This window comes from Petromyzon marinus, chromosome 74 (genome assembly GCF_048934315.1).
Source record: "Petromyzon marinus isolate PM22_M1 ecotype Great Lakes invasive population chromosome 74, UKy_Petmar_22M1.pri1.0, whole genome shotgun sequence".
NCBI classification, from domain to species: domain Eukaryota; kingdom Metazoa; phylum Chordata; class Hyperoartia; order Petromyzontiformes; family Petromyzontidae; genus Petromyzon; species Petromyzon marinus.
In genome coordinates this window covers 9,385,923-9,495,982 of record NC_133740.1, presented here as the reverse complement: position 1 = coordinate 9,495,982, position 110,060 = coordinate 9,385,923, and the positions used below count along the sequence as shown (strand labels likewise).

The following is a 110,060-nucleotide window of genomic DNA, read 5'->3' as shown; positions in this document are numbered from 1 at the left end:
CACATACACACACACACCATACACACACACACGTACACACACACAGACACACACACACGCGCACACGCGCGTAGGTGGACGCATCACGCGCGGCGCTTTCGCGGGTTCATATTTTGAAGTCCGTAATCAACGGTCTGGGGGCTTCAGGCCCACCCCACCCCACCCCGACCCTGACGCCTGGTGAATATTTGGAGTTTGCGGTGTGTCTCTCTCTCTCTCATCATCATCACGGTGGCTAGGAGCTGTTAACTACCTCGCCCGATGTACAGGAGGCTCGTGGGTTCGATAATGACGCTGACGGGCCCGCCTTATATATACCGGACATCTGTGGGAACAAAGAGCTTCATAGCTCATCGTATCTCCCCCTCCTCCTCATCATCCTCCTCCTCATCCTCCTCCTCCTCCTCCCGCAGTCGAAATTAAACATTCCGGCCCTGCTCCCGATTTTGTCCTCGTGCCGCAGGGCCCCTCTGCGCGATGGACGGGAAGTTCAAGCCGGAAGACCTCCCCCATTTCCCGCCTCCCTACAGCGTGCTGTGCGAGCCGTGCGAGCCGGGGCACGCCCAATACCCAGCTCAGCCACCGCCCGCCTACCAACCGGATCAGCCGCCGCCGCCGCCGCCGACCTACCAGGCCCGGCAACCACCGCCCGCGTACCAGGCCCGGCAGCCGGACGCCCCCCTTCGGCTACCCGTACCCACAGGGCGAGCACTGCGGCGCCGCTCCGGGCTACGTGACGGACATCGGGCCTGGCGAGGCCTACCGGGCCCAGCACGTGATAGTGCTGGAGAACGGGCCCGGGTTTGGGCAGCGTCGGCAGGGACCCCACGACTACCTCAGCTGGTCGCTCGTCACCCTCCTCTGCCTCTTCTGGCCGGCTCGGCATCCCGGCGGTGGTCTACTCCTTCAGGGTGGGCCGGGACGGGGGAGGGATTCCTTCTCGGTCTTCGTCTCTTCTTCGTCTTCTTCTTCGTCTTCTTCTTTGTTTTCTTCGTCTTCTTCTTCGTCTTCTTCTTTTGTTTTCTTCGTCTTCTTCTTCGTCTTCTTCTTTGTCTTCTTCTTCCATATTCGTCTTATTCTGTCTAATCCATCGTCTTCTTCGTCTTTGTCTCTTATTCTTCTTTGTCTCCTTCTTCTTCTTCTTCATCGTCTTCTTCTTTGTCTTCATCTTCTTCGTCTTTGTCTTCATCTTCTTCTTCCATAGCCATCTTATTCGGTCTCATCCATCGTCTTCTTCGTCTTCTTCCTTTGTCTTCTTCATTGTCTTCTTCTTTATCGTCTTCTTCTTCGTCTTCTTTGTCTTCTTCTTTGTCTTCTTCATTGTCTTCTTCTTCATTGTCTTCTTCTTCATTGTCTTCTTCATTGTCTTCTTCATTGTCTTCTTCTTCATTGTCTTCTTCATCGTCTTCTTCTTTGTCTTCATCTTCTTCGTCTTTGTCTTCATCTTCTTCTTCCATAGCCATCTTATTCGGTCTCATCCATCGTCTTCTTCGTCTTCTTTGTCTTCTTCATTGTCTTCTTCTTTATCGTCTTCTTCTTCGTCTTCTTTGTCTTCTTCTTTGTCTTCTTCATTGTCTTCTTCTTCATTGTCTTCTTCTTCATTGTCTTCTTCATTGTCTTCTTCTTCATTGTCTTCTTCATTGTCTTCTTTCTTCATTGTCTTCTTCTTCATTGTCTTCTTCATTGTCTTCTTCTTCATTGTCTTCTTCTTAATTGTCTTCTTCATTGTCTTCTTCTTCATTGTCTTCTTCATTGTCTTCTTCATTGTCTTCTTCATTGTCTTCTTCTTTGTCTTCGTCTTCATTGTCTTCTTCTTCATTGTCTTCTTTGTCTTCTTCATTGTCTTCTTTGTCTTCTTCATTGTCTTCTTCTTCTTTGTCTTCTTCTTCTTTGTCCTCTTCTTCTTATTCTTCTTTGTCTTCTTAATTGTCTTCTTCTTTGTCTTCTTAATTGTCTTCTTCTTCTTCGTCTTCCTTTTTCCTCCTCCTCCTTTTCCCTGATCTCCCTTCTTCATCTTCTTCTTTCGTAAGGTTGACGTAGATCAACTCTGAAACTATCAACATTTTTGCTATGGCGAAGAGGTTCGCTCCATAGGTACCAATAATAATAATAAAGCAAGGTTGGCGGGGGGGCGGGGTGGGGGGGGGGGGGTAGCGGTAGCACAGTGGTTGGAGCGACACTGCGCTACTACGAACACGGCCAACACCAGTGACTTATAGCGGAACATTTTTGTTTGTTGTTGTTACCAGGCCCCCCCACCACTGAGGGGCCGTCCACAAATGACGTCACGCACCTGGGGAGGGGCGTCAGACATTTGTGACGATGGGGGGTGGGGGAGGGGTTTGAGAAATGTGACGTCACATCAAAATTGCGCAACTTTATGAATAATAAATACAGACAACACGTTCTGCTTAATTAAATAGACTTTGTTTAAATCAATGTTTTCTACCACAACATCAGAGTGCAGCGGCCACATTAAATACGCGCTACGATGACAATAGTTTAAAGCATGTATTTTTTTTTGGGGGGGGGGGGGGAGGAGAAGAGCTTTGTGACGTCATATTTGAGGGGGGGGGTCTGACTTTTTGTGACGCCGTGTGACGAAGAGGGGGGGGAGGGGGAGGGGGGGGCCAAAAATCGTCCAGAATCGCGTGACGTCATTTATGGAATGCCCCTTAATGAGTTTGGCTCAAAAAACCTTCTAGGGTACTTTCCGCCAAGCTTAGAGAGATGACATTTGGTACAGAAGTAGATTTTGTGACACCAGCAACAGGGGATGGAGATACATCGATCTTCGATCGATCTCTCTGTATAAATAAAGGCCTTAATCTCTGCGTCTCAAACACCGTCCAGGGTACTTGCTGATAAGGTAGAAAGCTGACGTGTGGGTTACCCAGGTAGATTTTAGGACACAACAAAGTCATTTTTTGTTTTATTTGATTTATTTTCTTTACCTACGTGACTTTACCGAAAGAACCAAAGAGAGTATGGATCCTTGCAGTTACGAAACTTCAAATCTATAAGGAAAGAGAGAGAGAGATCTACGGATTCGAGATTTTTTCATTTTAAGGCAGCCACCCCCCACCCCCAAATCACGAAGAGGGGGAGAGGGGGTATTAAAATCGTCCAAAATCGCGTGACGTCATTTATGGACGGCCCCGAAGCTGCTGTGTGTAGCTCTTTCTCAGAAGCGACCTGGCCACCAAAATTGACAGCTCAACCCAAGTGGCTCATCATCATCATCACGTGGACATTTACTGCAGCGGCCAGTTACTCTGAACGCGTGGTGACGTCGATTCTAAAAGTGGCGGGGATAAACCGGAGGACCCCTAGAAAAATCTACGCGACCACGGGGAGAGTGAATCCAAATCTACAGCAGCAGCAGCCATCAATCAGGGTGAGGATCGAACCCACGACCTCCTGTATACCAGGCGAGGTAGTCAACATCTCCTAGCCACCGTGATGATGATGAGAGAGAGACACCACAAACTCCAAATATACAGCAGCCATCAATCACGGTGGGGATCGAACCCACGACCTCCTGTAGACCAGGCAAGGTAGTTAACATCTCCTAGCCACCGTGATGATGATGAGAGAGAGACACTACAAACTCCAAATATACAGCAGCCATCAATCAGGGTGAGGATCGAACCCACAACCTCCTGTATACCGGGCGAGGTAGTCAACATCTCCTAGCCACCGTGATGATGATGAGAGAGACACCACAAACTCCAAATATACAGCAGCAGCCATCAATCAGGGTGAGGATCGAACCCACGACCTCCTGTATACCAGGCGAGGTAGTTAACATCTCCTAGCCACCGTGATGATGATGAGAGAGAGAGAGACGCAGACTCCAAATCTACAGCAGCAGCAGCAGGCGTTGTCAGGGTATGGATCGAACCCACGACCTCCTGCGCATCAGGCGAGGTAGTCAACATCTCCTAGCCACCGTGATGATGATGAGAGAGAGACACCACAAACTCCAAATATACAGCAGCCATCAATCAGGGTGGGGATCGAACCCACGACCTCCTGTATACCGGGCGAGGTAGTTAACATCTCCTAGCCACCGCGGCACCCATGGGGAGGCCCTTACCTTTGCGAAATAAAGAAGAAAGGAGGAAATTAAAACCAAAAAAAATCTACCGTGCGAGTGACGTTTCTCCCCCCCCCCCCCGTGCCCCCCGTGCCCCCCCCCCCCCGTTGGCAGGTGCGCGACGCCCTGGCAACGGGGGACCTGGAGCGAGCCTCCAAGTACTCCGCCACCTGTCGCAACCTAAACATCGCCGGCATGGTGCTGGGGATCATGAGCCTCGCCCTCATCATCATCATCGTCCCGATCTTCTTCCTTTCCAACTCGTACACTGGTCACTACTCCTTCTACCCCTAGGTGAGCACCAGAGGTCAAAGACGCTGGTTCATCATCATCTTCTTCGTCTTGTTTCTCATCTTCATCATCATCATCATCATCGCCTTCTTCATCGTCACCTTCTTCATTGTCAACTTCTTCATCACCTTCTTCATCGTCACCTTCTTCATCGTCACCTTCTTCATTGTCACCTTCTTCATTGTCGCCTTCTTCATCGTCACCTTCTTCATCGTCACCTTCTTCATCGTCACCTTCTTCATCGTCACCTTCTTCATCGTCACCTTCTTCATCGTCACCTTCTTCATCGTCACCTTCTTCATTGTCACCTTCTTCATTGTCACCTTCTTCATCGTCACCTTCTTCATCGTCGCCTTCTTCGTCACCTTCTTCATCGTCGCCTTCTTCATTGTCAACTTCTTCATCACCTTCTTCATCGTCACCTTCTTCATCGTCGCCTTCTTCATTGTCACCTTCTTCATCGTCGCCTTCTTCATTGTCAACTTCTTCATCACCTTCTTCATCGTCACCTTCTTCATCGTCGCCTTCTTCATCGTCACCTTCTTCATTGTCACCTTCTTCATCGTCAACTTCTTCATTGTCACCTTCTTCATCGTCAACTTCTTCATTGTCAACTTCTTCATCGTCACCTTCTTCATCGTCAACTTCTTCATTGTCGCCTTCTTCATTGTCACCTTCTTCATTGTCACCTTCTTCATCACCTTCTTCATCGTCGCCTTCTTCATCGTCGCCTTCTTCATCGTCACCTTCTTCATTGTCACCTTCTTCATCGTCAACTTCTTCATTGTCACCTTCTTCATCGTCAACTTCTTCATTGTCAACTTCTTCATCGTCACCTTCTTCATCGTCAACTTCTTCATCGTCGCCTTCTTCATTGTCACCTTCTTCATTGTCACCTTCTTCATTGTCACCTTCTTCATTGTCACCTTCTTCATTGTCACCTTCTTCATCGTCAACTTCTTCATCGTCACCTTCTTCATCGTCACCTTCTTCATTGTCACCTTCTTCATTGTCACCTTCTTCATTGTCACCTTCTTCATTGTCACCTTCTTCATTGTCAACTTCTTCATTGTCACCTTCTTCATCATCCCCTTCTTCATCGTCACCTTCTTCATTGTCACCTTCTTCATTGTCACCTTCTTCATCGTCAACTTCTTTATTGTCACCTTCATTGTCACCTTCTTCATCGTCACCTTCTTCATCGTCAACTTCTTCATTGTCACCTTCTTCATCATCCCCTTCTTCATCGTCAACTTCTTCATCGTCACCTTCTTCATTGTCACCTTCTTCATTGTCACCTTCTTCATCGTCAACTTCTTCATCGTCACCTTCTTCATCGTCACCTTCTTCATTGTCACCTTCTTCATCGTCAACTTCTTCATTGTTACCTTCTTCATTGTCGCCTTCTTCATCGTCGCCTTCTTCATCGTCACCTTCTTCATCGTCACCTTCATCGTCGCCTTCTTCATCGTCACCTTCTTCATCGTCACCTTCTTCATTGTCAACTTCTTCATTGTCACCTTCTTCATCGTCACCTTCTTCATTGTCACCTTCTTCATTGTCACCTTCTTCATCGTCACCTTCTTCATCGTCAACTTCTTCATCGTCACCTTCTTCATTGTCAACTTCTTCATTGTCAACTTCTTCATCGTCAACTTCTTCATCGTCACCTTCTTCATAGTCGCCTTCTTCATTGTCACCTTCTTCATCGTCGCCTTCTTCATTGTCAACTTCTTCATCACCTTCTTCATCGTCGCCTTCTTCATCGTCGCCTTCTTCATCGTCAACTTCTTCATTGTCACCTTCTTCATTGTCAACTTCTACATCGTCACCTTCTTTATTGTCAACTTCTTCATTGTCACCTTCTTTATTGTCAACTTCTTCATCGTCACCTTCTTCATCGTCAACTTCTTCATCGTCACCTTCTTCATTGTCACCTTCTTCATCGTCACCTTCTTCATTGTCACCTTCTTCATCGTCAACTTCTTCATCAACTTCTTCATCGTCAACTTCTTCATCATCCCCTTCTTCATCATCGTCTTCTTCTTTGTCTTTTTCTTCCATCTTCGTCGTCTTCTTCTTTCACATGTAGGCTGATGTAGTAGATGCAGAGCAACAACAACGCACAATGTCACATTCAGGTGGTCAAAGCCCAGATAACCTGCGTCAGGAGCAGTAGCGGAGCAGTGGGGTCTCATCATCATCATCATCGCCGCTGTGATTTCTCCTCCTTCACTACCCCCAGAACAGTCTGTTCCTGGGGGTAGTGATAAGGGTGGCGGTAGGGATCGGGGTTTTCGGTAGTGGTAGCGATAGGGACAGCGATAGGGACAGCGATAGGGCCAGCGATAGGAGTTGTGTTAGTGATAGGGGTGTAGAGGTTGCAGTAGTAAAGGTAGTGATAGTGGTCGTCTCTTCCGTATGGCTTGATGTAGATACAGTGTGACATTCGGACGGTCAGGTCAAGGTTAACCGCGTCAGGAGCAGTAGCGGAGGAGTGGCGTCTCATCACCGCCTTCGCTGTGATGTCTTTGTGGATCGGGGGGTGGGCATTTGCGTCGCGTTACACTTTGTACTGCGTTGCAACACGCATCACACGCGCCGCAGTTGACAGGTCTTCATGGGCCGAAGATTTGCATCGGTGGGCCCCCAGTGACCTTTTGGCTAAACTTGTGAAACCAGAATTTCGGCTTCTCGAGCGTACAAAAAAAATACAGGCACAGCTATACGGCACGCACGCACATACACGCACGCATACACGCACGCATACAACAACAACAGCAACCGCCATTCGCCACTAAGTGGCGGTGACGTCACCACGACGCTTGTGCCAGGCTATGTGCACCCCGAGGCCACGTGAAGTGTCGAACGCCCGCTGGCAGGAGGTCACGGGGCAGACCCAGGTGCCACGGGTCGACTGACTGAGATGACTGGCTGATGCACCACCTGTGCCCCCCTACTGTGCCAACCTGCTGTGCTTTAGCCACACACACGCATACACACACACGCATACATACACATACAAACACACACACATGCATACATACACGCACACACACGCACACACACACGCATACGTACACACACACACGCATACATACTTACATACACACACACACACCCATACATACTTACATACACACACATACACACACGCATACATACACACACATACACGCATGCATACTTACATACACATACACGCATACGCACGCACACATACACACACGCATAAATACACACACATACTTACATACACATACAGACATACACACACATACACATACAGACATACACACATACATACACACACATACATACACACATACAGACATACACACACACACATACACACACATACACACACATACATACACATACATACACACACACATACAAGCATACATACACATACACGCATACATACACACACGCACACACGCACACATACATGCAGACATACACACACACATACCTACACAACAACAACAACAACCGCCATTCGCCACCAAGTGGCGGTGACGTCAACACGACGCTTGTGCCGGGCCACACACACGCACGCACACATGCATGCAGACATACACACATACATACACAACAACAACAACAACCGCCATTCGCCACCAAGTGGCGGTGACGTCAACACGACGCTTGTGCCGGGCCACACACACGCACACGCATACACGTACGCAACTTATACGTGGTACAGCTGTCGGCTTTCGCAATCGGCCTTCAGGATGTAGGCGCGCGATGTGTCCAATGGGAACGCAGAACTCCCTCGGCACATAGACGAGTTGTAATAAATTGTCAATTTAGTATAGTGGTGTAGTGTGTAGTGTATAGTGTAGTATGTTGATCTTCTTTCACTGTGTACGTAGCCGTCTGCGCGCTGATCAGAGATGACAATAAACTAAACACAACAACAAGCAGTTCAAAAGATAGGAGTTTTCAATTTTAGTATACTGATGTAGTGTGTAGTGTAGTGTGCAGTGTAGTGCAGTGTATAGTTTATAGCGCAGTATGTAATGTTGTGTGTAGTGTATGTAGAACTTCTGTCGCACCATAGGTAGCCAACCATTGCCAATCGGAGGTGACGTCACCCATTGGTCACGCGACGTGACGTCGCTCTCACGTCACACGACGTGACGTCACCCATTGGTCACACGACGTGACGTCGCTCGCTCTTCACGCGACGTGACGTCGCTCTCACGTCACACGACGTGACGTCGCTCTCTCGTCACACGACGTGATGTCGCTCTCACGTCACACGACGTGACGTCACCCATTCGTCACACGACGTGACGTCGCTCTCTTGTCACACAACGTGACGTCGCTCTCTCGTCACACGATGTGACGTCGCTCTCACGTCACAGGACGTGACGTCGCTCTCACGTCACAGGACGTGACATCGCTCTCTCTTCGCACGACGTGACGTCGCTCTCACGTCACACGACGACGTCGCTCTCACGTCACAGGACATGACGTCGCTCTCTCGTCACGCGATGTGACGTCGCTCTCTCGTCACACGACGTGACGTCGCTCTCACGTCACAGGACGTGACGTCGCTCTCTCTTCGCACGACGTGACGTCGCTCTCACGTCACAGGACGTGACGTCGCTCTCTCTTCGCACGACGTGACGTCGCTCTCACGTCACACGACGTGATGTCGCTCTCACGTCACACGACGTGACATCGCTCTCTCGTCACACGACGTGACGTCGCTCTCTCGTCACACGACGTGACGTCGCTCTCTCGTCACACGACGTGACGTCGCTCTCACGTCACAGGACGTGACGTCGCTCTCTCTTCGCACGACGTGACATCGCTCTCTCGTCACACGACGTGACGTCGCTCTCACGTCACAGGACATGACGTCGCTCTCTCGTCACACGACGTGACGTCGCTCTCTCGTCACACGACGTGACGTCGCTCTCACGTCACGCGACGTGACGTCGCTCTCACGTCACACGACGTGACATCGCTCTCACGTCACGCGACGTGACGTCGCTCTCTCGCCGTTACAGGACGTGACGTCGCTCGCGCCATGTTACAGGGAGTGATTCTTTTTTTCTCATCCACTCACAGGTGCACGAGTGCTGTTGCGGTGGGCGTCAATGGAATGAGCCACCAAACGCTCCACCAGCTCCCGTGACCGGCACACCAGCAGGACGCTTCGCTCAAACTACTCTCTCTCGGGGGGGGGGGGTCATCTTTTTATCCCCGTGGATACGATTAAAACTATTGCAGCTACCCCGTAGCTGAATGCCATAGGTAGGTGTTGTCACCTATCCTGATTTTTCCACCATCGACGCGTCCGTGATTCATCGCACAAATACAGCCCCAGCGAATACAGCAATTGATATGAAATGAAGTAGTGTTGATTGCTTATATATGGAAATTATATTCGGATATTAAACCAGGTTTAATTTCTCTTCTTTGGTTCTTTCGGTAAAGTCACGTAGAATGAGAATAAAATAAAACAATAAAATTCTCGCGACGTTTCGGGCCACAACGCAGGCGGCCGTCTTCAGGTGAAAGGAACGGGCCTGTCGGGACGACAGAGCTTGCGTTGTGGCCGAAACGTCGTGAGAATGTTATAGTTTTACTTTATTATTTTACTCTCATTCCACGTGGTGACTTTTACCGAAAGAACCAAAGAAGTAAAATTGCGAGGTTTGGTTTTTTTTTTCCTTGGTTGCGCAAAAGATCGCTCGGGTGAGGGTAAAAAAAAGAAACCGGTAATGCTTTAATAGACGAGGTGTTGTTTTTTTATTTGTTATAAAGTGTCGTCGTCGGCTCTCGATTCTCGTGGGCAATGGGGGATGGGGGCGGAGGGAAGAGTGGCCCGGGGTAAAAAATAAAAAAAATTCGGTAAATGCAAAACCGTGTCAAATTGGGTGGCAAGACGTTTGTTTGCCTGACGTGGAGTTATATTCTTAGTTTTTTCGGTAAAGTCACGTTGAAGAGAAACAACAAAATAACAAAATATATATAAAACAATAAAAAATTCTCACGACGTTTCGACCATAACTCAAACGGTCATCATCAACCGACACACCTGATGATGACCGTTTGAGTTATGGTCGAAACGTCGTGAGAATTTTTTATTGTTTTATATATATTTTGTTATTTTGTTGTTTCTCTTCAACGTGACTTTACCGAAAAAACTAAGAATATGAATTACTGCAGTCACGAAAGCTTTAAATCAAAATTTGACGTGGAGTTGTTGGCGGAGGGGGGGGGGAGGCAGGGGGTGAAGAGGAAATGGCTGGTCTATTTATTGTTATCCCCTTCCGAACGTAAATCGGGTTCACTCGCCGTCGCATTTGGCGGTCTCCGTTTGGGGGCGTGGGGGCAGTCGCTGCGACCTGCGACGAGGTGGGGAACGCCCGGGGGGAGAAACTTAAAAATGAATCGAGTTTTTTTGGGGGGGGGTTTTGTTTTGTTCCATTTCGAGAGTGCAGTTAATTCACAACCTGGATTCATGTGCCCCCCTCCCCCCCACCACCACCCCGGGATAATCGAGAGGTAACTGCACGTGGTTTATACGAGTGTCAGGGGCGGCCCGTCCATGCGGATGAACCAGGGCAGTCGCCTAGGGGTGCCAAGTTATATCGCGGCTCCAAATTCGAGGGGAAAAAATGTCAAATTTTTTTAAAAATATTTTTAAAAAAAGATAACGAGGATTGCATTTCAAATTCCCCGTGCGTGTGCAGAGGCTACGTGAATTATAATTCACTTCTCAATATTTCTGAAAAATGTATTGGTTGGACAGACAGACATACGGACGGATGGACAAACTCAATAATTGTGCCTCTGTTTAAAAAAAAAAAGAAATATGCTTTAAAAAATAAAAAAAACATTAAACGGGATTCGGGGGGTGAAGGCGCCGATTGCTGGCGGCTAGTCGATGGCCGCCTCTGACGAGTATACACATAGGGGAGCGGTGGTGTAGCGGTTACCGCTGCGCTACGAACCCGGCGGCCCGAGTTCCATTCCCCGCTCACGGCCGCAAACGCCGGCAACGACCTCCATATGAGTACCCGGTGCGGTGTGTAAACATCTCCACCGGGGGGAGACAAAGGCGGTCGGGTGTGTGGTGCTAGCCACCCACCCCCTCGTGTGCCGTTCCTGCCTTTTTAGGTGCTCGCTCGCTCGCTCGCTTAACAGCACTTGCACGGGGTGTCGTCGTTGTACGTAGTGTAAACGGCACTTTGAATTATGTGACTCACGCGGGGAACATATACTGCACGTGGTGACCTGCTACCTAATGCAAATGTAAGCATACAACAGCAACGGGGATGGATATAAGAAGGTACCGATAATGCCGAGGTCCGTTACGCGGTGCACTTTAAGCTGCCCGTCGAGGATCTCGGCGCATCCGTCGAAACTGGCGGACTCGCCGCTTCTGGCCCCGTGATCTTTCCCGAGATCACGGGAGAGCGGTCTTTCGCGAAAGATTAAAGTTTGGGCGGATAACTCTTTTATTTTTTTTGCGCTGTGTTTTTTGGGTTTTTTCCGTCCCGGATTCTGTGCCGCGCTGAGCCTGTGTCGCCGCGCATTGCAAAATGTTGCGGGTTAACCTTCGATTTGAAGCTTTCGTGACTGCAAGGGTTCATCTTCTTTGGTTCTTTCGGTAAAGTCACATCACGAGGAATTGCATCATTTCACGTCACAGGGAATGACGTCATTTGGCATCGCAGGAAGTTGCGTATGTTTAGCACGGTTGGCTGAATACGGTGCGAAAGAAGTTCGGCAAGCATGTATATGTAGCCGGTATGGGCATAATGTAAATGAACCACAAGTATAATTGTGAATGAAAGTAATAATGACCATGGATTGGGCCGATAGGGTCACGTGAATGCACAGTAGGCCACGCCCACCAGTAAGTTATCAATTCAGGGTACAGGGTACCTATTCAGATTCGGGTGGACGCTGTACAGGGGTTGATTTCTGTGCATCGGGTCACAATTGCAGATGCACGAACGCTCCTCGTAAGAACACTTTGAAATAAAGAGTTGCAGTCACACAATCCCCTGGTGTCCCTTGGTGGTGGAGTCATCCGTTTCTCAGGAGGGCAGAATGCAATGCAGCGTATCCACTCATCGCATCCGAACTCATCTACTATTTCGATTTAAAGCTTTCGTGACTGCAATGATTCATCTTCTTTGGTTCTTTCGGTAAAGTCACCACGTAGAATGAGAATAAAATAATAAATTGATATAAATAAAATAATACATTGATATTATTGTGTTATTTTATTTGATCAATGTATTATTTTATTCTCATTCTACGTGACTTTACCGAAAGAACCAAAGAAGATCATCTACTATTATTGTTGTTGTTTTTTTGTACTTATTAACTGACCTGTCCCCTCGTAACGAACATGGGAGGAGAGGGATAGGTTGGGCCGGTTACACATACATACCCACACTACCATCACCACCACCAACACCAGGCAATCGCCACCACGAAGCTAAATTGACAAACGAATTTCTTTAGAACTGCTTGTTGTTGTGTTCAGTTTGCTCCCCGCCTCCCCCCGCGCGTACCTTCTATTAGCACTTGGCTACGTATGGTGTTCAATACACACATCCCTGCCCAAAGACTCAACACTGCCCATTGAAGGTCAACATACACATACGTGCATTCCCAATCCGTCACGCACTTCCCCCCACCCCCCTCCTCCCTCACTGCACAAAGAAGAGAACTCTTAAGAGGTAGCGCTGAGCCACACGCTGCGTTTATTCGCGCGCCAAACAAAGGGCCCACACGTCGCAACGGCGACGTCACACCAGGTCACAGCCCAGAGGCGCAGTGATGCCCTCGACCCTCGCTCCCTCTCCGTGACTCCCACGTGTGTCTCTCGCAGCTGTTGGTGGCCAGATAAACACCCATCGATATTCATAATAAAGGTTTTTGGGTTAGATCGCGTTTATTTATAAATGTGTCGTAACCCTCCACCACCCGACACGGTCAATCAGCAAAAAAAAAGTGTCACGTTGACAAAAGACAAATAATTCACTACTTTAGCCCACCGGTGTGTTGAAGAGTGAATCCACATTTACAGTTTGAGTACGACGTTTCGCTGGTAAATACATCCAGCATCATTCTGGCGAATTGCCCGATGATGATGCTGGATGTATTTACCAGCGAAACGTCGTACTCAAACTGTAAATGTGGATTCACTCTTCAACACACCGGTGGGCTAAAGTAGTGAATTATTTGTCTTTTGTCAACGTGACACTTTTTTGGCTGATTGGCCGTGTCGGGTGGTGGAGGGTTACGACACATTTATAAATAAACGCGATCTAACCCAAAAACCTTTATTATGAATAATATTGGTCGCGAAAGCCTACGTGTTAAACTGACCCATCGATATGTTATGCTCCCCCCCCCCCCCCCCGAGATACCCGCTGTAAATGATCAAATATAAGGTCCCGTTTTCTTTGTTCTTTCGGTAAACTCACGTAGAATGAGAAGAAAACAATGAAACAAAATTCTCATTCTACGTGGTGACTTCACCGAAAGAACCAAGAAGATGAATCCTTGCAGTCACGAAAGCTTTAAATCGAAATATACAAGGTCCCGTTGCTGGGCATCGGTGAGCGCTCCGTTAACGAAATGCCGATACTCAATACAATCGCCCATGACGAGTATCGTGTTAAAGACATTCGGCAATGTAAGAAACGGCAAAAACCCCAATGAACTACGTAACATGTGACCACTAAAGGACTAAGGCCTGACCATGTGCGGCGCTCACGCAAAGACACAACCTTTACACGGGTACCGTAATATATTGTGCCATATAAAACCCAGGGATAATCCGTATCGTACGTCTTTTTTTTGTTGCAAAATATCATTACAGGGACTCCTCTACTTACGAACATTCGACCCGATGAACTTTCAGGATCCCATATGTTCAGTTGCCTGTTCGGACAGAAGAGCCTGAAGTTCTACCGCCGCGCAATAGATGGCGGTGGTGACATTTACATCTGCAGAACCTGAAGAACCAGTGGCATCTGCAGAACGTGCAGAACCACTGGCATCTACATCTGCAGAACATTTAAAAACAATGGCATCTACATCCACAAGACGTGAAGAACCAGTGGCATCTTCATCTGCAGAACATGAAGAACCAGTGGCATCTATGTCTACCGGAGATAATACAACTTTTAAAGACATTCCCCGTGTTTAAGTATACACGCCGTACAATATGTTTGGAATTGACAGGAGTAAAGTTGGACTCTGAACAAATCGACTTATTAACAGACCTTTTGAACCTAACTCGTTCGTAAGTAGAGGACTCCATGTACTCGTTTGATTTACCTTGAAAATATATGTAAAATTTTGTTGTGAAATATTCACGAAATGATGATATATCACCAATTGCACAGCGTGGCGATTTCCATTCGCATCGTCATTCTCCGAAGGCATGCAAGTGATAGTCGTTACATTGTTTGTGAAGTTACAATCCTCAGAAGTGGTACAGAAAGGCTCGGGGTGACTGCTGTTTCGTCTACTTTTAAGGGATCGTTACACTGGCGGTGTACATCAACGCACAAAAACAAGGCCGTAAAAATGCAAATACATTGATGGCGACGTCAGGTGAAACCATGAATGTCCCGATAATCAGCGTGTTACGACATGTTTACATCACGTTATTACAACAAATTATATCGCAGCAAACCCTGATGGGCCCTGGCGACGATATGGTACATGTGTATCTGGAACCTCTCGCACCGTACGTAGCCAATTGCATGCTACGCATAACGGCGGCGGTGGTGGTGGTGGTGACGGCGAGTATAGTAGTAACGCAGCGATATACATTTACTGTACTGCCAATTTATTTCGGGAACATTACCCATACCTACTCGAATTCTATAAGACCCAAAAGTAGATGATGGCTTGCGTAATGATGAAGAAGAGGACCGACATGGCCGTCCCAGCTATGTTCAGTTTGCGGGAGGTGTTGGAGTGGGCAGAGGCTCTGTCATGTTGCCCTCTGCAATGGAATCATGCATTTGTGGGTGGGAAGGAGGGGGGGTGGGGAAAGGAGAAAACATACCCCTTCCCTGTGACGCGAAACGACGGCACTGCACGTGACGCGGGACGACGTCACTTCCTGTGACGCGCGGCGACGTCACTTCCTGTGACGCAAAACAACGTCACAAGAAGTGACGTCGTGGGTCTGGGTGACGTGTCTTGAAAGTAGGCGCAATAGGCAAATACGCTATCTGCAAAACTCAAATGGGGAAACTCGGGCTGAGGGGTGGGGGGAGGATTGGTTCACAGTTTGTAATGCGTCACTCTCACCACCTGCTATTATTTTGTTCTCCTACAATTAACCCAAACATTAAACGGGAAATATGTTTGAACATAAAATACGATTAATATTTTCGAGTGTTGAATGTAATCCGGACGGTAATGTAGTGTACAATACTGTAGGCGGTAGTATCCGTGTATAGTGCCGTACACTACGGGAAAACACAAATCGCGTATGTCTGTAACAACACTACCTCCCCCTCCTCCTCCTCCTCACTGGAGGCCGAGAACGCCGCATGGCCTGGGGACAAGCGATGGGCCGCTTGGGGAGACGAGATGGAGACAAGATAGAGACAAGATAGATATGGAGACAAGATGAAGATGGAGACAAAATCGAGACGGAGACAAGACGAGAATAGAGATAAGGGGCCGTCCATAAATGACGTCACGCGATTTTGGACGATTTTTGACCCCCCCCCTCCTTCGTCACACGACGTCACAAAAAGTCAGACCCCCCCTCAAATATGACGTCACAAAGCTCTGCTCTCCCCCCCCCCCCCCAAACATGCTTCAAATCGCTTTAAACTATTGTCATTCTAGTGCGTATTTAATGTGCCACTGCACTCTGATATTGTAGGAGAAAACATTAGGCAAAAAGTCTATTTAATTAAGTAGAACGTGTTGTCTATATTTATTTATAAAGTTGCGCATTTTGATGTGACGTCACATTTCTCAAACCCCTCCCCCCTCGTCACACATCGTCACAAATGTTTGACCCCCCCCCCAGCCTCCCCCCCTAGGTGCGTGACGTCATTTATGGACGGCCCCCAAGTAGTAACTAATTGGCGTTTTGTTTAGGTGACAAATCCCTTACTAAATTGGCCGTGTCGTGCGGGTGGAGGGTTGCGATCTAACCCAAAAAACAAACCTTTATTTCGAATTATCTTGGTGGCGAAAGCCTTCCTGTTAAACTTTATTTCTACTTGACCAGGGGTAAGACCCCACTGCGCTGCTGCTGCTTAGGTCTTTGTCAGAAGCGACCTTGGCGAAGTCACACAAACGGTCGCTCAACGAAGTGGCTTATCAACATCATCATCATCAGGTGGGAATGTATAGCAGCAGCGAAATAAGTTATAAACGCGTGGTGATGTTGATTCTAAAAGTGGAGCGGGTAAAAACAGGTAGGACCCGGATAAAAATCCACGTGACCGCTACAGGGAGAGAGAGAGAGAGACACGCAAACTCCAAATCTACAGCAGGCATCGTCAGGGGCGGGATCAAACCCACGACCTCCTGTACTCCAGGCAAGGTAGTTAACATCTCCTGGCCACCGTGATGATGATGAGAGAGAGAGAGACGCAAACTCCAAATATACAGCAGGCATCGTCAGGGGCGGGATCAAACCCACGATCTCCTGTATACCAGGCGATGTAGTTAACATCTTCTCCCCACCTCGGCATCCCTCCTCCGCACCAACGAACGAATCCTCATAAGTGGTGCTGTGTCCCCGCGCTCATCACGTACCAGCGAGTGTACTCGGAGTGAATGATCGTAGATTTTAGTGCTAAGCCAGGCCTAATTGTACCATCGTCTTCCCGTTTGTATTTTTTATATAACACGCTTTTATTCAACTTGTCCTGTCGTCTGTTTATATTCTTTCAACGCCTTTGACGCTTAATATCTTCGGAACTTCGTAGCCCGAACGAGCTCTTATCTTCTCCACAGACTCGTCGCCTCGCGTGGACAATTCAAGATTTTTATTATTATTTTATTGTTTCCCTTCAACGTGACTTTACCGAAAGAACTAAGAATATGAATTACTGCAGTCACGAAAGCTTTAAATCAAAATTTAAGATTTTTATTGTTTTTTTCAACCGGTCCAGGTCCCGCCGATACTGTGCCTATTCATAATAAAGATTTTTTTTTGGGTTAGATCGCGTTATTTATAAATGTGTCGTAACCCTCCACCACCCGACACGGCCAAACAGTAAAAAAATGTGTCACGTTTACAAAGGACAAGTAGTTCACTACTTTAGCCCACCGGTGTGTTGAAGAGTGAATCAACATCATTTAAATTTGAGTACGACGTTTCGCTGGTAATTACGTCCAGCATCCTCGGGCAATTCGCCAGAATGGTAAAGCCCTCACTTGCTCTCGGTCTTAAATAGAGCAGCAGGGTGACGTCATCATTTAACTCATTCAGGTGCAGTGATTTGAGGCGAAGGGGGGGTATTGTAATTCTATAATCGATTGGTAAATGATGACGTCACCCTGCTGCTCTATTTAAGACCGGGAGCGAGTGAGGGCTTTACCATTCTGGCGAATTGCCCGATGATGCTGGATGAAATTACCAGCGAAACGTTGTACTCAAATTTAAATGATGTTGATTCACTCTTCAACACACCGGTGGGCTAAAGTAGTGAACTACTTGTCCTTTGTAAACGTTACACATTTTTTTACTGTTTGGCCGTGTCGGACTGTGCCTATGCATGTTTTCTCTTGACAAGATTGTAATAATTTACTTTAACACGTGGTAGGTTTTCGCGACCAACATCATCCATAATACAGGTGGAGTGTTTTTTCGGGGTTAGATCGCTTCAATGTATAAATGTGTCGTTAAACCCCGCCACCACCCGACATGGGCACGTTGACAGAACGTTGCCAAATCGTTCCTAGTACAGCAACTACACCGGTAGGGGGGAGGGGGGAGTCCTCTGACCAATGAAAGGGACGCTTGTATCGCCGCTCGTTATGGCGTTGGAACGGCCATTGTTTCCTCCTCTTCTTTAGCACTGGACCAACGACTACAATAACAGATCTTGATTTGAAGCTTTCGCAACTGCAGGAATCCATACTCTTTGGTTCTTTCGGCGAAGTCATCACGTGGGTAGAACATTAATAGACCGCGACTTTTTTGGATCGCAAGAAAGCTCTCTCTCTCTCTCTCCCTCACCTGAAGACGGCCGCTTGTGTTGCGATCTACACGACTTCACCGAAAGAACCAAAGAGTATATCAAATAATAATTGTTACTGCTATTGTTAAAATAATTACGCGGTCATAATCGCAATAGATAGTATTATCGTTTGCTTTGCCACGCCCGTTCCGACGTGCTCAGCGCAACGTGGCTATGCTCAAGACGAGCGAGCCGGCGAGAGCCGTGATCATGTTTTAGAATGAAAATGCCCTAAATGCTATCCCTATTTTGACAGGCAACAATGTTCCCGTTATGATTGTTGCTATAAATCCTCGTCATCAAAGTTGATCAATCACCCAGGATCAATCCTTTGTTGGTGTGGTGAAGGGGGCGGATTTGAGACGCCATTGTGGCAGGCAGAGGGATGGTCTCGGACGGACTGGACCTTGTCGATGGGGGCCCAGGACCGATTCAGATCATCGTCACCGGTGTTGGTGGCCGTGAGCGGGAATCAAACTCGGGTCGTAGCTGGGTTCGTAGCTGCTAACCGCTGTGCCACCGCTCCTCACACACATGACCAACACCACCACCACCAACACCAGGCACCATCACTACCACAGCCAACACTGCCACCACCACATCCTAGAATGACAAACGAATTGCTTTTTTGTGTTAAGTTTCTTGTCGCCCCCGCCACATGCACCTCCGATTAGCATGGTTGGTTATGTACGGTGCGAAAGAAGTTAAAACATACATAAACTCATCACACAGAGACCCGTAGACTCACACAAAGACCCGTAGACTCACACAAAGACCCATAGACTCATCACACAGAGACTCATAGACTCACCACACAGAGACCCATAGGCTCACCACACAGCGATCCATAGACTCATCACACAGAGCCATAGACTCATCACACAGAGACCCATAGACTCATCACACGGAGACCCATAGACTCATCACACAAAGACCCGTTGACTTACACAAAGACCCATAGACTCATCACACAGAGACCCATAGACTCATCATACAGAGACCCGTAGACTCACACAAAGACCCATAGACTCATAACTCAGAGACCCGTAGACTCATCACACAGAGACCCATAGACTCACCACACAGAGACCCATAGACTCATCACACAGAGACTCATAGACTCACCACGCAGAGACCCATAGACTCATAACTCAGAGACCCGTAGACTCATCACACAGAGACCCATAGACTCACCACTCAGAGACCCATAGACTCATCACTCAGAGATCCGTAGACTCATCACTCAGAGACCCATAGACTCATCACACAGAGACCCATAGACTCATCACACGGAGACCCATAGACTCACTGTGGCGTGGTGTGTGAGGCATTTTTATTTAAGCTGTGGAGGGAAGAATGAATCTTGTGGCCTAAAATGACGGCCCTTCTGCACATCAGTCACGTGCGATCAGGGGAGGCAGACCCTCACCTGTCATACCCCAATGTAAATAGCTGTTACGAAATATGAAAAAAAATGACAATAATTATTAAGATTTTTCCACTGATCTGTGTTATAAATGTAATTTCTGTACGATTCCAATCGTTTTTCTAATAAGAATAAATCGCCAAATTTGTGGAGCTCCGCTGGGAGAGACGAGAGGTGAGGCAGCGGCGGGCTCAGCCTCCCCTCTGATTGCGCAACCCCTCAGTAACTGGATGGAGCGCGGGCAATAAGCGTGTGCCCGTTGCTGTCTCAGTACGTCACCAATGTAATGTTTGTAGACCCCTTCATTTCATGTCCTCGCCTTCCATACTCCAGGTAACTTCTTTCACGTGTGTGTTTAAAGATGTTGAGGCTCGCTGGTCTCGTCATGAAACTGCAATGAAAAAGCACCGGGGGAGGCAGCTATCACGTCTGCCTCACTGAGGGAGGCGCGTCAGACACGCCCCTCCTCAGTGAGGACACGCCCCCCTCAGCACGTGTGAGACACGCCCCCCCCCCCTCAGTGAGGACACGCCCTCTCTCAGTGAGGACACGCCCCCCCCTCCCTCAGTGTGTGAATCTGACACTAGCCAGTGCCTCCCCCAGCTGTTGACCTCACCGCACGTCACTGCTGCACATTGTGCACAGCCACAGGGGACAAACCAGTTTGGGAACTAGTTTTGAGTGACACCTAAGGGGCCGTCCATAAATGACGTCACGCGATTTTGGACGATTTTTGCTCCTCCCCCCCCCTCATCACACGGCGTCACAAAAAAGTCAGACCCCCCCTCAAATATGACGTTACAAAGCTCTGCCCACCCCCCAAAACCATATTTCCATTTTGAAAATAAAACATGTTTCAATTCTATATTTATTTAAAGTTGCGCATTTTTACGTGACGTCACATTCCTCAAACCCCCCCTCCCCCGTCACACATCGTCACAAAAATCTGACCCCGCCTCCCCCCCCTAGGCGAGTGACGTCATTTATGGGGCGGGGGTGTGCGTAGTTACCCAGGTGCAGTGTAGAGCCGAGGTATAACTGGCCAGGTGGTTGACCAATCCGGGGAGAGGCAGAACTATAAGAGGCAGGGACCTGGCTCTGATTCAGCAGTTCAGCTGGGACACCAGGGCGAGCTACTACCGCGTGGAAGGAGCAAGCGAGTTCAGGGCTGGGAAAGCTTCACCGTGAGGTAGCCTCTTAGGCACCGGCCACCGTTTCTGTCTGTAGAACAAAGGGGGTTCGTGGAACAGGAAGTCAAAATTAGTCTGGCTTTCATTATCCATCCCCAATGGTCGACCTGTCGAGCTGAGCAACGGCTTGTGCAGCCTATGCAGCCCTGCTCAGCCTAAGTCTGCGACCTTTGAACTCGCGACCTCTGCGCCCTTGCTCTGTTTGTGCCGAGGCCCTCCGAGTTTTCAGGCCTGTGCGGCCCTTGTTCACATGTTGATCATTGTTCATATGTTGATCTTGTTCACGTGTTGATCTTGTTCACGTGTTGATCTTGTTCAGGTGACTTGGCGTTATTTCTTTGGCCTGTAACCCTCTGGGAAATCCTCACACGTTCGTATTGGCGTTATCCTTTGTCAATTCAAAAAACAGTTTCACTTGGTGTCTCTCTGCCTGGACCATTGCCCTCGAATGTGGTTATCTCGATAGGTCCACGGGTTTAAGACCAAAAGCAGCTGGGACTTCTGTGCAACTATGTACTCCGTTTAATATAATGAGATGATTTTTCACATTTGGATCGTGACCGTTTCAGGAGGTGCGGTTGAGGATTAATGTATGTACGTTGTGGGGGGGGGGGTGAAGGACAACAAACTAAACACAAAAAGCAGTTCTTAGTAAATGAGTTGACAATTTATACGTGATGCTGCACGTGACGCTATATGTGTGTGATAACTCACCAACGTGGACCTGGTGCTCTGACGCTATGTGTGACACTGTGCGTGACGCTGTGATGGCTGGGTCATGTAGCCCGCATGCCCAGCCACCGCATGCCGAAACAGCTTTTGTTCGGCCGGATTGAGGGGGCTAAACGGGCGCGGCACGGGCTAGAGAAGAGATGGAGCGATGTGGTACAGGAGGACGTGGAGCTGAGTGTACTTGCCGATGACCGGTACCAGCGGTGTCAAGATCGGCCTCTGTGGAGGAGGAGGCTCGTGAAGGACGCTACTGGGCAGTTGGAGGCAGTCGCCCTCCAACAACAACGCAGGGCGGAGGAGCGACGCTCACAACAACGAGCGGAGCGCCGGGTGGCTAAAGCACAGCAGGTTGGCACAGTAGGGGGCACAGGTGGTGCATCAGCCAGTCATCTCAGTAATCTCAGTCAGTCGACCCGTGGCACCTGCTGGGTCTGCCCCGTGACCTCCTGCCAGCGGGCGTTCGACACTCCACGTGGCCTCAAGGTGCACATGGCCTGGCACAAGCGTCGTGGTGACATCACCGCCACTTAGTGGCGAATGGCGGTTGTTGTTGTTGTTGTTGTTGTACGTTTAACTTCTTTCGCACCGCATGTAGCCAACCGTGCTAAATCCGAGGTGCGGGGGTGGGGAAGGACAACAGACTAAACGCAACAACAACAACAAACTAACGACGGGGCCTCCACTGGAGGAAGCTGTAGACAAAGCAGTCCTCCCTATCTTCAGAGGTTGTGAGTTCTTTTTTTCTTATACGGCCTACCCCATTCGCTTCGAGATAGCCAGATGTTTCGGGAGAGAGGTGGGAAAGTTGCCCAGCACACGTGACCATCACCACACCCAGACACGTGACCTGCAGCTCGAGCTTCTGCTTTCACTGCGGTGGAGCCCAATTATTGGTTCCGGCACCGCCGCGTGGCGTGGACTAGACGCAGAGGCAGTTGAGGAGAGTTAAGAACCTTGCCCATCCACGGTGTCCTCACGTTAGTTGGGGCAGCGGGCCCCTCTCGGCGACTCGGGTTCGATTCCTGCCCACGGCCACCGACACCGGCGACGATCACCTGAACCGGTCTTGGGCCTCCCCTAGGCCGACTCGGCCTCAATGAGTGCCTGGTGCGGTGTGTAGTAAACATCGCCACTAGGGAGACAATGGCGGTCGGGCGTGGTTCTGGCCACGCACTGCCCTCGTGTGCCACGGTGTCGGCCTTCACAGGCGCTGCTCGCTAACAGAACTTGCCCCAACAGTCTGTTACAGGCTATACGGGGCATCTTCGTCTTTGTTTCTTTGTGTGTGTGATTGACATCATTATAACGGTCTGGTTCCGGCTCCGCGTAGCAAATAGCCAGTTGAAAAGCCATCCATGGGACCGTGATGGTGTGGCTCGGATGTTGCGGTGGGGGGGGGAAAAAAAAAAAAATTGCTAGAGTCTCATGGTCTGCATGGGGATGACCCCTCCATCGATGGAACCTCGTCCTTGTGCTGACAGCGACCCCCTCGGCGTGATGTGGCCCGCCGGACCGCTCTGCACAGGCCCAAGTACCCCCATTGTGGGGGCCAACAAGGACATCCCGGGTAGGTCCCCAGCCAATGAAGCCCTGGGTGTCCTATTGATGCCCTGCTCTAGAACGCCCGGTGACGGGGTCAGCTGGGACATCCCGTGCCGACCCCCGGCGAATGATCCCCTTGGAGTCCCCGTGGCGTTTTGCCCTAGAACTCTCTGTGACAGGATCAGCTGGGAAATCCCCAGCAAGCCCCCTTCGAAGGAGCCTCCCGGCGACATCCCCGTGGCCGACGGTGAAGCCACGACGCCGACGTTTGGACCCAGGTGCCCGAGCGTCGCTCGCTCCACGGTGTCCCACGCCGGCCCCAAGGGGGTGCAGGAGGCGGAGGAGGGGGGCAGGTCGAAGGAGTCTGAGGAGGAGCCCGAGGAGGAGGCGAGGAGGCAGCGCGTCTTGACGCAATGGTGCAGCAGGCGGCCCAGGCCGGCGACCCCAGCCAGCAGGAGGATGATGCCCCCAGTGAGGCCCAGGGCCATTGAGCTGACGCCCTGGTCGCACGTGTCTGTGGGTAGGCATTCCACCGTGCCGTTCAGCTTCAGAATGTTGGTGCTGGCACTGGCGTCTGTGGTGGTGGTCGTGGTGGTGGTGGTGGTGATGGCGACGGTACCAAGAGACGGAAGCCAGGCCATGCTGACAGTTTGTTTAGATTTGATGGCGGTGTCGTTGGTGGTGGTGGTGGTGTTGCCACCGCTTCTGCTGGTAGAGGTGTAGACGGTGGCGATGGCGTTGTTGGCGTTGGCGTTGTTGGCGGTGTATCTTTGAGCCGCCATGCCTCCGTCGGTGGGTCACAACGTTTTGTCGGATCCTGCGGGGAGGGAGAGAGAGCGGGCGACATTGGCTGTGGAGAATTTTACCCGCTGTCGCACTTTTCGCGGATGCGATCTCGAAATTCACGGTACGGCGGTTGCCGCGACAACGGTTTCCCGTCACTTTAATGAGTAACGAGCTGCAATTAACGGATCCGCTATCGGCCAGGGCCGTGCTATCCAATGGGCCACTGTAGGCACTGTTCCTAGGGCTCACTCGCTCACCCACCCACCCAACCCGCTCACTCACTGATTCACCACCCCCCACCCCCCACACAACCACCAGGGCCGTATTATCCAATAGGCCACAGTAGGCACTCTGCCTCGGGGCCTACTCACTCACCCAGCCGGCCACTCACTCATTCACCCACTCATCGTCGGCAGTCCCTCAGAGTTCAAGGATGACGTCCATCAGGTGTAGTGGTGGCCGTTGAGGTGTTTGGGGAGTCCGATTTTAGCTCCACAGATCTTCGGCCAGTGAGGGCACACTGTCGAAGATGGAAGTGGAATCCGCAGTGTCGGCTTTGTTTTCTTTTGTTTGTTTTTTGGTTGGCGATCCGCTTCGGCATCAAGACGCCGGGTGTCGAAATGGGCCGCTGCCTTTGTGTATGCAGCTGCACCCCACCCTAGGCGGCCGGCAGCCTGCTGCTCCTCCCAGGCTTGAAGGCCGATCTTCCGCAACTTCAGGGACGACTTGAGGGTTATCTTTGAACTGCTCCCTTTGTCTTCCCCTCGCCTGCTGACCATTGGAGAGCTGTGAGAAAAGGTCGTCTGGCAGGCAAGGTGGCTCTCAGGCATGCAGACCCTCACCTGGGGGCCCCGTGTAGGCTTCACCAGCCACGTGTCCTTCGGGGTCAACCAGAGCTTACCGTGGCCCCCACGGTAGGCTCGTTTCCCCGTGGCACGCAACTCTCACGTCCCGACCCCGTAGGGGCCGGCACTGCACGCAGAGCGTGGCGCCACTCAGCGCTGTCGCCCAGCGCTCACCGAGCCCCCTCCAGGGCCTGCACGGCACCCGCATGCACGGGGCGTCCGCGTCGGCGACGCATCGCAACGCCGTGCCTCGCGAGGGCCGGCATTGCCCGGTGACATCCGCGATGTCGCTACGCATGTGATGTCCGAGATGTGAGTGCAACATCGCGCGCCACGCCCCCCACTAGGGCCAGCACCACACAGTGACATCCGCGATGTCGCTACACCAGTACCACCACCGGCACCACCTCCAAACACCATCAGTATCACCACCACCATAATTACCACCACCGAACACCACCGATATCACCACCACCACTACCAAACACCACCACCACGATCTCCCAGCTATCTACAAACCCCAGCAGCACCACCACCACCAAGCTACCTACAAACCCCAGCACCACCACCACTACCACCACCACCACCACCTCCCAGCTCCCTACAAACCCCACCACCACCACCTCCCAGTTACCTACAAACCCCACCACCACAACCACCACCACCCAGCTACCTACAAACCCCAGCACCACCACCACCTCCCCCCAGCTACCTACAAACCCCAGCACCACCACCACCACCCAGCCACCTACAAACCCCACCACCTCCAGCTACCTACACACCCCAGCACCACCACCACCTCCCCCCAGCTACCTACAAACCCCAGCACCACTACCACCACCTCCCAGCTACCTGCACACCCCAGCACCACCAGCACCACCACCACCACCACGTCCCAGCTACCTACACACCCCAGCACCACCACTACCACCACCTCCCAGCTACTTACAAACCCCAGCACCACCACCACCACCTCCCAGCCATCGACAAACCCCAGCACCACCACCATCTCCCAGCTACCTACAAACCCCACCACCACCACCTCCCAGCTACCTACACACCCCAGCACCACCACCACCACCTCCCAGCCATCGACAAACCCCAGCACCACCACCACGATCTCCCAGCCACCTACAAACCCCAGCACCACTACCACGATCTCCCAGCCACCTACACACCCCAGCAGCAGCACCACCACCACCACCACCACCTCCCAGCTACCCACAAACCCCAGCACCACCACCTCCTAGCTACCCACAAATCCCAGCACCACCACCACCTCCCAGCTACCTGCACACCCCACCACCACCACCTCCCAGCCACCTACAAACCCCACCACCACCAACAACAACAACCGCCATTCGCCACTAAGTGGCGGTGACGTCACCACGACGCTTGTGCCAGGCTATGTGCACCCTGAGGCCACGTGAAGTGTCGAACGCCCGCTGGCAGGAGGTCACGGGGCAGACCCAGATTCCACGGGTCGACTGACTGAGATGACTGGCTGATGCACCACCTGTGCCCCCTACTGTGCCAACCTGCTGTGCTTTAGCCACCCAGCGCTCCGCTCGTTGTTCTGAGCGTCGCTCCTCCGTCCTCCGTTGTTGTTGGAGGGCGACTGCCTCCAACTACCCAGTAGCGTCCTTCACGAGCCTCCTCCACAGAGGCCGATCTTGACACCGCTGGTACCTGTCATCGGCAAGTCCACTCAGCTCCACGTCCTCCTGTACCAGATCACTCCATCTCTTCTCTAGCCCGTGCCGCGCCCGCTTAGCCCCCTCAATCCGGCCAAACAAAAGCTGTTTCGGCATGCGGTGGCTGGGCATGCGGGCTACATGACCCAGCCATCGCAGCCTTGCCTGCCGGAGGAGCTCACCGATGAGACCCTGCCCAGATCTTTCAAGGATTTGTGAGCTCCTCACACAATCCAGTCTGGTTAAACCCAGGATGGATCGTAGGCAGGCCAGCCTAAATGTTTCTAACCGGCGAAGATGTTCCATTAGGGGGGTCCACGTTTCGCAAGCGTAGAGAAGGGAGGGAATGACCGTGGCCGAGAAGACCTGAAGCTTAGTGCGGAGCGACAGACCAGGTAGCTTCCACACAGCGTTACGCAACCGATAAAAATATATTGCCGCTCGACTGATTCGGAGTGAGACCTCTGCTGTTAAACTGGAGCCAGTCATAAGCACACTGCCCAGGTATGGGAAACTCTCCACTCTCTGCACAACTGCCCCATCACCGATTGGGAGTTGTGGGGGTGGAGTGTCCGATGGTACAAAATACCCAGGCAGGTGCTTAGTTTTGGTGGGGCTGATGGTAAGGCCCCACCTCTTAGTGGCACGCTCCAGTCTCAGCAGCAGCGTCTCCAACTCCTCCTCTGACTGAGCAGCTATTACCAAATCATCAGCATACATAACGTGGTTGAGCAATAGGGAGCCATCCCTTGACCGCACCCGGGCATCGATTAGCCTCCCATTATATCTGTACCATATGGAGATTCCCCCGGTACAGCTATTGAAGGCTTCAGGAACTACCACCACCACCACCACCACCACCTCCCAGCTACCTACAAACCCCACCACCACCACCTCCCAGCTACCTACAAACCCCAGCACCACCACTACGATCTCCCAGCTACCTACAAACCCCAGCACCACCACCTCCCAGCCATCGACAAACCCCAGCACCACCACCACGATCTCCCAGCCACCTACAGACCCCAGCACCACTACCACGATCTCCCAGCCACCTACACACCCCAGCAGCACCACCACCACCACCACCTCCCAGCTACCCACAAACCCCAGCACCACCACCTCCCAGCTACCTACAAACCCCACCACCACCACCACCTCCCAGCTGCCTACAAACCCCAGCACCACCACCACCTCCCAGCTACCTACAAACCCCACCACCACCACCTCCCAGCTACCTACACACCCCAGCACCACCACCACCACCACCTCCCAGCCATCGACGAACCCCAGCACCACCACCACGATCTCCCAGCCACCTACAAACCCCAGCACCACTACCACGATCTCCCAGCCACCTACACACCCCAGCAGCACCACCACCACCACCTCCCAGCTACCCACAAACCCCAGCACCACCACCAGCACCACCAGCACCACCACCTCCCAGCTACCCACAAATCCCAGCACCACCACCACCTCCCAGCTACCTACACACCCCACCACCACCACCACCACCTCCCAGCCACCTACAAACCCCACCATCACCACCACCACCTCCCAGCCACCTACAAACCCCACTACCACCACCACCACCTCCCAGCTACCCACAAATCCCAGCACCACCACCACCTCCCAGCTACCTACACACCCCACCACCACCACCACCTCCCAGCCACCTACAAACCCCACCACCACCACCACCACCTCCCAGCTACCTACAAACCCCACCACCACCACCACCACCTCTCAGCCACCTACAAACCCCAGCACCACCACCAGCACCAACTCCCAGCTACCTACACACCCCACCACCACCACCACCTCCCAGCCACCTACAAACCCCACCACCACCACCACCACGATCTCCCAGCTACCTACAAACCCCACCACCACCACCAGCACCACGATCTCCCAGCCACCTACAAACCCCAGCACCACCACCACCAGCTACCTACACACCCCAGCACCACCACCACCACCACCTCCCAGCTACCTACAAATCCCAGCACCACCACCTCCCAGCTACCTACAAACCCCACCACCACCACCTCCCAGCTACCTACAAACCCCACCACCACTACCACCACCACCACCTCCCAGCCACAGACAAACCCCAGCACCACCACCATCTCCCAGTTACCTACAAACCCCAGCACCAGCACCACCACCACCTCCCAGCCACCCACAAACCCCCCCACCACCACCACCACCACGATCTCCCAGCTACCTACAAACCCCAGCACCACCACTACCACCACCACCTCCCAGCCACCTACAAACCCCAGCACCACCACCACCTCCCAGCTACCTACAAACCCCACCACCACCTCCCAGCTACCTACAAACCTCAGCACCACCACCACTACCACCACCTCCCAGCCACCGACAAACCCCAGCACCACCACCACCTCCCAGCTACCTACAAACCCCACCACCACTACCACCACCACCACCTCCCAGCCACAGACAAACCCCAGCACCACCACCATCTCCCAGTTACCTACAAACCCCAGCACCAGCACCACCACCACCTCCCAGCCACCCACAAACCCCCCCACCACCACCACCACCACGATCTCCCAGCTACCTACAAACCCCAGCACCACCACTACCACCACCACCTCCCAGCCACCTACAAACCCCAGCACCACCACCACCTCCCAGCTACCTACAAACCCCACCACCACCTCCCAGCTACCTACAAACCTCAGCACCACCACCACTACCACCACCTCCCAGCCACCGACAAACCCCAGCACCACCACCACTTCCCAGCTACCTACAAACCCCACCACCACTACCACCACCACCACCTCCCAGCCACCGACAAACCCCAGCAGTACCTTCTGCCTGTCGCCCGCCGTTTCTGCCCGACGATGCCACCATCCACAATATTCTTCCGCGGATCATTTCGCTCCATCCAGAGTCACAGGGTCGACATAGAGATCATCTTGAGGCATGTGTGTACACGAGTCTCTCCTCTCCCGCCCACTCTCCTACCCGTGTGGCATTTATTGTGGTTGTTTGGTGGTGGTGGCGGCGGTGGCGGCGGTGATTTTAGCAATTGTGCAATTAAGAAATTGAGCCTGTGTCAAAGTTTAATCCGGGAGCTGGAGACGCGCGGGGCGCACGGGAGCCAGACTTGATAAGAGCCGCTCCCTGGCACGAAGACTTACGGCCAACTAAAGGCAAAGTTCCATCATCCCCACCCCCCGTGGAGTCTACGCAGGGCTGTTGGTGGCAAGGGCTGTTGGTGGCAAGGGATTGTTGGTGGCAAGGGATTGTTGGTGGCAAGGTATTGTTGGTGGCAAGGGATTGTTGGTGGCAAGGGATTGTTGGTGGCAAGGGATTGTTGGTGGCAAGGGTTGTTGGTGGCAAGGGTTGTTGGTGGCAAGGGTTGTTGGTGGCAAGGGATTGTTTGTGGCAAGGGCTGTTGGTGGCAAGGGTTGTTGGTGGCAAGTTCTGTTGTTGGAAAGGGATTGTTGGTGGCAAGGGCTGTTGGTGGCAAGGGCTTGTTGCTTGCAAGGGCTGTTGGTGGCAAGGTCTGTTGTTGGCAAGGGCTGTTGGTGGCAATGGCTGTTGGTGGCAAGGGATTGTTGGTGGCAAGTGATTGTTGATGGCAAGGGCTGTTGGTGGCAAGGGCTTGTTGATGGCAAGGTATTGTTGTTGGAAAGGGATTGTTGGTGGCAAGGGTTGTTGGTGGCAAGGGATTGTTGGTGGTAAGGGCTGTTGGTGGCAAGGGATTGTTGGTGGCAAGGGTTGTTGGTGGGAAGGGCTGTTGGTGGCAAGGGCTTGTTGGTGGCAAGGGATTGTTGGTGGCAAGAGATTGTTGGTGGCAAGGGCTGTTGGTGGGAAGGGCTGTTGGTGGCAAGGGCTTGTTGCTTGCAAGTGCTGTTGGTGGCAAGGGCTGTTGGTGGCAAGGGTTGTTGGTGGCAAGGGATTGTTGGTGGCAAGGGTTGTTGGTGGCAAGGGATTGTTGGTGGCAAGGTATTGTTGGTGGCAAGGGCTGTTGGTGGCAAGGGTTGTTGGTGGCAAGGGATTGTTGGTGGCAAGGTATTGTTGGTGGCAAGGGCTGTTGGTGGCAAGTTATTGTTGGTGGCAAGGGCTGTTGGTGGCAAGGGTTGTTGGTGGCAAGGGATTGTTGTTGGAAAGGGATTGTTTGTGGCAAGGGCTGTTGGTGGCAAGGGATTGTTGGTGGCAAGGGCTGTTGGTGGCAAGGGCTTGTTGGTGGCAAGGGCTGTTGGTGGCAATGGCTGTTGGTGGCAAGGGCTGTTGGTGGCAAGGGATTGTTCGTGGTAAGGGATTGTTGGTGGCAAGGGATTGTTGGTGGCAAGGGCTGTCGGTGGCAAGGGATTGTTGGTGGCAAGGGTTGTTGTCGGCAAGGGATTGTTGGTGGCAAGGGCTGTTGGTGGCAAGGGCTGTTGGTGGCAAGGTATTGTTGGTGGCAAGGGTTTGTTGGTGGCAAGTGCTGTCGGTGGCAAGGGCTCTCGGTGGCAAGGTATTGTTGGTGGCAAGGGCTTGTTGGTGGCAAGGGCTTGTTGGTGGCAAGTGCTGTCGGTGGCAAGGGCTGTCGGTGGCAAGGACTACGAGTGAGCACCAATGGGGCCAGTAACGGCACACGGAATCGCAATCGAGATATTGATACTGCAAGAGGAATCTGATGAGCTATGAAGCTCTTTTGATTTGTGTTCTACTCACAGATGTGTCAGGAGGGGTGCACGAGGTAAGAACGTCGCAACAACAAACGATGGCAGTGCAAAGTACAAAAAAAGATTAATAAAATATCAATAACACCCCCCCCCCCCCACCATCGACTTCAAACTTTCGCAACTGCAGGAATTAATATTCTCGGTTCTTTCGGTAAAGTCACGTAGGTAGAAAATAAAAATAATAAAAACATAACTTAAAATAAAAATTGAAAATAATAAAAGCTAAAAAAAACCCCACGACGTTTCGATCGCAACACGCAAGCGGTCTTCTGATGATGTAGCCCGCTTGTGTCTTGTGATGATGTAGACCACTTGTGTCTTCTGATGATGTAGACTGCTTGTGTCTTGTGACGATGTAGCCCGCTTGTGTCTTGTGATCATGAAGACCGCTTGTGTCTTGTGATGATGAAGACTGCTTGTGTCTTGTGATGATGTAGCCCGCTTGTGTCTTGTGATGATGTAGCCCGCTTGTGTCTTGTGATGATGTAGCCCGCTTGTGTCTTGTGATGATGTAGCCCGCTTGTGTCTTGTGATGATGTAGCCCGCTTGTGTTTTGTGATGATGTAGCCCGCTTGTGTCTTCTGATGATGTAGACCGCTTGTGTCTTCTGATGATGTAGCCCGTGTGTGTCTTGTGATGATGTAGCCCGTTTGTGTCTTCTGATGATGTAGCCGGCTTGTGTCTTCTGATGATGTAGCCCGTTTGTGTCTTGTGATGATGTAGACCGTTTGTGTCTTCTGATGATGTAGCCCGTTTGTGTCTTCTGATGATGTAGACCACTTGTGTCTTGTGATGATGTAGCCCGCTTGTGTCTTGTGATGATGAAGACCGCTTCTGTCTTCTGATGATGTAGACCGCTTGTGTCTTGTGATGATGAAGACCGCTTGTGTCTTCTGATGATCGCTTGTGTGTTGTGATGATGTAGCCCGCTTGTGTCTTGTGATGATGTAGCCCGCTTGTGTCTTGTGATGATGAAGCCCGCTTGTGTCTTGTGATGATGAAGACAGCTTGTGTCTTGTGATGATGTAGCCCGCTTGTGTCTTGTGATGATGTAGCCCGCTTGTGTCTTGTGATGATGAAGACCGCTTGTGTCTTGTGATGATGTAGACCGCTTGTGTCTTGTGATGATGTAGCCCGTTTGTGTCTTGTGATGATGTAGACTGCTTGTGTCTTCTGATGATGTAGCCCGCTTGTGTCTTGTGATGATGTAGCCCGCTTGTGTCTTGTGATGATGAAGCCCGCTTGTGTCTTGTGATGATGAAGACAGCTTGTGTCTTGTGATGATGTAGCCCGCTTGTGTCTTGTGATGATGAAGCCCGCTTGTGTCTTGTGATGATGTAGCCCGCTTGTGTCTTGTGATGATGTAGCCCGCTTGTGTCTTCTGATGATGAAGTCGGCTTGTGTCTTGTGATGATGAAGACTGTTTGTGTCTTGTGATGATGTAGCCCGCTTGTGTCTTGTGATGATGTAGCCCGCTTGTGTCTACTGATGATGAAGTCGGCTTGTGTCTTGTGATGATGAAGACTGTTTGTGTCTTGTGATGATGTAGCCCGCTTGTGTCTTGTGATGATGTAGCCCGCTTGTGTCTTGTGATGATGTAGCCCGCTTGTGTCTTGTGATGATGTAGCCCGCTTGTGTCTTGTGATGATGTAGACCGCTTGTGTCTTGTGATGATGTAGACTGCTTGTGTCTTCTGATGATGTAGCCCGCTTGTGTCTTGTGATGATGTAGACCGCTTGTGTCTTGTGATGATGAACACCGCTTGTGTCTTGTGATGATGTAGCCCGCTTGTGTCTTGTGATGATAAAGACCGCTTGTGTCTTGTGATGATGTAGCCCGCTTGTGTCTTGTGATGATGTAGACCACTTGTGTCTTGTGATGATGTAGACTGCTTGTGTCTTGTGATGATGTAGACTGCTTGTCTTGTGATGATGTAGCCCGCTTGTGTCTTGTGATGATGTAGACCGCTTGTGTCTTCTGATGATGTAGCCCGCTTGTGTCTTGTGATGATGTAGACTGCTTGTGTCGTGTGATGATGTAGACTGCTTGTGTCTTGTGATGATGAAGACCGCTTGTGTCTTGTGATGATGAAGCCCGCTTGTGTCTTGTGATGATGTAGCCCGCTTGTGTCTTGTGATGATGTAGCCCGCTTGTGTCTTCTGATGATGTAGCCCGCTTGTGTCTTGTGATGATGTAGCCCGCTTGTGTCTTGTGATGATGAAGTCGGCTTGTCTCTTCTGATGATGTAGCCCGCTTGTGTGTTGCGATCGAAACTTCGTGGGGGGTTTTTATTCTTTTATTATTTTCGATGTATTGTTTAGAATTTAAAATTGTATTTTTTTTTATTCAAAGCTTTCGTCACTGCAGTGATTCATATTCTTGGTTCTTTCGGTAAAGTCACGTTGAAGGGAAACAATAAAATAATAAAAAAGTCACGTTGAAGGGAAACGATAAAATAATAAAAAATATATTATTATTTTATTGTTTCCCTTCAACGTGACTTTACCGAAAGAACCAAGAATATTTTTTTCTTTTTTCTATCTACGTGACTTTACCAAAAGAACCGGTAAAGTCAGGGCAATGCCCCACTGAGGCCGTTGTGTAGCGCTTTGTCAGAAGCGGCCCCCTGGGCCATCACAAACGATGGCGGCTCAACACAAAGTGGCTTAATCGCCGTCGCCACCGTCGGTGTGTGGAAATCTCTGAGCGGCAAAACAATCTGAAATACTCCGCTGTGTTTATTACTTGCGGGAGGAATCCGACGAGCTATAAAGCTCTTTTTCACTCACAGATGTCTCACCAGGCAAGAACGTGACAACGACAAATGCAGTCACACAAACACATGGATAGCAGTGCAACGTACAAGACCGGTGAACGCATCACCCGGACACTTTACAAATACGACACTACACCATCCCCCCCCCCCCCCCATCCTGCCAGGGAAATGCCTCACTGGGGTATTAAATTATTGTTCAGAACAGACCTGGCCGTCACAAGTGACAGCTCAACGAAGTCAGTGGCTTATCGTCACGTGGGCGTTTATAGCAGCAGCAGCCAAATCCTGTACTCGAGAACGCGTGGTGGTGATGTCGATTGTAAACGTGGAGGGGGAAAAAAACCGGGGGACCAGGAGAAAGATCCACGCGACCACGGAGAGAGAGAGGGACGCAGACTCCAAATATACAGCAGCAGGCATCGTCAGGTTCGTGATCTAACCCACGACTTCCTGTGTACCAGGCGAGGTAGTTAACATCTCCTAGCCACCGTGATGATGACAGAGAGAGACGCAGACTCCAAATATACAGCAGCAGCAGGCATCGTCAGGGTCGTGATCTAACCCACGACTTCCTGTACACCAAGCGAGGTAGTTAACATCTCCTAGCCACCGTGATGATGATGAGAGAGAGAGAGACGCAGACTCCAAATATACAGCAGCAGCAGGCATCGTCAGGGTCGTGATCTAACCCACGACTTCCTGTGTACCAGGCGAGGTAGTTAACATCTCCTAGCCACCGTGATGATGATGAGAGACGCAAACTCCAAATATACAGCAGGCATCGTTAGGGTCTGGATTGAAGCCACGACCTCCTGTATACCAGGCGAGGTAGTTAACATCTCCTAGCCACCGTAATGATGAGAGTGAGAGAGACGCAGACTCCAAATATACAGCAGGTATCGTTAGGGTCGTGATCTAACCCACGACTTCCTGTGTACCAGGGGAGATGGTTAACATCTCCTAGCCACCGTGATGATGATGATGAGAGAGAGACGCAGACTCCAAATATACAGCAGCAGCAGGCATTGTCAGGGTCGTGATCTAACCCACGACTTCCTGTACACCAGGCGAGGTAGTTAACATCTCCTAGCCACCGTGATGATGATGAGAGACGCAAACTCCAAATATACAGCAGGCATCGTTAGGGTCTGGATTGAAGCCACGACCTCCTGTATACCAGGCGAGGTAGTTAACATCTCCTAGCCACCGTGATGATGAGAGAGAGAGACGCAGACTCCAAATATACAGCAGGTATCGTTAGGGTCGTGATCTAACCCGCGACTTCCTGTGTACCAGGCGAGGTAGTTAACATCTCCTAGCCACTGTGATGATGATGAGAGAGAGAGACGCAGACTCCAAATCTACAGCAGGCATCATCAGGGTCGTGATCTAACCCACGACCTCCTGTGTACCAGGCGAGGTAGTTAACATCTCACTCACCCGCCCCACCCACCCCACGCATCACACCGAGTGCTGATGTGTTGCATAACCAGGGTCGTGCGCTGCAACATGATGAAATAAATCCGCGAGAGAATGGATGATAAATTATGTTTAATGATTGAGGCTAAACATTTTTTACTTAAAACTTTCGTGACCGCAGGAATTCATATTATTGGTTCTTTCAGTAAAGTCACGTAGATAGAAAACAAAAAATAAAAAAAATAAAAAAATAAAGTTCAAAATAACTAAATAAAATCATAAAAGTAAAAAACCACGATAAAATTATAGTAAAAGAAAAATTTTAAATTTTAAACAAGAAATTGAAAAAAAATAGCATTTTTTTATTTTATTATTTAAAAAAATTCTACGTGACTTTACCGAAAGAACCAAGAATATGATTCAGGCCCGTATATGGAGTAATTGGGCGTTGCTTTGTCCATATAAGGGACACTGCAACGGGAATCGACGTGTTTTGAACGATTCAATGCTCAATTAAACGAGAATAGACCTTTTTTTTTTACAATACAAACCTTTATCCACGCTCGAACACATCGGCGCAGATATTAAAATATCACGGCTTGATCCACGCTCGATCCACGCTCGAACACATGCACACCAGTATTCAAAACATCACAGCTTGATCCATGCTCGATCCACGCTCGAACACATGCACACCAGTATTCAAAATATCACAGCTTGATCCATGCGTGATCCTTGCTCAAACACATGCACACAATTATTCAAAACATCACAGCTTGATCCATGCGTGATCCACGCTCGAACACATGCACACCAGTATTCAAAACATCACAGCTTGATCCATGCTCGATCCACGCTCGAACACATGCACACAATTATGACGACTATAATAGCCCAGAAACGTGTGTAACGCGCGTGACGCCAATCCACATGCCCCCCCCATCATTAATAATAAAATAATCATGCGCGGGTGGATTTTTACACTCACGCGGACGAATGTTGAGCGGAAAGATATTTTTTTCGCAAAGTCGCTTCGAATATGACGACGTTTCTTTTACAGAAAGTCCTAAATAAATCTACGCAGCACAGTGCTACATCCGTACATGACATCACTGCAAAAGACCCCCCCCCCTCATTAATAATCATGAGTGGGTGGAAATTTTACACTCACGCAGGTCGAGCGGAAATACAATTTTTCCGCAAATTCGCGTTAAGTTTGACGTTTCTTCATTGATAGTGAATGTAATCAATAATTATACGCAGCAACAAAGTCTAAAAAGGTAAGTCTAATTGATGCTTCTACATTATGTTAAAATAGACATTTCTCGGTGATTTTCCAGATATTGCATCGATTTCCAATTTATTTCGACCCCAGTGGCCGAAAGCAAAAAGAGAATAAAGAATCAGAGCAGTGAATTTGAACAAATTGAAGGCCAGTTTTTATACAGTGCTACAGTGCTACAGTGAACTGCAGCGAAGTGTTTGATGATGTACTTTTGTTGCAAGATTCACTGCCATTAACTTTACACAAGATACAATTATCACTCCGCTTGATTTTTCCGTAAATATTACAGCTGCCGTCCTAGGACGGGCAAAGAAGCCGAGTTCAAAACATCACAGCTTGATCCACGCTCAAACACATGCACACCAGTATTCAAAATATCACAGCTTGATCCATGCTCGATAAAATAATAGTAAAATAAAAATTGTAAATTTTAAACAAGAAATGGAAAATAAATAGCATTTTTTATTTTATTATTTTAAAAAAATTCTACGTGACTTTACCGAAAGAACCAAGATTATGATTCAGGCCCGTATATGGAGTAATTGGGCGTTGCTTTGTCCATATAAGGGACACTGCAACGGGAATCGACGTGTTTTGAACGATTCAATGCTCAATTAAACGAGAATAGACCATTTTTTTTTACAATACAAAACTTTATCCACGCTCGAACACATCGGCGCAGATATTAAAATATCACGGCTTCATCCATGCTAGATCCACACTCGAACACATGCACACCAGTATTCAAAATATCACAGCTTGATCGATGCTAGATCCACACTCGAACACACGCACACCAGTATTCAAAACATCACAGCTTGATCCATGCTCGATCCACGCTCGAACACATGCACACCAGTATTCAAAACATCACAGCTTGATCCATGCGTGATCCACGCTCGAACGCATGCACACCAGTATTCAAAACATCACAGCTTGATCGATGATCGATCCCCCCTCGAACACATGCACACCAGTATTCAAAATATCACAGCTTGATCCATGCTCGATAAAGTAATAGTAAAATAAAATTTGTAAATTTTAAACAAGAAATTGAAAATAAATAGCATTTTTTATTTTATTATTTAAAAAAAATTCTACGTGACTTTACCGAAAGAACCAAGAATATGATTCAGGCCCGTATATGGAGTAATTGGGCGTTGCTTTGTCCATATAAGGGACACTGCAACGTGAATCGACGTGTTTTGAACGATTCAATGCTCAATTAAACGAGAATAGACCTTTTTTTTTTTACAATACAAAGCTTTATCCACGCTCGAACACATCGGCGCAGATATTAAAATATCACGGCTTGATCCATGCTAGATCCACACTCGAACACATGCACACCAGTATTCAAAATATCACAGCTCGATCCACGCTAGATCCACACTCGAACACATGCACACCAGTATTCAAAACATCACAGCTTGATCCACGCTCGAACACATGCACACCAGTATTCAAAACATCACAGCTTGATCGATGATCGATCCACGCTCGAACGCATGCACACCAGTATTCAAAATATCACAGCTTGATCCATGCTCGATCTACGTTCGAACACATGCACACCAGTATTCAAAACATCACAGCTTGATCCATGCTCGATCCTCGCTCGAACACATGCACACCAGTGTTCAAAACATCACAGCTTGATCCACGCTAGATCCACACTCGAACACATGCACACCAGTATTCAAAACATCACAGCTTGATCCACGCTAGATCCACACTCGAACACATGCACACCAGTATTCAAAACATCACAGCTTGATCCATGCTCGATCCTCGCTCGAACACATGCACACCAGTATTCAAAACATCACAGCTTGATCCATGCATGATCCACACTCAAACACATGCACACCAGTATTCAAAACATCACAGCTTGATCCATGCTAGATCCTCGCTCGAACGCATGCACACCAGTATTCAAAACATCACAGCTTGATCCATGCTCGATCCACGCTCGAACACATGCACACAATTATGACGACTATAATAGCCCAGAAACGTGTGTAACGCGCGTGACGCCAATCCACATGCCCCCCCCATCATTAATAATAAAATAATCATGCGCGGGTGGATTTTTACACTCACGCGGACGAATGTTGAGCGGAAAGATATTTTTTTCGCAAAGTCGCTTCGAATATGACGACGTTTCTTTTACAGAAAGTCCTAAATAAATCTACGCAGCACAGTGCTACATCCGTACATGACATCACTGCAAAAGACCCCCCCCCTCATTAATAATCATGAGCGGGTGGAAATTTTACACTCACGCAGGTCGAGCGGAAATACAATTTTTCCGCAAATTATCGTTAAGTTTGACGTTTCTTCATTGATAGTGAATGTAATCAATAATTCTACGCAGCAACAAAGTCTAAAAAGGTAAGTCTAATTGATGCTTCTACATTATGTTAAAATAGAAATTTCTCGGTGATTTTCCAGATATTGCATCGATTTCCAATTTATTTCGACCCCAGTGGCCGAAAGCAAAAAGAGAATAAAGAATCAGAGCAGTGAATTTGAACAAATTGAAGGTCAGTTTTTATACAGTGCTACAGTGAACTGCAGCGAAGTGTTTGATGATGTACTTTTGCTGCAAGATTCACTGCCATTAACTTTACACAAGATACAATTATCACTCCGCTCGATTTTTTCGTAAATATTACAGCTTCCGTCCTCGGACGGGCAAAGAAGCAGAGTTCAAAATATCACAGCTTGATCCACGCTCGATCCACGCTCAAACACATGCACACCAGTATTCAAAATATCACAGCTTGATCCATGCTCGATAAAATAATAGTAAAATAAAATAAAAATTGTAAATTTTAAACGAGAAATTGAAAAAAAAATAGCATTTTTATTTTATTATTTAAAAAAATTCTACGTGACTTTACCGAAAGAACCAAGAATATGATTCAGGCCCGTATATGGAGTAATTGGGCATTGCTTTGTCCATATAAGGGACACTGCAACGGGAATCGACGTGTTTTGAACGATTCAATGCTCAATTAAACGAGAATAGACCTTTTTTTTTACAATACAAACCTTTATCCACGCTCGAACACATCGGCGTAGATATTAAAATATCACGGCTTGATCCATGCTAGATCCACACTCGAACACATGCACACCAGTATTCAAAATATCACAGCTCGATCGATGCTAGATCCACACTCGAACACATGCACACCAGTATTCAAAATATCACAGCTTGATCCATGCTAGATCCACACTCCAACACATGCACACCAGTATTCAAAATATCACAGCTTGATCCATGCTAGATCCACACTCCAACACATGCACACCAGTATTCAAAATATCACAGCTTGATCCATGCTCGATCCACGCTCGAACACATGCACACCAGTATTCAAAACATCACAGCTTGATCCATGCTCGATCTACGTTCGAACACATGCACACCAGTATTCAAAATATCACAGCTTGATCCATGCGTGATCCTCGCTCAAACACATGCACACCAGTATTCAAAACATCACAGCTTGATCCATGCGTGATCCTCGCTCGAACACATGCACACCAGTATTTAAAATATCACAGCTTGATCCATGCTCGATCCACGCTCGAACACAAGCACACCAGTATTCAAAACATCACAGCTTGATCGATGCTCGATCCGAGCTCGAACACATGCACACCAGTATTCAAAACATCACAGCTTGATCCATGCTCGATCCAAGCTCAAACACATGCATCAGTATTCAAAACATCACAGCTTGATCCATGCTCGATCCAAGGTCAAACACATGCATCAGTATTCAAAACATCACAACTTGATCCATGCTCGATCTACACTCGAACTCGTACACAACATTAGGGGCCGTCCATAAATGACGTCACGCACCTTGGGGGGGGGGTCAGACATTTGTGACGATGTGTGACGAAGGGGGGGGGGGTTGAGAAACGTGACGTCACATCAAACTGCGCAACTTTATAAATAAGTATAGACGACACGTTCTACTTAATTAAATAGACTTCTTAAATGTTTTCTCCTGCGACATCAGAGTGTGCAGCGCCGCATTAAATACGCGCTACAAATGACAATAGTTTAAAGCGATTTGAAGCATGTTTTATTTTCAAAATAGAAATATGGTTTTTGGAGGCGGGGGGGGGACAAAAATCGTCCAAAATCACGTGACGTCATTTATGGACGGCCCCTTATTCAAAATAGCATAGCTTGATCCATGTTGGAACACATACAGGTGTTCAACGTGTCACAACTCGATCCATGCTCAACAACAACAACCGCAATTCGCCACTAATTGGCGGTGACCTCACCACGACGCTTGTGCCAGGCCATGTGCACCTTGAGGCCGCGTGAAGTGTCGAACGCCCACTGGCAGGAGGTCTCGGGGCAGACCCAGCAGGTGCCACGGGTCGATTGAGATGACTGAGATGACTGGCTGATGCACCACCTGTGCCCCCTACTGTGCCAACCTGCTGTGCCTTAGTCACCCCGCGCTCCGCTCGTTGTTGTGAGCGTCGCTCCTCCGCCCTGCGTTGTTGTTGGAGGGCGACTGCCTCCAACTGCCCAGTAGCGTCCTTCACGAGCCTCCTCCACAGAGGCCGATCTTGACACCGCTGGTACCAGTCATCGGCAAGTCCATTCAGCTCCACACCCTCCTGTACCACATCACCCCATCTCTTCTCTAGCCTGTAACGTGCCCGTTTAGCCCCCTCGATCCGTCCGAACAAAAGCTGTTTAGGCATGCGGTGGCTGGGCATGTGGGCTACTTGACCCAGCCAACGCAGCCTTGCCTGCCGGAGCTCACCGATGGGACCTTGCCCAGATCTTTCAAGGATATGTGAGCTCTTCACACAATCCAGCCTGGTTAAACCCAAAATGGATCGTAGGCAGGCCAGCCTAAATGTTTCTAACCGGCGAAGATGCTCCATTAGGGGGGTCCACGTTTCACAACCGCAGAGAAGGGAGGGAATGACAGTGGCCGAGAAGACCTGAAGCTTCGTGCGGAGCGACAGACCAGGTAGCTTCCACACAGCGTTACGCAACTGATGAAAAGATAATGCCGCTCGACTGATTCGGAGTGAGACCTCTGCTGTCAAACCGGAGCCGGTCATGAGCACACTGCCCAGGTATGGGAAACTATCCACTCTCTCCACAACTGCTCCATCACCAATTGGGAGTTGTGGGGGTGGAGTGCCCGATGGTACAAAATACCTAGGCAGGTGCTTAGTTTTGGTGGGGCTGATGGTAAGGCCCCACCTCTTAGTGGTAAGCTCCAGTTTCAGCACCAGCGCCTCCAACTCCTCCTCTGAGTGAGCAGCAATTACCAGATCATCGTCATACATAACGTGGTTGAGCAATAGGGAGCCATCCCTTGACCGCACCCGGGCATCGATCAGCCTCCCATTGTATCTGTACCACATGAAAATTCCTCCGGTAGAGCTATTGAAGGCTTAAATAATGTGGGAGCCAGAGGACATCCCTGTCATACCCCAAAGTGAACAGGGAAGTTGCAAACTACTGTGGGGCCTGTATCATACGTTATACAGGGGTCCTAAATAAAATAAAAAAACACTTAAATATTCAAACACATTTTTTTTACTTGCATAGTAAAGTAATTGTATTTTTTCATTTGCTATACAGCCAGATAATACGACAAATCGCTAACCTTGATACCAAGTCGTTCATAAAAGTCGAAGGCAGTATAGTACTACAGTAATAGAGCAAGTGCAAAATCACTGAACCGAAGCTGATAGCTTGAAAGCATTTAGCGTGGGGCCCTTGAAAGTGCGGGGCCCATAGCATATGCAGCTACCTTTGCTCCTAAGATAATCCGGCACTGCCGATTTCAAGGAATCATGTACTGCATTAACCACACAGTATTTATCGTGAACGTGCAAACATCGAAACACCTGTTTTAACGCCTGTGTGTCGTCCTCTGGTCTAACGCTGTTAGTGAGACTAGGCTCTAAAGAAAGCCGTCTCTCTGGTGTGGACCAATCAGTTTCATAGACAATGCATCATAAACTACCAGAGCGTGCTTTTTGTGTTTGCACGTTCACCACAAGCATCGTGTGTGGGTTAATGCAGTGACAGGATTCCTTGCTAAAGGTTTCTGTTCGGTGTTTGAATATCACAACACAACTGTGTTATTATGGCCTGAAAGGGTAACACCTATTCCTTATATTTCGATAGGCAACGGAGGTGCCATGGTGTGACTGCTCACCCCGAGCTCTCAATGTCCTTGATAGTGGCATTGTCCTTGTGCTATCTACGCCTTTTGGCCTCATTCTCTGGTCTCAAGTTTCATGTATTAGGTATAGCCCTGTGAGCCACGCGGCTCTTTGAGTCGGGTGCAACCGCAACAAACGAAATATGAACAGAGAAACATCTTAAAGCGACGACGCGCAACGGAAACATCCTGGGATAAACCAGCAAATCGCACTGGTGGTGAGACTAGGCCATAGAGAAGGCTGTCTCTGGTGTAGGCCAATCTGTTTCAAAGACAATGTAACATTATTATACAACGACAATGCAAGTAACATTCTTGTTAGAGCCCTGTTTGTTAGCATGTTCACTACTACAAGTACCGTGTGTGGCCAATGCAAGACTTGATGCTTTGCAAGAGGAATCTATTTGGTCTCGATTTGAAGCTTTCGTGACTGCAGGAATTCATACTCTTTGGTTCTTTGGGTAAAGTCACGTGGGTAGGAGATTCATAGATCACGATGTTTCGATCGCAACACAAGCGACCGTCTTCAGGTGAGAGAAAGCTTTTTCAGGGAGAGGGAAAGATTTCTCTCTCTCACCTGAAGACGGTCTCTCTCTCTCACCTGAAGACGGTGGCTTGTGTTGCGATCGAAACGTCGTGATCTATTAATGTTCTATCTACGTGACTTCACCGAAAGAGCCAAAGAGTATGAATCTATTTGGTGTTTGAACATCTTAACACAACTGTCGTATGGCCAGAGATGAGTAAAACCTAATCATAATTTTCATACTTTGATACTTGCAGAAAAGGGTCCCCGAAATTATTTTTAGTGGCGTGTCTACCATTGTCTCTATTTTGCGCTCCCTATAGATTGTTTATTTGTGTGTATAAATGCCAGGTCTGTCGCTACACATGAAGCTTCGGGTCTTCTCGGCCATGGTCATGCCCTCAGTTTGTTTTGTTTGCGAAACGTGGACCCCCTCAATGGAACATCTTCGCCGGTTAGAAACATTTAGGCTGGCCTGCCTACGATCCATCCTGGGTTTAACCAGACTGGATTGTGTGAGGAACTCACAAATCCTTGAAAGATCTGGGCACGGTCCCATCGGTGAGCTCCTCCGGCGGGCAAGGCTGCGATGGCTGGGTCATGTTGCCCGCATGCCCAGCCACCGCATGCCGAAACAGCTTTTGTTCGGCCGGATCGAGGGGGCTAAACGGGCACGGCACGGGCTAGAGAAGAGATGGAGTGATGTGGTACAGGAGGACGTGGAGCTGAGTGGACTTGCCGATGACTGGTACCAGCGGTGTCAAGATCGGCCTCTGTGGAGGAGGTTCGTGAAGGATGCTACTGGGCAGTTGGAGGCAGTCGCCCCTCCAACAACAACGGAGGGCGGAGGAGCGACGCTCACAACAACGAGCGGAGCGCCGGGTGGCTAAAGCACAGCAGGTTGGCACAGTAGGGGGCACAGGTGGTGCATCGGCCAGTCATCTCAATCAGTCGACCCGTGGTGGAACCTGGGTCTGCCCTGTAACCTCCTGCCAGCGGGCGTTCGACACTTCACGCGGCCTCAAGGTGCACCTAGCCTGGCACAAGCGTCGTGGTGATGTCACCACCACTTAGTGGCGAATGGCGGTTGTTGTTGTTGTTGTGTCATCCGCCATCGTGGCTCAGCTGTTGTGGAGTCGCCCCCCTTCTCACCCCCCCCCCCCCATTGCTATTGGTGTTGTTCCCCGTCTCTTTGGCCGACCCGGGACAGCTGCTGCACCGACCTCGCCCACGATAACCAGCAGCCGCGCAGCCACAGATTACAACCCATGCGCCACCATCAGCAGCAACAGCAACCACGACATGCCCACTGGTGAACAACGTCCGCCTTTTATTTCCTTCAAACCGGACACAGGACGCGGTCGGACGACCGGCGGCAGCCGCTTTGCCCACATCCGAGCGAGCGGTTGCGCTAGCAGCGGGCGTGGCCATGTGACTGGGCGTGGCTAAACTGAGCGCAGCCACGCCCACTTTTTGCAGCAGCAGCAGAGCCCCGCCCTCCCCCCCCTCCTCACCCACCTCGTGTCTGAGAAGCTCCAAAGATCCGCCCCCCCCACCCACGTGTAGCCTCGGCAGGGTGTTGGGGCAAGTGCCGTAGGTAGCGAGTTAGCGGGGCCTAGGAAAGGCCGGCACTGTGGGGCGCACGAGGGGGTGGGCTTGCCAGCACCACGGCCGGCCGCCTTCGTCTCCCGAGTTGGCGACGTTTACACACCGCACCAGGGTACAAATTTGAGGCCGAGTCGACCCAGGGGAGGCCCGGGACCAATGACCGGACCTGGTGTTTTGGCCACGAGCGGGGGAATCGAACTCGGCTCCGCTGGTTTCCTCGCGCAGCGAGCTTAACCACCGCGAACCCGCTTCCCACGTGCGCACACACAAAACAAAGACAAAGATCCACCCCCCCCCCGTATAGCCTTTAACAGACTGTTAGCGGGTAGCACCTATGAAGGCCGTCACATCACACGGTGGGGAGGGAGAAAGGGAGTTGATCGACTGCAGCTGCTGCGGAGAACTGTGGTCGTGTGTGGTTTGCGATATTTTTTTTTTGGTTGCGCGGGAGCAGCGACCAGTTGCGTCGTGATTCCGCAACCTGCTCACGGCAACTGGTTGCGGAGATGCGTACGAGATTCGATTGTGCGCAACCAACAGCTCTTGGGGGGAGAGGCGGGGGGGGGGGGGGGCAGAAGTGGTGGGCAGATTTGGGAAAATTTATTGACCCCGTCGTTTCAGCTGCCACTGGCGGGAGATAAAATCGAGCACTGCTTTGAACCGTTCCACCACTGTGGCAGAATTCTGGAGATGGAAGGCATCTTCTGGAGATGCTGATCCGTCCAGAGATGGATGGCATCTTCTTGAAGGTTATCTTCTAGAGATGGAGGGCATCTTCTGGAGGTGGTGATCCGTCTAGAGATGGAGGACATCTTCTGGAGATGGTGATCCGTCTAGAGATGGAGGACATCTTCTGGAGGTGGTGATCTATCTAGAGATGGAGGACATCTTCTGGAAATGGTGATCCGTCTAGAGATGGAGGACATCTTCTGGAGGTGGTGATCCGTCTAGAGATGGAGGACATCTTCTGGAGGTGGTGATTTGTCTAGAGATGGAGGACATCTTCTAGAGATGGTGATCCATCTAGAGATGGAGGGCATCTTCTGGAGGTGGTGATCAATCTAGAGATGGAGGACATCTTCTGAAGATGGTGATCCATCTAGAGATGGAGGGCATCTTCTGGAGGTGGTGATCCGTCTAGAGATGGAGGACATCTTCTGGAGGTGGTGATCTATCTAGAGATGGAGGACATCTTCTGGAAATGGTGATCCGTCTAGAGATGGAGGACATCTTCTTGAGGTGGTGATCTATCTAGAGATGGAGGACATCTTCTGAAGATGGTGATCCATCTAGAGATGGAGGACATCTTCTGAAGATGGTGATCCGTCTAGAGATGGAGGACATCTTCTGGAGATGGTGATCCATCTAGAGATGGAGGACATCTTCTGAAGATGGTGATCCGTCTAGAGATGGAGGACATCTTCTGGAGGTGGTGATCCATCTAGAGATGGAGGACATCTTCTGGAGATGGTGATCCGTCTAGAGATGGAGGGCATCTTCTGGAAATGGTGATCCATCTAGAGATGGAGGGCATCTTCTGGAAATGGTGATCCATCTAGAGATGGAGGGCATCTTCTGGAAATGGTGATCCATCTAGAGATGGAGGACGTCTTCTGGAGATGGTGATCCATCTAGAGATGGAGGGCATCTTCTGAAGATGGTGATCAATCTAGAGATGGAGGGCATCTTCTGGAAATGGTGATCCATCTAGAGATGGAGGACGTCTTCTGGAGATGGTGATCCATCTAGAGATGGATGGCATCTTCTAGAGATAGTGATCCATCTAAAGATGGATGGCATCTTCTGGAGATGGTGATCCATCTAGAGATGGAGGGCATCTTCTGGAGGTGGTGATCCGTCTAGAGATGGAGGACATCTTCTGAAGATGGTGATCCATCTAGAGATGGAGGACGTCTTCTGGAGATGGTGATCCATCTAGAGATGGAGGACATCTTCTGAAGATGGTGATCCATCTAGAGATGGAGGGCATCTTCTGGAGGTGGTGATCAATCTAGAGATGGAGGGCATCTTCTGGAGGTGGTGATCAATCTAGAGATGGAGGACATCTTCTGGAGGTGGTGATCAATCTAGAGATGGAGGACGTCTTCTGGAGGTGGTGATACATCTAGAGATGGAGGACATCTTCAGGAGTTGATGATCCGTCGAGAGATGGAGGACATCTTCTGGGGATCAAGGGCATCTTCTGTAAGTTAAAGTCTGCTGGAAGAGGTCTGCCGGATCGACAGGTGGTCCCGCTTAAGATCGAGAAGTTCGACTAGAGACGGGGGGGGGGGGGGTTGGAAGATAGGAAAGAAGGAGAAGGAGAAGAAGAAGAAGAAAATAACAACTGATGTGAGATTTACTGGAGATGGCGAACACTGTCCAGTGGTCGTGGATCTCCTGGAATCGAGAGGACAACCTTCTGGAGGGGAGGTGGAAACGACAATCGCCTGATCCGTCCACGGCGAGCGTACGTCTGCGTGCCGAGCGTGGCGAGCGTGGCGAGCGTGGCGAGCCGAGCGTGCCGAGCCGAGCGTGCCGTGCCGAGCGTCCTCAGTCCCACTCCTCCTCCTGGTGCCCCGGGTCGTCCGGGTCGTCCGGGTCGCCGGCCCCCCCAACGCCGCCCCCCGCCCGCCCTCCGTCGTCGTCGAATCGAATGTTGGCGAGCAGCTCCCTCATGGCGGCGAGCAGCTGAGTGATTCCCCTGCCGACCTCACGGCCCCCGTCCCCTCCTCCCTCCGCCCCCTCGGCTCCGGCGTCGGCTCCATCGTCGTCCGCGCCTAACGCACCCTGTGCGACGGGATCCTTGCGACCGCCACCGCAACAGCAGCAACGACCACAACGACGACCACAACGACGACCAATTACATCGACACGTGTCGATGTGGGTGGCTGAGTGTGTGTGGCTATGAGTGTGGGTAGCTATGAGTGTGAAGCTATGTGTGTAGCTATGTGTGTGTAGCTATGAATGTGTAGCTATGAGTGTGTAGCTATGTGTGTGTAGCTATGTGTGTGTAGCTATGAGTGTGTAGTTGAGTGTGTAGCTATGAGTGTGTGTAGCTATGTGTGTGTGGCTATGAGTGTGGGTAGCTATGAGTGTGTAGCTATGAGTGAGTAGCTATGTGTGTGTGTAGCTATGAGTGTGTAGCTATGAATGTAGCTATGAGTGTGTAGCTATGAGTGTGTAGCTATGAGTGTGTGGCTGTGTGTTTAGCTATGAGTGTGTAGCTATGAGTGTGTAGCTCTGTGTGTAGCTATGTGTGTGTAGCTATGTGTGTGTAGCTATGAGTATGCGGCTATGAGTGTGTGACTATGAGAGTGTAGCTATGTGTGCATCTATGAGTGTGCGGCTATGAGTGTGTGGCTATGAGTGTGTGGCTATGAGTGTGTAGCTATGAGTGTGTAGCTATGAGTGTGTAGCCATGAGTGTGTATCTATGAGTGTGTAGCTCTGTGTGTACCTATGTGTGTGTAGCTATGTGTGTGTGTAGCTATGAGTGTGTAGCTATAAGTAAGTGGCTATGAGTGTGTAGCTATTAGTGAGTGGCTATGAGTGTGTAGCTATGTGTGTGTGTAGCTATGAGTGTGAGTGTGTAGCTATGAGTGTGTAGCTATGAGTGTGTAGCTATGAGTGTGTAGCTATGTGTGTGTAGCTATGAGATTGTAGCTAGGAGTGAGTAGCTATGAGTGAGTGGCTATGAGTGAGTGGCTATGAGTGCGTAGCTATGTGTGCGTAGCTATTAATGCGTAGCTATGTGTGCGTAGCTATGTGTGCGTAGCTATGTGTGTGTAGCTGTGTGTGTGTGTAGCTATGAGTGTAGTTATGAGTGCGCGTAGCTATGATTGTGCGTAGCTATGAGTGTGTAGCAATGTGTGTGTAGCTATGTGTGTGTGTGTAGCTATGAGTGTAGCTATGTGTCGCAGCTATGTGTGCGTAGCTATGTGTGCGTAGCTAGGTGTGCGTAGCTATGAGTGCGTAGCTATGAGTGCGTAGCTATGAGTGTGTAGCTATGTGTGTGTAGCTATGAGTGTGTGTGTAGCTATGAGTGTGTGTGTAGCTATGTGTGTAGCTATGAGTGTAGCTATGAGTGTGTAGCTATGTGTGTGTAGCTATGAGTGTGTAGCTATGTGTGTGCGTAGCTATGTGTGTGTAGCTGTGTGTATGTAGCTATGAGTGTGTAGCTGTGTGTGTGTAGCTATGAGTGTGTAGCTATGAGTGTGTAGCTATGAGTGTGTAGCTATGTGTGTGTAGCTATGAGTGTGTAGCTATGTATGAGTGTAGCTATGAGTGAGTAGCTATGAGTGAGTGGCTATGAGTGAGTGGCTATGAGTGCGGAGCTATGTGTGCGTAGTTATGAGTGAGTGGCTATGAGTGTGTAGCTATGAGTGTGTTGCAATGAGTGTAGTTATGAGTGCGCGTAGCTATGATTGTGCGTAGCTATGAGTGTGTAGCAATGTGTGTGTAGCTATGTGTGTGTGTAGCTATGAGTGTAGCTATGTGTGCGAAGCTATGTGTGCATAGCTAGGTGTGCGTAGCTATGAGTGCGTAGCTATGAGTGCGTAGCTATGAGTGCGTAGCTATGTGTGTGTAGCTATGAGTGTGTGTGTAGCTATGAGTGTGTGTGTAGCTATGTGTGTAGCTATGAGTGTAGCTATGAGTGTGTAGCTATGTGTGTGTAGCTATGTGTGTGTGTAGCTATGTGTGTGTGTGTAGCTATGAGTGTGTAGCTATGTGTGTGCGTAGTTATGTGGGTGTAGCTGTGTGTATGTAGCTATGAGTGTGTAGCTGTGTATGTGTAGCTATGTGTGTGTGTAGCTATGAGTGTATGTGTAGCTATGAGTGTGTGTGTGTGTAGCTATGAGCGTGTGTGTAGCTATGAGTGTGTGTGTAGCTATGAGTGTGTGTGTAGCTATGAGTGTGTGTAGCTATGAGTGTGTGTAGCTGTGTGTGTGTAGCTGTGTGTATGTAGCTGTGTGCGTGTAGCTATGTGTGTGTAGCTGTGTGTGTAACTATGAGTGTGTGTGTAGCTGTGTGTGTGTAGTTATGAGTGTGTGTAGCTGTGTGTGTGTAGCTATGTGTGTGTGTAGCTATGTGTGTGTGTAGCTGTGTGTGTGTGTAGCTATGAGTGTGTGTGTAGCTATGAGTGTGTGTGTAGCTATGAGTGTGTGTAGCTATGTGTGTAGCTATGAGTGTGTGTGTAGCTGTGTGCGTGTAGTTATGAGTGTGTGTAGCTGTGTGTGTGTAGCTGTGAGTGTGTGTGTAGCTATGAGTGTGTGTGTAGCTATGAGTGTGTGTAGTTATGTGTGTGTGTAGCTGTGTGTGTGTGTGTAGCTGTGTGTGTAGCTATGTGTTAGTGTGTAGCTATGAGTGTGTGTAGCCATGAGTGTGTGTGTAGCCATGAGTGTGTGTGTAGCTATGAGTGTGTGTGTAGCTATGTGTGTGTAGCTATGAGTGTGTGTGTAGCTATGAGTGTGTGTGTAGCTGTGTGTGTTTAGCTATGTGTGTGTAGCTATGAGTGTGTGTAGCTATGAGTGTGTGTAGCTATGAGTGTGTGTAGCTATGAGTGTGTGTGTAGCTATGAGTGTGTGTGTAGCTATGTGTGTGTGTATAGTTATGAGTGAGTGTGTGTGTAGCTGTGTGTGTGTAGCTGTGTGTATGTAGCTGTGTGTGTGTAGCTGTGTGTGTGTAGCTGTGTGTGTGTGCTATGAGAGTGTGTGTAGCTATGAGTGTGTGTGTGTAGCTGTGTGTGTGTGTAGCTATGTGTGTGTGTGTGTGGCTGTGTGTGTGTATCTATGTGTGTGTAGCTGTGTGTGTGTAGCTATGAGTGTGTGTGTAGGTATGAGTGTGTGTAGCTATGAATGTGTGCGTAGCTGTGTGTGTGTGTGTAGCTATGTGTGTGTATCTATGTGTGTGTGTAGTTATGAGTGTGTGTAGCTGTGTGTGTGTAGCTGTGTGTGTGTATCTATGTGTGTGTAGCTGTGTGTGTGTAGTTATGAGTGTGTGTAGCTGTGAGTGTGTGTGTAGCTGTGTGTGTGTAGCTGTGTGTGTGTAGCTGTGTGTGTGTAGCTGTGTGTGTGTAGCTGTGTGTGTGTAGCTATGAGGGTGTGTGTGTGTATCTATGTGTGTGTGTGTAGCTGTGTGTGTGTAGCTATGAGTGAGTGTGTGTGTAGCTGTGTGTGTGTAGCTGTGTGTGTAGCTATGAGTGTGTGTAGCTGTGTGTGTGTAGCTATGAGTGTGTGTAGCTGTGAGTGTGTGTAGCTATGTGTGTGTGTAGCTGTGTGTGTATCTATGTGTGTGTAGCTGTGTGTGTAGCTATGATTGTGTGTAGCTGTGTGTGTGTAGCTGTGTGTGTGTAGCTGTGTGTGTGTGTAGCTGTGTGTGTGTGTATCTATGAGTGTGTGTAGCTATGAGTGTGTGTGTAGCTATGAGTGTGTGTGTAGCTATGAGTGTGTGTGTAGCTGTGTGTGTGTAGCTGTGTGTGTGTAGCTATGAGTGTGTGTAGCTGTGTATGTGTGTAGCTGTGTGTGTGTGTAGCTGTGTGTGTGTAGCTGTGTGTGTAGCTATGTGTGTAGCTGTGTGTGTAGCTGTGTGTGTGTGTAGCTGTGAGTGTGTGTAGCTGTGTGTGTGTGTAGCTATGTGTGTGTGCCTCTATGTGTGTGTAGCTGTGTGTATCTATGTGTGTGTGTAGCTGTGTGTGTAGCTGTGTGTGTATCTGTGTGTGTAGCTGTGTGTGTGTATCTATGTGTGTGTGTGTGTAGCTGTGTGTGTGTAGCTATGAGTGAGTGTGTGTGTAGCTGTGTGTGTGTGTAGCTGTGTGTGTGTGTAGCTGTGTGTGTAGCTATGAGTGTGTGTAGCTGTGAGTGTGTAGCTGTGAGTGTGTGTAGCTATGTGTGTGTGTAGCTGTGTGTGTGTAGCTGTGTGTGTAGCTGTGTGTGTAGCTATGATTGTGTGTAGCTGTGTGTGTGTAGCTGTGTGTGTGTAGCTATGAGTGTGTGTAGCTATGAGTGTGTGTAGCTATGAGTGTGTGTAGCTATGAGTGTGTGTGTAGCTATGAGTGTGTGTGTAGCTGTGTGTGTGTAGCTATGAGTGTGTGTAGCTGTGTATGTGTGTAGCTGTGTGTGTGTAGCTGTGTGTGTGTGTAGCTGTGTGTGTAGCTATGTGTGTAGCTGTGTGTGTAGCTGTGAGTGTGTGTAGCTGTGTGTGTGTGTGTAGCTATGTGTGTGTGCATCTATGTGTGTGTAGCTGTGTGTGTAGCTGTGTGTATCTATGTGTGTGTAGCTGTGTGTGTGTAGCTGTGTGTGTGTAGCTGTGTGTGTGTGTAGCTGTGTGTGTGTGTAGCTGTGTGTGTGTGTAGCTGTGTGTGTGTGGCTGTGTGTGTGTAGCTATGAGTGTGTGTATCTATGTGTGTGTAGCTATGAGAGTGTGTGTAGCTGTGTGTGTGTGTAGCTGTGTGTGTGTAGCTGTGTGTGTAGCTATGAGTGAGTGTGTGTAGCTATGAGTGTGTGTGTAGCTGTGTGTGTGTGTAGCTGTGTGTGTGTCTATCTGTGTGTGTGTCTATCTGTCTCCGGCAAAACAACCCCCTACCTCCTCGCGGTGCCGGACGGGCAACTCTGTCGTGGACAGTGCTGTGGGAGGAGATCCAATTTTGATTGGCTCCTCCCCTCATGGCATATGTGTCCACCACAGGGGCTAAACGGGGGCTCTGGACGGGTGCGAGGGGCTGGTAACCCACCCACCTTCAATTAATTACCACGAAACCACGAATTAAACTGAAATATGTAACTAATAAGCTTGTGCCGGAGGCCCCGGGGGGCCAGGCGTCTATGACGTCTCCTGGCCAAACCCCAATTGGCGGAGCCAGGAGATTGAATACCTACCCTCGGGGCTACTCCAGAAACAACGAAAAGCCACTACGGGTGGCCACGTGGAATGTTCGAACGCTCATTGCAGAGGAGAGGCTGCCACTCCTCTGTCGGGAGCTGGACCGGTACCGCCTGGATCTATGCGGCATTCAGGAGGTCCGGTGGACCGGCTCTGGCTCCGCACACCATGAGGGGTGGACAGTCCTCTACTCGGGGCAGCAGACTGCCAAACAACAGGGTGTGGGTCTTCTTTTGAACAAAAGAATGAAGGGGGCGTGGGAGCGTGGCGGTGAGGTGTGGGAAGCTGTAAGCCCCAGGCTACTTTGGGCTCGCCTTCCCATCAACCGGAGGCGAGGAATGGTGGTCGTGGTTACTTATGCCCCCACCGAAGACGAACATCCGTGGAGGGATGCAGGCAAAGCCGATGAGTCAGACGCCTTCTATGACCTCCTGTCACAGGTGCTGGCTAAAGTGGCCCCTCGGGATAGAGTCATCATGTTGGGTGACTTCAATGCCCGAGTTGGTCATGATACTGGCACCTGGTCTGGAGTGATTGGAGGGCACGGGGCAGATCAGCTCAATAACAACGGTAGGAGGCTGCTAGATTTTTGTGCAGCCCATGGGCTTGTAATTACCAACACGCTGTTCCGGCATCGGCGCATCCACACAACATCATGGATGCATGCCGGGTCCAAGCAAGAACATCTGCTGGACTACATAGTGACGGACCAGCGAATGCGAGCCCATGTCCTTGACACCAGGACCTACCGTGGAGCTGATCTGCCCTCTGACCATCAACTAGTCATCTGTAAGATGCGCCTGCCATTCTTCCACTCCGGTGGTGGGTGTACACCCAGGACCCCATTCCAACATAAAGTGGCCTGGTCTCAGTTATCTGATGAAAGTTGCAAGCGAGAATTTCATCATCGCTTGCAGCTGGGATTGGCATCGTCCCCGACTCCTGATGTCGAGGGTAAATAGGCGAGGTTTAGGACTGTGACTCATGCAGCTACAATGGCTGCTTTGGGTATGCGGTCCAGACCTCCCCAGAGAACCTGGCTGACAGAGGAGGTGTTCGGGATGGTTGAGAAAAAGCGACAGGCCCACTGTCATCGGCTACAGAATCCCACGTCAGAGAATGAGGAGGCTTACCGCAGCCTTTGCTCGGAGGTTCGGAGAGCCGTGAGGCGCTGCAAGGATGGCTGGTGGTCCCGGGTTGCTGAGGAGATGGAGTCTGCCTCAGTGGCCCGTGATCACAAATCTCTATTTAACTCCATCAAAAAAGTATCCTGCAGCGCCACACCTATTACCATCATTAGGGGAAAAAACGGTGATCCAATCTCCGACCCCCAGGAACAGGTTCGCAGATTTGCTGAGCATTTCTGTGAGGTTCTGGGGGAGGGAAAATCCCACAGCCAGGAAAACATCGTGGCACAAAATGAGGATGACCCTGCTGAGGCTGCGGTGCCTCAAATATTGGAAGAAGTCACCCCCTGTGAGTGGCTGGCTGAGGTGCCATCTGCTGAGGAAGTATTGAAGGCGATCCGGAGTCTGAGACCAGGAAAGGCAGCGGGCAGAGATGATCTCCCAAGCGAAATGCTGAGGGAGGGTGGCGTTTGTGCACAGACTGCCCTATATGACATCATAACAACAGTCTGGACCACTGAACGGGTTCCGCAGGATTGGAAGGATGCCCTGGTGGTCCCCCTTTTTAAGAAGGGGGACCGCACAGACTGTAACAACTACAGGGGCATCTCACTCCTCAGTGTGCCGGGAAAGGTCCTGGCAAGGATTATTCAGCATCGCCTTGCCAGGCACGCTGAGGAGAGGCTTGCGGAGCCCCAATGCGGTTTCAGGAAAGGGCGGTCCTGCACAGATGCCATATTTTCTGTCCGTCTGCTACAGCAGAGGTGTAGGGAATTCCAACAAGACCTACATCTCTGCTTTATTGGCCTGGTCAAGGCATATGATACCATCAGTAGGCCTGGGCTCTGGGTTGTTCTTCGTGCTTTTGGAGTACCTGACCCTCTGCTCACGATCATTAAGGACCTTCATGATGGTGAGCGGGCCCGGGTAAAACTACGTGGCCGGGAGTCAGAGCCATTCCCTGTACACCTTGGGGTGCGACAGGGATGTCCTCTGGCTCCCACATTATTTAACATATATTTTGACCACGTAGTTCGTGAAGCCTTCAATAGCTGTACCGGGGGAATCTCCATATGGTACAGATATAATGGGAGGCTAATCGATGCCCGGGTGCGGTCAAGGGATGGCTCCCTATTGCTCAACCATGTTATGTATGCTGATGATCTGGTAATAGTTGCTCAGTCAGAGGAGGAGTTGGAGACGCTGCTGCTGAGACTGGAACGTGCCACTAAGAGGTGGGGCCTTACCATCAGCCCCACCAAAACTAAGCACCTGCCTGGGTATTTTGTACCATCGGACACTCCACCCCCACACTCCCAATCGGTGATGGGGCTGTTGTGGAGAGAGTGTAGAGTTTCCCATACCTGGGCAGTGTGCTTATGACTGGCTCCAGTTTAACAGCAGAGGCCTCACTCCGAATCAGTCGAGCGGCAATATCTTTTCATCGGTTGCGTAACGCTGTGTGGAAGCTACCTGGTCTGTCGCTCCGCACTAAGCTTCAGGTCTTCTCGGCCACGGTCATTCCCTCCCTTCTCTACGCTTGCGAAACGTGGACCCCCCTAATGGAACATCTTCGCCGGTTAGAAACATTTAGGCTGGCCTGCCTACGATCCATCCTGGGTTTAACCAGACTGGATTGTGTGAGGAGCTCACAAATCCTTGAAAGATCTGGGCAGGGTCCCATCGGTGAGCTCCTCCGGCAGGCAAGGCTGCGATGGCTGGGTCATGTAGCCCGCATGCCCAGCCACCGCATGCCGAAACAGCTTTTGTTTGGCCGGATCGAGGGGGCTAAGCGGGCGCGGCACGGGCTAGAGAAGAGATTGAGTGATGTGGTACAGGAGGACGTGGAGCTGAGTGGACTTGCCGATGACTGGTACCAGCGGTGTCAAGATCGGCCTCTGTGGAGGAGGCTCGTGAAGGACGCTACTGGGCAGTTGGAGGCAGTCGCCCTCCAACAACAACGGAGGGCGGAGGAGCGACGCTCAGAACAACGAGCGGAGCGCCAGGTGGCTAAAGCACAGCAGGTTGGCACAGTAGGAGGCACAGGTGGTGCATCAGCCAGTCATCTAAGTCAGTCGACCCGTGGCACCTGGGTCTGCCCCGTGACCTCCTGCCAGCGGGTGTTCGACACTTCACGTGGCCTCAGGGTGCACATAGCCTGGCACAAGCGTCGTGGTGACGTCACCGCCACTTAGTGGCGAATGGCGGTTGTTGTTGTGTGGCTGTGTGTATCTATGTGTGTGTAGCTGTGTGTGTGTAGCTATGAGTGTGTGTAGCTGTGTGTGTGTATCTACGTGTGTGTAGCTGTGTGAGTGTGTGTGTAGCTATGTGTGTCTACACGTTACCTGCCGCATGTTGAAGCTGGGCAAAAGCGAGCGAAAGAAGAGAGAGAGGGTGCCTCCTCCAGCTGGAGCTGGCGGTCTGCTCACAACAACAACAACAACGACAACCGCCACCACCGCCGTTGTACTACAGCAACACAACAACAACAACAACAACAACCGCCACCACCGCCGTTGTACTACAGCAGCACAACAACAACGACAACAACCGCCACCACCGCCGTTGTACTACAGCAGCACAACAACAACGACAACAACCGCCACCACCGCCGTTGTACTACAGCAGCACAACAACAACAACAACCGCCAACACCGCCGTTGTACTACAGCAGCACAACAACAACAACCGCCACCACCGCCGTTGTACTACAGCAGCACAACAACAACAACAACAACCGCCACCACCGCCGTTGTACTACAGCAGCACAACAACAACAACAACAACCGCCACCACCGCCGTTGTACTACAGCAGCACAACAACAACAACCGCCACCACCGCCGTTGTACTACAGCAGCACAACAACAACAACAACAACCGCCACCACCGCCGTTGTACTACAGCAGCACAACAACAACGACAACAACCGCCACCACCGCCGTTGTACTACAGCAGCACAACAACAACGACAACAACCGCCACCACCGCCGTTGTACTACAGCAGCACAACAACAACAACGACAACAACCGCCACCACCGCTGTTGTACTACAGCAGCACAACAACAACAACCGCCACCACCGCCATTGTACTACAGCAGCACAACAACAACGACAACAACCGCCACCACCGCCGTTGTACTACAGCAGCACAACAACAACAACAACCGCCACCACCGCCGTTGTACTACAGCAGCACAACAACAACGACAACAACCGCCACCACCGCCGTTGTACTACAGCAGCACAACAACAACGACAACAACCGCCACCACCGCCGTTGTACTACAGCAGCACAACAACAACAACCGCCACCACCGCCGTTGTACTACAGCAGCACAACAACAACAACAACCGTCACCACCGCCGTTGTACTACAGCAGCACAACAACAACGACAACAACCGCCACCACCGCCGTTGTACTACAGCAGCACAACAACAACGACAACAACCGCCACCACCGCCGTTGTACTACAGCAGCACAACAACAACAACAACAACCGCCACCACCGCCGTTGTACTACAGCAGCACAACAACAACGACAACAACCGCCACCACCGCCGTTGTACTACAGCAGCACAACAACAACGACAACAACCGCCACCACCGCCGTTGTACTACAGCAGCACAACAACAACAACAACAACCGCACCGATACCACCGCCATTCGCCACTAAGTGACGGTGACGTCGCCACGGCTCCCGTGCCAGGCCGGGTGCACTCTGAGGCTATCGCGTGAAGTCGCCAGGAGGTCACGGGACGGACCCAGCAGGTGCCACGGGTTTTGGCTGACTCAGATGACTGGCACCATGCCCCCCCCCCCGCCTGTGCCCCCTGCTGTGCCAGGCTAGGTGCACTTCGAGGCTATCGCGTGAAGTCGTCAAAGGCTCTCTCCGCTGACAGGAGGTCACGGGACGGACCCAGCAGGTGACACGGGTTTTGGCTGACTCAGATGACTGGCACCATGCCACCACCAGCTGTACCCCCGCACTGTGCCAACCGGACACACACGGATACACGCACACCGGAACACCAAGACCGTAATCTCCATATGTATATAAAAGGCAAAGGTTGTGATTGTGTGTTGCCTGTTCAAAATGTTTAGCGTACTTTCCCGACATGCGACAAACTTGAAATTTGCCATGTGGGTACTTTCCAGAGTGTGCACCATGCAAAGATGATTAAAATACAATTAAAATATACTTGTGTGTTTTTTTCGAGTGGGGGGGAGCTCAATAATGCATCTATTTTTTGCACGGCAAGTGAGCTGTGACGTCAAATCTGTCACGTGACCCTCGCACGTGGAAGCGTAACGCATTGTAGTGTAGTGGTTAGCGCGCTGTCTGTGTGTGTGTCTGTGTGTGTGTGTGTATATGGGGAGCGATAGTGTAGCGGTTAGCGCGCTGCACTATGAACCTGGCGACCCGGGTTCGATTCCCGCTCACGGCCAACACCAGTGACGATTATCTGAACCGGTCCTGGGCCTCCCCTAGGTCGACTCAGCCTCAAATGAGTACCTGGTGCGGTGTGTAAACATTGCCACTAGGGAGACAAAGGCGGTCGGGCGTGGTGCTGGCCACCCACCCCCTCGTGTACCGTTCCGGCCTTCATAGGTGCTCGCTAACAGCACTTGCCCCTACAGTCTGTTAAGGCTATATGGGGGATCTTTGTCTTTGTATACGTGGGTGTGTGTATCTGTCTGTGTGTCTGTGTGTGTGTGTCTGTGTGTGTGTGTCTGTGTGTGTGTGTCTGTGTGTCTGTGTGTGTGTGTCTGTGTGTGTGTGTACCCCTACCTCCTCGCGGTGCCGGACGGGCAACTCTGTCGTGGACAGCGCTGTGGGGGGAGTTCCAATTTTGATTGGCTCCTCCCCTCATGGCATATGTGTCCACCACAGGGGCTAAACGGGGGCTCTGGACGGGTGCGAGGGGCTGGTAACCCCTCCACCTTCAATTAATTACCACAAAACCACGAATTAAACTGAAATATGTAACAACTAAGCTTGTGCCGGAGGCCCCGGGGGGCCAGGCGTCTATGACGTCTCCTGGCCAAACCCCAATTGGCGGAGCCAGGAGATTGAATACCTACCCTCGGGGCTACTCCAGAAACAACGAAAAGCCACTACGGGTGGCCACGTGGAATGTTCGAACGCTCACTGCAGAGGAGAGACTGCCACTCCTCTGTCGGGAGCTGGACCGGTACTGCCTGGATCTATGTGGCATTCAGGAGGTCCGGTGGACCGGCTCTGGCTCCTGCCACCATGAGGGGTGGACAGTCCTCTACTCGGGGCAGCAGACTGCCAAACAACAGGGTGTGGGTCTTCTTTTGAACAAAAGAATGAAGGGGGCGTGGGAGCGTGGCGGTGAGGTGTGGGAAGCTGTAAGCCCCAGGCTACTTTGGGCTCGCCTTCCCATCAACCGGAGGCGAGGAATGGTGGTCGTGGTTACTTATGCCCCCACCGAAGATGAACATCCGTGGAGGGATGCAGGCAAAGCCGATGAGTCAGATGCCTTCTATGACCTCCTGTCACAGGTGCTGGCTAAAGTGGCCCCTCGGGATAGAGTCATCATGTTGGGTGACTTCAATGCCCGAGTTGGTCATGATACTGGCACCTGGTCTGGAGTGATTGGAGGGCATGGGCCAGATCAGCTCAATAACAACGGTAGGAGGCTGCTAGATTTTTGTGCAGCCCATGGGCTTGTAATTACCAACACGCTGTTCCGGCATCGGCGCATCCACACAACATCATGGATGCATGCCGGGTCCAAGCAAGAACATCTGCTGGACTACATAGTGACGGACCAGCGAATGCGAGCCCATGTCCTTGACACCAGGACCTACCGTGGAGCTGATCTGCCCTCTGACCATCGACTAGTCATCTGTAAGATGCGCCTGCCATTCTTCCACTCCGGTGGTGGGTGTACACCCAGGACCCCATTCCAACCTAAAGTGGCCTGGTCTCAGTTATCTGATGAAAGTTGCAAGCGAGAATTTCATCATCGCTTGCGGCTGGGATTGGCATCGTCCCCGACTCCTCCTGATGTCGAGGGTAAATGGGCGAGGTTTAGGACTGTGACTCATGCAGCTGCAATGGCTGCTTTGGGTACGCGGTCCAGACCTCCCCAGACACCCTGGATGACAGAGGAGTTGTTCAGGATGGTTGAGAAAAAGTGACAGGCCCACTGTCATCGGCTACAGAATCCCACGTCAGAGAATGAGGAGGCTTACCCCAGCCTTCGCTCGGAGGTTCGGAGAGCCGTGAGGCGCTGCAAGGATGGGTGGTGGTCGCGGGTTGCTGAGGAGATGGAGTCTGCCTCAGTGGCCCGTGATCACAAATCTCTATTTAACTCCATCAAAAAAGTAACCTGCAGCGCCACACCTATTACCATCATTAGGGGAAAAAACGGTGATCCAATTTCCGACCCCCAGGAACAGGTTCGCAGATTTGCTGAGCATTTCTGTGAGGTCCTGGGGGAGGGAAAATCCCTCAGCCAGGAAAACATCGTGGCACAAAGTGAGGATGACCCTGCTGAGGCTGCGGTGCCTCAAATATTGGATGAAGTCACCCCCTGTGAGTGGCTGGCTGAGGTGCCATCTGCTGAGGAAGTATAGAAGGCGATCCGGAGTCTGAGACCAGGAAAGGCAGCGGGCAGAGATGATCTCCCAAGCGAAATGCTGAGGGAGGCTGGCGTTTGTGCACAGACTGCCCTATATGACATCATAACAACAGTCTGGACCACTGGACGGGTTCCGCAGGATTGGAAGGATGCCCTGGTGGTCCCCCTTTTTAAGAAGGGGGACCGCACAGACTGTAACAACTACAGGGGCATCTCACTCCTCAGTGTGCCGGGAAAGGTCCTGGCAAGGATTATTCAGCATCGCCTTGCCAGGCACGCTGAGGAGAGGCTTGCGGAGCCCCAATGCGGTTTCAGGAAAGGGCGGTCCTGCACAGATGCCATATTTTCTGTCCGTCTGCTACAGCAGAGGTGTAGGGAATTCCAACAAGACCTACATCTCTGCTTTATTGACCTGGTCAAGGCCTATGATACCATCAGTAGGCCTGGGCTCTGGGTCGTTCTTCGTGCTTTTGGAGTAGCTGACCCTCTGCTCACGATCATTAAGGACCTTCATGATGGTGAGCGGGCCTGGGTAAAACTACGTGGCCGGGAGTCAGAGCCATTCCCTGTACACCTTGGGGTGCGACAGGGATGTCCTCTGGCTCCCACATTATTTAACATCTATTTTGACCACGTAGTTCGTGAAGCCTTCAATAGCTGTACCGGGGGAATCTCCATATGGTACAGATATAATGGGAGGCTAATCGATGCCCGGGTGCGGTCAAGGGATGGCTCCCTATTGCTCAACCACGTTATGTATGCTGATGACTTGGTAATAGCTGCTCAGTCAGAGGAGGAGTTGGAGACGCTGCTGCTGAGACTGGAGCGTGCCACTAAGAGGTGGGGCCTTACCATCAGCCCCACCAAAACTAAGCACCTGCCTGGGTATTTTGTACCATCGGACACTCCACCCCCACAACTCCCAATCGGTGATGGGGCAGTTGTGGAGAGAGTGGAGAGTTTCCCATACCTGGGCAGTGTGCTTATGACTGGCTCCAGTTTAACAGCAGAGGTCTCACTCCGAATCAGTCGAGCGGCAATATCTTTTCATCGGTTGCGTAACGCTGTGTGGAAGCTACCTGGTCTGTCGCTCCGCACTAAGCTTCAGGTCTTCTCGGCCACGATCATTCCCTCCCTTCTCTACGCTTGCGAAACGTGGACCCCCCTAATGGAACATCTTCGCCGGTTAGAAACATTTAGGCTGACCTGCCTACGATCCATCCTGGGTTTAACCAGACTGGATTGTGTGAGGAGCTCACAAATCCTTGAAAGATCTGGGCAGGGTCCCATCGATGAGCTCCTCCGGCAGGCAAGGCTGCGATGGCTGGGTCATGTAGCCCGCATGCCCAGCCACCGCATGCCGAAACAGCTTTTGTTTGGCCGGATTGAGGGGGCTAAGCGGGCGCGGCACGGGCTAGAGAAGAGATGGAGTGATGTGGTACAGGAGGACGTGGAGCTGAGTGGACTTGCCGATGACTGGTACCAGCGGTGTCAAGATCGGCCTCTGTGGAGGAGGCTCGTGAAGGATGCTACTGGGCAGTTGGAGGCAGTCGCCCTCCAACAACAACGGAGGGCGGAGGAGCGACGCTCACAACAGCGAGCGGAGCGCCGGGTGGCTAAAGCACAGCAGGTTGGCACAGTAGGGGGCACAGGTGGTGCATCAGCCAGTCATCTCAGTCAGTCGACCCGTGGCACCTGGGTCTGCCCCGTGACCTCCTGCCAGCGGGCGTTCGACACTTCACGTGGCCTCAGGGTGCACATAGCCTGGCACAAGCGTCGTGGTGACGTCACCGCCACTTAGTGGCGAATGGCGGTTGTTGTTGTTGTTGTTGTTGTGTGTCTGTGTGTGTGTCTGTGTGTGTGTCTGTGTGTGTATCTGTGTGTGTATCTGTGTGTGTATCTGTGTGTGTATCTGTGTGTGTATCTGTGTGTGTATCTGTGTGTGTGTATACGTGGGTTTGTGTATCTCTGTGTGTGTGTCTGTGTGTGTGTCTGTGTGTGTGTATCTGTGTGTGTATCTGTGTGTGTGTGTATCTGTGTGTGTGTATCTGGGTGTGTGTGTGTCTGTGTGTGTATATGTCTGTGTGTGTATATAATTGGGTGTGTGTATGTGGGTGTGTGTATCTGTGTGTATCTGTCTATGTGTGTGTGTGTCACTGTGTGTGGGGGGGGAGCGGTAGCGTAGTGGTTAGCGCTACCCCGCGCTACGAACCTGGCGACCCGAGTTCGATTCCCGCTCACGGCCACCACCGGTGACGATTATTTTAACCGGTCCTGGGCCTCCCCTAGGTCGACTCAGCCTCAAACGAGTAACTGGTGTGGTGTCTGAACATCGCCACTGGGGGACACATCCCCCCCCAATATTCAAATATGCTCAAAATGTCCCCCGCTCCCCCCAATATATTGCTATAACAATATTTTTGTTAAAATAATAATTGCTATGCTATGTAAATAAAAAACAACAATTTGCTAAACCTTGGCCACAATATGTGGACTTGTCCTTCATATAAATCAATGCGTAGATTTCTGTTTAGATGAATGTAATACAAAATACACTATTAGACAGTACTGTGAAAAAAAGGTCCATTCTCTGTGTTAGTGAATTTTTTTATATATTTCAGACAGGAAATTCGTTTTTCAATTTAGATTTGTTTTTCTGGGGGGACGACCCCCAGACCCCCTGGAAGATTTGGAACCCCATCAATGTTGACTCCATGGCTATGGCCTTGCCGGACACACGCACACACCGGACACACACGGACACACACACACAAACACACAGACACACATGGACACACACACACAAACACACGGACACACATGGACACACACACAAACACACAGACACACATGGACACACACACACAAACACACGGACACACATGGACACACACACAAACACACAAACACACGGACACACACAAACACAGGGACACACATGGACACACACACGGACACACAAACACACACGGACACACATGGACACACACACGGACACACGGACACACATGGACACACACACGGACACACATGGACACACATGGACACACACACAAACACACGGACACACATGGACACACACACGGACACACGGACACACATGGACATGGACACATACACAAACACACATGGACACACACACCGGACACACATGGACACACACACACAAACACAGGGACACACATAGACACACACACAAACACACAGGGACACACATGGACACACACACAAACACACGGAGACACACAAACACAGGGACACACATGGACACACACACGGACACACATACAAACACACGGACACACACACAAACACACGGACACACATGGACACACACACACACAAACACACGGACACACATGGACACACACAAACACACGGACACACATGGACACACACAAACACACGGACTCACATGGACACACACACAAACACACACGGACACACATAGACACACACACAAACACACGGACACACATGGACATACACACAAACACACAAACACACGGACACACACACAAACACACAAACACACGGACACACACAAACACACGGACACACATGGACACACACACGGACACACACAGACAGACACACACAGACAGACAGACACACACGGGGACACACGGGCACCACTCACCGCTCAGGCCGGGTGTAGGAGACAATGGAGTCGAGTGGAGGGAGCGGATCGTAACCCAGAATGGGACTGTTGGTCACCTCCTGCACACAAGCACCACAACAGTCAACAACAGCAGCAGCAACAGTCAACAACAACAACCGTCAACAACAGCACACACACACACACAGAGACGCAAGCACGCGCACACACACACAAACACACACCACTCGTCTCATTTCCATCTTCGTTTGTTCCACGCATCGTCACCACCACCACCCACCACCATCGTCGCCACCACCACCATCATCATCACCGCCACCACCATCACCACCACCACCATCACCACCACCACCACCACCCACCACCACCACCACCCACCACCACCACCACCCACCACCACCACCATCACCACCATCACCACCGTCACCACCATCACCACCACCACCACCACCGTCACCACCACCCATCACCATCACCACCACCCACCACCATCGTCACCACCACCACTATCATCACCACCACCACCATCATCACCACCATCATCACCACCACCCATCACCATCGTCGCCACCAAAACCACCGTCACCACCACCACCATCATCATCACCACGACCACCATCATCACCACCACCACACACAACCACCACCCACCACCACCACACACAACCACCACCCACCACCACCGTCACCACCACCACCATTACCACCACCACCGTCACCACCACGCATCGTCACCACCACCAACACCTCCCACCACCATCGTCACCACCACCACCCACCACCATCGTCACCACCACCAATACCCACCACCACCATCACCACCACCCACCACCATCACCATTGTCACCACCACCACTATCGTCACCACCACCACCACCATCATCACCACCACCCACCACCATCGTCGCCACCACCAACATCGTCACCACCACCACCACCACCGTCACCACCGTCACCACCACCACCACCACCGTCACCACCACCACCCACCACCACCGTCATCACCACCATCACCATTACCACCACCCTCGTCGCCACCACCACCCACCACCATCGTCACCACCACCACCCACCACCATTGTCACCACCACCACCACCCACCACCACCGTCACCACCACCATCACCACCACCACCACCACCCACCACCCACCATCATCGTCACCACCACCACCATCGTCACCACCACCACCCACCACCATCGTCACCACCACCACCCACCACCACCGTCACCACCACCACCACCATCACCACCACCGTCACCACCGCCGTCACCACCACCTCAAGTAACACACATCCCATCCACTCATCTGGCGTCACCTCGTCGCCACCCATCGCGCTCCACGGCCACGCGGCTGTCCGGCGTGGCCGTGCTCTAGGCGCCGTGTGGCCGGCGAGCGGCACGGCCGCACTCACCGGGGGAAGGTGAGCGGTCGCCTCCTTGGCCTCGGACAGCACGACGTGGCGGTGCACGTTACGTGGAGAGCCTCGGTAGCACACCTTCCTCCTGGGAGACACGCGGTGGGACACGTGGGGAGAGACACGGTGAGACACGTGGGGAGAGACACGGTGAGACGCACGTGGGGAGAGACACGGTGAGACGCACGTGGGGAGAGACACGGTGAGACACGTGGGGAGACACGCGGGGGAGACGCACGTGGGGAGACACGCGGTGGGACACGTGGGGAGAGACACGGTGAGACACGTGGGGAGAGACACGGTGAGACGCACGTGGGGAGAGACACGGTGAGACGCACGTGGGGAGAGACACGGTGAGACACGTGGGGAGACACGCGGGGGAGACGCACGTGGGGAGACACGCGGGGAGACACGTGGGGAGATACACGGTGAGACGCGTGGAGGGAGACACGCGGGGAGACGCACGTGGGGAGAGACACGGTGAGACACGTGGGGAGAGACACGGTGAGACACGTGGGGACAGACACGGTGAGACGCACGTGGGGAGAGACACGGTGAGACACGTGGGGAGAGACACGGTGAGACGCGTGGGGAGAGACACGGTGAGACACGTGGGGAGAGACACGGTGAGACACATGTGGAGAGAGACATGGTGAGACACGTGGGGAGAGACACGGTGAGACTCACGTGGGGAGACACGTTGAGACACGGTGAGACACGTGGGGAGAGACACAGTGAGACGCACGTGGGGAGAGACACGGTGAGACGCGTGGGGAGAGACACGGTGAGACACGTGGGGAGAGACACGGTGAGACGCACGTGGGGAGAGACACGGTGAGACACGTGGGGAGAGACACGGTGAGACACGTGGGGAGAGACACGGTGAGACGCACGTGGGGAGAGACACGGTGAGACGCACGTGGGGAGAGACATGGTGAGACAAGTGGAGAGAGACATGGTGAGACGCACGTGGGGAGAGACACGGTGAGACGCACGTGGGGAGAGACACGGTGAGACGCACGTGGGGAGAGACACGGTGAGACGCATGTCGAGAGAGACACGGTGAGACACGTGGGGAGAGACACGGTGAGACGCACGTGGGGAGAGACACGGTGAGACACGTGGAGAGAGACATGGTGAGACACGTGGGGAGAGACACGGTGAGACACGTGGGGAGAGACACGGTGAGACGCATGTCGAGAGAGACACGGTGAGACGCGTGGGGAGAGACACGGTGAGACACGTGGAGAGAGACACGGTGAGACGCACGTGGGGAGAGACACGGTGAGACGCACGTGGGGAGAGACACGGTGAGACGCATGTCGAGAGAGACACGGTGAGACACGTGGGGAGAGACACGGTGAGACACGTGGGGAGAGACACGGTGAGACGAGGGGGGAGAGACACGGTGAGACGAGGGGGGAGAGACACGGTGAGACACGTGGGGAGAGACACGGTGAGACGCACGTGGGGAGAGACACGGTGAGACACGTGGGGAGACACGGTGAGACGCATGTCGAGAGAGACACGGTGAGACACGTGGGGAGAGACACGGTGAGACACGTGGGGAGAGACACGGTGAGACGAGGGGGGAGAGACACGGTGAGACACGTGGGGAGAGACACGGTGAGACGCACGTGGGGAGAGACACGGTGAGACGCATGTCGAGAGAGACACGGTGAGACACGTGGGGAGAGACACGGTGAGACACGTGGGGAGAGACACGGTGAGACGAGGGGGGAGAGACACGGTGAGACGAGGGGGGAGAGACACGGTGAGACACGTGGGGAGAGACACGGTGAGACGCACGTGGGGAGAGACACGGTGAGACACGTGGGGAGACACGGTGAGACGCATGTCGAGAGAGACACGGTGAGACACGTGGGGAGAGACACGGTGAGACACGTGGGGAGAGACACGGTGAGACGAGGGGGGAGAGACACGGTGAGACACGTGGGGAGAGACACGGTGAGACGCACGTGGGGAGAGACACGGTGAGACACGTGGGGAGACACGGTGAGACGCACGTGGGGAGAGACACGGTGAGACGCATGTCGAGAGAGACACGGTGAGACACGTGGGGAGAGACACGGTGAGACAAGTGGGGAGAGACGCGGTGTGTCTGTGTCACCGCGCGCGTGTGTGTCACCGCGTGTGTGTGTGTGCGTGTCACCGCGCGCGTGTGTGTGTCACCGCGTGTGTGTGTGTGCGTGTCACCGCGCGCGTGTGTGTGTCACCGCGTGTGTGTGTGTGTGTCACCGCGCGCGTGTGTGTGTCACCGCGTGTGTGTGTGCGTGTCACCGCGCGCGTGTGTGTGTCACCGCGTGTGTGTGTGTGTGTCACCGCGCGCGTGTGCGTGTCACTGCGCGTGTGTGTGTGTGTCACCGCGTGTGTGTGTGTCACCGCGTGTGTGTGTGTCACCGCGCGTGTGTGTGTGTGTGTGTCACCGTGTGTGTGTGCGTGTCACCGCGCGTGTGTGTGTGTGTGTGTCACCGTGTGTGTGTGTGTGTCACCGCGCGTGTGTGTGTGTGTGTGTCACCGTGTGTGTGTGCGTGTCACCGCGCGTGTGTGTGTGTGTGTGTCACCGCGTGCGTGTGTGTGTGCGTGCGTCTCTTGCCTGCTGGCCGCCTGCCGTGCGAGCTGGGGGTCGCTGTCCAGGGCGGCGACGAGGCGAGCCACCCGCCACTCCAGCCACAGCACCACGGGAGGGGAGCGCCACTCAGTGGCGGCGCGCTCCACAAAGAGCCAGGTCAGCTCCTGCAGGGCTGGCGGGTCCCTGAGCCGGACGCCACAATCATCACCGCCGCCGCCGCCGCCGCATTCATCGCCACAATCATCACCGCAACCGCCGCCGTCGACCACAATCATCACCGCCGCCGCCGCCGCATTCATCGCCACAATCATCACCGCAACCGCCGCCGTCGACCACAATCATCACCGCCGCCGCCGCCGCCGCATTCATCGCCACAATCATCACCGCAACCGCCGCCGTCGACCACAATCATCACCGCCGCCGCCGCCGCCGCTGCATTCATCGCCACAATCATCACCGCAACCGCCGCCGCCGCCACAATCATCACCGCAGTCGCCACAATCATCACGGCCGTCGCCACAGTCATCACCGCCGTCGCCACAATCATCACCGCCGTCGCCACAATCATCACCGCCACCGTCATCACCACCACCGCCACAATCATCACCGCCACCGCCACAATCATCACCGCAACCGCCACAATCATCACCGCTACCGCCACAATCATCACCACAACCGCCACAATCATTACCGCAACCACCACCGCCACAATCATCACCACCACCGCCACAATCATCACCGCCACAATCATCACCGCCACCGCAACAATCATCACCGCAACCGCTATAATCATTAACGCAACCGCCACAATCATCACCGCCACCGCCACAGTCATCACCGCCACCGCCACAATCATCACCGCAACCGCCACAATCATTACCTAAACCACCACCGCCACAATCATCACCGCCACTGCCACAATCATCACCGCAACCACCACCGCCACAATCATCACCACCACCACCACAATCATCACCGCAACCGCCACAATCATCACCACCACCGCCACAATCATCACCGCCACTGCCACAATCATCACCGCAACCACCACCGCCACAATCATCACCACCACCGCCACAATCATCACCGCAACCGCCACAATCATCACCACAACCGCCACAATCATCACCACCACCGCCACAATCATCACCGCAACCGCCACAATCATCACCACAACCGCCACAATCATCACCGCCACCGCCACAATCAACACCACAACCGCGACCACCACCGAAGCGAGTGTGGAGTGAGAGTGGAGTGAGAGTGGAGTGATTCTGGAGTGAGTGTGGAGTGAGTGAGTGTGGAGTGAGTGAGTGTGGAGTGAGAGTGGAGTGAGTGTGGAGTGAGTGTGGAGTGAGTGAGTGTGGAGTGAGTGTGGAGTGAGTGTGGAGTGAGTGAGTGTGGAGTGAGAGTGGAGTGAGTGTGGAGCGAGTGTGGAGTGTGGAGCGAGTGCGGAGTGAGTGAGTGTGGAGTGAGTGTGGAGTGAGTGAGTGTGGAGTGAGAGTGAAGTGAGTGTGGAGTGAGTGAGTGTGGAGTGAGTGAGTGTGGAGTGAGTGAGTGTGGAGTGAGTGAGTGTGGAGTGAGTGTGGAGTGAGTGAGTGTGGAGTGAGTGTGGAGTGAGTGTGGAGTGAGTGAGTGTGGAGTGAGTGAGTGTGGAGTGAGTGAGTGAGTGTGGAGTGAGTGTGGAGTGAGTGTGGAGTGAGTGAGTGCGGAGTGAGTGAGTGTGGAGTGAGTGTGGAGTGAGTGAGTGTGGAGTGAGTGTGGAGTGAGTGTGGAGTGAGTGAGTGTGGAGTGAGTGAGTGTGGAGTGAGTGAGTGTGGAGTGAGTGAGTGTGGAGTGAGTGAGTGTGGAGTGAGTGTGGAGTGAGTGTGGAGTGAGTGAGTGCGGAGTGAGTGAGTGTGGAGTGAGTGTGGAGTGAGTGAGTGTGGAGTGAGTGAGTGTGGAGTGAGTGTGGAGTGAGTGAGAGTGGAGTGAGTGTGGAGTGAGTGAGTGTGGAGTGAGTGTGGAGTGAGTGAGTGTGGAGTGAGTGAGTGTGGAGTGAGTGAGTGTGGAGTGAGTGTGGAGTGAGTGTGGAGTGAGTGAGTGTGGAGTGAGTGTGGAGTGAGTGAGTGTGGAGTGAGTGTGGAGTGAGTGTGGAGTGAGAGTGGAGTGAGAGTGGAATGAGTGAGTGTGGAGTGAGTGTGGAGTGAGTGTGGAGTGAGAGTGGAGTGAGTGTGGAGTGAGTGAGTGTGGAGTGAGTGTGGAGTGAGTGAGTGTAGAGTGAGTGAGTGTGGAGTGAGTGTGGAGTGAGTGAGAGTGGAGTGAGTGTGGAGTGAGTGAGTGCGGAGTGAGTGTGGAGTGAGTGTGGAGTGAGTGAGTGTGGAGTGAGTGAGTGTGGAGTGAGTGAGTGTGGAGTGAGTGTCGAGTGAGTGTGGAGTGAGTGAGTGTGGAGTGAGTGTGGAGCGAGTGAAGAGCGAGTGAAGGAGTGAGTGAGCGAGTGAGTGAGTGAGGAGCGAGTGAGGAGCAAGTGAGCGAGTGTGGAGCGAGTGAGCGAGTGAGGAGCGAGTGAGCGAGTGTGGAGTGAGTGTGGAGCGAGTGAAGAACGAGTGAGGAGCGAGTGAGGAGCGAGTGAGGAGCGAGTGTGGAGCGAGTGAGCGAGTGTGGGGCGAGTGAGGAGCGAGTGAGTGTGGAGCGAATGTAGAGGGAGTGAGCGAGTGAGGAGCGAGTGAGGAGCGAGTGAGCAGCGAGTGAGGAGCGAGTGTGGAGCGAGTGAGCGAGTGAGGAGCGAGTGAGGAGCGAGTGTGGAGCGAGTGAGCGGCGAGTGAGGAGCCAGTGAGCGAGTGAGGAGCGAGTGAGGAGCGAGTGAGGAGCCAGTGAGCGAGTGAGGAGCGAGTGAGGAGCGAGTGAGGAGCGAGTGAGGAGCAAGTGAGCGAGTGAGGAGCGAGTGAGGAGCGAGTGAGGAGCGAGTGTGGAGCGAGTGTGGAACGAGTGAGGAGCAAGTGAGGAGCGAGTGTGTAGCGAGACAGTGAGTGAGGAGCGAGTGAGGAGCGAGTGAGGAGCGAGTGAGCAAGTGAGGAGCGAGTGTGGAGCGAGTGAGTGAGTGTGGAGTGAGTGAGGAGCGAATGAGGAGCGAGTGTGGAGCGAGTGAGGAGCGAGTGAGGAGCGAGTGTGGAGCGAGTGAGTGAGTGTGGAGCGAGTGAGGAGCGAGTGAGCGAGTGAGCGAGTGTGGAGCGAGTGAGGAGCGAGTGAGGAGCGAGTGTGGAGCGAGTGTGGAGCGAGTGAGCGAGTGAGCGAGTGAGGAGCGAGTGAGGAGCGAGTGAGCGAGTGTGGAGCGAGTGAGGAGCGAGTGACGAGCGAGTGTGGAGCGAGTGAGGAGCGAGTGAGGAGCGAGTGAGGAGCGAGTGAGTGTGGAGCGAGTGAGGAGCAAGTGAGGAGCGAGTGAGGAGCGAGTGAGGCGCTACCCGCGTGAGGCCATCGTGCCCAGGTAGGGGTGCTGTGCGACCTCCGGCGTTGGCTCCACCCCGCACTTCCCCAGCAACAGCATCAGCGCTGGGTACAGCACACACGCAGTGCACTCATTACACACAGCACACACACACAGCACACACACACAGCACACACACACAGCACACACACACACACGCAGTGCACTCATTACACACAGCACACACACACAGCACACACACACAGCACACACACACAGCACACACACACACACGCAGTGCACTCATTACACACAGCACACATACACACACAGCACACACACACATACAGCACACACACGCAGTGCACTCATTACACACAGCACACACACATACAGCACACACACACAGCACACACACGCAGTGCACTCATTACACACAGCACACACACAGCACACACACACATGCAGCGCACACACACGCAGTGCACTCATTACACATAGCACACACACACAGCACACACACGCAGTGCACTCATTACACACAGCACACACATACAGCACACACACGCAGTGCATTCATTACACACAGCACACACACACACACACGTGCAAGGCACACGCACAGCACAAACACGGCACACGCAGCACACACACATACAGTGCACTGATTACACACAGCACACACACATACAGCACACACACATGCAGTGCACTGATTACACACAGCACACACACATACAGCACACACACATGCAGTGCACTGATTACACACAGCACGCACACGGCACAAATACACGGGACACGCACGGCACTCACAACACAGACACTGCACACGCACATCACACGCACAGCACACACGGCACACACAAGGCGCACACAAAGCACATAAGGCACACGGCAAACGCACAGCACAGCACACACGGCACACACGGCACACACGGCACACACGCACGGCACACACGCACGGCACACACACACACGGCACACACACACACGCATGGCACACGCGCACGGCACACACACGCGCGCACGGCACACACACGCGCACGGCACACACACACGCGCACGGCACACACACACAGGGCACACACACACACGGCAACACACACACACAGGGCACACACACACACGCGCACGGCACACACACGCGCACGGCACACACACACACGGCAACACACACACACAGGGCACACACACAGGGCACACACACGCGCACGCGCACACACACACGGCACACACACACACACGGCTCACACACACGGCACACACACGGCACACATACGCACACACACGCGCACACACACGGCACACACACACACACACGGCACACACACACACGCGCGCGCACCCACACGCACAGCACACACACACACACGGCACACACACACGGCACACACACACACGGCACACACACACGGCACACACACACGCGGCACACACGGCACACACACACGCCACACACACACACACATGGCACACACACACACACACGTCACACACACACACACGTCACACACACACACACATGGCACACACACACACACACGGCACACACACACACACGTCACACACACACGCGCCCGCACGCAAACCTCACCCGAGGGGAACGCGAGCAGAGCTTCCTGCAGGAGCTCGTCGGCCTTGCTGGGGGTCGAGCCGTGGGACCCCCCGCCAGCCTCGTGCCCCCCTCCCCGCGCCTCCCTGCCCCCCTCCACCTCCTCCACCTCCTCCTCCACCCTCGCCTCCACCTCCTCCACCTCCAGGTGGTGCCATGCGAGCGCCACAGAGAACGCCATGTTTGGCAGCTGGGAGAGATTCTTGCTGGGCTGGTCAAACAAAGACAAAGGTCCCCCGTGTAGCCTGTGACAGACTGCAGGGGCAAGTGCTGTTGGCGAGTAGCAGTAGCTCCTATGAAGGCTACCGGCACTGTGGCACCACGAGGTCGTCTGGTTGGCCAGCATTGGTATTGTTGTTGTTGTTATGACAGTTGTTGTTGGTATTATTGTTGTTTGGTATCGTTATTGTTGTTGGCATTGTTGTTGATGATGGTGTTATACTGGTAGGAACGAAGTTGTAAACTGAGTGTACCAGCCTGCAATAGATTAATGTGTCCGTCCGTCCGTCCGTCCCCTTTCAATACTTTAACGAAGTGAAATCTCGTGCTGTTGGGGTGTAAAAATAAAATTGCACAAAATTCCAATGTTCCTACCAGCCCACCCTGCAGGGACCTGTTTGTTGTTATGATAGTTCGTGTTGTTGGTATTGTTATTGATGGTATTTTTGTTGTTGATGGTATTGTTGTTGTTGATGGTTTTGTTATTGTTATGATAGTTCGTGTTGTTGGTATTGTTATTGATGGTATTGTTGCCGTTGTTGTTGATGGCATTGTTGTTGTTGATGGTATTGTTTTTGTTGATGATATTGTTGTTGTTGGTATTGTTGTTGTTGATGGTATTGTTGTTGTTGATGGTATTGTTGTTGATGGTGTTGTTGTTGATGGTGCTGTTGTTGATGGTATTGTTGTTGATGGTGTTGTTGTTGTTATGATAGTTCGTGTTGTTGGTATTGTTGTTGATGGTATTATTGTTGTTGATGGTATGGTTGTTGATGGTATTGTTGTTGTTATGATAGTTCGTGTTGTTGGTATTGTTGTTGATGGTATTATTGTTGTTGATGGTATTATTGTTGTTGATGGTATTGTTGTTGTTATGATAGTTCGTGTTGTTGGTATTGTTGTTGATGGTATTATTGTTGTTGATGGTATTATTGTTGTTGATGGTATTGTTGTTGTTGATGGTGTGGTTGTTGTTATGGTAGTTCGTGTTGTTGGTATTGTTGTTGATGGTATTGTTGTTGTTGATGGCATTGTTGTTGTTTTTGATGGTATTGTTGTTGTAATTGTTTTTGTTGATGGTGTTGATGTTGGTGTTATGGTAGTTCGTGTTGTTGGTATTGTTGTTGTTGATGGTATTGTTATTGTTGATGTCATTGTTATGATAGTTCGTGTTGTTGGTATTGTTGTTGATGGTATTGTTGTTGTTGATGGAATTGTTGTTGATGGTATTGTTGATGGTATTGTTGTTGTTGATGGTATTGTTGATGGTATTGTTGATGGTATTGTTGTTGTTGATGGTATTGTTGTTGTTGATGGTATTGTTGTTGTTGATGTATACAGTGAGGGAAAAAAAGTTTTTGATCCCATGCTGATTTTGTACGTTTGCCCACTGACAAAGAAATGATCAGTCTATAATTTTAATGATAGGTTTATTTGAAAAGTGAGAGACAAAATAACAACAAAATCCAGAAAAACGCATGTCAAAAATGTAATAAATTGACTTGCATTTTAATGAGGGAAATAAGTATTTGACCCCCTCTCAATCAGAAAGATTTCTGGCTCCCAGGTGTCTTTTATACAGGTAACGAGCTCAGATTAGGAGCACACTCTTAAAGGGAGTGCTCCTAATCTCAGCTTGTTACCTGTATAAAAGACACCTGTCCACAGAAGCAATCAATCGATCAGATTCCAAACTCTCCACCATGACCAAGACTAAAGAGCTCTCCAAGGATGTCAGGACAAGATTGTAGACCTACACAAGGCTGGAATGGGCTACAAGACCATTGCCAAGCAGCTTGGTGAGAAGGTGCGATTATTCGCAAATGGAAGAAACACAAAAGAACTGTCAATCTCCCTCGGCCTGGGGCTCCATGCAAAATCTCACCTCGTGGAGTTGCAATGATCATGAGAACGGTGAGGAATCAGCGCAGAACTACACGGGAGGATCTTGTCAATGATCTCAAGGCAGCTGGGACCATAGTCACCAAGAAAACAACTGGTAACACATTACGCCGTGAAGGACTGAAATCCTGCAGTGCCCGCAAGGTCCCCCTGCTTAAGAAAGCACATATACATGCCCGTCTGAAGTTTGCCAATGAACATCTGAATGATTCAGAGGACAACTGGGTGAAAGTGTTGTGGTCAGATGAGACCAAAATGGAGCTCTTTGGCATCAACTCAACTCGCCGTGTTTGGAGGAGGAGGAATGCTGCCTATGACCCCAAGAACACCATCCCCACCGTCAAACATGGAGGTGGAAACATTATGCTTTGGGGGTGTTTTTCTGCTAAGGGGACAGGACAACTTCACCACATCAAAGGGACGATGGATGGGGCCATGTACCGTCAAATCTTGGGTGAGGACCTCCTTCCCTCAGCCAGGGCATTGAAAATGTGTCGTGGATGGGTATTCCAGCATGACAATGACCCAAAACACACGGCCAAGGCAACAAAGGAGTGGCTCAAGAAGAAGCACATTAAGGTCCTGGAGTGGCCTAGCCAGTCTTCAGACTTTAATCCCATAGAAAATATGTGGAGGGAGCTGAAGGTTTGAGTTGCCAAACGTCAGCCTCGAAACCTTAATGACTTGGAGAAGATCTGCAAAGAGGAGTGGGACAAAATCCCTCCTGAGATGTGTGCAATTCTGGTGGCCAACTACAAGAAACGTCTGACCTCTGTGATTGCCAACAAGGGTTTTGCCACCAAGTACTGAGTCATGTTTTGCAGAGGGGTCAAATACTTATTTCCCTCATTAAAATGCCAATCAATTTATAACATTTTTGACATGCGTTTTTCTGGATTTTTGTTGTTGTTATTCTGTCTCTCACCGTCCAAATAAACCTACCATTAAAATTATAGACTGATCATTTCTTTGTCAGTGGGCAAACGTACAAAATCAGCAGGGGATCAAATACCTTTTTTTCCCTCACTGTAGTACCTCTAGCTGGCGGTAGAAGTGAGTGAGGTAGCGATATTCACGAGCACGGAGGCACAGGTGGTCAATGAGCAGCAACACTCCCAGTGGGTCCTCGTCCGGCGCTAGGCTACACGGGGACAAGGAGACACGGGGACAGGGAGACACGGGGACAGAGAGACACGGGGACAGGGAGACACGGGGATAGGGAGACACGGGGACAGGGAGGCACGGGGACAGGGAGACACGGGGACAGGGAGACACGGGGACAGGAAGACACGGGGATAGGGAGACACGGGGATAGGGAGACACGGGGATAGGGAGACACGGGGACAGGGAGACACGGGGATAGGGAGACAAGGAGACACGGGGACAGGGAGACACGGGGGCAGGGAGGCACGGGGACAGGGAGACACGGGGATAGGGAGACAAGGAGACACGGGGATAGGGAGACACGGGGATAGGGAGACACGGGGACAGGGAGACACGGGGATAGGGAGACAAGGAGACACGGGGACAGGGAGACACGGGGACAGGGAGGCACGGGGACAGGGAGACACGGGGACAGGGAGACACGGGGACAGGGAGACACGGGGACAGGGAGACACGGGGATAGGGAGACACGGGGATAGGGAGACACGGGGATAGGGAAACACGGGGATAGTGAGACAAGGAGACACGGGGACAGGGAGACACGGGGACAGAGGGACAGGGAGACACGGGGACAGGGAGACACGGGGACAGGGAGACACGGGGACAGGGAGACACGGGGACAGGGAGACACGGGGACAGGGAGACACGGGGACAGGGAGACACGGGGACAGGGAGACACGGGGACAGGGAGACACGGGGACACGGGGACAGAGGGACAGAGAGACACGGGGACAGGGGGACAGGGAGACAGGGAGACACGGGGACAGAGGGACAGGGAGACACGGGGACAGGGAGACACGGGGACAGAGGGACAGGGAGACAGGGAGACAGGGAGACAGGGAGACACGGGGACAGAGGGACAGGGAGACACGGGGACAGGGGGACAGGGAGACAGGGAGACACAGGGACAGGGAGACACGGGGACAGAGGGACAGGGAGACAGGGAGACACGGGACAGGGAGACACGGGGACAGAGAGACACGGGGACAGGGAGACACGGGGACAGGGAGACATGGGGACAGAGGGACAGGGAGGCACGGGGACAGTGAGACACACAGCACACCAATATACACACAGCACACCAATATACACACAGCATACCAATATACACACAGCATACCAATATACACACAGCACACCAATATACACACAGCATACCAATATACACACAGCATACCAATATACACACAGCACACCAATATACACACAGCACACCAATATACACACAGCATACCAATATACACACAGCATACCAATATACACACAGCACACCAATATACACACAGCATACCAATATACACACAGCACACCAATATACACACAGCATACCAATATACACACAGCACACCAATATACACACAGCATACCAATATACACACAGCATACCAATATACACACAGCACACCAATATACACACAGCATACCAATATACACACAGCACACCAATATACACACAGCATACCAATATACACACAGCACACCAATATACACACAGCATACCAATATACACACAGCACACCAATATACACACAGCATACAAATATACACACAGTGTACCAATATACACAAAGCATACCAATATACACACAGCATACCAATATACACACAGCATACCAATTTCCACACAGCATACCAATATACACACAGCACACCAATATACACACAGCACACCAATATACACACAGCACACCAATATACACACAGCAAACCAATATACACACAGCATACCAATATACACACAGCACACCAATATACACACAGCATACCAATATACACACACACATCACACCAATATACACACAGCAAGCCAATATACACACAGCATACCAATATACACACAGCAAACCAATATACACACATCATACCAATACACACACAGCATACCAATATACACACAGCATACCAATATACATACAGCACATAAATTCCAATAGCCGCAATTTGCCACTAAGTGACGGTGACGTCACAACTGTGCCAGGCCAGGTGCACGTGACGTGCCGAAGGCTCGCCAATGGCAGGACACACACGTACACACACACGTACACACACACACGTACACACGTACACACACGTAAATATGTACACACACACACACGTGCACACACACACACGTGCACGTACACACACGCACGTACATACACGCACGTACACACACACGTACACACACACACACGTGCGCACACACACACGTCACACGTACACACACACACGTACACACACGTCAAACGTGCACACACACACACACGTAAACACACACACGTGCACACACGTGCACACACGTACACACACGTACACACACGCACACAAGTCACACGTACACCCGTACACACACGTACACCCGTACACACACACACACACGTACACACACGTCACACACGTGCACACACACACGTGCACACGTACACACACACACACGTACACACTCACACGCGCACACACGCGCACACACGTGCACACGCGCGCTGATACGAGCGGGAGGAGCGCCTGCCTCAGTATCAGCTTGGCCAACTCGAGTGCCGTGCGTGAGCAGCCCCTCTTCTCTAGCGCGGCGAGGTGCTTGAACAGGGCCAGGTACAATGACCTGCACCCAACACAGACGCATCCACCGCGAGTAGCCTTTCACGATATAATTTTCTCCGATACCAAGGTTCTTTGCAAACCCACGGGTTTTTTTTTTTATCAGAGATTTGTTCACGAGGCAATTCAGATTTACAAACACGGACGCAATTTCAACCGAGAGGATGGTTTCAAATTAAGCAACCATTGGAAAGATGTTCTGAGTCGAACCAAACATTAAACTAATTTTCAACGGTACAGTATATTTTTTTCAAGTAGCGGTATCCCAAAACTTCCGCAGCTGCTTAAATTCCCTTTTCACACCATCAATATGTAAACTCCCCCTCTCCCCCCTCGCCGCTCTGCACATGTTCACCGCCTCTACACCGTTCATCGTGCTAAGTCCGCCAATTAAATGCAAATTTTTACGCTAATCCCTTTGTCAAGGCACCTTAATTCCTCTCACACAAACTTAAAGGTCGCGGCCTGAGCTTGGCTGTGTTCACTCCAGCGCTGTCCTCGAGACAGTCTGGTCCCTTCACCTGATGAAGGCCACTTGTGTGTTGTGGCCGAAACGTCGTGAGAATTTTTTGTTGTTTTATACTTTTACGTGACTTTACCGAATAGAACCAAAGAGTACGTTTCAACAGGCCGCCGGGGCAAGCGGCGGCGGCGGCTCACGGGTCGCTTCGGACGGGACAAGTTACATAGCTCGGGGGGGGGGGGGGGGGGGCTTCGCCCTGGTAGGATGGGGGATGGTTCAGCGTTGTATTTGTGAAGTGTCTGGGCGGTTTGTGTAACTGTCTTGCACTTTGCCACGACGATCGTGCGTTCCATATTCTTGGTTCTTTCGGTAAGGTCACGTAGAAGGGAAACAATAAAGTAATAAAGATATAAAACAATAAAATCACACCTGATGATGATTGCTTGTGTTGCAGTCGAAACGTCGTGAGAATCGTATTGTTTTATATTTTTATTATTTTTATTGTTTCCCTATCTACGTGGTGGTGACTTTACCGAAAGAACCAAGAATATGAATCCCTGCAGTCACGAAAGCTTTAAATCAAAATTTTGCGTGTGTTTGTTGTTGTAACATTCTTACCCCGTAGCCCTACTGGACAACTGTGAGTAAAAAAGAGCTTCATAGCTCATCGGATTCCTCCCGCAGTAATAAACACAGCGGAGTATTTCAGATTATTTTGCCGCTATAGATTTCCACACGACGGCGATTAAGCCACTTTGTGTTGAGCCGCCATCGTTTGTGATGGCCTAGGGGGGGCCGCTTCTGACAAAGCGCTACACAGCGGCCTCAGTGGGGCATTGCCCTGGTAGGATGGGGGGGGGGGGGGATGGTGTAGTGTCGTGCAGTAAAACCTTGTGGATTGCGAGTAACTTGGTCTGCGAGAGTGTTTCGCAAGACGAGCAAAATTTTTTATTTTTAATAAATAAATATTAACTTGATAAACGAGCGAGGGGGTCCTGCAACACGAGCAGTAGCACGTGCTGCACGCTTTGTACTGCTGAGCGTCACGTGATCACGCAACTGACGTACGGAGTGCTTTGATATACGGAGTGCTTTGGATTACAGGCACGTTTCCCGGAGCGAATTGTGCTCGCAAATCCAAGGCTTTTTTACTCTATTGGAATCTTGATTTAAAGCTTTCGTGACTGCAGTAATTCATATTCTTAGCACTTTCGGTAAAGTCACGTTGAATCGGAGCAATAAAATAATAAAATATATTGTTTTATATATTTTTTTATTATTTTATTGTTTCCCTTCAACGTGACTTTACCGAAAGAGCTAAGAATATGCATTTCAATCATTTGGCGGGACCCCGGGCTCCAGCAAGATATCAGGTCAATAATAATTATCATTATTTTTCAGTCCGCCCACTCGTGACCCCGACAGCAACGCGCCGCCCGCCCAGACTCGCGCCGACAAGCAGCAGCAGCAGTAGCAGCAGCAGTAGCAGCAGTAGTAGCAGCAGCAGTAGTAGCAGCAGCAGTAGCAGCAGCAGTAGTAGCAGCAGCAGCGGCGGCAGCAGCAGCAGCGGCGGCAGCAGCGGGCGGCGAGCGACACGACGGGGCGCCACCCCGCCGGCCAATCGCGAGCCCCGGGGGTCCGTCGCGGTCGCGAGCGGCGACGGACGCCCTCCGGGTCAGCCGTCGATCCTCGGCTTCTTTGCCAAGGCGAGCCCCGCCACCCCCCCCAACCCCCCGTAGTGAATTTAACGTGTTTACGTAATCATTTTTAAACTTTTTACGAAACTTAGTGCCGCCGAGTGGCTCTCGACGAGGCCAATCGATGGACCGCTAGTTTTGTTGTCGGCAAGGCAACGAGCCTCGTGTCGCTACGCGGCCTTTCCCACCCCGGGGGGAGCGATGGGGACCCCGGGGGTCCCGCCAATTGCTTCATTTGTAAAGTGTCCGGGTGATGCGTTCACTTGTCTTTGACCACCGTGCTTTTATTTCGATTTGAAGCTTTCGTGACTGCAAGGATTCATCTTCTTTGGTCCTTTCGGTGAAGTCACCACCACGTAGAATGAGAATAAAATAATAAATTGATAAATAAAAAATACCGCAAATAAGATCCTCACGACCTCGCTTTTTCTACCGCGTTCGTTCTTAACGTGCTTACCTACCGGGACATCTGCGAGTAAAAGAGCTTTACAGCTCATCGGATAGCTCCTGCGGTATCAATTCTGAACCGCGCCCGGCCGCCTTTGTCTCCCCGACGCGGGCGTTTAACTTCACGCCGCCGCCGCCGCCACCGGGTTACTCGTTTAAGGGCGGAGTCGACCTAGGCGAGGGCCCTGGGGCCTATTCAGGTGCACGTCCTTGTCGTTGCTGCTGGGTCGCTGGTGCGACATCGTCCCAAGTGCACCGAGCGTGTTGACGCGGTGAGCGGCGAGCGGCTGGTGAGCGGTGAGTGGCGAGCGTCTGGGGAGTGGCGAGCGTTTGGGGAGTGGTGAGCGTTTGGGGAGTGGTCAGCGTTTGGGGAGTGGTGAGCGTTTGGGGAGTGGTGAGCGTTTGGGGAGTGGTGAGCGTTTGGGGAGTGGTGAGTGGCGAGCGTTTGGGGAGTGGTGAGCGTTTGGGGAGCGGCGAGCGGCGAGCGTTTGGGGAGTGGTGAGCGTTTGGGGAGTGGTGAGCGTTTGGGGAGTGGTGAGCGTTTGGGGAGTGGTGAGCGTTTGGGGAGTGGTGAGCGGCGAGCGTTTGGGGAGTGGCGAGCGTTTGGGAAGTGGTGAGCGTTTGGGGAGTGGTGAGCGGCGAGCGTTTGGGGAGTGGTGAGCGGCGAGCGTTTGGGGAGTGGCGAGTGTTTGGGGAGTGGTGAGCGTTTGGGGAGTGGTGAGCGGCGAGCGTTTGGGGAGTGGTGAGCGTTTGGGGAGTGGTGAGCGTTTGGGGAGTGGTGAGCGGCGAGTGTTTGGGGAGTGGCGAGCGTTTGGGGAGTGGTGAGCGCGAGCGTTTGGGGAGTGGTGAGCGTTTGGGGAGTGGTGAGCGGCGAGCGTTTGGGGAGTGGTGAGCGTTTGGGGAGTGGTGAGCGTTTGGGGAGTGGTGAGCGTTTGGGGAGTGGTGAGCGGCGAGCGTTTGGGGAGTGGTGAGTGGCGAGCGTTTGGTGAGCGGCGAGCGTTTGGGGAGTGGTGAGCGTTTGGGGAGTGGCGAGCGTTTGGGGAGTGGCGAGCGTTTGGGGAGTGGTGAGCGGCGAGCGTTTGGGGAGTGGTGAGCGTTTGGGGAGTGGTGAGCGTTTGGGGAGTGGTGAGCGTTTGGGGAGTGGTGAGTGGCGAGCGTTTGGGGAGTGGTGAGCGTTTGGGGAGTGGTGAGCGTTTGGGGAGTGGTGAGCGGTGAGCGTTTGGGGAGTGGTGAGCGTTTGGGGAGTGGTGAGCGTTTGGGGAGTGGTGAGCGTTTGGGGAGTGGTGAGCGTTTGGGGGGTGGTGAGCGTTTGGGGAGTGGTGAGCGGTGAGCGTTTGGGGAGTGGTGAGCGGTGAGCGTTTGGGGAGTGGTGAGTGGTGAGCGTTTGGGGAGTGGTGAGTGGTGAGTGTTTGGCGAGCTGTACCGATTCTCGGGGTATCTGTAGTCCAGGCGACAGGACCCGCTGGTCAGACTGAACAAGGGGTGGAAGCTCGACTCCAGGCAGAAGAGCGCCCTCTCTGGGGGGGGGGGGGGGGAAAGAGAGACACGGGGGGGGGGGGGACACGGGGATAATGAGGGGGGGGGGTTAGGCTGGGGTGGGGGTAATGAAGGAGGGGGGCTTGGGGGGGGGGGGCTGGGGTGGGGGTAATGAAGGAGGGGGGCTTGGGGGGGGGGGCTGGGGTGGGGGTAATGAAGGAGGGGGGCTTGGGGGGGGGGGCTGGGGTGGGGGTAATGAAGGAGGGGGGCTGGTGTGGGGGTAATGAGGGAGGGGGGCTGGGGGGGGGGGGGCTGGTGTGGGGGTAATGAGGGAGGGAGGCTTGGGGGGGGGGGGCTGGTGTGGGGGTAATGAGGGAGGGGGGCTTGGGGGGGGGGGGCTGGTGTGGGGGTAATGAGGGAGGGAGGCTTGGGGGGGGGGGCTGGTGTGGGGGCAATGAAGGAGGGGGGCTTGGGGGGGGGGCTGGGGTGTGGGTAATGAGGGAGGGAGGCTGGGGGGGGTTAGGCTGGTGTGTGGGTAATGAGGGAGGGGGGCTTGGGGGCTTGAGGGGGGGGGCTGGAGGCTGGAGGTGGCGGTGTAAGAGAGCGCGGCGCCCTCACCCACGAACTCCCGCGCCATCTCGTGGTCATCCTGCAGGCGGCAGACGTCGCTGAGCTGAAGCAGCGAGTCCACGTGGTAGGGCGACGTGTGGGTCAGAGCCTGGCGGGCGCACGCGCGGGCACCCCCCACGGCGTGCCCGGGGAGGGAGGGAGGGACGGGTGGGTGGGTGGGTGGGTGGCAAAGATACACGTGGCGTCAGGCAGTATCACGAGGTTGAGTTGTGGAGGTGGTGGAGCGTACCACTGTGCCATGGGGGTGTTACATGTGGCGTCAGGCAGCATCACGAGGATGAGTTGTGGAGGTGGTGGAGCGTACCACTGTGCTATGGGGGGGGGGGTGTTACAGGTGGCGTCAGGCAGTATCACGAGGATGAGTTGTGGAGGTGGTGGAGCGTACCACTGTGCTATGGGGGTGTTACATGTGGCGTCAGGCAGTATCACGAGGATGAGTTGTGGAGGTGGTGGAGCGTACCACTGTGCTATGGGGGTGTTACATGTGGCGTCAGGCAGTATCACGAGGATGAGTTGTGGAGGTAGTGGAGTGTACCACTGTGCTATGGGGGTGTTACATGTGGCGTCAGGCAGTATCACGAGGATGAGTTGTGGAGATGGTGGAGCGTACCACTGTGCTATGGGGGTGTTACATGTGGCGTCAGGCAGTATCACGAGGATGAGTTGTGGAGGTGGTGGAGCGTACCACTGTGCTATGGGGGTGTTACATGTGGCGTCAGGCAGTATCACGAGGATGAGTTGTGGAGGTAGTGGAGCGTACCACTGTGCTATGGGGGTGTTACATGTGGCGTCAGGCAGTATCACGAGGATGAGTTGTGGAGGTGGTGGAGCGTACCACTGTGCTATGGGGGTGTTACAGGTGGCGTCAGGCAGTATCACGAGGTTGAGTTGTGGAGGTGGTGGAGCGTACCACTGTGCTATGGGGGTGTTACATGTGGCGTCAGGCAGTATCACGAGGTTGAGTTGTGGAGGTGGTGGAGCGTACCACTGTGCTATGGGGGGGGGGGGTGTTACAGGTGGCGTCATGCAATACCGCAAATGTTGAGTTGTGGAGGTGGTGGTGGGGGGGGAGGTGATACCACATTTGGTTGCATATCGGAGCGTACCACTGTGCTATGGAGGGGGGAGAGGGGTGTTACATGTGGCGTCAGGCAATACCACAAATGTTGAGTTGTGGAGGTGGTGGTGGGGTGGGGGTGATATCACATTTGGTTGCATATCGGAGCGTACCACTGTGCTATGGGGGTGTTACATGTGGCGTCAGGCAATACCACAAATGTTGAGCTGTGGAGGTGGTGGTGGGTGGGGTGGGGGTGATATCACATTCGATTGCATATCGGAGCGTACCACTGTGCTATGGGGGGGGGAGGGGGGGGGTGTGTTACATGTATCGTCGGACAGTACCACGAGGTTGTGGGGGTCCATGGAGTCGACCGCGTCGAGGAATGCGTTCTGCACGCGCTGGTAGTCGCGCGAGTGGACGAAGCGGAAGAAGTGCAGCCCCCCACGGCTCTCCACCAGCTCCATGCCAATGCCTGCGCCCATACACGCGGAGACGAGCGGCAATGATTCTCCCCCCACCACCCACCCACCCACCCACCCCCCCCCAATGACCGCGCTCATCCAGCAGCGGATTGATCACTGCTGCTGCTGCTGATGATGATGCTGTTGATGATGACGATGCTGCTGCTGCTGATGATGACGATGCTGTTGATGATGATGCTCTTGATGCTGCTGCTGCTGCTGACGATGCTGTTGATGACGATGCTGTTGATGAGGCTACTGATGATGATGTTGTTGATGCTGCTGCTGATGACGATGCTGTTGATGACGATGCTGTTGATGAGGCTACTGATGATGTTGTTGATGCTGCTGCTGCCGCCGCTGCTGCTGACGATGCTGTTGATGACGATGCTGTTGATGCTGCTGCTGCTGATGATGATGCTGTTGATGACGATGCTGCTGCTGCTGATGATGCTGTTGATTATGATGCTGCTACTGATGATGAAGATGCTGATAATAATGATGCTGCTAATAATGTCACTGCTGCTGCTGCTGATGATGATGTTGAAGATGCTACCGAAGATGACGATGTTGCTGCTGCTGATGATGACGATGCTGTTCATGATGATTCTGTTGATGCTGCTGCTGCTGATGACGATGCTGTTGATGATGATGCTGTTGATGCTGCTGCTGCTGATGATGATGCTGTTGATGACGATGCTGCTGCTGCTGATGCTGTTGATTATGATGCTGCTACTGATGATGAAGATGCTGATAATAATGATGCTGCTAATAATGTTACTGCTGCTGCTGCTGATGATGATGCTACCGAAGATGATGATGTTGCTGCTGCTGAAGATGATGATGATGCTGATGATGCTGCTGCCGATGCTGCTGCTGCTGATGATGATGATAATGCTACCGAAGATAACGATGTTGCTGCTGCTGCTGAAGATGATGATGATGATGATGCTGATGATGATGCTGCTGCCGCTGCTGCTGCTGCTGATGATGATGATGCTACCGAAGATGACGATGTTGCTGATGCTACCGAAGATGACGATGTTGCTGCTGCTGAAGATGATGATGATGCTGATGATGCTGCTGCCGATGCTGCCGCTGCTGCTGCTGCTGCCGCTGCTGCTGATGATGATGATGCTACCGAAGATGACGATGTTGCTGCTGCTGAAGATGACGCTGCTGCTGATGCTGATGAGTGAAGTTGCGGGGTTACCCGTGCGTCCGGGGCGAGGCCACGTGTCCTTGGGCACCGTGAGCCACGTGTGGCGCCGACAAGGCTGGTTGTGCCTCCTCCTTCTCCTGCACCACGGGGCACCGCGTCCGGCGCGGCGCAACGGTTAACAACAACAACAACAATTTTTTATTTAAAGCTTTCGTGACTGCAGGGATTCGTGTTCTTGGTTCTCTCGGTAAAGTCACCACCACGTGGAAGGGAAAGCGATAAAATAATAGAAATATGAAAAAAAATTAAATTCGCGCGACGTTTTCGACTGCGACACACAAAGCAGCAATCATCATCAGGTGTGAAAACCACGGCAAGAAAGTTTGAAAAAAGTGGCGGGTTTTTTTTTTTTTAAACGTTAGCACCACGGAGAGCGATTTGGCAGTTTGTTCAGATGGACGAGTCCATCTATGTTCGGAAAAGAGGAGGGGGGAGCACAAAAGAATGGATGAGGTCTGAAAGCCACCGTAAGCGTGAACAATCAATTACCGAAAGAACCAAGAATAACAACAACAATACCAACAACATATTCTTGGTTCTTTCGGTAAAGTCACGTATAAGGGAAACGATAAAATAATAAAAATATAAAACAATAAAATCAGCACGACGTTTCGACTGCAACACAAGCAATCATCATCAGGTGTGAAAACCACAGCAAGAACATTTGAAAAAAGTGGCGGTTATTTTTAACGTTAGCACCACGGAGAGCCATTTGGCAGTTTGTTCTCGATGGACGAGTCCATCTATGTTCGGAAAAGAGAGGGGGGAGACGAAAATAATGGATGCGGTCTGAAAGCCACCGTAAGCGTGAACAATCAATTACCGAAAGAACCAAGAATAACAACAATACCAACAACATATTCTTGGTTCTTTCGGTAAAATCACGTAGAAGGGAAACAATAAAATAATACAAATATAAAACAATAAAATCAGCACGACGTTTCGACTGCAACACAAGCAATCATCATCAGGTGTGAAAACCACAGCAAGAAAATTTTTAAAAAGTGGCGGTTATTTTTAACGTTAGCACCGCGGAGAGCGATTTGGCAGTTTGTTCAGATGGACGAGTCCATCTATGTTCGGAAAAGAGGAGGGGGGAGCACAAAAGAATGGATGAGGTCTGAAAGCCACCGTAAGCGTGAACAATCAATTACCGAAAGAACCAAGAATAACAACAACAATACCAACAACATATTCTTGGTTCTTTCGGTAAAGTCACCACGTAGAAGGGAAACAATAAAATAATAAAAATATAAAAAAAATGAAATTCGCGCGACGTTTTCGACTGCGACACAAAGCAGCAATCATCATCAGGTGTGAAAACCACAGCAAGAAAATTTGAAAAAAGTGGCGGGTTTTTTTTTTTAAACGTTAGCACCATGGAGAGCGATTTGGCAGTTTATTCAGATGGACGAGTCCATCTATGTTCGGAAAAGAGGAGGGGGGAGCACAAAAGAATGGATGAGGTCTGAAAGCCACCGTAAGCGTGAACAATCAATTACCGAAAGAACCAAGAATAACAACAACAATACCAACAACATATTCTTGGTTCTTTCGGTAAAGTCATGTATAAGGGAAACGATAAAATAATAAAAATATAAAACAATAAAATTAACACGACGTTTCGACTGCAACACAAGCAATCATCATCAGGTGTGAAAACCACAGCAAGAACATTTGAAAAAAGTGGCAGTTATTTTTAACGTTAGCACCACGGAGAGCGATTTGGCAGTTATTCAGATGGACGAGTCCATCTATGTTCAGAAAAGAGGAGGGGGGAGACGAAAATAATGGATGCGGTCTGAAAGCCACCGTAAGCGTGAACAATCAATTACCGAAAGAACCAAGAATAACAACAACAATACCAACAACATATTCTTGGTTATTTCGGTAAAGTCACCACGTATAAGGGAAACGATAAAATAATAAAAATATAAAACAATAAAATCAGCACGACGTTTCGACTGCAACACAAGCAATCATCATCAGGTGTGACAACCACAGCAAGAAAATTTGAAAAAAGTGGCGGTTATTTTTAACGTTAGCACCACGGAGAGCGATTTGACAGTTTGTTCAGATGGACGAGTCCATCTATGTTCGGAAAAGAGGAGGGGGGAGACGAAAATAATGGATGCGGTCTGAAAGCCACCGTAAGCGTGAACAATCAATTACCGAAAGAACCAAGAATAACAACAACAATACCAACAACATATTCTTGGTTATTTCGGTAAAGTCACCACGTAGAAGGGAAACAATAAAATAATAAAAATATAAAACAATAAAATTTGCACGACGTTTCAACTGCAACACAAGCAATCATCATCAGGTGTGAAAACCACAGCAAGAAAATTTGAAAAAAGTGGCGGTTATTTTTAAACGTTAGCACCACGGAGAGCGATTTGACAGTTTGTTCAGATGGACGAGTCCATCTATGTTCGGAAAAGAGGAGGGGGGAGACGAAAATAATGGATGCAATCTGAAAGCCACCGTAAGCGTGAACAATCAATTAAGCCCCGAAATGGTTTATCAAATCCTTCCAATGATTGCTAAGCCAGAATCCATCTTCTCGGTTGAAATTGTCTCTGTGTTTGTACATGTGGATAGCCTCATGAACGAATCTCTCATGGTAGCCAACGACTATCACAACAACACCAACCAATATCATAACATCATCAACAAAAATAACACCAATTATCATATCAACAACAACAATAATACCAACAACTATCATAACAACAACACCATCAACAATAATACCAACAGCACCGACCACTATCACAGCAACGCCGGCCTTCATAGGTGCTGCTGCTACTCGCTACTGACAGCACTTGCCCCGACAGTCTGTTAGAGGCTACACGGGGGACCTTTGTCTTAACGCACGTGCGTGTGTGTGTGTGTCTGTACCTGTTGGCGTCTCCCATCACAGCCCGGGCTCCAAAAAAACGCTTGAGTTCATTATCTGGGTTCAAGTGCCTGAAACGGGGAACAAAGATTTCACCACAACAACCACAAACAACCACCACCAACCAATAATAACAACAACCGCCATTCGCCACGAAGTGGCGGTGACGTCACCACGTCGCTTGTGCCAGGCTACGTGCACGTTGAGGCCTATGTGAAGTGTTGAATGCCCGCTGGCAGGAGGTCACGGGGCAGACCCAGCAGGTGCCACGGGTCGACAGAATGAGATGACCGGCAGATGCACCACCTGTGCCCCCTACTGTGCCAGGTTAGGTGCAGGAGGACACGGGACAGACCCAGCAGGTGCCACAGGTCGACCGAATGAGATGACCGGCAGATGCACCACCTGTGCCCCTACTGTGCCAGGTTAGGTGCAGGAGGACACGGGACAGACCCTGCAGGTGCCACGGGTCGACCGAATGAGATGACCGGCAGATGCACCACCTGTGCCCCCTACTGTGCCAGGCTAGGTGCAGGAGGACACGGGACAGACCCTGCAGGTGCCACGGGTCGACCGAATGAGATGACCGGCAGATGCACCACCTGTGCCCCCTACTGTGCCAGGCTAGGTGCAGGAGGTCGTGGGACAGACCCTGCAGGTACCATGGGTCGACTGACTGAGATGACCGGCCAATGCACCACCTGTGCCCCCCTACTGTGCCAACTTTCTGTGCTTTAGCCACCCGGCGCTCCGCTCGTTGTTGTGAGCGTCGCTCCTCTGCCCTCCGTTGTTGTTGCTGGCGGGCGACTGCCTCCAACTGCCCAGCAGCGTCCTTCACGAGCCTCCTCCACGACCACAACAGCCACCAACAGCCACAACAACCACCACAACCACAACAACGACATAAGAGACTATAACCTCGGCAATCCACAACACCACCACCACCACGATAATACTACAAACAACAAGACTACCACAACCACTACCACCACAAACAATACAACCACAACCGCCACACAGCACGTACACACAACCAACGGAACCACACGACCACCACCACCACCACAAACAACACAACCACAACCTCCATACAGCACGTACACACAACCACCGTAACCACACCACCACCACCACAAAAAACACAACCACAACCTCCATACAGCACGTACACACAACCACCGTAACCACACCACCACCACCACAACCACCATAAATAATAAAACTACAGCCTCCACACAGCACATACACACAACCACCGTAACCACACCACCACCACAACCACCATAAACAAAACTACAGCCTCCACACAGCACATACACACAACCACCGTAACCACACCACCACCACAACCACCATAAATAATAAAACTACAGCCTCCACACAGCACATACACACAACCACCGTAACACCACCACAAACCATTACGAGGTGCGCGTTCCACGTTATAACGCGATACAACAGACTCCCATTGGCAATCTACACCGCCATCACCACAGCTAATGCAGGTGTACTTATTTGAGGCCGAGTCGACCTAGGAGAGGCCCAGGACTGGTTCAGATGATCGTCGCTGGTATTGGCCGGGAGCGGGAATCTAACTCGGGCTGCCAGGTTCGTAGCGCAGCGCGCTGACCGTTGCACCACCGCTCCTCATTAACACCACCGCTCCCCATTAACACCACCACCGCCACCACCATCCCCACCTCGACCAGTAGCAGCAGTAGCAACACCACCGCCACCACCGCCACCACCATACCCACCTCTACCAGTAGCAACAGTAGCACTAATAACACCAACACCACCACCGACACCGCCACCACCGACACCTCTACCAGCAGCAGCGGTAGCACTAACAACACCACCACCACCACCATCCCCACCTCTACCAGTAGCAGCAGTAGCAACACCACCACCACCACCACCGCCACCACCATCCCCACCTCCACCAGTAGCAACAGTAGCACTAACAACACCGCCACCACCACCACCATACCCACCTTTATCAGGAGCAGCAGCAACACCACCACCACCCCCACCTCCACCAGTAGCAGCAGTAGCACTAACAACACCACCACCACCGACACGTCCACCACCGCCACCACCGCCACCACCCCCACCTTTATCAGCAGCAGCACCACCACCACCACCATCCCCACCTCTACCAGTAGCAGCAGTAGCACTAACAACACCACCACCACCGACACCGCCACCACCACCACCGCCGCCACGGCCACCACCATACCCACCTCTACCAGTAGCAGCAGTAGCAACACCACCACCACCACCGACACCACCACCACCGCCACCACCATACCCACCTCTACCAGTAGCAGCAGTAGCACTAACAACACCACCACCACCACCACCGACACCGCCACCACCGACACCTGTACCAGTAGCAACAGTAGCAACACCACCAACGCCACCACCATACCCACCTCCACCAGTAGCAACAGTAGCACTAACAACATCACCACCACCACTACCATCCCCACCTCTACCAGTAGCAGCAGCAACACCACCGCCACCGCCGCCACCACCGCCGCCACCACCGCCACCACCACCGCCACCAACACCACCACCGCCGCCGCCGCCACCACGGGCCCTCACCTGTGCTCGACGTTCAGGAGCTGTCGGTGTCCGTGGGGGGCGCCGCACGGCTGCGGCTGGCCGCGCGAGCTGGGGGGGTGCTCCCCGTCGTCGTCCGCGCCCCCGTTGCGCCCCGCGGCCTCCCAGGGCGGCGACGACGACGACGATGACGTCGACACGGCCTGCGTGGCGACAAAGGCACGGCCGGGGGGGCGATGCGCCGAGCATCCTCCGCCAGCGATACGCGGGAGGGTCGCGGGTTCGATCCTGACCCCCATGACCCCCGACCCCCGACCCCCGCCACCGACGACGCCCGCCGGGTATCTCGGTATATATGAAAGGCAAAGTTGTGATTGTGTGTGTGTGTGTCTGTCTGTTCAAAATGTTGAGCGTACTTGCAGACATGCAGCAAACTTGAAATTTTGCCATGTGGGTACTTTCCAGGCTGTACACCATGCAACAATTATTAAAATACACTTGTGTGGATTTCGATTGAAAGCTTTCGTGACTGCAATGATTCATCTTCTTTGGTTCTTTCGGTAAAGTCACGTAGAATCGGAATAAAATAATAAATTGATAAAATAAAATAACACAATAATATTCTCACGTTTCGGCCACAACACAAGCGGCCTTCATCAGGTGAAGGGACGAGACTGTCTGGTAGGACAGCGCTGGAGTGACAGACAGTCTCGTCCCTTCACCTGATGAAGGCCGCTTGTGTTGTGGCCGAAACGTCGTGAGAATATTATTGTGTTATTTTATTTTATCAATTTATTATTTTATTCTCATTCTACGTGACTTTACCGAAAGAACCAAAGAAGACACTTGTGTGGGTTTTTTTCGAGAGGGGGATGGGGGGGACCTCAAAAATGCATTTATTTTTTGCACGGCAAGTGAGCTGTGACGTCAAATCTGTCACGTGACCCGCACACGTGGAAGCCTAACGCATTGTAGTGTAGTGGTTAGCGTGCTGTCTGTGTGTGTCTGTCTGTGTGGGTGTGTGTATCTGTGTGTGTATCTGTGTGTGTGTGTCTGTGCGTGTGTATCTGTGTGTGTGTGTATCTGTGTGTGTGTGTCTGTGTGTGTGTGTATACGTGGGTGTGTGTATCTGTGTGTGTGTGTATCTGTGTGTGTGTGTCTGTGTGTGTATCTGTGTGTGTGTGTCTGTGTGTGTGTAGCGGTTGGCGCTACGCCGCGCTACGAACCCGGCGACCCGAGTTCGATTCCCGCTCACGGCCACCCCCGGGGACGTTTTTTTTTTACCGGTCCTGGGCCTCCCCTAGGTGTGTGTGTGTTGTGTGTGTCTGTGTGTGTCTCTGTGCCTGTGTGCGTGTGTGTTGTGTGTGTCTGTGTGTGTCTCTGTGCCTGTGTGTGTGTGTTGTGTGTGTGTGTGTTGTGTGTGTCTGTGTGTGTCTCTGTGCCTGTGTGTGTGTGTGTTGTGTGTGTCTGTGTGTGTCTCTGTGCTTGTGTGTGTGTGTGTTGTGTGTGTCTGTGTGTGTCTCTGTGCCTGTGTGTGTGTGTGTTGTGTGTGTCTGTGTGTGTCTCTGTGCCTGTGTGTGTCTCTGTGCCTGTGTGTGTGTGTGCCGGCAATGCGGAGGAACTGGGGCAAGGGTCATGAAAGACTTCATCTGTTGAGTCTATGCGCAGTGTTGAGTCTATGAGCAGTGTTGAGTCTATGGTGCAGTGTTGAGTCTATGGGCAGTGATGAGTCTATGGGCATTGATGAGTCTATGGTGCAGTGTTGAGTCTATGGTGCAGTGTTGAGTCTATGGGCAGTGTTGAGTCTATGCGCAGTGTTGAGTCTATGGGCAGTGGTGAGTCTATGCTGCAGTGCTGAGTCAATGGGCAGTGTTGAGTCTATGGTGCAGTGTTGAGTCTATGGGCAGACTTCTTTGGTTCTTTCGGTAAAGTCACGTAGAATGAGAATAAAATAATAAATTGATAAAATAAAATAACACAATAATATTCTCACGACGTTTCGGCCACAACACAAGCGGCCTTCATCAGGTGAAGGGGGCGAGACTGTCTGGTAGGACAGCGCTGGAGTGAGAGAGCCACGTTCAGATCACGGCTTTTAAGCTGTGTGAGAGGAACAAAGAGCCTTGACACAGGAATTAGCATAAAATTTAGCATTGAAATGGCTGAATGATTAGCTTGTGACTGGTCACAGAAATAGCTATGTTAAAAGTTAAAGCATACACATCCGCAGAGGCACCCATTGTTAAAAGGAATTAGCATAGAATTTAGCATTGGAATAGCTAAGTTAAGGCATACACATCCGCAGAGGCACCCCTTGACAATGGGATTAGCATAGAATTTAGCATTGAAATGGCTGAGTGATTCGCTTGTAACTGCTACAGAAATAGCTACGTTGAAGTCAGAGCATACACATTCACCGAGGCACTTAGTACAAATCAAACAGGAGAATTTAGCATTGAAATAACTAGGCGAATTTAGCATTGAAATAACTGGGTGATTTGCTAGTGACTGGTCACAGAAATGACTACACATCTGAGCTATTCACAGTACTATATAGTGAACCAATAAAAACTAAATTATAAATTACCTTCATGTTATCAATAAACTCTATGTTCTCCAATCAGCTAAGCTACCAACCATAAGTCGTTATATATCACAATGCTATATGGCGAAAAAATGGGTGGATTCTTACCCTCAAATTTCCATACCACGGATAGCTATGGGCCCCGTTCAGACGGACGAGTTCGTCCATGGTCGGAACAGAGGAGGGGGAGAGAGACAGCTGCGAGGCCCTAGTATGCTCCATGTTGTAAACCATACCATTAACCGTGGTGTGAGAGGTATTAAGAGGCAATGCTGGCGAAAGAGCTGCGGTCTGAAGGACATCGTAAAATTACAATTAATTAAGAACAGAAATGATTTAACACATCTTTCCAGTGGTTACTAAGCCTGAATCCATCTTCTCGGTTGAAATTGTCTCTGTGCTTGTATATGTGAATGGCCTCATGAACGAATCTCTCATGGTAGCCGGTTGGTTTGCAAAGAACCTCCGTCTTGGAGAAGTCAATGTCATGTGAGCCCACTGAATTGTAACAGTGGTCTGCCACGGCAGAGGAGTTCGTCTTACCGTGTTTCAAGTCTGCTTTATGTTCGCGGATGCGGTCCGAGATATGTCTTTTGGTTTCTCCAATGTAGCTACTACCACAGAGGCACTTTAGTTTGTAAACGCCTGGGTACTGTATGTCTGGAAGAGCATCTTTTACAGATGGAACTAAATCACGGATTTTGTGTACTGTGTTGAATCGGACCTGGATCTTGTGTTTATTCAGGATTTTGGAGATCTTTTTAGTGACCCCTGCAATGTAGGGTAAGGTGATGGTTTTGAGTGGCTCCACAAGAGGATCCTTCTTCATGACTGGAGTGATGGCTTTGCGGATTGTGTAGTCGGAGTAGCCATTAGCCCTGAGAGCCTGGTGTACGTGCTTGAGTTCACTGGTAATGTGTTCCTGGTCGGAAATGCATTGGGCTCTATGGTATAGAGTCTTGATGAGGCAGTTCTTCTGGGATGGATGGTGGTGGGAATCCGGTTTCAAGTAAGCATCTGTATGGGTAGCTTTCCTGTAGACAGAGTGGCTCATTGAACCATCATGTCTCCTTTTAATTAAGACATCCAGAAAGGGTAGTTTGCCATCTTTTTCGACCTCCATGGTAAATCTGATGGCTGGGTGTATGGAATTGATGTGGTCGCGGAATTGGTCTAGAGCAGGCTGGCCATGTGGCCAGATGACAAAGGTGTCATCAACGTACCTCTTCCATAAGGTCGGGCGTAGAGTGGCAGTCTGGATGGCGTCAGTTTCAAATTTTTCCATGAATACGTTGGCTACAACCGGAGATAGGGGGGAGCCCATTGGGGTGCCCTCAGTTTGTTTGTAGAAAGTTCCATTCCAGGTGAAGTATGTGTTGGTTAAGCAATGTCTCACCAGGGGGGGTACATCAGTATGCAGTCCTTGATGAACCAGGTCTTCAATGATAGCGATGGTGTCAGGTACCGGGACTTTGGTGAACAAGGACACCACATCAAAACTGACAAGCAGGTCGTTTGGGGACAGGGAAATGTCTTTGATTGTCGATACCAGGTGAGTAGAATTTAGTACCGCAGAGGTGGTTTTTCCAGTGAAAGGTCGCAGTATATCAGCCAGAAAAAAATCAGACTTACACGCACCGAACTCGATCAGTTAGACAAGACACTCTACAAATCACACTTAAAATTGACAGCAACAATGTCTACATCGGATTGGGAACATGTAGACAATATGACTACCTCTTCGGCTGCCACTATGTCGAACAAATGTAGGGACAATTTGATTTCCAAATTCAATCACCTCTCCAGCAAAAAATCGGATCCACACACCGAAAAGATAGACGTCAACAAAGTCGTAATTAATCGCAGTAACAGTTCCATTTCTGATGGTCTGAAATCCGTTTTAGCTAAAGGTCTAAACTTTGCTGTCACACCGAGACACTTACCGGTTAATGATATCATTGCCCATGTTGACGTTGCACTCAAGGGCTTGAGTCACATCTCTGCAGACGTAGCAAGATCTGAAATCGCTGCAACCCTCAAAAACGCTAAGTTGCCACCCAGCAACATCAGCAAAGACGAACGTTTTGAATTATCTCAATTAAAAAAGAGGGATGATATTGTCGTTCTCTCAGCCGACAAAGGCAATGCCACTGTCATCATGGACAAAACAGAATATAACAACAAAATTCAAGAACTACTCAACGATGGCAGCTATACAAAAATAAAAAGAGATCCCACCAACAGCCTGGTCACCAAAACGAACAAAATTATCTCTGATTCAACAGCATTAATTGATGAGATCAAACAGTTCTCGTTGAAACCCTCTGCTGCCAGACCACCAAGATTATATGGCCTTCCAAAGATACACAAAGAAGATACACCCCTTCGTCCCATTGTCTCTACTATCAGCTCCCCCACCTACAAACTGGCACGTTTTCTGGCTGATATACTGCGACCTTTCACTGGAAAAACCACCTCTGCGGTACTAAATTCTACTCACCTGGTATCGACAATCAAAGACATTTCCCTGTCCCCAAACGACCTGCTTGTCAGTTTTGATGTGGTGTCCTTGTTCACCAAAGTCCCGGTACCTGACACCATCGCTATCATTGAAGACCTGGTTCATCAAGGACTGCATACTGATGTACCCCCCCTGGTGAGACATTGCTTAACCAACACATACTTCACCTGGAATGGAACTTTCTACAAACAAACTGAGGGCACCCCAATGGGCTCCCCCCTATCTCCGGTTGTAGCCAACGTATTCATGGAAAAATTTGAAACTGACGCCATCCAGACTGCCACTCTACGCCCGACCTTATGGAAGAGGTACGTTGATGACACCTTTGTCATCTGGCCACATGGCCAGCCTGCTCTAGACCAATTCCGCGACCACATCAATTCCATACACCCAGCCATCAGATTTACCATGGAGGTCGAAAAAGATGGCAAACTACCCTTTCTGGATGTCTTAATTAAAAGGAGACATGATGGTTCAATGAGCCACTCTGTCTACAGGAAAGCTACCCATACAGATGCTTACTTGAAACCGGATTCCCACCACCATCCATCCCAGAAGAACTGCCTCATCAAGACTCTATACCATAGAGCCCAATGCATTTCCGACCAGGAACACATTACCAGTGAACTCAAGCACGTACACCAGGCTCTCAGGGCTAATGGCTACTCCGACTACACAATCCGCAAAGCCATCACTCCAGTCATGAAGAAGGATCCTCTTGTGGAGCCACTCAAAACCATCACCTTACCCTACATTGCAGGGGTCACTAAAAAGATCTCCAAAATCCTGAATAAACACAAGATCCAGGTCCGATTCAACACAGTACACAAAATCCGTGATTTAGTTCCATCTGTAAAAGATGCTCTTCCAGACATACAGTACCCAGGCGTTTACAAACTAAAGTGCCTCTGTGGTAGTAGCTACATTGGAGAAACCAAAAGACATATCTCGGACCGCATCCGCGAACATAAAGCAGACTTGAAACACGGTAAGACGAACTCCTCTGCCGTGGCAGACCACTGTTACAATTCAGTGGGCTCACATGACATTGACTTCTCCAAGACGGAGGTTCTTTGCAAACCAACCGGCTACCATGAGAGATTCGTTCATGAGGCCATTCACATATACAAGCACAGAGACAATTTCAACCGAGAAGATGGATTCAGGCTTAGTAACCACTGGAAAGATGTGTTAAATCATTTCTGTTCTTAATTAATTGTAATTTTACGATGTCCTTCAGACCGCAGCTCTTTCGCCAGCATTGCCTCTTAATACCTCTCACACCACGGTTAATGGTATGGTTTACAACATGGAGCATACTAGGGCCTCGCAGCTGTCTCTCTCCCCCTCCTCTGTTCCGACCATGGACGAACTCGTCCGTCTGAACGGGGCCCATAGCTATCCGTGGTATGGAAATTTGAGGGTAAGAATCCACCCATTTTTTCGCCATATAGCATTGTGATATATAACGACTTATGGTTGGTAGCTTAGCTGATTGGAGAATATAGAGTTTATTGATAACATGAAGGTAATTTATAATTTAGTTTTTATTGGTTCACTATATAGTACTGTGAATAGCTCAGATGTGTAGTCATTTCTGTGACCAGTCACTAGCAAATCACCCAGTTATTTCAATGCTAAATTCGCCTAGTTATTTCAATGCTAAATTCTCCTGTTTGATTTGTACTAAGTGCCTCGGTGAATGTGTATGCTCTGACTTCAACGTAGCTATTTCTGTAGCAGTTACAAGCGAATCACTCAGCCATTTCAATGCTAAATTCTATGCTAATCCCATTGTCAAGGGGTGCCTCTGCGGATGTGTATGCCTTAACTTAGCTATTCCAATGCTAAATTCTATGCTAATTCCTTTTAACAATGGGTGCCTCTGCGGATGTGTATGCTTTAACTTTTAACATAGCTATTTCTGTGACCAGTCACAAGCTAATCATTCAGCCATTTCAATGCTAAATTTTATGCTAATTCCTGTGTCAAGGCTCTTTGTTCCTCTCACACAGCTTAAAAGCCGTGATCTGAACGTGGCTCTCTCACTCCAGCGCTGTCCTACCAGACAGTCTCGCCCCCTTCACCTGATGAAGGCCGCTTGTGTTGTGGCCGAAACGTCGTGAGAATATTATTGTGTTATTTTATTTTATCAATTTATTATTTTATTCTCATTCTACGTGACTTTACCGAAAGAACCAAAGAAGATGAATCATTGCAGTCACGAAAGCTTTAAATCGAAATCTATGGGCAGAGTTGAGTCTATGGGCAGTGCTGAGTCTATGGTGCAGTGTTGAGTCTATGGTGCAGTGTTGAGTCTATGGGCAGTGTTGAGTCTATGCGCAGTGTTGAGTCTATGGGCAGTGATGAGTCTATGCTGCAGTGCTGAGTCAATGGGCAGTGTTGAGTCTATGGTGCAGTGTTGAGTCTATGGGCAGTGTTGAGTCTATGGGCAGTGTTGAGTCTATGGGCAGTGCTGAGTCTATGGTGCAGTGTTGAGTCTATGGTGCAGTGTTGAGTCTATGGGCAGTGTTGAGTCTATGGTGGAGTGTTGAGTCTATGGTGCAGTGTTGAGTCTATGGTGCAGTGTTGAGTCTATGGGCAGTGTTGAGTCTCTGGGCAGTGTTGAGTCTATGGTGCAGTGTTGAGTCTCTGGGCAGTGCTGAGTCTATGGTGCAGTGTTGAGTCTATGGGCAGTGTTGAGTCTATGGGCAGTGTTGAGTCTCTGGGCAGTGTTGAGTCTATGGTGCAGTGTTGAGTCTATGGGCAGTGTTGAGTCTATGGTGCAGTGTTGAGTCTATGGTGCAGTGTTGAGTCTATGGGCAGTGTTGGGTCTATGGACAGTGTTGAGTCTATGGGCAGTGTTGAGTCTATGGTGCAGTGTTGAGTCTATGGTGCAGTGTTGAGTCTATGGTGCAGTGTTGAGTCTATGGTGCAGTGTTGAGTCTATGGTGCAGTGTTGAGTCTATGGGTAGTGTTGAGTCTATGGGTAGTGTTGAGTCTATGGGCAGTGTTGAGTCTATGGGTAGTGTTGAGTCTATGGGCAGTGTTGGGTCTATGGGCAGTGTTGAGTCGATGGGCAGTGCTGAGTCTATGGTGCAGTGTTGCATATTTGGGCAGTGTTGAGTCTATGGTGCAGTGTTGAGTCTATGGTGCAGTGTTGAGTCTATGGTGCAGTGTTGAGTCTATGGGCAGTGATGAGTCTATGGGCATTGATGAGTCTATGGTGCAGTGTTGAGTCTATGGTGCAGTGTTGAGTCTATGGGCAGTGTTGAGTCTATGGGCAGTGTTGAGTCTATGGTGCAGTATTGAGTCTATGGGCAGTGTTGAATATCTGGGCAGTGTTGAGTCTATGGTGCAGTGTTGAGTCTATGGTGCAGTGCTGCTTAATGTACAGGGAAAGTTTATGCCAGTGGAATGAGCTCTCTCTCTCTCGCTCTCCTCCGTTCCTTCTAAGCAGGCCGCCAAGCCTCCAACAACGCCTCAGGCGAGTGAAGGAGGCCGAACATCCGCTCATTCGTGTCCGAAGGTGACCCGCGGCTTGCAGTTTGCATCACCTGCTCCTTGGTCTCCTTCACGGCCCGCTTCTTCCTCCTCCTCACCTTCTTTGCACCTCCCTGCACACAAAGATAAAGGTGTCCCCCCACCACGGTGTAGGCTCAACAGCGAGCAGCAGGGCACGATGTTTACTACACAACACAGCACCAGGTAACTCATTTGAGGCTGAGTCGACCTAGGGGAGGCCCGGGACCGGTTCAGATAATCGTCACTGGTGTTGGCCGTGAGCGGGAATCGAACTCGGGTCGTCGGGTTCGTGGCGCATCGAGCTAACCGCTGCACCGCCGCTCCCCATGCGACCGCACACACACACAGTGACACACACAGTGACACAGTGACACAGTGACACACACAGTGACACACACAGTGACACAGTGACACATACAGTGACACAGTGACACAGTGACACACACAGTGACACACAGTGACACACACAGTGACACACACAGTGACACACACACACAGTGACACACACAGTGACACAGTGACACACACAGTGACACACACAGTGACATAGTGAAACACACAGTGACACACACAGTGACACACAAAGTGACACACAGTGACACACAAAGTGACACACAGTGACACTGACACACACAGTGACACAGTGACACACACAGTGTCACAGTGACACACACACAGTGACACACACACAGTGACACACATACAGTGACACACACACAGTGACACACACAGTGACACACACACAGTGACACACACAGTGACACACACAGTGACACACAGTGACACACACAGTGACACACACAGTGACACAGTGACACACACAGTGACACACAGTGACACACACACACAGTGACACACACAGTGACACAGTGACACACACAGTGACACAGTGACACACACAGTGACACACACAGTGACACACACAGTGTCACAGTGACACACACAGTGACACACACACACAGTGACACACACAGTGACACACACACAGTGACACACACAGTGACACACACACACAGTGACACACACACACAGTGACACACACAGTGACACACACAATGACACAGTGACACACACAGTGACACATACACACTTGACACACACAGTGACACACACAGTGACACACACAGTGACACACACACAGTGACACACACAGTGACACAGTGACACACAGTGACACACAGTGACACACACAGTGACACACACACTTGACACACACAGTGACACACACACACACAGTGACACACACAGTGACACACACAGTGACACACACAGTGACACACACACTTGACACACACAGTGACACACACAGCGACACACACAGTGACACACACACACAGTGACACATACACACAGTGACACACACAGTGACACACACACAGTGACACAGTGACACACACAGTGACACAGTGACACACACAGTGACACACACAGTGACACACACACACAGTGGCACACACACAGTGACACACACACACAGTGACACACACACAGTGATACACACAGTGACACAGTGACACACACACACAGTGACACACACACACAGTGACACACACACACAGTGACATACACACAGTGACACACACACAGTGACACACACACACACAGAGACGCACACACACACACAGTGACACACACACAGTGACACACACACACACACAGTGACACAGTGACACACACACACAGTGACACACACAGTGACACACACAGTGACACACACACAGTGACACACACAGTGACACACACACACAGTGACACACACACAGTGACATACACACAGTGACACACACACAGTGACACACACAGTGACACACACACAGTGACACACACACACAGTGACACACACACAGTGACACACACAGTGACACACAGTGACACACACACAGTGACACAGTGACACACACAGTGACACACACACACACAGTGACACACACAGTGACACAGTGACACACACAGTGACACAGTGACACACACACAGTGACACACACAGTGACACACACACAGTGACACACACACAGTGACACACACAACAACAACAACAACCGCCATTCGCCACTAAGTGGCGGTGACGTCACCACGACGCTTGTGCCAGGCTATGTGCACCCTGAGGCCACGTGAAGTGTCGAACGCCCGCTGGCAGGAGGTCACAGGGCAGACCCAGGTGCCACGGGTCGACTGACTGAGATGACTGGCTGATGCACCACCTGTGCCCCCTACTGTGCCAACCTGCTGTGCTTTAGCCACCCGGCGCTCCGCTCGCTGTTGTGAGCGTCGCTCCTCCGCCCTCCGTTGTTGTTGGAGGGCGACTGCCTCCAACTGCCCAGTAGCATCCTTCACGAGCCTCCTCCACAGAGGCCGATCTTGACACCGCTGGTACCAGTCATCGGCAAGTCCACTCAGCTCCACGTCCTCCTGTACCACATCACTCCATCTCTTCTCTAGCCCGTGCCGCGCCCGCTTAGCCCCCTCAATCCGGCCAAACAAAAGCTGTTTCGGCATGCGGTGGCTGGGCATGCGGGCTACATGACCCAGCCATCGCAGCCTTGCCTGCCGGAGGAGCTCACCGATGGGACCCTGCCCAGATCTTTCAAGGATTTGTTAGCTCCTCACACAATCCAGTCTGGTTAAACCCAGGAACGGATCGTAGGCAGGCCAGCCTAAATGTTTCTAACCGGCGAAGATGTTCCATTAGGGGGGTCCACGTTTCGCAAGCGTAGAGAAGGGAGGGAATGACCGTGGCCGAGAAGACCTGAAGCTTAGTGCGGAGCGACAGACCAGGTAGCTTCCACACAGCGTTATGCAACCGATGAAAAGATATTGCCGCTCGACTGATTCGGAGTGAGACCTCTGCTGTTAAACTGGAGCCAGTCATAAGCACACTGCCCAGGTATGGGAAACTCTCCACTCTCTCCACAACTGCCCCATCACCGATTGGGAGTTGTGGGGGTGGAGTGTCCGATGGTACAAAATACCCAGGCAGGTGCTTAGTTTTGGTGGGGCTGATGGTAAGGCCCCACCTCTTAGTGGCACGCTCCAGTCTCAGCAGCAGCGTCTCCAACTCCTCCTCTGACTGAGCAGCTATTACCAAGTCATCAGCATACATAACGTGGTTGAGCAATAGGGAGCCATCCCTTGACCGCACCCGGGCATCGATTAGCCTCCCATTATATCTGTACCATATGGAGATTCCCCCGGTACAGCTATTGAAGGCTTCACGAACTACGTGGTCAAAATAGATGTTAAATAATGTGGGAGCCAGAGGACATCCCTGTCGCACCCCAAGGTGTACAGGGAATGGCTCTGACTCCCGGCCACGTAGTTTTACCCGCGCCCGCTCACCATCATGAAGGTCCTTAATGATCGTGAGCAGAGGGTCAGGTACTCCAAAAGCACGAAGAACGACCCAGAGCCCAGGCCTACTGATGGTATCATAGGCCTTGACCAGGTCAATAAAGCAGAGATGTAGGTCTTGTTGGAATTCCCTACACCTCTGCTGTAGCAGACGGACAGAAAATATGGCATCTGTGCAGGACCGCCCTTTCCTGAAACCGCATTGGGGCTCCGCAAGCCTCTCCTCAGCGTGCCTGGCAAGGCGATGCTGAATAATCCTTGCCAGGACCTTTCCCGGCACACTGAGGAGTGAGATGCCCCTGTAGTTGTTACAGTCTGTGCGGTCCCCCTTCTTAAAAAGGGGGACCACCAGGGCATCCTTCCAATCCTGCGGAACCCGTCCAGTGGTCCAGACTGTTGTTATGATGTCATATAGGGCAGTCTGTGCACAAACGCCACCCCCCCTCAGCATTTCGCTTGGGAGATCATCTCTGCCCGCTGCCTTTCCTGGTCTCAGACTCCGGATCACCTTCAATACTTCCTCAGCAGATGGCACCTCAGCCAGCCACTCACAGGGGGTGACTTCATACAATATTTGAGGCACCGCAGCCTCAGCAGGGTCATCCTCACTTTGTGCCACGAGGTTTTCCTGGCTGAGGGATTTTCCCTCCCCCAGGACCTCACAGAAATGCTCAGCAAATCTGCGAACCTGTTCCTGGGGGTCGGAAATTGGATCACCGTTTTTTCCCCTAATGATGGTAATAGGTGTGGCGCTGCAGGTTACTTTTTTGATGGAGTTAAATAGAGATTTGTGATCACGGGCCACTGAGGCAGACTCCATCTCCTCAGCAACCCGCGACCACCACCCATCCTTGCAGCGCCTCACGGCTCTCCGAACCTCCGAGCGAAGGCTGCGGTAAGCCTCCTCATTCTCTGATGTGGGATTCTGTAGCCGATGACAGTGGGCCTGTCGCTTTTTCTCAACCATCGTGAACAACTCCTCTGTCATCCAGGGTGTCTGGGGAGGTCTGGACCGCGTACCCAAAGCAGCCATTGCAGCTGCATGAGTCACAGTCCTAAACCTCGCCCATTTACCCTCGACATCAGGAGGAGTCGGGGACGATGCCAATCCCAGCCGCAAGCGATGATGAAATTCTCGCTTGCAACTTTCATCAGATAACTGAGACCAGGCCACTTTAGGTTGGAATGGGGTCCTGGGTGTACACCCACCACCGGAGTGGAAGAATGGCAGGCGCATCTTACAGATGACTAGTCGATGGTCAGAGGGCAGATCAGCTCCACGGTAGGTCCTGGTGTCAAGGACATGGGCTCGCATTCGCTGGTCCGTCACTATGTAGTCCAGCAGATGTTCTTGCTTGGACCCGGCATGCATCCATGATGTTGTGTGGATGCGCCGATGCCGGAACAGCGTGTTGGTAATTACAAGCCCATGGGCTGCACAAAAATCTAGCAGCCTCCTACCGTTGTTATTGAGCTGATCTGGCCCATGCCCTCCAATCACTCCAGACCAGGTGCCAGTATCATGACCAACTCGGGCATTGAAGTCACCCAACATGATGACTGTGACACACACACACAGTGACACACACACACACACACAGTGACACACACACTGTGACACTCACACACAGTGGCACACACACAGTGACACACACACACAGTGACACACACAGTGACACAGTGACACACACACACAGTGACACACACACACAGTGACACACACACACAGCGACACACACACACTGACACACACAGTGACACACACACACTTGACACACACAGTGACACACACACAGTGACACACACACAGTGACACACACAGTGACACACACACAGTGACACACACACACAGTGACACACACAGTGACACACACACAGTGACACACACAGTGACACACACAGTGACACACACACACAGTGACACACACAGTGTGACACACACACACTTGACACACACAGTGACACACACACAGTGACACACACAGTGACACACACACACAGTGACACAGTGACACACACACACACACAGTGACACACACACACAGTGACACACAGTGACACACACACACTTGACACACACAGTGCCACACACACAGTGCCACACACACAGTGACACACACACAGTGACACACACACAGTGACACACACACAAGCCCACGCACCCTTAGGGCCAGGCTTCCCTCCTCCGTTGCCCCAGGTGTCTGTGTGTGGCTCCGGTTCTCGCCTCCACCCTCTTCATGACCATCCACCTCCTCCTCCTCCTCCTCACCCAGCTGCATGCGTTACAAACACAGAGCAGGAGGAGAACAATGAACATTAAGGGCTGCCGTGGTGGCTAGGAGATGTTAACTACCTCGCCTTGTACACAGGAGGTCGTGGGTTCGATCCCGACCCTAACAACGCCTGCTGCTGTATATTTGGAGTCTGCGTATCTCTCTCTCTCTCATCATCATCATCACGGTGGCTAGGAGATGTTAACTACCTCGCCTGGTACACAGGAGGCCGTGGGTTCGATCCCAACCCTGACGACGCCTGCTGTAGATTTGGAGTTTGCGTGTCTCTCTCTCAACAAGGGCAACACAAATTGTCCATTTGTTTGTGTTTCTCCCATGCGATGGGCCTTTGTGGGATGGACGTTGAGGTTTATAAGGGGCACAGGGTGACCAATGAGTTCTGAATTGGTCTTGTAATAAGGTAGGTCATGACAAAGGGTTGGCAGGTGTGTAGTGGTGAGTATAGTAGTGGTCAGTGTAGTGGTCAGTGTACTAGTGGTGAGTGTACTAGTGGTGATTGTCTATTTGTTTGTGTTTCTCCCTTGCGATGGGACTTTGTGGGATGGACGTTGAGGTTTATAAGGGGCACGGGGTGACCAATGAGGTCTGAATTGGTCCTGTAATGAGGTAGGTCATGACAAAGGTTTGACAGGTGTGTAGTGGTGAGTATAGTAGTGGTCAGTGTAGTGGTGAGTGTACTAGTGGTGAGTGTACTAGTGGTGATTGTCTATTTGTTTGTGTTTCTCCCTTGCGATGGGACTTTGTGGGATGGACGTTGAGGTTTATAAGGGGCACGGGGTGACCACCAATGATGTCTGTAATAAGTTAGGGCACTGACAAGGGGTTAACGGGGGGGGGTCACTCCCATCTCACCAGGCAGAAGCGGTTGACGGGGTGAGCTCCGAACCCCCTATTGCTGTCTGCCGCCCCAGTCTCCTCCACCTCGTCCTCCACCTCGTCCTCCACCTCCTCGTCCACCGCCGGGCCCCCCAACTCCTCCTGGGCACGCCCGCCCTTCAGCTTCCGCAGGGCACGAGATGACATCGTGGGCACTTCCTGCACGCTCGCTCGCCTGTGTGCGTCTGTGTGTGTGTCTGTGTGTGTCTGTGTGTGCCTGTGTGTGTCTGTGTGTGCCTGCGTGTGTCTGTGTGTGTCTGTGTGTGTGTCTGTGTGTGCCTGCGTGTGTCTGTGTGCCTGTGAGTGTCTGTGTGTGCCTGTGTGCGTCTGTGTGTGCCTGTGTGTGTCTGTGTGCCTGTGTGTGTCTGTGTGTGTCTGTGTGTGCCTGTGTGTGCCTGTGAGTGTCTGTGTGTGTCTGGGTGTGTCTGTGTGTGGAGGTGGATGGGGGGTGGAAGGGGGTGGACGGGACGGGAGAGAAGGAGGCAGAGAGGGAGTGCGAAGCATTAGAGCATTGCGAGATGTCTTCCTCTCTCTCTCCGAGTCGTCCTCTCTGAGTCATCCTCTCTCTTTCTCTTAGTCGTCCTCTCTCTCTGAGTCGTCCTCTCTCTTTCTCTTAGTCGTCCTCTTTCTCTTAGTCGTCCTCTCTCTCTCTCCCTCTGAGTCGTCCTCTCTCTGAGTCGTCCTCTCTCTGAGTCGTCCTCTCTCTGAGTCGTCATCTCTCTCCAAGTCGTCCTCTCTCTCTGAGTCGTCCTCTCTCTCTCTGAGTCACCCTCTCTCTCTGAGTCGTCCTCTCTCTCTCTGAGTCGTCCTCTCTCTGAGTCACCCTCTCTCTCTGAGTCGTCCTCTCTGAGTCACCCTCTCTCTCTGAGTCGTCCTCTCTGAGTCATCCTCTCTCTTTCTCTTAGTCGTCCTCTCTCTCTGAGTCGTCCTCTCTCTTTCTCTTAGTCGTCCTCTCTCTCTGAGTCGTCCTCTCTCTCTCTGAGTCGTCCTCTCTCTGAGTCGTCCTCTCTCTGAGTCGTCATCTCTCTCCAAGTCGTCCTCTCTCTCTGAGTCGTCCTCTCTCTCTCTGAGTCACCCTCTCTCTCTGAGTCGTCCTCTCTCTCTCTGAGTCGTCCTCTCTCTCTGAGTCACCCTCTCTCTCTGAGTCGTCCTCTCTGAGTCACCCTCTCTCTCTAAGTCGTCCTCTCTCTCTCTGAGTCACCCTCTATCTCTAAGTCGTCCTCTCTCTCTGAGTCACCCTCTCTCTCTCTGAGTCGTCCTCTCTCTCTCTGAGTCACCCTCTCTCTCTAAGTCGTCCTCTCTCTCTGAGTCACCCTCTCTTTCTGAGTCGTCCTCTCTCTCTCTGAGTCACCCTCTCTCTTTCTGAGTCGTCCTCTGTCTCTGAGTCCTCTGTCTCTCTGAGTCGTCCTCTCTCTCTCTCTGAGTCACCCTCTCCCTCTCTGAGTCGTCCTCTATCTGAGTCACCCTCTCTGAGTCGTTCTCTCTCTCTTTGAGTCACCCCTTCTCTCTGAGTCGTCCTCTCTCTCTCTCGCCACTGCGTTACGAACCCGACGGTCTCGAGTTCCCACTCCCCTCAGACTAAACAAAACCGGTGGTGACTCGGTCGGGCGGAGGGGGGGGGAGAGACAAAGGCGGCCGGTAACTCGCCGGCAACGCCCCACCACCGCCGCCAGCGCATCGACTATTATTTTAAGGCTGAGTCGACCTAGGGGAAAGGAACTCAACATTTCCACGCTCGCCCGCCCGCCCGCTCGCTCACCGAAGTCACAACAGCAGCGCCTGGACAGGACACGCGCGTACAGTGCGCTACTGTACACCGCTCGCAGCGTACAGTGCAGTGGGGGGGGAGGTGGGCCGTGCACCACCCTGCGTACAGTGCGCCACTGTACACCGCTCGCGCGTACAGTGCAGGGCTGTGCGTCGCCGGCGTACAGTCGCGGACTGTATGCCGCGCGCGCACAGTGCGCAACTGTATACCTACCGCGTACGGTGCGCAACTGTGTGCCACGCACGTACAGTGCCTCACTGTATACCTACCGCGTACAGTGCGGCTCGCGCGCCGCTCTTCGCACTGTACGCGTCGCTTCCTGTTTGGCTGCGGCGACGACGACGTCGCAAAGGATTGTGGGGGACAGGGGAGGGGGCGAGGGACCCGCTCGCCGTGACGTCACCACCGGCGGAGCATGGGTGACATGACGTCATCGCCGCATGTCAGGGTTGGTGGATCACGGAGAGATGGGGGTGCGAAATTTCCCTCTCTCTCTCTAGCCGTGGGTGGGCGTTAGGGAGGAGCCGTGGCCCCTGAGATACATAGAGAGAGAAAAGAGCTTTGTAGCTTTTCGGATTCCTCCGGTTATGAATGAAAATTCTAATTCTGAACAAATATGTATTCTGAGAGGGCGACTATAGCACTAATGTGGACTCATCTCCATCTGTTCCACACTCGCTTCGTCGATTGAGTGTGTGAGTG

At 51.5% G+C, this 110,060-nt stretch overlaps 2 protein-coding genes across 2 annotated transcripts; both read right to left on the bottom strand.

Moving 5' to 3' along the window:
- Positions 1 to 23,372: 23,372 nt before the first annotated feature.
- On the bottom strand, positions 23,373 to 24,314 carry LOC116957407 (uncharacterized). The gene has a single exon (XM_032979528.2). The coding sequence runs from the start codon at positions 24,279 to 24,281 to the stop codon at positions 23,373 to 23,375; it is 909 nt and encodes a 302-aa protein (XP_032835419.1). The 5' UTR covers positions 24,282 to 24,314.
- Positions 24,315 to 45,088: 20,774 nt separating this feature from the next.
- Positions 45,089 to 109,735, bottom strand: TCF25 (TCF25 ribosome quality control complex subunit). The gene is made up of 19 exons (XM_032979564.2): positions 109,628 to 109,735; positions 107,567 to 108,015; positions 106,583 to 106,693; positions 101,105 to 101,164; positions 92,485 to 92,645; positions 89,880 to 89,948; positions 86,967 to 87,052; positions 85,634 to 85,764; positions 84,218 to 84,317; positions 83,547 to 83,640; positions 79,428 to 79,520; positions 76,811 to 76,916; positions 73,637 to 73,865; positions 72,077 to 72,164; positions 68,661 to 68,819; positions 66,041 to 66,131; positions 64,648 to 64,727; positions 56,737 to 56,812; positions 45,089 to 48,188 (listed from the first exon to the last, which is right to left on the bottom strand). The coding sequence occupies exons 2-19, from the start codon at positions 107,735 to 107,737 to the stop codon at positions 47,937 to 47,939; spliced, it is 2,157 nt and encodes a 718-aa protein (XP_032835455.1). The 5' UTR covers positions 107,738 to 108,015; positions 109,628 to 109,735; the 3' UTR covers positions 45,089 to 47,936.
- Between the last annotated feature and the right edge of the window lie 325 nt (positions 109,736 to 110,060).

Excerpts from the sequence above, each read along its gene's own strand:
- LOC116957407 (XM_032979528.2), bottom strand. The coding sequence starts at position 24,281 with ATGGCGGCTCAAAGATACACCGCCAACAACGCCAACGCCAACAACGCC.
- TCF25 (XM_032979564.2), bottom strand. The coding sequence starts at position 107,737 with ATGTCATCTCGTGCCCTGCGGAAGCTGAAGGGCGGGCGTGCCCAGGAG. Across the intron at positions 92,646-101,104 it reads TGAAGGAGACCAAGGAGCAG|GCCGTGTCGACGTCATCGTC; the intron begins GTGATGCAAACT and ends GTCGCCACGCAG. Across the intron at positions 84,318-85,633 it reads TGGACCCCCACAACCTCGTG|GCTCTGACCCACACGTCGCC; the intron begins GTACTGTCCGAC and ends TGCGCCCGCCAG.